This window comes from Lemur catta, chromosome 8, assembly GCF_020740605.2.
Source record: "Lemur catta isolate mLemCat1 chromosome 8, mLemCat1.pri, whole genome shotgun sequence".
In the NCBI taxonomy this organism is placed as follows: Eukaryota; Metazoa; Chordata; class Mammalia; order Primates; family Lemuridae; genus Lemur; species Lemur catta.
The window spans coordinates 3,192,215-3,336,082 of record NC_059135.1 but is presented as its reverse complement, the minus strand read 5'-3'; the positions used below and the strand labels follow the sequence as shown (position 1 = coordinate 3,336,082).

Genomic DNA, 143,868 nt, shown 5'->3' with positions numbered 1-143,868 from the left:
TGTGGAAGGGTCTGCTGGAGCTGTGGCCACCCAGAGATCTCAGGGATAACTGCTGATCTCCTTGCTCCCAAATGGAGAAATCTGAATATACGCTGCGGGTAGGAGAGAAAGAACACGGTAGGCGGGTGCCCTACAGGAGCTGTGCACGGAGCTCGGCCAACAGCCCCACGTCCTCCCCCTCCTGCACCTTCACGGGGCAGCAGAGGGATGGGAAGAGCTGAGGAACTTGCTTATGGCCAAGGGATTCGATACTCACTCGCACACACCTATTTCTATAACCAGAGGTGACTAACCAGCTTCTTTTAGAGGTTATTATTGTGAAAAAAAGGATTAGAATAGATTCTTCTAAAATTCCTCCATTAAACCTGCTTATGTGATTCGTTGATCGTAGTTCATCATAGTGAAAAATGGAAAAGACTCAAGATGTTTAAGTAAATTATGATACCAAGTAAAGAACATTGTACAGAAATTTAAAATCACAATTACATAAATTTACAATCATAATTTAATGTACGTGCCCAGATCTTGGTTTCTGATACCGTTCTCCAATACAAGGAACCAGGGTCCCCTAAAGAGATGGCTGATTCCAGGGCTGGGGCGGGAAACGTACAAAATGAGCCTGGAGTATCTCGTGGTGCCAAAAAATAAGAAAGTACTCAAAAAATTTAAAAGAGGAAAAACAAATGAACAATGGGATTGTGTCAAAAGGACACAGGAGCCAACTATAAGAGATGCCAACTGCCAACGCTGAAGAATCTGAACAATAGAATTAATATGGGATTATAACCCAAAGTATAAAATATATATTATGAGTCCACAGTAATGTATATAAATTATTGAATAAATAAATGAGGCAGGAGAGAGACACAGCTCCCACACAGAAGAATTCCAGGTAATTTAAGTAGATACTTCCTCCTCAAGAAGGTGAAGTCTAAGTCCCCAACTTAATGTGGGCTGCACACAGTGCTGTCCTTCCAAAGAAGGCAGCGTGGCGAGGGGGGAAAGAGAAACTTTACAGTAGAGACACCTGACAAACACGAGCTTGGCCAGGTGACCAAGGTCCACAGTGATGAGTCGTGCTGACAGTGTATGTGCCCTTGCCATGATGTGATGACTAGGGCACCTCACCTCTGTGGTCCTCCCCAAAACTCGTAACCCCAGTCTGATCAAGAGAAAAACCCCAGACAGATCTCAATTGAGGGACATTCTACAAAACACCTGGCCAATACTCCTCAAAACTGACAAGGCCATCAAAAGGAATCCAAAGAAAACAGACAGGGAAAGTGTGAGAACCTGTCGTAGCTCAGAGGAGCCGAAGGAGACACCGTGTGGCATCCTAGGACAGAAAAAGGACATTAGGCAAAGACTGAGGAACTCTGAATAAAGCATGGACTTTAGTTAATCATGACATAGCACTATTAGGTCATTAACTGTAACAAATGTACCATGCTAACATAAGGTGTTAACGTTAGGGGAAATGGGGTATCCACTGTACTAAGATGTCAACAACAGGCCTTGTGTTTAGCCTTGCTGGACACAACTTAACCTCTGCAGAATGGTTTGCTGCCAATGTAAGTGTAATGGTAGAATATTGATATTCCAAAGCCATCCTTTAGTATCCTAGGATATCCTTTACTTTTCTGTGCTAAATGGAATGACAGTTCAACAACTTCTATTTACAGCTTTCCATTCCCACTGCAGTATAAATGAGAAAGGCAAACTGAACAATGTCAGATCATTTTCGTAAAGCTTGAAATCAGAAAATTTTTTTTGAATTTCAGCTTTCAGTGCTGCAATTGGGAGCTGTCATTAAGACAGAGCAAAAGAAAATGGGCAATACCATTCTAAGCGAGTTTTCCAAAGGCACTGCTGCAGTGCACGAACTGAACCACAGCTTTGTACGGTAAGTGATTAATGCCCCATCAGAGAAAAAAATTCCAAATGTGACATAGATTGTTGAATTAAGGAAAAAGTTGAGTCTTGATTCTAAATTATCTATTGAAGATAGAAATTGTTCCTTGTAAGTGTTACCTTTTAAGTTTAAAACATCTTTTTTGCACCATGCCAAGGCTAAAGTATCTGACCTTCCTGTAGCACAGCCAACAGTGACATTGCACATCCGATTCCATGGTCCCAGTGCTGAGTTGTCCATGGGTTCAGCACAAGAGTGCGTGAGTTTTGCTGAGTCAATTACACATCTGGGACATGTTTTTTTGTTTGTTTGTTTGTTTTGTTTTGTTTTTAGTACAAGGCATGTCCTCTGGGATGCTGCAACCAATGTCCTAAGTCCTTTGTCAGAGAAAGCATTGCTATTTTGGATTTAACTTCTTGAAGCAACCATTGGAGGAGCCTAACTTGTGGTCACATGTGTTAATTTTGACTAGTCTGTGTTAAACTTTAAGACTTTTCTCAGTATTTCAAACTAAGTCGCTTCTTGAATATCTGGGCTTTCTTACACAACAGATTTGAAAGTATTCACAAAGAATCTCACTGACACCTGGAATAAACATGGCTTATTGGGGAGCATTATTTACGTCTGGACTCTGATCCGTTACAAAAAAAATAACGCTACAAATGATTCACTTTTTTGTTATAACTTGTCCTATACATTCTTAGCCATTTCTGCAGACTAGACAGTAGTATTTCTAGTTAGATGTACATTTCCAAATATTTCTCTGTATTCAGAACACATAATTTCTACTGCACTTAGGAGACACTGTTTTATGAACTTACTGTCATGTCGGAGCAATTGTTTTTCACGTAAGTCCTAGGTGCATTTCTCAGCCACATCAGTTATTAAATTTAAAACAATGCCTGTGGAAATTGCTCTTTTTTATAGTTTGTTAGATTTTCCACCATACGTCTCTTCCTTGTATTGATCATGGATCTTATTATTTGTTTTATAATAGTGTCTTAACTGAGTTCTTTCTGCACAGATACACTTTGCTTGCTAAGTAAACACGGAATTCCTTTTCACTTGTACACATCAATCAGTTTGCTCTCGTTTTTCTTCTTGGAACCTAAAGTATTTTATTTATGTTTTGCATTTTTATAGGGCCCAAGAAGTACATAAGAAGTTTTCCCTTCCCCTTTTTGCTACAAGAGGAACAGCACACACGCAATGATCAATGGCTGCTGGGCACCTAGTGCTGGGGAACAGCGGAGGGTCGTGGCGACTGCAGCGAACAAACACCTCATGTCTCACCAAGCAACGACTGTGGCTGTGCTGGAACATGGCTCTGTGTCTGCAGAACTTTGCCAGTTTTAAAGAGAAACACAAAATCAAGATTTTTGCAATTTTTAAAACTTGCAACTAATTTAATGATAAATTGAACAAAAATATTCTCACTATGTGAATCAACTGTTTTGTTTGCAGAACAAATACAACTTCTTGGGGCAGGATGTCCCCATGTTTGAGACACTTTCCTAGGAGAATGATTCTTGGAACCACACGAATGCTCAAGTGGGTCCAAAAGAGCCCACGGTGAGTCACCAGGGCCACTCCATCAGCGCATCCTCTGAGCAGCCTTTCACACCAGCCTTTGCAGCTACTGGTTTGAGCATCGGCCACCGCGATGACTCACGGTTTGACGGTCCCTCCCCCAGCTGCCCGGGGCCTCCACGCTCACTCCTGGGCTCCACCCGCCCCACCCCACAGGGCCTCTGGTGCCTGGCGCCCTGGGTTTTTCAAGCTGGGGGGAAGAGAGAGATCTTTGGGTCCTGCCCCTCCCTGGAGTAGATGAGGAGACCGGGCCTCAGAGCAGGAAGACAGACCACTCGTGCAAAGCCACACAGCTTGTCAGGGGCAAAGGAAAACTGGGATCTGTTCCAGAGCTGGCACTGGTCCCAACCCTTCCTTCACCTCCCCGCCCCCACTCCCAAAAAAAGAGACACGTGCAGGGCCCCAAGGGACCGGAAAGTACGTCTTCAGTACCCAGGAGTTCACAGCAGCTCTGCGATTCCAACACGCGGTCGTTTCCCACATAGACAGAGAGGAGAGAAACGTGATCCTTAAAATGAGCAGGTAAAGGACAAGGATGCTACAGGGAAAATGGACCATTTGCCGAAAAAGGTTCTGATTTCACACTAGACCTACAAATCATGCCTTTGTTTCTCTAACTTAAAATAAATTAAATAAAATCCATAAGTAATTAAAGGTATTAAAACAAAAACAAATTACTATGAAAAAAATTATTTGACTTTATAATATCCGAGGGTGGCAAAAACCTCTCTAAACAAAACCTCAGGCAAAAACCATAAAGAAAATGATTTGCTACATAAATTAAAAATGCTTTGCATGTCTAGAAACACCATAACCAAGTTTAAAGATAAATAACTAAGTGGGAAGAAATTGCCCCAGAATAAATGGCAAAGGTTTGATATTCTTAATGTATTCAAAACGTTTGTAAATCGTTAAGAAGATAAATATATACAAATTGAAAAGAAGGCAAACCATTTGATTGAGGGCTTACAAAGGTGAAATACAAGGAACCAATGAATACATGAAAATTGTACTCATCAAAGGATTGAAGTTTAAAATAACTAAGATCATCTTTTCCAAAATACTAGGTGAAAAATGAAAAAAACGTTAATGAAACTCCTTGTCGGCAAAGATACAGAAAAGTAGGCTTACCTACTCTACAGCTAGGGTTAAGCCTTTTAGAAAACAATCTGGTCACATACCCCTTGGCCCAGCCAAAAGTCTCCCAGAAAACTATTCTAACAGAGGCAGTTGGTCATGTAGACGGAGCTGTTTGCCACCTCGCTGTTATAATAGTGAATAATTGGAAGAAATCTACATAACCAAAAATAAAAAATAAGCCACTGAAGGGCCAAGAAATGGGATTCCAGGCAACTGATATGTGAGTAGTGCTGCAGGAGTGTCAGCTGGAAGAGATATGTAGACGGAGCTGTTTGCCACCTCGCTGTTATAATAGTGAATAATTGGAAGAAATCTACATAACCAAAAATAAAAAATAAGCCACTGAAGGGCCAAGAAATGGGATTCCAGGCAACTGATATGTGAGTAGTGCTGCAGGAGTGTCAGCTGGAAGAGATATTTCCCTTCTAACATAAGGTAAAAAAAAACAGCACATTCTCACGTACAGTTGACCCTTGGACAACACGGGTTTGCACTTTGCGGGTGCACTTATGTGTGGATTGTCTTCTGCCTCTGCCACCCCTGAGCCGGCAAAGCAAGTCCTCCTTTTCCTCCTCCTCCTCAGCCCACCCAACATGAAGACAAGGCGGGTGAAAACCTTTATGATGATCCACTCCTGCTTAATGAATAGTAAAGATGTTTTCTCTTCTTTATGATTTTCTTAATAACATTTTCTGTGTAAGAATACAGTATAAAATACATGCAACATACAAACTATGCGTTAATGGACAGGTTATGCTGTCAGTAAGGCTTCCGATCAACAGTAGCTATTAATAGTTAGGTTTTGGGGGACTCAAAAGTTATGCTCAAGTTTTCAACTGCATGGAGAATCAGCACCCATAACCTCTGCACTGGTCAAGTTTCAACTAGTATATCTGTATATGGGCAGACCCTGGAAGATTTCACACCAAATATTAATGACAGTTATGATTAGGTGACGGGCTATCACCAATTTAATGACATGGAAAAATATGTATATATATTAATGTTATATGGAAAAAAAGCACAAAATTTATAAATTATTTTAATATAACAATAGTATTTTAATTTTGTTTAGAGTTATGCAATTATTACAATCTTCTTTAAAAACAGGATAAGGAGTAGAAGTTATATCAATATTTAGAATATAACCTTAAAAGAAGAAAAGCAAAGAAATTATCTAAATTGTTGCACTTTTGTTTGGAAACAGAATGAAGAGTGGGAGGAGAGATATCAAAATGACACCAGAGCAGACAATACATTGCAGAATTTGGGTTGGTTTTTAATTTTTCTTTTATGCTCTTCTCTATTTTTCCAGTGTTACTGAGGGAATATTTACTACTTTTATAATAATAATATGACAGAGCATGGTGGCTCACACCTGTAACCACAGCACTTTGGGGGACTGAGGCAGGAGGATCACTTGAACCTAGAAGTTTGCCATCAGCCTGGGCAACATAGTGAGACCCTGTCTTTACAAAAAAGTTACAAAAATTAGCCAAGTGTGGTGGCACATGCCTGTAGTCCCTGCTACTCAAGAGGCTAAAGCGGGAGGATCTCTTGAGTCCAGGAGTTTGAGGCTACAGTGAACTATGATCAGGCCACTGCACTCCAGCCTGGGCAGCAGACAGGAGACCTTGTCTATAAATAAAATAAAATAAAATAAAATAATAAAATAAAATAAAAAGTGTTAAACATAGTTTTTGTCTCCAATTCTTTATTTTAAAAAATTAAATATCCCCAGGAAAGGACATAGACATCATTTCCACAATCATGTGAAACAAAGTCTATGGCTCCTAGTTTAAGATTTTTCTTTTCTTTTTTTTAATTTCAGAATATTACAGGGGTACAAATGTTTTGATTACATGGATTGCTTTTGTATTGCTTGAGTGAAAGTTGTAAGTCTGCCCTTCATCCAGATAGCGTGCATTATACCTGTTAGGTGTGAATTTACCTGTCCCTTCCTCCCCTTTCCCACCTACATGATTTGTGCAGAGCATTACTTCCATCTGTGCACATGAGTGCTGATCAGTTAGTTCCAATTTAATAGTGAGTACATGTGGTGTTTGTTTTTCCATTCTTGTGATACTTCAGTTAGTAGAATGGTCTCCAGTTCCAGCCAGATTCTTGCAAAAGGAATGAATTCATTTTTTATGGCCAAACAGTACTCCATGGTATACATATACCACATTTTATTAATCCAGTCATGAATTGATGGACACTTGGGTTGATTCCACATCTTTGCAAATTTTTTGAATTGTGTTGCAATGAGCATTCTAGTGCAAGTGTCTTTTTTTGATAAAATGACTTTTTTTTGCTTTGTATAAATATCCAGTAGTGGGATTGCTGGGTCAAATGGTAGGTCTACTTTTAGTTCTTTGAGGAATCTCCATACTATTTTCGGTAAAGGTTGTACTAGTTTGCAATCCCACCAACAACATATAAGTGTGCCTTTCTCTCTGCATCCACATTAGCATCTATTGTTTTGGGACTTTTTTATATAAGCCATTCTCACTGGGATTAGGTGATATGTCATTGTGGTTTTGATTTGCATTTCTCTGCTGATTAGTGATGTTGAGCATTTTTTCATATGTTTATTGGCCATTAGTCTACCTTCTTTTGAAAAGCTCCTGTTCATGTCTTTTGCCCACTTTTTAATGGGGTTGTTTGATTTTTTTTCTTGCTTATTTGCTTGAATTCTTTGTAAATTCTGGTTATTAACCCTTTATCAGATGTATAGCATGCAAATATTTTCTCCCATTCTGCGTGTAGCCTGTTGATTGATTCCTTGGCTGTGCAGAAGCTTTTAATTCAATTAAGTCCCATTTATTTATATATTTTTGCTGTTGCTGTGATTGCCCTTGGGGTCTTCTTCATTAGCCTTTGTGTAGACCAATATCTAGAAGAGTTTTTCCAACATTTTCTTCTAGAATTTTTATGGTTTCATGTCTTAGATTTAAGTCTGTTATCCATCTTGAATTAATATTTGTGAGTAGTGAGAGATATGGAACCTGTTTCCATCTTCTACATGTGGCTATCCAATTTTCCCAGCACCATTTATTGAATAGGGATTCTTTCCCCTAGTGCATATTGCTGTCTACTTTGTCAAACATCAGATGGCAATATGTGCATGGTTTTATATCTGGGTTCTCTTTTCCATTCCATTGGTCCATGTCTCTATTTTTGAACCAGCACCATGCTGTTTTGGTTACCATAGCTTTGTAGTATAGCTTAAAGTCTGATAAAGTGATGCCTCCATATTTTTTCCTTTCTCTTAAGGTTGCTTTGGCTATTCAGGCTTTTTCTGGGTCCAAACAAAGTGAAGAATTATTTTTCTAGATCTGCAAAAAATGACATTGGTATTTAGATGAGGACTGTATTGAATCTGTAAATCACTTTGGGTAGTACAGATATTTTAATAATGTTGATTCTGCCAATCTATGAGCAGGATATGTTTTTCTATTTGTTTATATCATCTGCAATTCCCTTCCTCAGTGATTCGTAGTTCTCTTTGTAGAGATTTTTCATCTCCTTGGTTAAATATATTCCTAGGCATTTTATTTTCTTTGTAGCTATTGTGGAAATTATTTGAGTCTTTGAGTTGATTCTCAGCTTGACTGTTGTTGCTGTATAGGAATGCTACTGATTTGTGTAAATTGATTTTGTAACCTGAAACTTTGCTAAATTTATTTACCAATTTCAAGAGTCTTTTGGCAGAATCTTTGGGGTTTTCTAGAAATAGATCATATCATCAGCAAGAGTGATAGTTTGACCTCCTCTTTCCCCAGTTGGATACCCTTAATTTATTTCTCTTGCCTGATTGCTCTGGCTGGGACTTCCAGCACTATGTTGAATAGAAGCAGTGACAGTGGGCACCCTTGTCATTTTCCAGTTCTGAGTGGGAATGCTTTCAACTTTTCCCCATTTAGTATGATATTGGCTGTGGGTTTGTCATATATTGCTTTTATACTTTTGAGATATATTGTAAGATTGTCTTTTCATCAAATATGTTGTTTTTCAGCTTGTAAATCATGGCTCTCATTTTCCTTTAATATTTAGTGATTATACTTCATCTGCAATAAAATGATTAACAACTTTCTTTGAGAAGATCATTAAGGTACATAAGCATAGTAAGGACTTTATATACTTTCTATCCTCATATATAAAAGCAGAGAGTCTTTTATTCTTCTAACAACTGACAGAAATGCCTAAAAGTTACTATATTCTGGAGCAAATAAGGTGAAAGTAGTTCTATTTCTGTCCCAAGTGACCTCATGCAGTTTCTATGGTAAAGAGCCTATTTCTATGGAAATAGCTTTTTCATAGAGCCCTCCGGCTGCCCAGGTTCAATGTCATTTCTGTACTTCGTGCCCTTTTTGGAATTGTTAGGAATGAATGATGGTAAGTTTGGATCAACTACAAAGTACCTTATGCCAAATAAAATAACTCAGAGGCTGTCACGTTAGGTAAGGCATTTGCCTCTTCTGGAAGTTTCCAGACCTCATCTCTAATATATCAAGAACAACTCTTGAAACAGTTTCAAAGCTGACACTGAGATCCAGCTTTGGCTGGGCAGTCACTCCTGGTGTGCAGGAGTTTGAGAAGCCTCTTCTCAGAGCAGAGTCAGCTCCCAGAAGGGCCTTCAGCAGTCTCAGGGGGCCCCATGGAGACCCTAACTTCTCCTCTCTCTTCCCTCCCCCACCTCCCCCAGTCTCTCCTCACTCTCCTCTACCCCCCCGGACCCCTCTTCCCCAGGTGCCGAAGACTCAGTCTGCCTGCTGTCTCTGCCTTTATTCTCTCCCTTGCACTCAACAGACCACTTCTCTACACCGTGTCCTTCCTGGCAGGTTGTCCCTGCCAAGCCTCACTCTCACTGGGACCACCGTTTGCACGTGCTCTTGAAGAAGCAAAGAGCTCAGACTCCGGGTTCATACCGCCTGGGTTCAAATCCAGGCTCAGCCTCTCACTGGTGGTGAGATCTTGGGGAAATCACTCACCTTCTTGTAAAAGCAGATTTCAATCAGACCCTGTTCCGCAAAAGTGCTGGAGGAGCTAAGGCCTCACATGTGCTGAGCCCACAGCCTGCACACGCCAACCTCTGTACTGGTTAAAAAGAATGAAGTGGTCGTCACTTCCTGAGCACAGACATTCTATGTGAATTCTTTGTTAGATCTTACAAGAACCCTCTGAAATGTGTATTGACATATTATGCATAACTTGATGCCCAGAGAGGTTCTGCAACATGTCTACATTCCCAATGATGAAAACAAATGGTATCCTAGACATACCTTGCTCCAAAACTGTGCTCTTCTCTCTGCTTTTCCATGTCCTTCAATACAAACAATAAAGACGGTTTCCTAAACACAACACCTGCCCCAGGCACTCTGTTGGATGCACATAAAGAAAATAGCCATCAAGTAGGCGGATGCGATCACTACCTAATTAAGTGCTCTGATCTGTAGTATTTGTTCACTTGGCTAATAAACAATCACAACTATGTAGAAAGAAATCTGCATTAATGAATATGTGAATGAAGCCACAGAAGAAATACAGCATGGTGTTAATAATGTTTGAAAGGATTCAGTAAATACTAGTATTTCTCCCTCTGAACGTAGGCAAAAGGGGCTACTGAGTTCCCTATGACTTTTCCATCGCCCTTTCATTACTAAAAGACTGGTCACAAAACTCTAAATTGAAGTTTGAATTACTTTTCCATGCTGGGTGGGTCACTGCCAAGTGTGGGAAGGAATTAGCCTGGCAGTCGCAGTCTGTTCTTGCGCCTGCTGGCGAATCCCGGAGGCGAGGCATCCTGTCTGGGGAGAGGAGGCCGGGGCTGCACGGTCCTCACCCCAGAGGAGACCCTTCCTCTGCATCCCCTGGAGAGAGGCAGGGCCACACCTGCCCTGGGGATGAGGACACGGGCATCACGTCCCACCCAGGCATAGGCACCAACTCACCCGGGCTCGCATTTGACCCTGCGTTGCTCCTAGAGCTCTGCTCATCTCAACAGCCCACTGCAAAGCAGCTGCCATTGTATTTTCATCTATCACCATAATTTTTCATGTTCAATGAAGTTTTTTTCAGTGAATTGGCTCTGAAGAGTTCAAAATTGACTATCCAGCTGGGTCTTCACGTTTTTCACCCAGGCCCCGTGTGCCATCTTGTCGTCCTCCCGTGCCGGGATGGAAATCCCACTGCCGACTCCCGCAGTCAGCAGGTCTGAGCTCGGTGCCGTGGCGTGGGCGGCAGCAGTGCCCCCGCCTACCACCCCCCACTCTCTGGCAAGACACCTGGATGCTACTGTCTGGGAGAGCGGGGAGACTCCTTTCCTCCCTCGGTGGTGTGTCGGGGAGCCTGGGCTCACCTTCAGCAGAGAATGAGCTGCGGAAGGGCTGCGGGGCGTCTGTCTGTGCAGGCCTCTGTACAGAGAATCATCACAATTGGGGGATCCACCCCTACGCCCAGCAGCTGTGTGGGTTTGGGGCAGAAGGGACTTTTTTACCACTGAAAACGACCTACAGCTGAAGCACCAGAGCAGATCAGCTGCTGCAGCCCTTCCAGGCAGGGCCCTGCCATGCTGGCCCAGCAGGTGGCAAAGTGAGACTCAGGGAACTCCAAGCCCACTGGGCCCTGTCTCCCTGCAAACCTCAACACCTAGGGCCACCTGGCTGGTGACAGCAAAGCTTCTCCTGACCTTCAAACCCAGTTCCTCAGACTCCCAAAGGGACCCCATGCCCTGCAGGCCCTGCCTGCCTCCTAGGGCTTCAGGGCAAGTGGAGGCCCAGGAGAGGCTGCTCCGCACTCGGTCTCCTGTTTAGACCGTCTAACCCCCTTCCCCACTCAGCAAAGACTGGAAAAACCTACCGAGCGCCAGGGAAGACTTCTCCAAGAAGGCAGGTCTTGAGCTGAGCTTTGAAGGACGATAAAGTGTGTCGAAGGAGGAGCGTTTGCAGGGAGGACTTGAGCAAAGGCAAAGAGGTCCAGGAATGGCCACCAGACGTGACCCATCTCACCACGGACAAGGGGTACAAAGGCGGTGGTGAGAGATGATATTGAGGACATAAGGACGTGGCAGCTGCCCGTGCAGGGCCCTGAGGACCCCAGTGTGTGGGGAGGGACTCAGGCACGGCAACCACGACTGAGACTGCTAATGTCAGCGAGGCCTGGGCGGAATCCAGACTCAACCGTGTCCTGGGCTGCGTGACCTCGGGTGGCCCGCCATCCTCCGTGAGCCTGGGCGTCCTGTGCTGCAAGCAGGGGCCGGGGAGAGAAGGACGGGACCAGGAGAAGCCCTGCGTCTGCTGGCAGCCGCCTCCCATCATCTCCCAGCACCTGGGCCCCCGCCCCAACGCCTTTCCCTTTTCAAAATTACAATTTACAGATTTAAACGCTAGGCGAAATAACATTAAAAATTGAATATAAGAGGTAAAAAATAATAAAATGAAGTGATCTGAGAGTGAACTTGGCACCCAAAATGCAGCCTGTGAGGATCTTACACTTGCCAGAGAGACGATTAAATGTGGTTCTGTGCTCCCAGCCCCCGAGCAGGGAGATTACTCAGGTGTGTGAACCCCAAGATCCGAGGAGAAAATAAACAAGCAAGTCACTGTCACAGGCATGCAAGCATATCTGGTTGTCCTCCTGCAGTTGTTCCTAGGTTTTCTGTCCATCTACCGTCTACCTGTCTACCCAGCCAGCCAGCCATCCATCCAGCCAGCCAGCCATCCAGCCATCTGCCTACTTAGAGCTCCTGAGTAGCTATCATGGCTTCCATTTTCACAGGGAGTGTTGGGTTTGTTCAATATATAGAAACTCCTACCCTTACATACTTTCAACTTGGGAACTTTAATAGCCGTGAACACAGCTGTGACCTGGAGCATGAAAACACCACCTCGACCTCCTCCCGCCCACAAGGGTGGTGGCAGTAACCTTTATCTAAGGCTTGGGACTCGAACACAACAGGACTCAAGGATGGGAAACTGCATTTGTTTAGAAGATCGGACTGCATGCAACTGTTCTCAGTTACAATGCAAAATTATATGGTTTTAAAATTGCTCAGATAGGGTCACTAGTTTATCGTTATAAATACTTATACTTTAATTAAGCTTAATGCTTAGAATAATTGCCTATTTTTTTCAGAAACTTATATTAGAACATGAAAATGTTCACAAAAACTCCATAGGTTAGATTTGAAAATGTACTCTTAGACACAGCCCCCATCTTACCCAACTACTACTAAATGCACACGCAATAGGAAACTCCACACTGTCGTTCTGTATTTAGGTTAGTGGTGGCTTGTTACTCATACTAATCATTTTGATAACTGGTTGGCATTGTAGATCTCTCCTCTGTCAGTCATAGCACTTGATAGAATCTAGAATATCCTCTCTACATACTTTTAGTAAGAAGCATGAGGTTTTCATTGTTAAAGGTGATATTAACACAAATTTAGCAAATTCATCAGATCTGTTGAAATGGACTCACTTTTTCCCAGCTGCTTCAGTGAGCTAAATTACAAAGCCTTGTCCTAGATTTTCTGAGTTTTTCATTTTGTTCTGACAACTCTTCGTTTGACTACCAGGCTTTCTGAGTGATGATCCAGTTTTTACAATCCCTTCCTAGAGCATTAGTCTTGGAGTACGGCGCTGTAATTGCTGACAGGCCGCCTGGCTCAGCCTTGGTTCGGTTACGACTAGTTTCCGAAGGAGGCGGATGAGGCTGCTGCCACGCGTTGCACAGGAGCACGCGCACCCCCGGCATTGCCAAGATGCTGACCGATGACTCATTTATGACCCACCTTCAGGCAAACAACGTTAGAGAAAAAGGAATGCCTCCTCCATGATCATTTTGAATATAATCTCGTGGCGTTGTTTCAGAATTGCTTTGCCATGTATTTAACTGATGAGCAGGGCTTTGCTTCACAGCACATATTGCATCTGTAACCTGCATACTGGGACATTTTTATATTAAACCAGAGCTGGGGAACCCTCTCATTTTACCTCTTACCACCTCTCGGATGTGAAGGCTGGTTCACCCTCCGGGCCACGGTGAACTACTGCAATGTACACCTGATCTGTCCACGTGGGGGGCACCGGGCAGGCGGGGAGCGCACAGACACGGCCAAACCAGGCGGGCTTTGCTGGGACTGGGGCGGAAGGCCTTCTGCTCTGGGGTCATGGAGGCTGGGAGAGGAACGGTTTTCCGGAGGTCATGGGTACCAAAGTCCACTGGCACCTTAGAGTCATAGCCTTCGAACCGGGTGACATGGAGGATGTTGATCTGGGAAAAAAGCATCTCGGTGGGGACAGAAGCCTGATGACAGCTGTGTAAAGAAGGCCCGGCTGTGACACAGAGAAGTGAGACGCAGCCAAAGAAGTCCGTGGGGTTAAAGGAATTTGCTGAAGTTGTTGCCTTTTCTGTTTGCTTGTTCGCTTTAGGACAGGAGATATTAGGGCTCCTGGTGCCGAGGGGGACAACGTGGAAGAAAGATGCTGACAACACAGAAGAGAGACTGGCAGGGTCCAGGTTCCTAGGAGAGAGAAGGGGACTCAATGCAGGTGGAGGGTCTGCAGGGGACACCGCTGCCAGGGGAGAGGGCAGCGATGAAAGGGGCACAGATGTCTGTGGACTGGTGGGGGCAGGGGACACGTGAGGAAAGCCTCGAGTGTCAAACGTCAGCTTTGACGTCTGCCCGGGCTGGCTGTCCACGTATTTACTTGCTCTGTGACAGAAACTCACTACACATTGAAGAAAGAGTAAGAAGTGATTCTTGTCCCTATGATTTCTGCCATCTACACTCACTGTGGTTCCACGGGACCCTTCCGCAGAGTCTCGTCTTTGTGGCCCTCGGCACGGCAGCTCGGGACGTGGCAGGACCCAGCAGTGCGAGGCTGGCCGTGGTTAGAGCTGGGCAAGGTTGCTGCGCTCCACTCCAACCCACGCACGTTACAGACCAGGAAACTGGGAGAGCGAGCCAAAACCAACTAGAAGGAATTCAAAAGGGATGAATACAAATTTCTGCACTGGAGTTTTAAAAAACTGTTTTTGTACATATTTGGAATGAGAGGAAACTCGACAGCTAGTGATGTGTGTGTGGGAGCTGATACGAGTTGGGAAGATCCAGGAAAGGAAAACCTCAGAAACCACCCCCTCTGCCCCATGTTATATGAAATTCCCCGGATGAATCATCCAGAAGGAAATGTCTTCAGTAGCACCTAATGCGAACCATGAGAATCAGCCATCGTCTGTATCTTTCAGGAATGTCTCCCGTAGCCCACACTGATGGCTTGGGGTAAGAAGTCAGCCCCGACGGGCCAACCAACCCACGGGCTCGATGAGGTTACTCTGACCCGCCCCGGCTTGGAGGAACTCCCTCTGGACAACCCACATCCTGTGCACTGCAACGTCCTGAGATTTCTTCATTTTAATAACATAATCTAGGTCACTCTTTCAATCATTTTCATTTCAGTTTCATTTTTAAACCCCCACAGCAGGTAGGACAGGCCTCTGTACACAGTGAGTACTCAAAGCCACGTTGCTACCAAAGTTAACTGTAAAATAAGACCAATAATTCCTGCATTGCCAACTTGCTCACCAGGTCACAGGGAGAGGGAGGCACAGGGCTGGAGTCTTTGCAAACTTGAAAGTTCTCCGGAAGATGCGTTCAGAGCCTTCTGATGGTCTGCATGACGTCTCAATTAACTGGGTAAATAGGAAATGGGTCTCTGGTTAAATGAATTTGTTTCACCCTATGTTAAAAAGAGTTTCTAAAATGTTTTTCCACTTTCATTCTTTGGTGACACCATCTAGGGAGCATCTCTCAGCCCCTCTTGGCTCCCAGGATCAGGCATGAATGGTTGGAGGTGACGCTGAAAGGATATTGGCCCCAGTGATGAGTCTGTTCCATTTCTAATCAATCTCCCTCCCCTGAGACAGGCTCCATGGAGTCAGGAGCCGTGTCTCTCTTGTTCTCAACGGAATCCTTCGTGCCCAAGGCAATGTCCTGCTTCAGTAGGTGCATAATAAATACGCTACATGAAAAATGTCTTGATGTTAATCTTGTTTTTATTTATTTTTCTTCTAAAATAAAGAACAGTTAATAAAATAGATATTCTAATTTGTTGAGATAATTTAGAGTTATATCATCTTTACACAATAATGATTATTTTTACATGGAAAATAAGAGTGTTCATATAATGAGCATTGCCCTGTCTACATAAGATCAAAGCATAAAGTGAAAAAAGAACATTTTTGAAGCAACAAATCCCACCGTCTGGCACCGTGGTGGCAAACCCAGAGGCCGTCGTTGGCTTTCTGCGGGACTCGGGCGCTGCTGGAAAGAGCAGACACCCGAGTGGTCAGACAAGGAAGGGTCAGGTTCATGATGAAGCCCGGAAAAGTCCAGGCCAGGGAGGGGCTCCTTGGCAAGCAAATTCCAGAGGCCTAAAGGAAATTATCTGTAGCTTCTAATACCATACAGTGAAAATCACAATGAAATTATTGTCAGTTTGAAGCAACTGGAAGCAAATGAAAAAGTCTTCTTCTAACGTGCATATAGAAGGAGTCCTGCTTTAGCTTCTTAGTGACTTAAATCTCCTTCTACTAATAAAGGTTCAGTGTAAAATGCAATGTCATTCTGCTTCCAAAACGCTCTGAGCCCCTGAGAGCATAAGCAACGATGGAAACGATAAGGCTTTGGCAGGGTCTTTGGCGCAGTCCCCAAGAGAGCAAATTGAGTGGAACTGGAGGCCCCAGTGACCGCAGAGCAGCCGGAAAGTCAGCCACGCCTAGATGGTGGGATTTCTCAAAGACAGGCTGGTTTGGGCATCATCCCGGGAAATGCATTTCAAAGTTCTTTGACCTCATTTTGGAAATCATGTCTCACCTCAAAGACAAAGGAGCCCACACACAGAGTATTGGATTATAGGATTTGGAAATCCAGCAACCATTTAGATGCCATAGAGCTTGCTAGATCTGCAGTTTCAGTTATGTCTGTGTGTACAGTCACACACTGCCTTGAGGAACACCACACACTGTGTGAAAAACGCCTAATCCTCCCGGGCATTTTTGTAAACGTGAAGTAACTTAAATCATCCAGAAAGCGACCAGAGCGAAGAGTCAAACTCAGGTCTTCAGGCTTCACTACAAGGCAAAGGACACCTACAGTTCATTCACCTGATGGTCGGATGAAATCACCTCCCACACTAGAATGCAAATTCCATGAGGACGGGGATTTTTGTCTGTCTCTTTACTGGTATATCTCCAGTATTTGGGACATAACAGGATGCTTACGTATTTTTGGAAGGAAGAAAGGAAAGGAAGGAGGGGAAAAAAGGAAGAAAGGAAGAAAGAAAGGCAGGCAGGCAATACCTTACTTAATCATAAGCATGTAAACGGAGCAGCAGAAATACCAAGACTGAGGAGAGAAAGGAACCACCTGCTGCTGGAAGCCAGCGTTGTGCAGTCAGGAAGCCTCGCGCTGACCCTGCAGCTGGGATTGTGTCGGTGGAGGAGACTGTGTCTATCTACCCTGGAGCAGAGCTGGAATGAGTGGCAGAGCCTCTGCTGAAGACTGTTTCCAAGCGTTTCCCTGCAGCCCGAAGCCTCCCCTGTGTGTCTGGACCTAGATGGAAATCTCAGAACAGAGCGTCCTCCTGCCCTTCGTAACCCACCACCCGCATCCCACCGCTCTGACATCAGCTTTTTACTCAACCTAAAAGTGAGGATGTTTCGTGTGTGAAGTAATTCAGCAGTGTGTGTTTTTACATTAGGAAGAAACGTCACAGAATTCTTGGCAGCACAGGTTGGCAGGTGGTCACAGTTTTGCTGCACTACCTTAGCAAATTCCACCATGCGGTGATAACAACTTCATTACAGCCAAGCCGTGTGCTTCTGGAGTAATAAAGCTAGATTTTGAATTGGGATGTATTAACATGATCTGTCTAGAACCATTGACAGCTTGTGCTTTTTAGCAATTGTGATTGGTGCTTTCAACTTGGGAAGACAGAATTTTTAGTAAATTTGCATATCATGAAGACATTTCTATTCAGTGATGACCCACTTATAATGGTGTTATGACAGATAATGTTATGTGTGCCCAGTGGCTGAGGAGAAACATTTAATAATTTTGAACATGGCTTGTATGTGAAATGGATGAAATGAACATAGACACATGGTAGTTTCCAAAAAGGGATACAGTAGCACCAACTTGTAGCAATGCCTGTGACTCAGTATCTTTAAAGGAATGAGTTATATCTGTACTCTTGACAACGAGTGTTAATAATCCATTTCTCTAAGAATAATGCCTTCATGATGGAAATTTTAGATTTTAAACTTCTTAAGGCACTAGATATCTAACTGTGATCCCTTTCCGTGCTGTTTCTTAAACAACTCTGGAGTCCACCTCCCCTCCCAACCCCTCCACTACCCCACCCAAGTCCGGGTCCTCCTCCTTCTTGCCCGGATCCTGGCAGAGCTCTTTTTGTGCCTTCTTCAAGCACCATTGATGAGCTGAAGATCCTAAAATCTCCATCGCTAGCCCATACCTCTTCCTGAGCTCCAGACCCATAAACTCTCACTGTCTTCCCGACAGCTCCATGTGTATTTCTTACTGGCACCCCAAACTCAGCGTGCTTCACACCAAGCTCACCCTCCATCCCCTCCCCAAGAGAAACCCCACTTCTCTCCGTGTCGGTGAATGAGATCATCATCCCGCCTCTTGCTCAAGACGCAACTCTGAAGACATCTGTGAGTTTCCACATCCAATGTAGCATCTCTTTTATGAATGTCTTTAATGCTGCCATTCTCTCTCTTCTATACCTGTCATTGTCTCTGCTATGAAACTTCCATTATTCTTCCTCATGGGTCTCCATGCAGCTATCTCTGTCCCCTTATCAATCCATTCTACCCATCGTATACAAGGATCCTTTTAAAATGAAAATTAGTCCATGTCACTTCCCTGCATGGAATCTGCCAGTGGGTTCCCTTCCTTCCTCAGGACAGACACCTTAGTGATCTGGCCTCCCCCTCATCCTCTCCACCCTCCCCCTCTTCTCTGCTGCAAATAGTCTAGGTTGATTTTTATCCTTTTTGTTAAAATCGATTTTATTTTTTGGATCAGATTCACAGCAGAACTGAGCAGAGGGTACGGAGATTTCCCATGTATCCCCTGCCCCCACACAGGCACAGCCTCCCCCATTACCAGCGTCCCCCCCGAGGTACATCTGTTACAACTGATGAACCTATATGGATGCATCCCTGTCGCCCAGTGTCCAGAGTTCGCATTACGGTTCACTCTCAGTGTTGCGCATGCTATGGTTGGACAAATGTGTGATGACATACATCCATCATTAAAGTGTCACACAGAGTAGTCCCACTGCCCTAAAAGTCCTCTGTGCTCCACCTACTCCTCCCTCCCTCTTTCCTAATCCTTGGCAACCACCGATCTTACAGTTTTGCCATTTCTAGAATGTTAAATAGTTGGAACTATACAGTACGTAGCCCTTTCAGATGGGCTTCTTTCGCTAAGTAATATGCATTTAAGTTTCTACTGTGTCTTTTTGTGTCTCAAAAACTCATTTCCTTTTAGTGCTGAATAATATTCCATTGTCTACGTACACCCCATTTTACTTATTTGTTCGCTCACTGAAGGCCATCTTCGTTGCTTCCAAGTTTTGTCAGTTATGAATAAATCTGCTGCAAACATCCATGTGCAGGTTTTTCTGTGGACGTAAGTTTTTAAATCCTTTGGGTAAATACCAAGGAGAGCCGTTATGCAATCATATGGTTAGAGTATGTTTAGTTTTGTAAGAAACTGACAAACCCTATTCCAAAGTGGCCGTGCCACTTTGCATTCCCACCAGCAGTGAATGAGAGATTCTGTTGTTCCACATCCTCACCAGAGAAACAAGATGCAAACACAGAAGGAAGACATTCCAGACACCATACAAACAGATGGAAGGAATTCAGTTAAATGTTGTAATAACTTTCTAAGAACCAAGTATTGGCTAGCATGGTGAGCTGGAGCTCCTAGGATTCCCAGACACAGAGGGGGGCTGAACCCACCCGAGAGCTCTTCCCCATGAACCCCCACCTGGTGCTCGTTAGTGGACTGGGGGTGTGGGTGGGGGCCAGGGAGTGCTCCCTGGATGGTGTAGGACTGAAAGAAGGTCTGACACATGGAACAAAAGTGTCAATCCACTGTAAGAAGGGCAGAAAGCCCTGTCACTCCCCCCAGGGCATAAGCAAAGATCCGTTGTGCCTCTGGGAAGACTGAGAGGAAAATTCCTCTCTCCAAAGGGGAAGGTGAAGGAAGAGTCCTGGGCCCCGGACTCTGTTCCAGTGGTGTTAGATGCCTCCCGTTGCTGGAAACGGACAGGATACAAGACAGTCTGGCTGCCATAAGCAGGAGGGGAAGGACCCACCCTCAAGATCCAAGCACACAGGATCTGCCTTAAGACTGAGGCTGCACTAGGACAACAAGAACACCCATCCCCTGCTCCATCAAGCTAGAAAGCACTGAGAAACAAGGAATTGCAGTTTGGAGAGGAGTAAGAACACAGGTACAGAGCCTGTTTAAGGAGCAATCTCACAGAGAAGGCTAAAAGAAGAGCAGAAATACTGAGAAACACCCTGCAGCATCCACACTATAAGCACTAGGGAACATTAGAGGAATTTGAAGCTGGTGGGACATGAGGGTAACCCTAGCAACAGCAAAATCAAACTGCAGTTCAACTCCTGGCAAGACTGACTCAACCCAACACTAACAGCCTACCAAAAGAAAAGGTGTGTTCATTTACAGGGGTAAATACTATTGACCTCAGACTTTTCCATTCTCTACATGATGTCTGGCATTTGATAAAAAATTATGAGACAGAAAAGAAGTATGACAAAAACAACCCACTTCCAAGAGACAGAAATAGCACCAGACTCAGAGATAATCAAATGTTAAAACTATCAGAGGAAAAAACTTAAAATAACTATGATTAATACATTAAATACTCTAGTGGAAAAGGTGGACAACATGAATGAGCAGATGAAGAATCTCAGCAGAGAGATAGAAACTATTTTAAAAAATCAAATGGAAATGTTGGAAATAAAAATAGGTATGAAAAAAGCCTTTAACAGGCTTACAACCAGACTCAACACAACCACTGAATCACTCAACTTAAAGTTAGCTCAATAGAAATGACCCAACTAAAACACAACCAAAAAGTCTAAAATAAGTGCAATTGGTATCCCAGAAAGAGAAGAGGGAGAATCAATAAAAAATATTTAAAGTGATAATGGACACGAATTTATCAAAACAATGAAAGACATAAGACCACAGATCCAAGAAACTTAGAGAACCTCAAAACAAGATAAATATTGAGGGGAATAAAAACACCCCTTGAAATTATATTTTAACTTTTATTTTTTAAGTTTTGAAAGATTGTGTTGACAAAGAAATCACAAGCCTGGCTTGTAAAAGCCTGTGACGGTTCCACCCCCGAGGCCCAAGCCTCTAAACCACAGACAGTGGAAGTCATGCAGCTCCCAAGAAGGCAGTACCTCCCAGTGTCTACCTCAGTGAACTTCTTAAAAACAAAAGTAAAGAGAAAAATCTTGAAACACATTACCAACATAAGAACAAAGATAAGAATTTATAGAAGACTTATTCTTTTTTAAATTTATTTCAGGATATTACAGAGGTACAAACATTTTGGTTATGTAAATTGCTTTTGTGCCATTTGAGTAGAAGTTATAAGTGTGCCCATCCCCCAGATAGTGTTCATTGTCCCTTCTCTCCCCTCCCACCTGCGTGATTTCCGATCAATATTATGTCTCTATGTGCACATAAGTATTAATTGATTAGTTCCCATTTAATGGTAAGTACATGTGGTGCTTGTTTTTCTTGCACTATTTCACTTAGTAGAATGGGCTCCAGCTCCATCCAGGGTAATACAAGAGGTGCTAGATCACCATTGTTTTTTGCGGCTGAGTAGTACTCCATGGTATACATATACCACATTTTATTGATCCACTCATGTATTGATGGGCACTTGGGTGGTTTCCACATCTTTGCAATTGTGAATTGTGCTATAAACATTCAAGTGCAGATGTCTTTTTTTTAGTATGTCTTTTTTTCCTTTGGGTAAGTACCCAGTAGTGGGATTTCTGGATCAAATGGTAGTTCTTTGAGGTATCTTCATACTGCTTTACATAGAGGTTGTACTAGTTTGCAGTCCCACCAGCAGTGTATGAGTGTTCCTATCCCTCCTCATCCATGCCAGCATTTGTCATTTTGGGACTTTTTGATAAAAGCCATTCTCACTGGAATTAAGTGGTATCTCATTGTGGTTTTGATTTGCATTTCCCTGATGATTAAAGATGTTGAGCATTTTTTTATATGTTCGTTGGCCATTAGTCTGTCTTCTTTTGAAAAGTTTCTGTTCATGTCTTTGCCCACTTTTAATGGGGTTGTTTGATTTTTTTCTTGCTGATTTGCTTGAGTTCTTTATAGATTCTAGTTATCAGCCCTTTATCAGATTTATAGCATGCAAATATTTTCTCCTATTCTATAGGTTGTCTATTTGCTCTAATGATTGTTTCCTTGGCTGTGCAGAAGCTTTTTAATTTGATCAGATCCAATTTACTTATTTTTGTTGTTGCTGTGATTGCTTTTGGGGTCTTCTTCATAAATTCTTTGCCTAGGCTGATGTCTATAATAGAGTTTTTCCAACATTTTCTTCTAGAATTCTTATAGATTCATGCCTTAGGTTTAAGTCTGTTATCCATCATGAGTTGATTTTTGTGAGTGGTGAGAGGTGGGGATCCTGTTTCAGTCTTCTACATGTGGCTATCCAGTGTTCCCAGCACCATTTACTGAATAGGGAGTCTTTTCCTCAGTGCATGTTTTTGTCTGCTTTGTCAAAGATCAGATGGTTCTGGCACAGAAGACTTATTCTTAAAAACCATGCAGGCTATGAGAGAGAGAGAGAGAGATCTGACTGTCCCAACCAACAGCCATCTTCTCTGCTTGAGCAAAGCTCTGTATGTTAAGTGTCCTCATAGCTGTGACCAAGGGACCCCATCTACTCTCCTCAAGCACAGTCTGACTCTCCCATGTAGTGTCGCTGCTGAGTGGCACATTTGGACTTTTTTACGCTTATTTGATAAGGGACCCTTGATCATTCTGAAGCAGTTACAGAAGAAAATGCATATATTGATAAATAGATTTTTATTCCCAAGTGGAGTCGAGTCAAATCAAGACACATTGTATGGACAGCTGACCTGGACCCCACAGAACAACCAAGAAAAACTGAGCTCAGACTGTCCTGGAAGGAGACGCCTTCAAGCAGCCCAGAAGGCTGAGGCTGGCCTGAGACAGCACATCCCAGATTCCACAGAAAATAAAACCTAGAATGAAATGCCTCAATGCTTCGGGTTTTATTATTGTGGGTTTTGAAAGGAAAAGGGAGATAAAATATGGACAATAAAGATGTTTTCCAATTCTGTTGGGGCCCTACATACACCCACTTTCTACTGAGCCGTCCTCACTGAGAGGCAATCCAGGCAGCGGTTGGGAGTCTGTGCTCAGACCACGGCCCTGCCTCTTGACTATTTGACTTTGGAAATGTGACTTTACCTCTGAGTCTGTTCCATCATTTTCAGGTCATTATGAGGATTAAACATGATAATTCAAGGGCAGTGCTTAGCACAATGCCCGGCACACTATAAACACCTAATAAATTTTAGTTGCTGTTAGCTTAATTATTGTTTTTGGTTATGACATCATTCTCATCGTTATTTGATCAGGGTCACTTTTATCTAAGCCAAGGTATAATCTGTTAACTCTCTCTCTCTTTGTGTGCCTCATTCTTTGGATCTCTCCAAGGCCCAAAATACATTCTTCTGAGACTTTTCACGACCCATTGCTCATGTTCTTTTACGAGGCTTGAAAGATGAGCGCCAGCTCTGAGCTTGGGAGCCAGCGCGGCTCCGCACAGACCCAGAACATCATGTGCTTTGCCCGCGGCACGGCCAGGGAGCTCCCCTGCCATGTGCACTACTTGTGGCTTTTCCCGTTTTGAGGGTGAGGCACGGTGGCTTAGCATGAAGTGATCAAATAAACTTTTCAAACCAACCAGCACTCTACGGGTCTATACAAATATTTCTAAGAATTGTTTCATTTATAAAAATTATTACCAAGCTGACCTGTTCTTATACACATTGACTTCACTTGCAATAGCATCATGTTCTAGATCAAGGCTCAGTAAACTTTTCTGTAAAGGGCCAGATGGTAAATATTTTGGACTTTGTGGACTACACACCATACTGTTTCACATTCTTCTTAATTTTTTACATCTCTTTAAAGATGTTTTAAAAATATTCTTAACCTGTGGAATATACTGAAACAATCTGTGAACCAAAATTTGTCCACAGGCCATAGTTTGCTGACCCCTGTCCTAGATCTCTGATTTTCTTTGTTGAAGACAATTTGGCAATAAAGAAGAATACACACTTAAATTTCCTTCTCTTTGCCAGATTACTTTAAAAGTAGTCTTGTTTTCAGCTTTTAGGAAACTGAACTTTGGCAGAGATTTAATGGGAAGAGAAGAGGCATTTCATTGAAATATATTTTGAAACACATGGTATATATTTACACACACACGGCCTCTGTACTCCAAGTAGTTGAAGTCAACAAAAACGTCTCAACTTTTTCAGCAGGTTTCCACGGGAACATAGATGAAAACAAAACATATATCCTGAGCAAGCCCCAGGTTTTCTGGCTGGTGAAGTGTTTTCTGAATTGAGTCTGGAGGGTGTTTTATTTCCATCAGTGCCTGCAGGGCTGGCTCTTCCTCTCTCCTGCCTCTGCTGCCTCCCTTCTCCTCCTTCCTCTAGGCGTGTTCCCTGTGCCACGCGCCCCCTGCGGCATCTGCGTCCCAGAGCCCCCTGCTCCCCTCCTCACTCACCCCTTCCCGCCGCTGGCTTGCGGGCCTCCGGGATGGAGGCTCAACATCTGGTTTCCATCTCCCCGCACCGTTTGACTGAAGCGCAGCCGACCCAGACTTCCCGCTCATAAATCATGACTCATCTGGAGCAGGCTCAGGACCACTCGGGGCTGTTCTCTCAGCGCCGCTCCTTTTTCAGAAGAGCTGCTGCCCTTCCGCGCCGTTTCCAGTGGGGCTGCCATCTTCCAAGTGGATAATTTTCTCCATTTTTATTTTTGAAAAGTGGGCAAGAGAGGAATTCACTTTGATAAGGCATTTAAGTTAATTCATCAAATTTACAGTTGGGTAAAACATAAGCATTTATTACAATAAAAGTAATGAGAAAACTGGAAGTAAAGATACCCTGTAGTAAGAAGATGTGATATTTGATGTTTGAAGTAAACCTTTCAGAAATAGAGGCAGTTAACACATTACCATAGCTATATATCAGGTAATGCTTGAAATGCTAACTCATTTCATTCTCACAGAAACCTTAGAAAATAGGAACTACTAACCTTATTTTACAGATGAGGAAACTGAGGCACAGAAAAGGTAAGTAACTTGCTCATCAGCTGGTAAGTGGCAAGCCTATGAAGAGAACCCAATCTGACAGTGGAATTTCTGCTCCTAAGCAACTTATTTGACTGCTTCTTAGTGTCTTCAACTGTAAAATTATTCCCATTTCACATGTTTGGAAACTGAGGCACAGAGAAGTCAAGTCAGTAAAGCTGTTAAAACCTGTTTCCAAGCATGTCTCTTTTCTTAGCATTTCTGCTGTGCTTCAGTGAGGCGCTACATGGGCTTACAGTAATCTCTCAAGGAGTTTTTAAATTCCTCTATGTGGGATCAAATTTTTAAAACTACTTTCATTTTTCCATTTTCCATAGAAGCGTGCCATTTGCATAGATTTCCCTTAACGGACTTATAGGAGAAATAAAATGAACGTTGATATGTTTTGATCTAAAAGCTGATTGAATCAATTAGGCTTTTTCCTGTGGTCATAATGCCAATGACTTCAGAGGAATTTAAATATGAAAATGAAAATGTAAGATAGGGTAATGGGCCCTGAGTCCTGTTTTAATTATTGATTCATTATTGGGAGGTAATTGATATAAAGAATGCTTGATTTTTTTATGTTTATTGCATGCTAAACACTGTGTCAGGTGCTGGGGGAAAAGAGACACATTAAATAATCTCTCTCCCTGCAAAGAGTGACCCTGCAGTGGCAGGCGTAAAGATTGGAGTGGGATTTCGTCAATCACAGCACTTTATAAAAATGTAGATTCTTTGACTACGAGGGGCCAGGTGGTGTATCTCCATCACCTTTCAAGTGGCGTGTTGGTGAGGCAGACTGGGGCCAGGTGCTAGGTTATGCCGCAGTAACCAACAACTCCAACATCTCAGGAGCTTAATATGACACAATTTATTTTTGCTCACATTACCTGTCCTAGATAGGACAGCAGGGGTCTCTGCTCCACACGGTCACCCAAGGATCCAGGCTGATGAAGCCTCCACAGCTTTGTAGCAACACTGTCAAAAGCAGGAACCTTCTTAGAGAGACTGGAGGGAAGAGCGTGGCTTCTCGTGAGCTCAACAGGAAAGGACACTCATCGGTTTTCCTCGGCTAGAATTTATTGCCGGAACCCCCTGCATGCAAGATGGACGGGCTATGTGGGGAGCTGCTGAATCCAGCTGGGGCTTTGCAGAAAGGAAACCAAGATTCAGGCAAAGGGAAATGTCAAGCCTACTTCCCAGCCTCATCAACTCCCTACCCTAGAAGGACACTACATACAAGGAAATCGTTCAATCAGGCAGAAGCTGTGGCCACAAGACAGGAGCACAGTCCCTTTCCAGGGCAAAGTGCAGACAAAAACACGTGCATTACTTTTTCTGTCCAGAGGAAAACCCTATGAGCTCGGGACCTTTGACCAACGTGCGGGGCTTCCCAGTTTCCACCTTGTTTCGTCTCCACCTGCTCACGTCAGATGTGATGGACGGTTAGTGCCCGTGCTGCAGGCTGTAAGGAGCCGTGGCTGGCCTGCGTCAAGACTGCGTCTGCGGAGAAGTGATTTTGACCAGAGATCTTGTGCTCGGAGAGCAGCCGCAGCTCTGCGATGTTACCTGTGGACACAGTGGGTGAGTGTACGCGTTTGTGGGTGTCTGTGTGTCTGCGTGTGCCCATCTGCATGTGTGCGTATCTGTGTGTGCACACACATGCGCACTAAGCAGCCAGCTAGACTAGATTAGACAACTTGACTAGCACCGCTTACCTAGAAGTTGCCCATCCCACTCCCTGTGCAGTCAGTCTGGTTAGGGTGAGCAGAGCCAGCCCACACTCTTTCCCCAGGGGCTGGGACGGGTGGGGGCAGGCAGCTGCGGATCTGCATCCTAGTCGTGATGTTTTCTGATGCAGACAAGGCCAGGCAGGAGAATATTAAGTACCGTTCCAGGTTTTTGTGACAGCTAAATGATGTTGGGGGGGGGGCAGCCTCACACATGAAACTGTCTTTAATAACGATGGTGATGACTGTCTTTTGTTGAACATATACAATATGTCAAGCAGGGTCCTAAGTACTTGCAAGAATTCTAGGAAGTAGATATTATTAATATTTCTGTTTTACACATGAAAAAGCAGGCTCAGAGAGGTCACACTAAAACACATGCATTAGTTTTCTATTAATGCTTAACAAATACCACAAACTCAGCAGCTTAAAATAAGACAAATTTATTATTTCGCCATTTGGGGAGTCAGAAGTCTGGATGGCAGTCACGGGGAGGAAGTCCCGGTGTGGCAGGGCTGCTCCTTCCTGAAAGCTCCAGGAGAGAATCCGCTTCCCCACCTTTTCCACCTTCCAGAGGCTGCCACAGTCCTTGCTTCATGGCTTTGTCCTCCAGCCTCAAAGGCAGGGAGAGAGCGTCGCTCTGAACCTGTGCCCACCAGCCCTCCTCACTCTCCGACACGCCCTTCTGTTCTCCCTCCTCCCCTGCGGTTACGAGCCCTTGCGATTACCTTAGGCCCAAAGGACAATCCAACATAATCTCTTTATGTCCTGGTGACCAAATTTAATTCCATCTGCAAACTAATTCATTCTCGCACTATAATGTAACATATTCAGAGATTCCAGGGATTCGAATATGAACATCTTGGTGGAGGGGCGACTATCTTATCCTCTAACACCAAGGGTGCAAAGCTCCCAAGTGACAGAGCTTGGATTCAAACCCAAGTATAGCTGCAAAGCTCAGGTTCACAGCCCTCTCATTCTCCTGCCTCTCCTCTGGTTGCCATGATGACTTTTCTGCACCCCCCCCCACCAATGGCTTCTTGAGACACTTTGAGCATCCCTACATCCAAAGCCTCCTAATTCTTCAAAGCTCAGCAAGACTTTCATCTCTGCCACAGAGCATTTCCTGAGTAAACTCTCCCAGTGAACATCAAAGCCACGGAGTCCAAATCCTCACCCACCCTCCCCTCTGAGTGTTTGTACAGTCTAGCCTTGGATGCGTCTGGGATGAGGAGCCAACCCCAGTGCTGCGTCATCCACCTTGTGTTCTACCATCCACACGTCTGGTTTTAAACCTTAGGGGTAAAGAGAGCAGGAATAATCTTTCCATAGGAAAGATTTTCAGATATGCAGAGGAAATGTCCAGTGACCTCTCACCCTCACATCTTCTTGTTGCTGGGTGGGAGATCTCTGCTTCCTCCCCACCACCCCGTGCCCACCACACTTTACCCACTGGCCCCCAAAAGACTGGTAATTCTTCAAGTGTGTTCTAATCACCTCCACGCAAATACCATATTTCTATAAACTTGTACAAGATCAAACAGCTTTTCAGTGGGTGTAACATAGGGTGAGTTAAATCTGTATTTATTTAGATTTAACTGATTTAACACTGATTAAAATTGTTAAGATATTTGCAACATGCTACGACTAGGGTATGATTCCTTTATCCTATATTGGGAAGTAGTTTATCTGTGGGATTTGGGGTGAGTGGACCCAAATAAAAGTATTTACACTCATGCCTATTAAATTGTCCTTTTGTAGATTCTGCTGCCTTCAGTCCAGGTGTCCTCACTGTCCCTCCCAGTTTCCTGCCATCTGTAAATGTGACAACAGTGACTTCTACATTTCTGTCCACGGCACTGATAAAAATGCTGGATGGTCTAAAAGAGGAGACAGAGTCCTGCGAAACAAGACCAAAAACCTTTGGGTTTCTGAGTCAATGATTCCTGTGGAGGCCACCGCCGGTTAGTAATCCGCCTAACGGTCCCAGCCTCCACCCAACGTTTCTCCAGTGCCCACAAGCAGATCATAAAAGCTTGTCAAGCGCCTTGATGAAGAACAGATGACACACTGTGCCAACCGCATTTCCCAGGCCGCTCCTGTCAACGGAGGAAGTGAGACGGGTGAGTCGTGGTGACTGTGCTCAGAGGAGTATTCCCCCGGATCTTGCACCGAGTGAAATGCAGTGGTAGGAACGACGTCAGACCAGGCAGCTCGTACAAAATCACAGCGATCTTCCCTGCAGTTGGGGAAAGACGCAGAATCGGAAGAGTAGGGTCGTCTTACCAGGACTGCCCTAGAGGTCTTTGCACACGGTCCTGAGCTTCCCGGATTCCTGTCAATGAACTGAACGTGGAGTCCGCTCCACCTGTCTCTGTGACTGACGGGGAGCTAACGCACTTGAGCTGTGAAAACCACGGACGTGCCCTCCCAGGCTATCCACGTGAAGCAGTCATGACATTGTCCACCTTTCATGGCCCCACCCTAGTGTCCTCCACCAGCTCAGGACCGCCGGACACCTGGGAGCAAGCCTCAGGGCAGCTCTAGTTGCAATAACTTTCTTAAAAATGCACCTACCACATAGGGACAGTTTGGAGGTTAAAGACAATTCGTATGACTGGGAACCATGACACTAATCCCAAGGGAATGTTAATTCTGCTTTTTTTAGTAGAACAAGTTTCATACTTCACAACTTGATTAGTATTTATGAAAGTGCTTAAGCCATAGCTCTACCATCTTTGGAATGAGTCATCCCAAGAAAGAAGTTAGCCAACGACATCAAAAGGATAGCTTTGATCACATACGCCTGTATGGGACGTTGCTTGGGACTGCAGGATGTCATACAGCATCACCCCTCGTCTCAAAAGGTTCTGTCTGGAGACCTCCTGCTTGCACGGTGGCACCGGCCAGCTGGGGCCACTTTAAAATCAAACAGGTGGTGGACACAGAGGACCAGGCTGTGTTTCCCTAACTTCCTGACTGAACACCGGGGAGGGACGTGTGCACAGCGTGGTGAGGAGCAAAGACCAGCGCCCCTCCCTCGCCAGGTGTGCGACCTTGACCTGCCTGCTGCGGGTCCCAGAGTTCAGCTGCCTCCTCTGCAGAGCGGGTGTGCTGTGCCCTCTTCACCACTGCGCCTCTGTCTGAGGTCTGTCCTGGGCGTTAAGGGAAATACCGTGTTAGAACTGCCTGCCCCAATGCCAGGCCGGACAGCAGGACTTTTCCTGACTGACCCCCCAGGAATTGTGGTTCTTGAGATGAATCACGGCTCATTCACACAAGACCAGCCTCCATAGCCGGGCACACGCCTTTGATCTCAAACTTAACATCCGTCATGGTGTCTGAGCCCGCAGCTGTTACACCCCCAGCAGATCTGTTCGTAGTTAAAATAAAATTTTATATAATGCATACGCACTTCAAAAAATGAACTGAGATTGTCTGGGTTTGCAATAACAAAATTTCCAAACCTAAGATAAAGAGGTCATTTAAAAGTGGAGTGGAGTGAAACCACTTAGTTTTGATTAAAGTTATTAATGTTAACATAAATTCACAGTAGCTTCCAGCTTCAATGTTAATATTTATAATACCTTTTTATAATGAGGAAATATAGTGTTATTTTTAAATCATCTAAGATTTAAAATAATATTAAATTAAGTTGAACTGCGCAGTTTATGAAGAACGTTTCATATGTGGTAGCTCAGTGAACCCCTTTTGCAAAGGAGAAAACTGAAACTTAGAGAGGTTAAGGAGTTTCCTCTGTGCTACACAGATTTTCCATACTCACGCTGAGGTTCAAACCCAACCTGTCTGACTCCAAAACCCCAGCCTTTCCCCTCTAGACCCCCTCTGTCACACCAAGTTGCTGCCAATGTCTAAACTCGCCTCTCGCCCCTTCCTTCCCTAATACTGAAAATGCCTCCCTGGGCCCACACCAGCGTTGTTTCCCTTTCTGGTTACCATCAACAGAGTCTGGGCACAGGGCAGGCTGGAGCTGGGATCTCCACCACACAGGCGGTCGGGTTAGGGAGAAATCAGACAAGACTGGGGGAAGCCGGGGAAGACACACGCCTGGTGTTCAGATGGGAAAACACATTTGGACACGTCCAGGCCGACGAGGCCTCCCAAAGAAGAGCCACCAGGCCAGAAGGGAGGTGGCTCGGCTGGTACCCAGGATGGGGGGCACTGACACTCTTCAACAACCTGGCTCAGGTGATCTGCAGACGGGGAAGTGAGACCCAGCACTCCTGGTGGGAGCAGGAGTCCGGCAGGGAGCAGGGCTCAGCCAGCAGGCTGGGGCTCAGGCTGCGCCCCAGTCCTGGGGTGAACAGCAGCCCCAGGCAGGAGGGACTGTCACACCACGCAGGTCACACTAGATGCTGGGGAAGCAGGACTTGGATATCCAGCAGAAGTATAGTTCAGGACCCCGCCAGCCGATGAGCCGAGGTTGCTGACATATCCCCTGCGTGGCATTAAGAATTATATGTCCATTTATCAGCCAGGATTCTTTCCGTTCCCACAAGATCCCAGGGGCTATGCCAGGTCGTCTCTACAACAGCAAGTGAAGAACCGCCCGGGCCCTGCCTGCAGGGAGACGCACAGGCTGGGGGAAGACATCCATGATGGGCAGAGGGAGCCTGGAGCTGCGATGAGGCAGATGAGTCACTCACCTTGGGCACAAAAGTTTAGGGGGCACCAAAAACTCAGTGATCAAGATAAGTAAAATTTTAATGCAATATTTTAAAAATCCAAAACAAATGCAACAAAATCTGAAAATATCAAAATAAAACATGACCTGGCAACAGAAAGGTTCAGGGAAGAAGCAAATATCACCTGTTTCCTATAATGAGAGGAGCACTCCTGTGACAAGTTCTCCCTTGCTGCTTTTACTGCACACGTATCTGCACAGCTGTGAATGTGGAAGGGGGGGATGGCTCTACCCTTAATCTGATCCTCCATCCAAGGTCAGATTTCAGTCAGCCTTTACCACTCACAAGTGTTCTCAGTTTTCTATTTTACTGGTTGGTGTTAAGTAGCAGTTGATACTTCAAACCCTGCAAACCTGTTACAACTACTGTCTTTGTTGCTCTCACTGTACGTCCAGCAAGGAAGCTCTGCTCAACGTCGTCCTCAAGTGCACAGGCTGCTGGAGCCAACTGCTACTCCTTCCTCAACTGCAAAGACAGGGAAAGGAATGGAAGGCCACCATACCCTGGCTCTTCCACCCCAAAGAGTGGCATGCCAGTCCCAAAGCAAGTTGCGTGTCCACCCCTGACATCCAGGAGGTAGGAAAGGCAGTTCTACTGTGGTCCAGAAGGAAATGATCAGTGGGACATTTGTGATCAGTCTAGTGACCATCACAGCCACCATCCTGCTACACCAGGACGATGAGAAGTTCTAGCTCCTCTGGCCACGATGGCGGGAGGGGGGTGCCAGACTTGCTATTGTACCAGCAAAGGGGAGGCACGCTGCTTGGGGAGGGGGGGCAGAGGAAGCTGGGCCGCCACAAATGATGAGCTGACCAGGACAGCAAAGCCCTCGGGCCGCCCGGTGCTCGCACAGTCCTGCCTGGCAGCCTCCAGAGAACACGCCCCCAGGTGATGGTCTCCCATTAGAATGTCATCTGGGTTTTTGTTTTGGTTTGGTTTTGGGTTTTTGAAATTAATATACCTTATTTTTTAGAGCAGTTTTAGGTTTACAGAAGAATCAAGCAGAAACCCAAGGAGGGTCTCCATCTACCCCCTTCCCCACCGGCCCCCACAGGGTTTCCCTGCTGGTAACATCTTCCATTTGTGTGGTCCACGTGTTCCCACTGATGAGCCAATATTGACACGTCACCATTCAATTTTTTAATAGTCAAAGTACATATTGCATTTCTCAATACATTTCAGTCAATGTTTACAGAGAAAAAACTTATAAAGTATGATGAACATGCCCAAAACTCTGTAAATCATTTCTAACCAAATGGCACGTGGTGAGAGTCTCTAGTTATGTTCTAAACAGATCATTACGACAGCCAAGCGGCAGGAGGACGTCTGAGAAAGCATGTCCAGTGCAGCTGCCATGGTGCTGAGTGCGTCACGCCACGCGGAGAAACCGTTCCGTGACAGCCATGTCAGTGGACATCAGGAAAGGGGGTCTTGAGCATTTCACATTTTAACATGATAGTTTGTCACTTATATGTGCATGTTTTACTGCATTGTGATTATATTGCAGGAAAATATTTCAGGGGGTTGTGTTGACATGGAACGCATCATATTTTCCCACTTAAAATAATGATGTATGTGTTAGAGGGGGTCATGAAAAAAATAATGATAAATAGGCTCCCAACTAACCTTTCCATTCAGAATATCTGATTTTCAGGAATGAATTGTTCATTTAAGTAAGACACGTGTTTAGTCCCCAAAGTGGCCAACCTAACTCGATGTAACTGACACCTTGCAATTGAGAATGTGTTGGCTTCCTCCCCAAGGAAGTCCCAGTCTTATAGGACACTGAGTCCAGCTGCAAGGCCAGGATCTCCATGTGGCCGGTGTTTTATAATAATCCCATCTCAGTATTCAGGAAACTATGCACTAAGGTAATTTAGTCTCCATCAACATACTTTATATAAAATCTGGAAGAAAAGAAGAGGATAACAAATAAAAACTAATTACAACATATAGCTAAATGCATGACATACAGGAAAAGATAGTGGCAAATGCTTCAGTCTCTGGTCATGAGGCCACAGCTGGTAGTTAGGGCTTCCCTCGTCCGCTATTCTGTGGTCCCTTTTCCTCTGCTTGGCACCTCAGCTGCTTGGTTTCCCGCCAGGAGGAGTGTGAGCCCTCGGTGGTCCTGCCTCTGTGACTTTGCAGTAGTCTTCAATTAACCTCAATCACTGTGCTTGGCAGTTTCCGGGAGCACAGTGGGAATCCAGTGGGCTCCAGCCATGCCCCTCGCCACCCCATTTGAAGCAAATCGCTTATTTACCCTGGAGGGTCAGGACCGATCACTTGGGCACCGGAGCCCGCTTCTTTGCCGGTTAGTTTAGCAAAGCATGGTCAAGTGGCACCAGTATTTCCTGTCTGATGAATGGAACCGTTGTCCTTAGGACACTAAAGTCTCTAACACGGAAGGTTTCAGAGTCATGGGAACGGGGAAAATAATCACAATTGGGTTATCAGGAGAAAGTCCGCCTCCCCTTCCATCTCGTCAGTCATGGAAGAACCAGCACCACCTGCTGTCTCTGGCTAAGAGAACCGGCGCAGGCTGAGGGTCGGGCCGCGCAGTGGGAAGGGGCAGCTCCGGAGCGGGTGCGAATCGAGTCCTCAGTAAGCTGATGTGCTACATGCAGCGGAAATTTGAGCAGTGATGTCAAAACGTCACTCACTGGGCACCAGGTCTATTCTGCACGGTCTCCAGTCAGCCGTGTTGGTTCCAGCCAGTCTCAGCCTTCAGCCAATTTTGTTGTAAACGAAGGGGATTGTATGATAACAAACTGTTTTATTCCCAGCTGTCCTGCAAGATAAACTCCAGAAACTTCACTAGTTACCAAATTCTCTAACCCTGTGAGGCACAGTTTCAATAGCATATAGCACGATTGTATAAAAATGTAAATTCTAGAGCTAATGTCAAACAACAGTGGATGAGACATTCCCAGTGAAGATACAAATGCTTACTGTCACACCATGATATGTACATACTAGGCAGTTTCATAAAATAGGAAAAATAAATAGCAGCTATAAATTTTGGAAATTAATACCAAATACTATTTACAGCAAAATGATATGATAGTATATGAACAAATGGTGCAGGGACAATCGATTGATAATTTGGGAAAAAATAAAATCCCTACCTTAAACCTCCTACCAAAATAAAATCCACATTTTAGATGTTTAAAATTAAAATTAAATAAAATTTAAATTTAAAAATACTAGAAGAAAATATGGTGAGCATTTTCTATGGTTTTCTATTTGTTTATGAGTAACAGGAAAAAATTCAAGCTATATATATATACATTAATATAAGCATAAAAGGTGAATTTATAGTAATTTATGATATTCTCTCATTGATCTTGTAGAGAAAGGCCAGATGTGGGACTAAAGTAAGACCCGGAATGCTCTGGGAAGTGAAGACAGCTCTGCTCTGCTCTTCTGTTTCCTTCTCTTCCCATCAGCCTCGTACTACCCCGTCCAGGGCTTTGCTGCATAGCTCTGGCTGCTCGTAAAGCTAACACGCAGCCTTACTCAACTGCTCAACCCTGCATGCTTCAACCAAATAAGGCGCTCTTCCAGACCCTAACAGAAAGAAAAGAAGACTAAACTCTGGAGTATTGGAATCAAGAAGCAAAAGACAAGTGGCACCAACGGCCACTTCTCCCATGCCCCACACCGAGGCAAGAGGTGGAAGTGCTCGTGGTCTGGGCGTCATGCCACAAGAGAGGCGTGGCTGAGGATGCAAAGTCACGCCATGGCGCTACTGCTGCTGTGTCCCGATATTTGACAGCCTCTCTTTCTCTCCACTAGCAGACCGCTTAGAGCTGGGGCTGGCCCATGGGTTCTTGGGCCCAAAGATGACCCGAGATGCTAAGAATCCTGGGTCCTCGGTTCACCCACTTGCAGTTTCCCTGGCAGCAGAACCTTCGTGAGCTGCGTCTCAATTTCAGTTTGCAATGGCCATGTCTGGGTCACAGCCCAAAATCTCTGAGTACCAGCCACCCCTAAAGCCCTGACTGCCTAAAGTGACAATTGAAACGCAGTTTGCTTCTAGTGATTAGCAGTTAACCTTTGGGTTTTGTTTTTTGCTGTGATTCATTGAGTCAATCTGGTTCCTTGAGCCCAAATTATTACGGGGGCAGGGTTGGGGACCAAGGGACCATCCTCAGAGAGGAGACACAGGACAGGGCAGGCATCACACTGCACCTGTTGCACTGCTTTTACCTGGAAGTAGAGTTGGCCTTTATAATCAAGGCAGCAGAGGTGAGCTTTGTAAGGGAAAAACATTAATAGATACGAGTTCAAAAAATTTAAAGCCACATAAATAAAAAGAAAATGATGTTTTTCAAAAATTCACAAAAATTCACAAAATTTGTGAAGGTTGTTAAATAAGTAAAGAAATCTTTAAAATAGAGTTGTAAATAGGCCAAAAGAAAAACAAAGAATGCAAGCTAGCAAAACAGACTTTCAGACTGTGATGAATGCAAAAGCAGCTGTGTGACTAAGGGCAAATACAAAACCTCTCTGAGTGGCTGGGTGAAGTGGCTCACACCTGTAATCCCAGCACTCTGGGAGGCCAAGGTGGGAGGAGTGCTTGAGGCCAGGAATTCAAGATCAGCCAGAGCAAGGGTGAGACCCTGTCTCTATTAAAAACAGAAAAATTAGCTGGGTGTCATATGTGGACCTCTAGTCCCAGCTCCTCAGGAGGCTGAGGCAGGAGGATCGCTTGAGCTCAGGAGTGTGAGGTTGCAGTGAGCCATCATGACGCCATTGCACTCTACCTGGGGCAACAGAACAAGACTATCTTGAAAAAAACAAAAACAAAAAAACCCTCTCTGAGCCTCTGTTGCCTTGTCCACAAAATGAAAAGCTCTTATCAGTTTGAGGAGTGTTAAATGTGACAACGTGAGCCAGGCAGGGAGCACAATCCCTGGCCCAGAAAAGCCATTAGTTATATGACTGTTAGTTTGGTGGGGTTTTTTAATTGTTTAGAATAAATTCAGTTTGTTTAAAATTTTAACTTCACTAGTAATTTAAAAAATCAAAATAATGCAACATCAATTCTCATACATCAAAGTAGTAAAGATTTACTAAAATGGACATGTCCTTGTGGGAAAGATGAGACATGTAAAAGCCCATGAGTAGGCGTGAAATTGGTGTAACTCTGGTGGGCAACTCGGTGATGTGCACCGAAAGACTTAAAAATGGGTGGTCTCGGACCCAGGTATTGCATTCCTTATTGATTGTTCTGAAATAAAAAGAGAACCAGGTAAACATCTGTTGACACGGTTACTTATTGCTATGTTGTGAAAAAGGAAAATTGACGTGGGTGTCCAAGAGAATGGCATGGTGTGACCGCAGCACATGCGTGTCTACGGAAGAGCAGGATTTGTTGAGTCCGTGCTGCAGAATCGTGATCAGTCACAAGAAACACAGTCGTGTCGTCTCGAAATGCTCTCCTGCCGCCACACTGGGTTCCTAGAGTCCACCCTGCGGGGGGCTCTGCCCAGGTCCGTCCTAACTGCGGACGATCCCAGCAGCCCTGGCTCCTCTTTGCTCTCCCACCCTCTGGGCAGCAGCACATGAGTCCCAGGCTTCAGCCGCCAGGGATCCTCCCAAATCACTGTCACCCAACTGACTCCCTTCCCGGCTCCCAACGTGTGTGCTAACCGCTTGCTGATGAACTCTTGCCCCGTAAGAACCTCAAAACCAGGACTCATTATTTTCTTGACCATTCCACTGCTGTCACGTGTTCCCCATCTCAGGAGTGGATCCACCGTGTGCCCAGACAGCTGGAGGCCATCGTCATGCAGCTCTCTCCGCACCAGCCGTGCCCAGCTGGCCCCGGGTCCACTCAGCGCCTGCTTCCCTGCCCTTCAGTCTCCCCACGTTCCAGCCCCCGGCCGCACCCTGAGCAGGGCTTCAGCCCCTGTCCCCCGGGCTGTCCCCTGGGCAGGAACCCAACAGGGCATTACAGCAGGAGGCAGAGAGCAGCCTGTCCCACTCCACTGAAGCACAGTCATTCCGATCATGCCCTCCGCCTGCCTGAATTGTTGGCCGTGCCCCTCCCTCTCGGCTGCCTTGAGCATCAACTCCCTCGCATGACAAGCAGGGCCCTTCAAGAGCTACTTGCTGGCTGTCAGCCCAGCCTCGTCTCCACGCCCAGGAGGGGCCAGCGATAGCAACGGTCGTGTCCCCTAAACACCCTCCTCTCCCCAGAGACCTCCAGCATTTGCACCTGCTCACGCACTCGCTAGGCAGGGACGTCTGTGTCACCCCGCCAGGACTTAGACATAGACTTAGATGTGCTTGTCCTCAACTCCCACTCTTCTCACTCACCTCTGCTCAGACAAATACCATCTTTTTACTTCCCTGTGCACCTGTCTCTAAATGCTGTTTAAGAGCGAGGACCTAGATTTTGCATTTGCTTATCCTCACTGCCCTTTGCCGTGCCCAGCTCACAGAGGGCCCCCCGACAGTGTGCACGCCTCCATCCAAGCTCTCGTCACGCCGCACAGCGGTTACTGTTTACACATGTGTTTCCCCCACTAGACCGAGTTCGTCCTTGTGGATGCAGAGTTCAGCAGAGCAACACCACCCAGCACAGTGCCCTGCTTGCTAACCACGCACCAGAGTAGTCATTAGACATCAGAGCTCACACAGCCGTGCACGCTGGCACGGCTGCGCTCAGATCTGCTGGGATTTCACAACCACCAGATCCGATGACGACCGCACAGGCCAATTCCCAAGGCCAGCTTGAGAACGAGGCCCTGGCCTGCAGCTTTACTCCCAGACACTGCTTCCTTCAGGTTCTTCAGTTGTGGGCATGTCTTCCACATGTGACTCATGTTGCAGCTCGGCCTCCTCTTTCCCTGTGCCCCTGACTCCAGTGGCACATCGAGGACAGAGTCTGAGGGGCTCTGAGACAGAGTGGCAGTGGCTGCTTTGGCTGCCAATACATTTCCTGTTTCATTCTGCCCACTTTGCAGTTTTCTGGTGGGAAAAGTGAGGACCCCTGGCCCTGGGAGGTCAGGGAGACTGCAAGAGGGAGTGACCCCAAGAGACTCGGCGCTGGTGCCATTTCTCTGTAAACCAACCATTAACTTGGGTGGCGTTTGAGGAACAACTTCTGCCAAACAAGGGAGTCAGCAGAGTTCCAGCGAGACCCGCACGCAGCGCCTGTCTGCACGGAAGAGGAGCAGGCCCGGCAGAGAAGCCTGCGGAACTGCACCGGCTATTTTTAGCCCTCTCTGCCACGCTGGCTGGGCTCTCCCGCCGCTGCCGGCAATGCGTTCCGTGTGTGCAGGCTGGAATGCCGCGGCTGAAACGCGTCCAGTGGCAGAGCGCACTTCCTTAAAAGGCAGGGGAAAGTCAGCTACATGGCAGCAGGGACAGCAGCAAGGAGCCCAGCAGGGGACCGATTTCCAATCTAGAGAGCTCTGCGGGGACAAGGGAACTAACCAGAACCCACCCACGACATGCTCCAAGTGAAAATGGATTTTTGTTCTCAAGCTCAGATAAGGACAGTGTTTGAGCCGACGGTTGTGTTGCATTCTGGTCATCCGAGGAAAGACGATCCTTGTGTGATTCATTTGTGGCAGGGGCCCTAGAGCCACTCGTATAAATTCCCTTCAGACATTTACTTTACAAATCAAAGCTGTTTGGCCACTTGGTTACGGCCTGATGTTGAACAGACCCAGCCTCGGCTCGAGCTTTCCCAGGGCAACCTCACAGAGACGGTTTTCTGAATATATTCTAAAATGGAACAGAACAGAATTAGAATATATTCTAATTCGGGGTCTTTATTCTGAATAATATTAACCGTGTACAAATTGTTGTTTCTGGAAACGGTTCGTATTTTTGTAACTGCGAGTAGCATTGATTCCCGTAATGAGGTGGGAAATTCATCAAACCATCGTGCACAGATAAGGGCAAGACAGACGCAGACAGAGACGGTTCTGCAGTCCTTGCGCAGCCCTGACCTCATGTGCCACCACCGTGCTGTCTCCAGTCGTCATCGCAGGTCACAGCACTGGACCTGCCCTGGCTAGGGGAGGCCCCAGAAAGCGAAGGGGGTGGGGGATTCGGGGTGGGCTGGGGTGCTGGGCGCAGAACACCCACGTCCACATCTAGAGATGGGCAGAGTCCGTGTCCAGCGGAGGCAGCTGGCTTGACAGTCACGTAAGGACGTGGTTTTCCCGGCCCACAGTGAGGGAACCCCATAGACACTAAATGTCATTAAGCCTCATCAGTTCAAGTGCTCCCCTTGTACAAAGACTATGGAGTTTTGTTTCTGTTGTTGTGCTTTTTCTTTGGAAAAACTCAAGATAATTAGGAAGAATAAAGCTTACACCACTGGGCAAACTGCAGACCATTTGTTAGATGGCGCCAGTCACTGTGTGTCGTGGGCGCGCACACGTATGCAGGCCCAGGAGTGGACACGGCCAGCCTGGGTCCCCGCAAGAGGCTCGAGTGCAGCGGCTGAAACGTGTCCTCAGCTTCCTGGACCTCCCCCAGGGAGGGGCTTGCTGATCTAAGGAATCCCGTTCTCCTAGCCGGCCTCTGCTTAGGGAAGACCAGGGATCGTTTGTCACCAACGTAGTGCAAGGGGACATCCACAGGGGAGCTTTGCAGGACTTGCTCTCACCCCTGAGAGAACCACAGGAAGAGGTGGTCTTCCCTGTTCCTTTAAATGTCTCCGTGTCTGAATGAGACCCTCCCGTCTCCAGTCTGAGGGCAGATGCCAGGCTGCAAACAGCCCAGAGAGACGGGAAGCCTGTCCTTGTCCTGCTCACCCTGTGGCTGCATTCAACACAGCTGACCACTCATTTTCCTGAAACAGCTTCTCTTCCTGCTGTCGTGATACCTTCCTCTCCCGGGTCCCTTCTTATTTCTCCAAAGGCTCCTTCTCAGCCTCTTTTGCGGAGTCTGTCTTCTCTGCCGGGCCTCCAGCTGCCGGCGCAGAGTCTGCTGCTAACTCTTTCCTCATCGACACTCTCAGCTAGGGACTCTCTTGCAACACAGCTGGAAACACCCCACATTCCAGAGCTGCTGCAGGCAGAGCCCCAGTCCCTCCTCTGAGCTTCCATCGCCTTCCTCCTGTCCCCACCTGAAAGTCCAAAGGGCACCCTGAATTCCAATGCACGTAACAGAAGTTTTGCTCATACCACCCCATCCTCAGAAAGAAACAAGTGGCAAACCCAAACCCTCCGTGCTTCAACCTTGCAGTGGGTTCTGTCGTCTTCAGGTAAAGTCCACAGGTCGCTTCCCGTGGCTGAAAGGCTGATGTACCCTGACCGGGCCATTCTCTCTCTGACTTCAACTCCCGAAATGTCCTGCTCACTCGTTTTGCTCCAGCCACAGGGTCCTCTCGCTCTTTCTCAAACAAGTTAGACCCATTTCTACCTGGGACCTTTGACCAAGCTCTTCTCTCGATCTAGAATCTTCTCCCTTCAGGTCTTCCCAGGGCCAGCTCCCTCTTGCCTTTTGGATTTAAGTTTATAAATCAGCTTTTCAGAAAGGCTGGTCTTCAACACCCAGTAGCTCACCGGGCAGTCCCTGCTGCGGTGATGCGTCCTCGTTCAGGATTCTGCATGTTTGCCGCCACCTCCCTGGCCCTGTGAGCTACGTGAGAGCAAGGAACATGTGTCTTTCACCACTGTATCCCCGGTGCCTTGTATGAAACTAAGCACATGTCAGTTGCTCAGCAAGTGGTTGTTGAATATGTGATTAAATGTATGAATATCTACCAATTTGGGCTCTAGGTTGCAAGTGACAGAAACTTACTCTGGTTAACACATGCAGAAACTTATACTATCAGAAGGATATTGAGTAGCTTACAGCAACAGTGGGAAGACTAGGGTCAGTTCCAAAAACAGACAGAAACCAGAGAGCTGAGCCAAAATTCACATCACAGATGCGTCACAGGCTCCATCGCTCTGGCTGGAGCCCCTGAACCCCTGGACCCCTGGACGCTAGGGAGGTCCTTTACCAAGTTTGCTGATCCATAGCTGGCCCGGTGCTGGGCACGCAAGGGCCATGGAAAGACCTCAGAACACGTGCTCAACCCATGAACCTCCTCCCTTCTGTCCACGAGGGCAATCAGGGGTGGACAGTGTGGCCTCTACTGTCACCCTCGCTAGACAGCCCTCTCATCAACTCACCTTTGCCTCCACTGCAATTCCTGTAGGTTCATGTCCAGACTGGCTGGTTTATGCCACACCCCGGCCCACCTCTGAGCCCACCTGCACCCAGGGCGGAAGGTTCCAGGTGTGCTGACAGCCCCCACCTCACTGGCACAACTCTCTGCTTCTTTAGTAAGTGTGTGCAGGGCGGCCCGGGATTGCTGAGATCTAACGTCCCCAGGTTAACCCCAACCAAAGAGAGACACGAGTCAATAGGGAAATGCCCAGTTCCTCGGGGGGTCCCCAGTGAACCTCAGATGCCCACGATGCCACGTGCTTGTGGTAGCACTGCTCCTGCTGCCTTGCTCACCTCCCTGCCTTGCTCCTCGGTTGTCTCGTTTTTGCTTCCCACGTACCGTCCCAGGCAACCTACAGCCAACGCTTGGGCAGGGTCTGCTTTTGAGGGATTCAGAACAAGACTGGTTACAAATGACCTGTTAATTTTTTAAATTAGAACTTCTATAAACACAGCTGCTTTAATCTGACTCTTCAAGAACAAACGCTCTTTCCTGGGCATATAGGCTCCGCCAATTACTTTTGATTTCACTATTTCTGTTTCTAGCACCTCCTGGAAAATTCATGCCAATAATTGAAATTCATCATTCTCTTGAAATCAGAAGCATGGCTAGTTCCTCTGCAGATGCCCAAATGCCTTCTATTAGGTGACTGTTTGCAACAGCCGCGTGAGGGTTTGCACAGACGCCTCTGACTTAGGCCAGGGAAACACTGTAGGTTTTCCAGGCCGAGTGACGCTTGGGAGGTGTCCCCATTATGCACAGACTGCTCCCCATCACCACCTCCGAGTGTCTGCAGGCTGCCACTGGGTGTTCAAATGCTACTTCTTTGGTATTTTGCTCCTCAGCAGTTTTATGCCACCATGTGTGCTGCCGAATCAGGGATAACATGGAAAGGGGTCCCTGATCTGGCTCCACACAGGCCCCCGGGACCCCGAAAGGGTGGTCTAACTCTGGAGCACAAGACTCCAAGCAAACAGGAAGACCCCCCAGAATCCGACAGCCCCCACAGTGGCTCACCGCCAGTGTTCAGCTCCCCGGGCAGGCGGGGACACAGGCAGCATCAAAGCTCGGCCCAGCAAACTAGCCGGGGAGGGGCAGGGCAGAGGGCAGCGCCTGGACTGCGGCCCAAGGCTCGGCACCACGGCAGCCCCCCAACTTCTCCGGAAGCCACACCCTGGTATCTGGAACCCCGACAGCCTGGCTCTTGAAGGACAGCTAGGTCCAGCTGGAAATCTGACAACCAGGGGAACTTGGCAGGAAAATACTAACCATCCCCTAAAAATGAGTCACCAGGGTTGGGGGGAGGAATTTCAAATGCATTTGAGGGTTTATAATACTGGCTTCCTACAAAAGCCTGGCCCCTATTCACACGTATCGTGATCTCTTTTTAATTATGTGGAAAATTGTAAAGAGGGAGCAGAAGGCAGAAATCGCTTGTATTCAAAGCTCCAGCAAAGATGCTGATGAAAGCACAGAGACGTGCTAAGGGTTGAGTCCAAACAGATGTCCCATGACCAGGCCTCGGAGCCCAAGCAGGCTGCACTCAGCCCAGGCCACCTCCCGCACAAGCCCTAAACACGTGCCAGAGCCTCCAGCCCTCCAAGTCCTGCCCGGAGCCAGAGCAGCTCAGGCTAAGGAAGGAGAGCCACGGAGGGTCTTGGGGAGGGTCCTGGGGAAGGTGTGCTCTGCTCTGGGAGAAGACACGGGGCTCAGATCCCACTTCCAGGAAACAGAAGCCTCTGGAGGATGACAGTGAGGGTCCAGGAGGAACCAATATGACCTTGAACCTCTGAGAGAGCTTCAGGGTCATGATAACTTGCTCAGATGCTCCATTCGGACATAGCTGGGTGAACTAGACCACTCTGATCCTCTGTTTCATCGTCTGTAAAACTAGGATAATGACTGCTACCGAACGGCGCCCCCTGAGATAGGTGTGAAGCACCTAGTACAGCGCCTGACCCACAACGGCTCCCAGATACAGGTGAATTGTGTTCATTAAGGTCACACTAGCTGCTTGAACAGCCTAAGTCCTCAATGCTTTACCCCAATAGAAATTTACTTCTTGCTCAAAAAATCCAAAACAGTTGCTCTTTGTTGGCAAGGCACCTTACACACGACCAGGCTGGAGGCTGCCTCAGAGACAGCTGAGTGGACATTAGGGTCAGGGACACACCAGGGTTCAAGGAAGGATGCAGAGTCCTCAGCATGGTCTGGCAAAGGATGGGTCTTGGAAGGAGAAATGCACAAGCTATCAAGGGGTCGGGAGTCCTGCAACTCAGACCATGCTTTGCCGAACCCTAATTTGGGACAGATGATCTGACAAAGGATTTTGTTTTATTTGCTTTGTGGAAATAAATGGGAAAACCTGCCCCTCCACTGCCTGAGAGCCTTGCTTTCCCCTGAGTTGGCCAGCGTGCAGCCAGCCCAACCAGCCGCTCACCTAGACTTCTGTCACCTCCTGCCCTCCCGACGCAGGTGACCCCGTGGGTGTGATTGTCCCAGCAGCCTCACACAGCCCAGGGACAGCGCAGAGAAGCAGTGTGTGGATGGGTGGACCAAACCTGCGGTGGCGAGGTGGGCGTGCTGGCAACAGGACGGGAGGGGAGTCCGGCCTCCGGAGCAGGTGGAAGTGAGTCCTCCAGAGACGGGCCCCAGCCCAGCTCCTCTGGAACAGGCCTGGAGCAGACCCTCCAGGTAAGTTACAAATAATGGTGTCCCATTGTGCCCCCTGGGCTGGCCAGTCCCCAGGCTCCAGAGCCTGCCCGTGTGAGCACCCACAAGTCTTTGCCAAGAACATTCTCCTACACCACAGCAGGGCCCTTGCCAGGATGTGTGTGAGCCAAGAGAGCCGGAACATTACCTGTGCAGAGGCAGCCCGTGGCAGGTGGGAGCAGGTGTGTGACTACCCCAGCTCCCTCCCGCTCTGCGGGGCTCTGAGGCACACGTGCCACAGGGGCTCCCAGAGTCTCCCTGCGGGACTCAGGCTGCAGCCACCCACAGTGGGCACTAGTGACACACCTTCCAACAGCAGCCTTCTCCTCCACGTGTCACTCCCACTGCCCGGCCACTCAGAGTTTCCTTCACCTCCCAAATAAACTGCAGCCTTAGTCCCAGGGGCTGCTTCTGGGGGAACCCTAATAGTGAAACCAACCGTGTCACGATGCTCACTTCATGTCCATGAACCAACAGGGGGATCCCTGGAGAAATGCAGGGCTCAGCCCATCCCTAGGGGAGCTGGGCCCAGAGCTCTCTGCTCCCCAAGTTCCTGGCACCTGGTGCACCCCACTTTCCCTGGGTTGACCACCATGGGCCGCAGCTCCTAGCACGTTGAACTGAGTACACCACGGTCACTGCTGAGATGGACGAGGGACAGGGGAGAAGGCCATCGTGGCCTCGAGGGGGTAAAACGTGCTTCTGAAAGGGGCTGTGCTCCCCCCTCACCTCTCGAGGGACAAGGGAGGGGCGTTCAGCTGATCCTTCCCCGTACGCCAGGGGCCCTACAGCCCGAAGAGAAACACCTGAAGCTGGGGCGGGTCTGACTCATTCCTTCCCGCCACCGCCGAGTCCAGGGCTGAGACCAGCTCTCAGCTGACCGGGTGCCTGACCGCCGGTCCTGCGGGCGGCTGAGCAGAAAGAGGGGGGCCAGCTGGTGTGACGAGGCCGTGTGAGTTTCCTGCAGATTAGGTCGAGCTAACTTTGTTGCACCCCCAAGAGGGTCGTCTCCTGGGTAAAGGAGCCAGGACCGAGAGCCTAGGGGGGCGCTTCCATCACAGGAGGCTGCGGGAGGGAGCAGGAGATTCGCTAACAGCCGCAGGCTCCTGCAGAGAACCATATATGCCCGAGAGAGTGGGCAGAGGGAACCTGCCCCAGACGGGAGCCCAGGGCAGGACGGGCGAAGAGTGAGCAGCAGCAACCGATGGGAAGTCCGCTCAGACCTCCCCTGGGAGCCCAGGCAGAGCCGCGGCAGACCCCCGCCTGCGGGGCAGGGAGGGAGGCTGGGGGGGCAGGCAGAGGACCTCTCCACGCAAACCCCACCGGAGCCGTGGGTCAGCCTGCACTGGGGTGAAGAATGGAGAAGCTCTGAACTGGATCCGAGATTTAAACTCTGCCATGGACAGGACCAGCCTCAAGATCCAAGAGTGATGGTTTCAGTAGCTGAAAATGACTAGGCAGTGACAGAATTCAGCCGGGCTCCCCTCACTGCAGCTGCTGCCTAGGGCTGGTGGTAGGTCAGCAGGGCACGGTGGGAAGCGGTCTGGGAAATGCGGAGACTGTCACTGAACTGTGCCACCCACCAAAAGATGTGTCGAAGCTCCAACCCCAGTACCTCAGGATGAGACCCTATTTGGAAATAGGCTCGTTGCAGATGTAATTAGTTAAGACGGGGGCACACTGGAGTCCAGTGTGGCTGATGTCCATATAAGATGGCCACGTGAGGACAGACACTCAGGGAGAAGCCACGTGACGGCAGAGGCAGAGCCTGGTGGGACGGGCAGTGAGCCAAGGAATGCGAGGGCTGCGGCATCCCCCAGAGGCAGGAAGCACAAGGAAGGATTCTCCCCTGTGCTTTCAGAGGGAGCGTGGTTTGGCAACACCTTGGATTTGGACTTCCAGCCTCCAGAACTGTAAGAGAATTAGTTTCCGTTGTTTTAAACCACCCAGTCTGGGGTGCTTTATTAGGGCAGCTCTGGCAAGCTCGCACAGACTGTTCCGTGTCTGACACCCCCCGCCACGCCAGAGAGCCCCCTGCGCCCACCAGCAGCACGTCTTTGCTGCAGTGGATGAACTCGCTGGGAAGCTCGTGTTTGTGTGGGTGGGCTGCTCCTGCTCAGCTGGGGACTCTGAGCTGGGGGTCCGTGCGAAAGTTCCCAGGTGCATATTCCCTGTCCTGTCTGAATATCCATTTGAGGGGAACTTGGGACCATCACTGGGCTCTTTGTGGGTCCGCTGAGCTGGCCTTATGCTAAAAAGGGGCTTCCGAGATGGGGAGCGGTGGGCATGGCCCAGAGGTGGAAGGGCTGTCAGAGCAGGGATGGTGTACTCTTTCGTCCCTCTCCCAGAGCGGTGACAGAGAGAGGCATCCCCTGGGACTTCTGGAGGCCATGTGACCAGACATGGTCTAGGGACTCAGAGCTCAAGAGGAGTCCCCAAAGCTCTGCAGTTCCCCTGAAGCCACCCTGAGGTTCCACTGGGCCCTCCCAATCCCAATAAGATGCAGGTAAACTCAAACCCCCAAGGTCATAGATGTGAAAGTCCCCACAAATTCCAGGCAGAGGTGTCCGGCCTCATCACCTCTCACTTCTCCCAGGTGACCCTGCATGAGGCTCAGCTCCCCCTCCAGTTTCCATGAAGATGCACTTGCTCCGAGCACTCTGAGAATCTAGAGAGTTCCCTCCAGGATCAGGATGGGCACCCCAGGGAGTGGTCCTATGACAGCTCCATCTCCTCTCACCCCTCCAGCCCTACACACCCTCCGCCTCCCCCCTCCCCTCCCAATAGACCAACTGGCAAGGTCACCCCCTGCCCTTACGTAAGATAGTTCTGGGCCGGGCGCGGTGGCTCACGCCTGTAATCCTAGCACTCCGGGAGGCCGAGGCGGGTGGATCACTCGAGGTCAGGAGTTCGAGACCAGCCTGAGCGAGACCCCGTCTCTACTAAAAATAGAAAGAAATAGGCCGGGCGCGGTGGCTCACGCCTGTAATCCTAGCTCTGGGAGGCCGAGGCGGGTGGATCGCTCGAGGTCAGGAGTTCGAGACCAGCCTGAGCAAGAGTGAGACCCCGTCTCTACTAAAAATAGAAAGAAATTATCTGGCCAACTAAAAATATATATACAAAAAAAAAAAAAAAAAAAAATTAGCCGGGCATGGTGGCTCATGCCTGTAGTCCCAGCTACTCGGGAGGCTGAGGCAGTAGGATCGCTTAAGCCCAGGAGTCTGAGGTTGCTGTGAGCTAGGCTGATGCCACGGCACTCACTCTAGCCCGGGCAACAAAGTGAGACTCTGTCTCAAAAAAAAAAAAATAAATAAAAAAAAATAAAAATAAAAATAGAAAGAAATTATCTGGACAACTAAAAATCTATATACAAAAAATTAGCCGGGCATGGTGGCACATGCCTGTAGTCCCAGCTACTCGGGAGGCTGAGGCAGGAGGATCGCTGAAGCCCAGGAGTTTGAGGGTGCTGTGAGCTAGGCTGACGCCACGGCACTCACTCTAGCCCGGGCAACAGAGCAAGACTCTGTCTCAAAAAAAAAAAAAAAGATAGTTCTGCTCACACCCAAGGGCCCTGTAATTCTACCTTCAGCACTTTTCAGGGTATGTGTTATTTTGTTAAATAAATTCAGTTTGCTTCCTAAATGGAATTCAGGTGACATTTGAATATGGATTTTTTGATCTCTTGTGTTATTTCTGAAGACAAAAGAAAAAGGTCTTTAAGGGGAAAAGACCAAAAACTGACCTCATACTCTGTCTCTAAGACTCCAGGAAAGGGGCAGGGAGTCCTGGGGACACATCCCACCCCCAGCCGCAGCGGGTGGGAGCGAAGCAATGCTCAGGGCAAGGACCACTGCAGGGAGGAGGGCAGGGGGGAGGCTGAAGCTCTGCGGGCAGCCGAGAGGCAGGGGAGATGGAAGCCAGCCTGGCCCTTCTGACCAGCAAGACTCCAGGGCCCAGGGCAAGGAGCAAGCACCCTCCCCGGCCGTGGCGTGTAGCGTGTGGGGGAATCCTCAGGGGAGGGCGGTTTGCCTCCGCCCAGTCCCTGCAGCGCTGGCTGGGGGAGCTCTCTCGCCCCCTCCACTGGGTGCCCAGACCATGAGCCAGAGCCAGGCCAAGTCCCCAGCCTGGGGGCTCCTGACAACCCGAGCTACGGAAGCAAGACGGCCAAGAACGCCAAACCCACACCACTTTCAATAGACTTTATTAAAAAGTTTCTTTGTATAAATTTCCTAAAAGTTTTAAAATTAAAATTAATTCCCCACCCCGCACAAAAAAAAAAAAAAACCCACAACATTAGAGGAATGCCAAAAATATTCTCTATTACGACTTTCTTTTAATTCTTTAATTAAGGCATTGGTCCCAACGGTGCACATAGAGCAAAGGATTTGGCTTCTTTCTAACTACATCATTTGTTAGAGGCTTCAGAAAAAGAAAATTAGCTTGAACACTAATCCAGGAGATTAGGGGAGAATGAAAAAGTGAAGTCTTGCTTCTCCACTACACACGGGCTTTCCGTCTAAAGTCATGCTTAACTAAGAGGAGGAAAAAAATGAACCAAGCGAAAGGATACAGAGTAGCCGTGACATCTGGATTATTTTCTAGACTTTACATTTGCCTAAAACAGGCACAACACAGAACTCCAGAGGGAAGTTGAATGTAGGGGAATGTTCACATCAACACCAGCAGTGGGTAACTAGTACACGACGTTCCAGGTGTACGACAGAACTGCCGGGAGACGCGACGCTGGGTCCACAGACACAGTTAGCACCATATCGACAGGGCGTGCAGCAGAAGGTTCCTCCCAGCTCGAGTGTAAGTCAAAGCGTGTAATGGTACCGTGCAAGGGAACCTACACCGGAGCTTCTACAGAGACGACTTGGCAACGGCTGACTCCTTCTTCTTCAAGAGGTATATGTCACTGGCGAGCCACACTTAGGTTCCGATGGCACTCAGGACTTCAGGCTTGGCGGGCACTGGGCCATGAGAGGTGGGTGGGCGGGGTGAGGGGCCGGCAGAGAGGAGGAGGAGAAGAAAAGCCATGTTACTGAGCAGAAAGGACCCTGTATTCACCATGACATGATCCCACCACCTCTGGTTTTCATCAACTCTCTCACTCTTCTGCTCAGTACCGTCAATAGCTCCTGGTGGCCCCCTGGGCCCGGGGCTGGGGCTGCCTGTGGGGTCTGAGTCCGCCCTCTCGCCCTGCAGCGTCCCCCAGGCCTCTGTGCAAACTGCACCCTCCCCGTCCTGGGGCTGAACCCAGGCTTCGCTCTAAGCTTTTATTTCGTTGCCAATCAAGTTTCCCAATATACGGAGATAGTGGATGGCCCCAGTGTCGACATTATTATTTATAGGAAGCAAAATTATTTAAATATGAATATGTAGGGGTTATTTATCTTTGATGCTGTCTATAATTGTTCATTACATTATTTTCCCAGTAATCGTGTTTGGTGCAGTATTTTATGAGTAACAGGGACTTAGTAACATTTCTGAAGAATGACAAATAGTTGCCATGTGTTTCTTCACTCGCAAAAATACAAGGATACAAGTATGTTTTTAGGAAATAAAATGATAATCCAAAAAATAATTTTATGTGTTTTGTTTGAACATCTTTCTTATCAGAGGATGTAATTTATCTTCTTTTTCATATATATCATAATCATTGCAATTCAAATATTTTCCAAAGGTGACTTATTGACCTGAATTTCTTCTTGTTTGCAGAAGCCAGAGACACGGAGAAGACCCACTTACCAGGAGCGCAAACCTTTTCACATTCTTTCTGTGACTCGAAGTTGTTTTCGTTTCCACCGCAGCCTCCGTACCAGAACCTGGCGCAGCTTTTGGTCTTTGGGTCGTAGTACCATTTCAGTACAAAGTCCCTGCAAGTCCCTCCTTCTTTCGGCAACTTACATATATCTTTAGTAATAAGATGAGAAAAGAGCATTAGTTAGGATGTGCCTGTTTGCTACTCTGCTCCCGACGCCAGGGGCCAACGTGTGACCGCAGCGCTGCCTCAGACAGAAGAGAGTTTCCAGGTGGAAATGGCCTCAAACTCCCTGAGCCTGTTTCCTCACCATCTTACGGACAGAAAGTCACTTACGGCTTTGCGAGGGATAGATGAAATGATATCCATGAGAGGACGGTCATAAACTGTCCCATTTTCATGGAATTCCAAACATCAGCCAGCATCCTCGGATAATTTAAAATGAAATGAATCGTTTTTTCCCTTTTTCAATCACTGGCCATTCATCTCTAATCCCTTCAATGCTAAATAGTCAAAGAAGAAACTGAATTTTAAAACCTTGAGAGTTTTCTATTCTTAGGCCAAATGGCAATTAAATTCTGTCAGAATATAGTTCAAAAATAAGGCTCTCCCTTTTACTACAAGCCAAGTACATTGAAAATTAAAGGTAAAGTGTAAAAGAAAAATTCCTTATAAATGTGTATGTGTGAGTCCACACACGTGTGCGTGTGTGTATATGTGTGTATGTGTGTATGTATGTGTGTATATGTGTGTATGTGTATATGTGTGTATATGTATGTGTGTGCGTGTGTGTATGTGCATCTGTGTGTGTATGTGTGTGCGTGTAGTGTGTGCATGTGTGTGTATGTGTGTCTGTGTGTGTGCATGTGTGTATGTGTGTATGTGCATCTGTGTGTGTATGTATATGTGTGTATGTGTGTATATGTATGTATGTACGTGTGTGTATGTGTGTGCATGTATGTGTGTGCATGTGTGTGTGTCTGTGTGTGCGTGCATGTATGTGCATCTGTGTGCGTGTGTGTGTATGTGTGTATGTATGTGTGTATGTGTATATGTGTGTATATGTATGTGTGTGCGTGTGTGTCTGTGTGTGTGCGTGCATGTGTGTCTGTGTGTGTGTGCATCTGTGTGTGCATGTGTGTGTGTGCGTGTGTAGCCTGTGCCTTCATGACCTGCCAAATTAAACAAGTAAGTAAAGAGAAGAGCTAGCGCTGATGTAAAACGCACAACCCCACAAATGTCACATAGCAAAGCTGTTTTGAAGACAGAGACGCATTCTTTTTCCAGTTAAGGAAGTTAGTGTTTGAATGCACACTTCTGATGTAGCCCAGCTGCAAAGGAAAGCTGAGGTCCCCTCGACGCCCGGAGAGAAAAGTTTACAGTTCGTACACAGCAAGACTTCTGTTTACAGAGTTTTCTGGCAAACTCCAGGTTATTGCTGAGAAAGAGAAGCATTGATGTCAACCGTTATCTATCTGTAAGTTTGAAAATGTAAAACAAAACCTTAAGCCTTCTCTGTACAATACCTCCCGGAGCCAGTGATGGGTGTGTTTACATGAGGAGCTACAGGGCTGAAGTGCCTGGCTCTCCCACAAAAGGCGACATCCCCACTGACCTTTCCCCCAGCTAGGCAGGCTGCTTGCTGAGCATCTGCCGTTCAGGTGAATGTCAAAAAGGACGAGGAAAACCTAAGTCTTCAGGTCAATAATCAAAGCGTGGGTCACCCACAAGGGAGCAGACTCAAAGGCACATAGGAATTGATCCAAGACATTTCCTGGCTGCTGTGGGGGAGCTGTCACCCAAGCGTAGGGCTGGTGTCCCCACGACTACAACATCTCCTAGTTGCAGGCCCTCTCGGGACCCAGAAAGCCAGCAGCACCACTGAGAGCCTTGGACGACCCAAGGAAGCCAGGATAAAATGCTGACAATTCACAAAACAACCTTCTTTCTCTTAAATGTGCCAATGAGTGGAGGGAAATGCCGGCTGTCAAGGGATGTCCTGCAGGGAACCGAGCAAAGCGAGACTATTTCACCCTCCAAGAGTACTCCTCGTCCACCAGAGGGTTTCCAGTTGGCCTAAGGCCCAGGTGAATGGCCGCCTGGTCCCTTCTTCTTTCCTTCCCAGAGCATCTCCTAAGTGGCCCCCATTTGTCCCATTTCATTTGTTCCAAGCGTACCTGAGTCCTGGCCGTCTGTGCTTAGCTATTCAGTTCCCACCCCCTGGGCTCTGCTGACCCCTCGTGAGAAACCTGCCCAGATCCAGGCCCCAGCGTGTGCACAGCCCCGGGCAGGGCCTCTGCCCACCTCCTGTGCTGCTCACGCTCACTCCCAGCGCCCAGGCCCCGCTCTCGCCGCTCTGCCCTTATTCCAGCAGGAATCACCTCCAGGATTCTGCACGGTTACCAGCGGAACACAAGGACAGTGTCACTGTGGGCACACAGATACTCGCAAAACCAAGAGAAATACAGGAATGAGGGCCCCACACTATTCAAAGACAAAAATTTGGGATTCTTCATTTTTAAAGCATGAAAACGGGAGATTTTATGTTCCAGCTTTAAATGCCACATCATCTAGACTCTGAGACCCAACACTTTGGACGCTCCTAAGCTGTGTCTACATGTTCTAAAGCAACTGCTGTACCACAAAAATAGATACATACATGCACAAGTAAACACACAAATAAAATGTCCTGCAGTGCAAGGGAGACGGCTGGCCCTCACTGAATTTAACCTGGATGTTTCCCTAGAACAATGAACCTTTGGACATGATAGTTGTTTGTGTTTTCCCTCTAAAACGTTTGCCCCTTTGGGCACAACCGGGAGGGAGGCAGAGTCCTCTCTGTCCAAGAGGAGTGTTGGCTGCACATTCATGAATTTGCTCGTCCTTGTTACTGAGAATGTAGTGGGAGCCTGAAAGACAGTAAGGACTGAAAATTACCAATACCCATTCCTGCTTTTTGCCTAGAACAATAATGCAAATAAGTTTCATTTTAAAAGAGAGGTGAAGGCTGCCTGATTCGGACCAGCATCCGGTGAAGCTTCCTGTCTGTCGACCACTGGGTACCAGAGTGTCCAAGCGCAGGAGAAGAAACTGAGGCAGGAACAATGTCAGGATAAAATGCTGTTGAAACCCTGCCTGTGCACAGAAGCCACAGGGCCCAACCTAGGGCGTGTAAACAACAAACACCCAACAGTGGAGAAATGCAAGGCACCCGAAGAAGCACAGTCCGTCTTAACAAAGATGTGTGTGCACACAAGCACACACACACTAGTGCATGCACCTGCCCACATGTGACAGTCATAGAAAAAATCAGGAAGGATACACATGGGGTCACTAACAGCAGCCATCAATGCTGTGACAGTGGGAATCACATATTCTTATATTTTCCTGTATGTCCTGAATTCTTTATACTGAATAGCTATTAATTTTATAATCAGGAAAAAAGAAAATAGTTTTTGAAACAGAAAACACGTTGATTGGAAAATCTTGCCACGTTTCATAGTCTGAACTTTCCCTCATGTTTGAAGGCATTTTTAAAGGCTCCAGCTCTGACGTTTTCAAAACCAGCAAGTTGTCACCATGTACGCGCTTCCTCGAGCAGAATGTAGTTGAGGGGCGGGAGGTGCTCATGCCGCCATTGTAAACATGTTCCTCGGCAGTTTCATGGTCTCAAAACCAAGAAGACTTAGTGACCTCAGGACTCCACGTTGTGGGTACGGTACAAAGTGCTTCCAAACCTCAGGCCGGGTGTGATTTGCCTCAATGAGAAAACTCTCCGGCATCCACATTTGGAGCCTTGGTTGGTTCCAAAGGTACCAAGGAAACTTAACTGAATTTTTAACTTTATTTTTAAATGTAGCCATGGTTAAGTTTCAGATCCTTTACTCCTTCAGACCTCGACACACAGACTTTTATATTTTAAGACTTCATGATGGCCGGGCGCAGTGGCTCACGCCTGTAATCCCGGCACTCTGGGAGGCCGAGGCGGGTGGATCGCTCGAGGTCAGGAGTTTGAGACCAGCCTGAGCAAGAGTGAGACCCCATCTCTACCAAAAATAGAAAGAAATGATTTGGACAGCTAAAAATCTATATAGAAAAAATTAGCCGGGCATGGTGGCGCATGCCTGTAGTCCCAGCTACTCGGGAGGCTGAGGCAGTAGGATTGCTTGAGTCCAGGAGTCTGAGGTTGCTGTGAGCTAGGCTGACGCCACGGCACTCACTCTAGCCCGGGCAACAGAGCGAGACTCTGTCTCAAAAAAAAAAAAAGACTTCATGATAAAAATATGCCCTTCGAGGCTCATCATAGCCCAAACTCTGCAACCGACCGAAAGGCATTTTCACACAGCGACAAACAGATGGCCTCGAACATGGCTGTTTCCCTTTAACCAAATAGAGCAAATATTTGTAGCTATTTAACGCACCTCAACTTATGGGATTAGTTAATTCTTTAAATGATCATTAACATGAAGTCAGATACTTCCCCCATCACATCCTTTCATGCTAATCAGTGATACATATTCATAGTGGATCAGGGCTAACCAAATAAATTTCATCAAATCTAAGATATCTCGACTTTATGACTCACTATTATTCTATGTTCCTCTAAGTAACACAAAATACTACCAGTGAGCCATGACTTGTCATCAACTGTAAGTCACATTTCAATTTCAGAAGTGTTACAGTGGGAAAAAAATTATGCATCTTAGAATCAATAAAATTAGTGAATGTTGATGAACACAAAAGCGATGGCTCCTTCAGAGCTGTGGAACTGACCCGGTAATGCCTGCTCAGACAAAATGCAATCAGCTCTACAAACTGCTAATTCCTAGAATGAGGAATAAAGAATATCATGCATTTTGTTAGTTATTCTGACTAGTTCCTGCACTGCAACCTCAACACATGGTTAAGCCAATAATTTAGGATTCATTGTGTAAAACTGCAAAAAGTAAATTTTCTGAGTTAGATTTTTTTGTGTTTAGAAACTTCAGAGAGTGTTAGCTTTAGTGATAATATGTATGGAAAATACCCATCCACAACTTCCTTAGCCAAAAATGAGAATGGGCAACAAGGAGACAGGGAGGTGGGGACAAAAACCTAAACCAAAAATTGGCAACTACATGGCACTGTCAAAACCAACAGTAACAAAGCATGTGGCAAGAGTGCATAGCACACTCAGTGCTTTTATAAGTTTATGATGATCAACGAGAGGTTCGTTCAATTGCTGCTGTCATTTAGAGGCAGCAGATGTATCACAGAAAAGTGGCTGGGGCGTAATTCTCTTAGATGCTGAGGAAAGCACAAAGTAGGGTGAGATTTTTTTATAGGGATTCACTTTGTTTTGTTTAGAAAAATAAGTATTAACCATTAAAACTGAATCATGTAATACTGCAAAGCCTGGGGTCCTGAATGTTAGTAACGACGCCACAGGTCTGCTGTGGAACCTACCTTCATCTCAGAGCTGAGGTCTCCCTGCCACACACAGCCCTCTGCACCAAGCAGGGCCACAACTTGCAGGAAGCACAGAATCCCCTAACCAGACTGTCCTCGTATTGTGTACCTGTGTCAACGTCCTGGTAAACAGGTAGATACCTGTTTAGATATGAATTCCCAATGGGCAAACATGAACATATGCGAATGAAAACTCAAGTGTTAACCCTGCTCATCTCCTCTCCCCTGCAGCAGGTGACCAGGACTAGGGACTTTTTCGTTTCATAGTGGTTTTGCCCACAGATTCCTGCATAGATTCAAATACAGGTCACCGCATTTCCTAAATCTAAAGTGGCAAACTACGAAAAGTACAGGTCCTTAAGACAGAATCTTTAATTCACAGAGGTAAAACAAGCAAACAATACTATCTAGCATTTAATACTAAGAAAGGAACCCATCTCTGCAAACATAAGCCATGTTTCTAATTAATGGATGTTGCAGAACGTAAGAGGAATTAAAATGCATACATGTCCATATAGAAAAAGCTAGCTTTAAAATGTCATTTTGCCTCAATTATCTAGAAAACACATCTTTGGAGAAATAATACATATTGTGGTCATTGATATTTGGATACAAAATATACCTGCAACTACTAAGAACTCAAATTACTATTTTTTAAGTTATTTAATAAAGAGTGGTTAGTCACCACTCATTTTTCTATCTCCAAAAATATAAATATCATTGAAATATTTTACCCCTCTGAGGAAAATGGCCAAGATGACAATAACCAGGGGGAGGGCCTGTAGGGGGAAGATAAGCTTTCATCTCCTAATTTGGACAGTACGTTTTGAATCGTAGCCATTTTAAAGTGAATATCCAATTAATTCAATTCAAAAAGAGCTCTCAGAAGTGACATGTATGTGGGCGCACCTACGTATATTCACTGGGCTGACGTGTATGAAGCGCCTTCTCCGGGGAAAGCGCTGTTTGTTACCGTGCGGATTACAGAGGTCAGCAATGCAGGGCCTCGTTCTTAAGAAAAACCAGAATTTGCATCTTCACACTGGGTAGGGGATACACAGGGATGCATGGGTACACACACACATACGCACACGTGAAATGGCGAAAGGACGTGCGTCTCCTGGGTTCGAGGGTTATGCATTCATCAGTATGAAGGAAAAAGGTTTCAGATTCATCTATAACAAACAACTTGTAGCCTTGAAAGAAACACAGGCCCCAATTTCGAAAACTCTTTCATCTTCATCATATGGAGAGAGGAGATCTAAGTGTCAAAGGTCTGGATCGAAAGCACCTTCCTAATTCTGAATTTCACAACTCAGTATTTTAAAAAATAAAAATAACCAGCCCAGCCAGACTCTTGCTTAAAGACTGTGTCGTTTGTGTTAACTACACACCGTTTATATGTTCTTATCCCTTCTGGACCATACATGAGAGAACCAAAAACATCCCCATATCTTGCTGTCTGGTTTAGTCCAGGTCATGTTCTCTCAGGGAAGCACTGGATTGGCTAGAAGGTTTATACTTCCCACGCTGTGGTGGGGAAAAGCTAACCCATGAGTGGGAAACGGTGCACACAGGTCTCCGCGACTTTGCCGTGAGAGCTGGACCGGCATCTCTGTGGAAAATCTACCGTGTCCTTTGTGGGTTCTCTTTGAGCTCAAGCACCACTCTGGGCTGGCGGGCGGGGCTCACGCAGGAGGGAGCCGGGTGTGACAGCAGCTGCCGGATGTCACTGGTGCAGAGGCCAAAGGCTCAGCCCTGGTCCTGTGACCTGGGACTCAGAAAACTCCGTATGAGCAGAAAGCAAAAGGGTTGAGCCTTGAATTTTCCTCTTCCGTCTCCACCCGATCCTCATGTCACACGCTTACTTCCATTTTGTGTAGTTTAAGTTGAAAATAGTAACACTAAAATTTTTTTGTAAAATCTTTTTATAGAATGTCTAAGGAGTTAATTACCCAATCTACCATGAACTCCTGGCTCATTTTCATAAATTTCTATTAAGAAGTTTCGGGTTCAGTCTTTCCACTGAAAGGCTAGAGGAGTGTGAAAAACACAAGGCTCTTGCTAACACTGGCCAATTCCTAACCTTGTCTACAAAGGCAAACGATTTTAAACACCTTTCAGCTATAAGTAGGCGACTTATTTACCTTCTTAAACATCTGTGTGTACAGTGGTTCCACGATTCCAGCACGGGCTTGGTTGCTTTCTTTCTAGTAACTGCTAATGCCACATGTCAGCATGGGTGTGGCCCATGAAGGGTCACAGTCCTACAGACACACACAGACACGGGGACACGGGGGAGTCCACCAGTGGAAGAAGGCTTTCTCTTAAAGAAGAGATTCTCCTCCAGTGGCCTCAAAGAGAGGCAGGTGTAGAGTCAGAAAACACTTAGAATCATCTAATTTTCCTTAAACATAAGTGAGATAGGGTGCAGACTCCATAGAAAGGGTCAGATGGAGAAAAAAATTTCATTTTAAAAACAGTAGAAAGAGTAAAATGAAGAATATGTATTTGATAGCCCAAAAACAATGTGCTGTTGCTTCTGACAACACAATGCATATTAAACAGGCAGAGCTGCTTCTAAATCTAGCACGGTACAAAAGCAGCCAGGCACTCGACACATGCCTACTTACCATACCAATCATAGAATAAACACTGTAAAGACATAACACGCTTTCCTTTTCCAGACTGTGCCGATATACAAAAAACAACAAATTGTCCCCATAGTTAGCAGAAAGTTTTTGCTTCAGGTCTATAAAACAATCCTATATCTAAATTCCCATGGAATTTCAAATTTTTCTATTAGTACCAACATCTGTTGCTGAACACTCTTAAGCAACATACAAGGACTATTGTAATAATCATTTTCTCGTGGAAGCACAAGCCACGCTCACATCCTGCTGAACGAGCGATCCCAGGTCTCTCAGAGTCCCACTGCCCAGGAACGGAGCAGGTCACAGCTGTCAGCCCCTGAATCACACCTAACTCGTCACTGACTTAACAGAATGTGCACCTCTGTGGGGCTCAGGCCACATTCAGTGCCATCACAGAGGCCAGCGCAGCTTAGGGAATTAGGACTACCCCATGGGTCAGGTCCAAACCCAGGTATTGCTGGCTTGTCTTGTGTTCTTCTGAGCAGTTTTTTATTAGAGGAAATCAAAACTCTACCCTTTGCAGCATCACAGACCACAAACCCAGTCCAGGCCAGTATGAGGCACAGGGTAAATGACTAACAGGTACATGAACTCTGGCTCTAGTCCCAAAAGCAACTCCCATCGAATTTTCACTAACAGTCTGGTGACAGGCCAGGTAAGTCTCCATGTACAACTGGACATTTGCGAGTAAGATGACGCTGGCCACACAGAGCCACTTTGGACATTTCCCCAGAGAAGTCATGCCTGCCCTAAGGATTAGAACCCAGGAAGACGGCCTGGAATCAAGACTTCAAAACCTGAAAAATTTTTGGAAGAATGTTTTCTCAGTGCCATTAATCGACCTGATATTTTCACAACTCACCTGTTTCGGTAAGAGCCAACGGTTCTGTGCTCACCATTAAATTGATGGTTGAACTAGAAGCTGACCTTGCGGGCTGTGGAGGCGGAGGTTGAGATTTCTCTGTAAAAGAAAGATAACATGTCACTACTAGGTACTCAGAAACTGAAAGGCTTAGGCCTAATCGTGGTGTGGATGGGAATTCCCTTTCCCCAGCACAGTTCTAGGAGAAAAGGGAAGCCTCCCCCTCCACGTCCCTAGAGCAGAGGCGTCAAGAAGAGTGGGAGGGGAGTCCAGAAGAACTTAGAAAGGAGAGAGAGAAGGGACCGTGAATAATTGAGAAAGGCTGGGAAAGCATTTGAGGGCAGCCTCAGCGCAGCGGGGCAGCTGCAGGGACAGCAGCCGGCAGAGGGCAGAGCCCGAGTGCAGCAGGACCAAGGAGGCCAATTCTGCAGGAATGGAGGGCATTCGTCCCCCACCCCACCCCCGGGGCAGTGGGACTCCAGGGCACCTCCGTCACTCCCCAGGGAGCCACCGACTAGCTGTGTCACTCTCGGAACATGGAAGCATAGGCAGGGCGGGCAGCAGACAGCCCCCGCCCGGGGCCATGTTGGAAGGGGCCGTGCTCAGGCCGCCGGATCCTCCACCAAGTAGCCAGGACCCGAGGGCAGGGCCACATTTCACACGCAATCCCATTTCCCATTCTGTTGTTTTATAAAGTTAGGGTGCCACCAAATCACCCAGAGCTCGTGGGCTATTTTTTTTTAATTTTGTTGCTATTTCAGAGCAGATTCAATAAATAAGAATGTTCCCTTCCTGTCCTGTGTGACAGTCCACGCATCACTCAGGTGTGGCGTCTCCTAAACCCGCCATGTACTTACTTGTACTGAAGCTGCCGTGGTAGGCGGCTCTGACCTGCGACTTCACGTAGCAGACCACTGCCACGTGGTACGTCTGCCCGGCGAGCAGGCCCCCGACGACGCGGTCGGTGACCGTGAGGTTCTGCCTCAGAACCAGGGACTGATCCTGGGCGGAGGTGACTGTGAGGTCATAAAAGTAAGAACTCGGGGGCTCGGGCCTGTCCCAGTGGATCCTGGCGCTGTTCTCGGTGATCTCGGTCACCTGCACTTCTCGGGACGCCTTCGCTGGAAGACAGACCAAAGCAGAGTGCGGGTAAAACACAAAGCCCTGCTCGGCCGAGGCGCACGGGCGAGGGACAGCAGCTGACGGGGATGTGTTAGCGGACAGTCGACAGGAAGCTCAGGTGAGGCAGGGAGCTGAGTGCTTGTTCAAGCTCCTAAAAAACACTGCTTTTGTCATCTAACCGCATACACGAAATGTGAAATTTGTGGTAATTAAAAATCTCTTTGTTCATCAAAGTCCATAGCTGCCTTTTGTTTTTCTGTTAAAAATATCTACCGTTCAAAAGAGACTTTGAAAATGCCAGGCCCAGCATGCTCATCGCAAGTTATGTTTGATGCAAAATGAGCCCATCATTTACAATATATTAAGTCATGAAATTTTAGGGCATGACATGAATTTCTTTTAAAGAAGTCTCTGTTTTCTCTCTGTTCATAAAATGAAGATAATTCCCATCTTTTCATGAGCCTTCCTGTGCAGCCTGTGACCCTCTAGAGTCTTCTAATACCTTCTCCGAGGAAAGGATGAAATAACACACTCTGACCCCAGTTCAGCCTGAAACCTGTCTTTCTCAGGGTCGGTGGCAGTGTGGGTTCCAGCCTCTGGGAAGGGCTGACCATCCAGGCTCTGACTCCGCGGTTTGCTGAACTAAACCCCCGATGCTGCCTCAGCACACAGCTGAGGCTCCTGTTCTGCAGGTGCATCAGGGCGGGGGCAAAGCTTGTGGTTATAGAGGGCTCCAGCCAGATCTTTCCAAGTCCTATTCTAGGGGAGGAGGGTCTGGCTCCAGACACCAAGCATAGAAACACCCTCTTCTTGCCCTGAGAACCAACAGCAGGGCTTTTTCTTTCTTTCTCTTTAACTCCCTAAATAGCGTCTAAAACCCTACTTCAACATAGAACCTCTTCCCTTTAGATTAAGACAACTCAATTTCTGGGTGAGGTGCACTGTGCCCCACTGACATCCCAGAGAGAATAGGGGGCCTCCCATGCCTACCCCAAGGCAGGGTTGGGGGTGTTGGATGGGGAATGGGAGAAAGGAGATGGCAGGGACCAGAGACCCATTTCAGCTGCGCTTTCTACAGCATTCACCAGCCTCTACAGAGGATCAGAAGACAAAGACTGCTTTCTAACATAGAAAAAAAACAATGTTCTGACAATTCCATGCTCTGATCAGCACCTTTTAAAATACATCATCCATATGTGCAGACCTCAGATCAATGTTATATTCCAACTGCTTTACAAACAGGCTTTGAGGACGTAACAAGATGGCGGCCCTGACAAGGCTTTCTTACCCACAGGCTTAGCAGTGGCTGGCTTGGTGGTGGCTGGCTTGGCTGCCTGTGGCCTAGGAGCCTCGGGCTTGGTGGCCACTGGTTTTGCAGGAGCAGCAGGAGGTCTCATAGCTGCTGGCTTCCCTGCTGCTGCAGGCTTTGCTGCCACTGGCTTCGCCGCCACTGCAGGTCTGACCGTGGCCGTCTTCGTGGCCACAGGCTTGGCAGCCACAGGTTTTGCAGCGGCCGGCTCCTTCAGAGGGGCAGGTTTTGCAGCAGCCGGCTCCTTGGGAGGGGCTGGCTTTGCAGCAGCCGGCTCCTTGGGAGGGACTGGCTTTGCAGCGGCCGGCTCCTTGGGAGGGGCTGGCTTTGCAGCGGCCGGCTCCTTGGGAGGGGCTGGCTTCACAGATGGCAGATTTACGATAGTTACTGGCTTTGTTGTGGTGGTCACCGGCTTTGTTGTGGTCACTGGCTTCGTTGTGGTCACTGGTTTGGATGTAGGACTTGAAGTAACATTGTTTGGAATGTTTCTGTTAAGGCAAAATAAATATTACCTCTACCTGTACTGTTGCCTGCTATCTAAAGTAAACAAAGACATAACCCCATGAGCTATATGAAATTTGCTGTTTTAGCAAAATGCATGCAGTATTTTTAGAGATTATGTATAGTACTGCATATATTAAATTTCTTCTTTTTAGGACCTGTGCCACACACACACACAAAAAGAAATACTCAACAACATGTAAAAAAATGGAACCATTAACAATGAAGCTTATATTGTACTATAAACACATCTGACATCTTATTTTCAATTTATAAAAAAATGCAGAGAGAAAGTAAAAGAGAGAATAATACATGATATTTAAAAATGTTCTAATTATAACAATTAACCAACTGAAATATGCACCAAAAATTAAATAAAATCAGTAGTTAGCTACTTTCACTATAAGCAAGTATCCACTCAAAAAAATGCCCTGTTTGGCTAGAAAATTATAAAGTCAGCAAATACCGTTTTGTTCCCAAGGCTTATCATTGGGAGTATATGTATGCTTTGTTTATGTTAATCTTGGCTGGGCTTTTTTGTTTGTTTGTTCAGATTTTTTTTCCTTTTTTAGAGACAGGGTCTCACTCTTTCACCCAAGCAGGAGTGCAGTAGCGTGATCACAACTCACTGCAGCCTCAAACTCCTGGGCTCAATGATCCTCCTGACTCAGCCTCCTGAGTAGCTGGGACTATAGGTGCACACACCACGCCCAGCTAATTTTTTTTATTTTTTTGTGGAGACAGGATCTCTCTACATTGCGCAAACTGGTCTCGAACTCCTGGCTTCAAGCAATCCTACCTCTTTGGCCTCCCAAAGTGCTAGGATTACAGGAGTGAGCCACCATGCCTGGCCTTAATTTTGGTTTTTTGTTTGTTCATTTGTTTGTTTTTTAATTTCCTGATCCCTTGTGAATCCCTGGAGAGAACAGCAACATAGTCAAACAGACACCACTGCACAGACCCACATTTTGTTCCTCTCTTTCTCTTAGAGGAAAATTCATTATTTTACAGACATATGGTGCTATGTGTCACATGAAGTATATTTTCAATTTGATATCATAAAATTTCAAATAATAGGTTACTTAGTTCATTCTGTTTTCCTAAAGATAAGAAGGTTGAGCCAACTTTAGGGAATGTTCCAGAGAAATAATAAGGATCGAGCAGGGCTAGCGTCATAGCGCCAGGATAAGGACAAGCAGCTGACACACAGCTGACCACAGACATGTAAGTGAGCCAGGTAGAGACCAGAAGAACCACCCTGCTGAGCCCAGACTAAAATTGCTCACCCACATAATTGCAAATTAAATGGATGGTTCTTGTTCTAAGCCACTAAGTTTCTGGTAGTTGGTTATGCAGCAAAAGCTAACTAATACAACAGATTCTTTGAGAAGAATAGCCTACATTAGCCTTGGGAAGTCACGGTTTCTGAATTCCGATGTTCTCATACATACAGTTAGGAGTTGGATGGAGGACTTCTGCATTGCCATTAGCACTACAACTTTCAAGACAGTAATTAGATTCACTTACACTTGTTTGTGACCAAACTTCATAGAATTCTTTGCTGGTTGGTCCCCTTGGAACCAATCACACTGTTTCCTGATATCTGGGGACAAGTAAAAAGCATTTTCACCTAGAGAAAAACAGAAAACAAAATTTGAAGTTCAAGAGAATTATATGATAGTTAAAATTAATCTATTAATGAGTTAAATGGATCACATAATATTTATTTGGCCCCTAAATATTTGTTGAATTAATTCTTCCAGACAAGCTATGCCCATCATACTTAGACATTAAGTATAATGTCACTTGATCCATGAAACATATTAAGCCAATATGTTCTATTTGGCAATATTTCAGTGACTAGGTTAAAGACAATATTTACTCAACGTGAGGGAGAAGATAGGAAATAGAAAAACATCAAGTGGAGACTTTAACAGATTCCAAATTCTTGAATGCCAAATTATAATCCAATTACTTTTAATATTTTCTCAGTGCTCTGTTGAACAAAGCATTTGTTTTTTATCTGAAGACAGGAACAATGACCCCTGGGTGGTCTGGCTGGCTTACCTTTGCTTCAGATGTTTCCCCTAAATCTTTTGGGGGACAGGCCTTCACAAATGGGAATACTGTTTTCATAGACGTCAACTTTCCCTTGAATGATAAGCTTGCAGCACATCTGTGTTTATTTATACTTTATAAATCTCCCTCCTTAGTTGGCTACTCTGCCTGTCTAAGTCCGGGCCGTCCACTGTGTCGGGCTCTGGGAACGATAAAGGGCTGCACCTCCTCGAGGAACGTGCACTCTGCTGGGGCCCACAGACACACAAATTAATGACCCCCAGGCCACATATCAAATAATAGATGCGGTAAGTACAGTGTCCAGACCAACCCCAGCAGGCGCTGGTAGTGGGGACCCACAGTGACCAGGGGTGGCTGGGCCTGAGCTTCGAAAGTGCATGTGAACTTGCTGCTGGAGCAGGGCGGACAGCAGCCCAGGCAGGGAGAGCCCCCCCAGCAAAGACCCAGAGCTATCCAAGTGGGGGTCTGGCGGCTAAGCCCAGATCAACACAACTCCTTCTAGAAGCTTTCCCCAATGCCCCCCAAAGACACACTTCTCTTGACACCCCCGCATATTATGTCACACATAATAAATGCCTTTTCCCACCCCCTTGTAAACTATCAGGGATGCCAACAGTGCCCCCGGCTGGGAGGTGTTTGGTCCAATGTGGTGGAATATCAGTGAGGGAATGAGGACAAGCATTGCTGTCTGTGTGTCCCCTGCGGACTCTGGCTCCTAAAAGCATTTCTGGCATATGGGGGTGTCAATTATGGTTGTTGAATGAATGGACAAGTTCGTGTCAGCACATGGGTTGTCTTTCCCGGGACTGTTCCCCGACTTCTCCCGGCCCACGGGTGTGGGCTTGCGTGGAGCCGGGGCCAGGGTGCCCGCCATGCGACACAGGACTTACTGCTGACGAACGATGGCAACAGCCTCCCGAAGCGCATCAGAGGCTCCTCGTTGAGCTCGGTCGACTTATCCACCAGCTTGAAGAAGACGTCGTTCGGCTCGCTGGAGAAGCCGTATACCTCCTTGACATTCACCTGCCTGCCGATGCCCAGAACCACGAAGAAGTAGCCCTTGCACTTGGCCTGCAGGATGGCTCTCTGGGCCTCCTCCAGCTGCTGCTCCTGCACCCGGCCTGTCAGCATCAGCACCACGACTTTCAGGTCCCGGGGGTTTGGCGCGCTTTCGAAGACGTTTTCTATGGTGTAGTCAATGGCGCTGCCCAAGGCCCTGGTTCCCTGCAACTGTGTCATCCCCCTGTCGAGGAAGGCCACCATCTTCTCCTTGGAGCCATAGTCGGTCAGGGAGAACTCCACCTTCACAGGCGGCACGCTGGCGTTGCCCGCCGACTCGTAGGGCGCGTGCTGCACGACAGCCACTCTGGCGAAGTGCTGGGAGGCCTTGGGGTCTGGGCTCATGTCCAGCTGCCTGACCAGGTAGCCTATGTACTTCTTCATCTCGTTGAACTGGAACAGAGTGGTGGTCTCGGAGCTGTCCAAGATGAAAGCCATGTCGATGTCCACGTCACTCCCTGCCGCTCTCCTGTCTCTAAAGACAGGCCTCCAGCTGCCAAATCCGCAGGACGGGTCGATGTTGCAGATGTCTGCAAAGAAGCGGGACAGCCCGTTCACTCTGTGCCCCCCACCGCAGGGCAGCGCGGCACAGTGGTCTGCCAGGCGTCTGGGGTGAGTAAAATCGTCACATAAAATAGAAGCCTCTTTATATTAATATCTGGCCGCCTTGATTATGGCCAGATTTCAGTTTTCACCACCTAATACTTAGTAGATAAAACAAATCAGTAACTAAAGTCATTGTAAAATACCATGGGACAGGCATTAAAAAAACAAAAAATATTACCTGCGTTCTTTGCCACTCTTTGAAGAAATGCCCTAGAAAGTCACTAGAGCCAAACATTTTCATTCTAGATTCTAGGTCAAAACTTAAGCAGAGTCCTCCTTGGTTACCTATAAAACTAACGATTCCCCTAGCAAAGAGAAGCCCTGTTTGGGGAGGTCCACTTTAAATACGGAAACTACTTCCGTAGCATTTGCCCTGGTAAACACAAGGCTTTGCGAGTCTTAATTTAACTCAAGCTCTTTACACACATCATGATCATTCGCTCAAATGTCCCTCTCTGGCGATGGCGTCTGCAGTGGCAGCTGGACAGACTCTCCCGCCGGGGAAGCCCCTTACCCAGGCACACGTGGCACAGGAGGACGTTCTTCAGGAAGTCTGTGAGGTCTGCCCGCGCGGGCAGCACGAGTGCGTGCCCCACCGCCGTGTTATTGATCTGGTTCAGACAAAAGAGATTTTTGGTAGGCGTGAACGTGATGAGTAACTATTTGAAAACATAGCAGGAATACGTCAAAGCCACATCTACAAACTAAACTTCCCAACAGCTCAGTATCTTCTCACTGGGGGATGAAGTAGCGCTGAGTGTAACAGAAAAACCCAGGTTTTATTCTAAGGGATGAGCCAGGATTCAAATCCCGCTCACATATTTCTGCTGGGCCCAAAGCAAAAAGTGTTCAACGTCCCTGGGGCTCCGTTTCCTCCACTGTATGATGAAGATAAAAGTACCTTCCTAATGGGGTCATTTGGAGGATTAAATTAGTTAATGTATGTAAAGTACCTAGGTATGTTCTAGCAAGTGTTGGGATGTGAATATTGTCCTTATTTCTGGCAACAGCAGCCAGCAAGTGCAAGCCCATCTGTCCCCACCCTCCCAGGTCTTGTTGACGACAAAGCAAGCAACCAGATCAATGAAAACAGAAGCAAAACATCGTGTCCATCACAGCTCCTGGCTCACACTTGGTAATTATTCACTTAACCAGTGACCAATTTGAATGATGAGTGAGTAATGAATGCATGAATAATTTTTTGATCTTGCTGAAACCACGCTAAGAAACATGCGGCTCCAGGTCACTTGGCCCACACAGGGCAGATGCTGTGAGCCGTGGTCCGTGATCACATTGGCCTGCGGTTTGGCAGAATAAACACTGAGGGATGGTGGCAGTGACCCAGCTGTCTTTTGCTGATACAGGCAGTGACAAAACCATAGAATATCCAGTTTGGAAGGAAAAACACCAGAAATCACCTCACCCCAGCCTCATCTTACAGGTGCAGATTTAAGACACAGAGAGGTTAAGTGCAGGTGTCTTCCTTTACACGGGTGGGTGGGCTGGAACTAGATGGAGCCCAGGCCGCCCGACTCCTGGCTGGGGCTCTTTGACTCCTGCCATCACCCCTGTGCCTCGAGCAGCCCCACCAGAACGCACTGAACAGGTATTAATTGATATAACAATTAAATACGTTATTTAATCAAATGACAAGGGACACCTGGCCTCTCTGTGGGCTGACTCTTGGAGCCTGGCTAAAGGAGGGTTTGCACAGTGGTTCAGGTTGGGAGGGCTGGGTCACCGATGTTTTGGGGACCTCACTAAGAGACCGCAGGCCTCCAGGGGGGGCCACCCTAGGATGATTGCCTTCGGGCCGTCAGGACAGAGTGGGATGGGGGGGTACCAGCATGTGGGCTGCAGAGTCTGAGGGACTAGGGTCTCATCCTCACGTGCGCCCCACTGTAACTGCAGAATCTTCTTATCCATGAGGTGAGACTGACGACACAAACCCCACTGACCTGTCCCAGGAAGTAGATGCCCAGGACAGGGTCACACACAGCTCAGAGTGACCACATGGGACATGCTGGGAGGAGCCGATCAGACCCAAAGGTCTAGGTCCTCACGAACAAAGCAAATAAGCCGCAACACCCCCATCAGCAGCTAAAGAGTCACCAGTGCCGACATCTCCGTCCGGACAGTGAGGACACAGAGCCTCACTTGTTGGCAAGAGAAGTCAATATGTGAGCAGGGACCTGGGGGCAGTGAGTTCCAGGCACTTGGATGTCCCTGTAATGCTGGAGCCATAAGACTGTCCTGGAAACCTCCCCAAGAAGTTCTCAGACAGACTGGCCTCGCCTAGGACCTTTCAGAAGCGATGGGACAGGAACCCACCAAGGCACGAGGACGTGCCTGACACCCGCCCCGAGCCCAGGAAGACAGGGAGAAGCCGCAGGGCACTGACCTGCAGGGCATTGATGAGCTGCCGGTCCTCCTGGCTCGTAAGGAACAGGGGCGTGATCCCCGCGTCGTAGAGCTTTAGCACGGCCTCCCTGAGCTGTGGGGATGCGGGCGTGGGCCTGTTGCTGAAGAACAGGGCCACTTTCCTCATCAGGAATCCGCTCCGCACTCTCTTAAACGTGTTTCTGGCCACGAAGGACATGGCAGTTTCCAGACTCTGCTGTTTGGAGGTCAGAGCCACCTGAAGGTTCTTAATCTTGTCCAAGAGGATAGATTTCCTCTTGGAGTCGGCAAACCGAATCTCCGTGGTCACCTCATTGTTGTAGGTGACCACGGCCACTCGGGCCCCCCGTGGGCAGTTGCTCTCGGCGATGGTCATGTCGCCCACGATGCTCAGCAGCACGTCTCTCATCCGGCTGAACGTGTCTTGGGTGACGCCTTCGGAGGTGTCTAACGCAAAGGCCAGCTCTGTCGGGAAGACGGGGCATTCCAGGGGCCCTGGGGAAAGTGGGGGGCTTTCAGAGACAACCTTCACTTACTGCAAAAGGGGAACTTTCTTTCCTCAGAAGAAAGTCCAGTCACTGAAATCAACTCACCATAGCAGCAAGCTATAAAAGAAAGAGAGAAGAGAGCATGAAAGACATGTTTGCACGTGAGAATTTCAAATGTGAAAATAGAAACTGTCATAGCCAATAGGAAACCATGTACTTACGACACTTATCTTTGATGCTCTGGACAAGGCCACATTGCTTTAAAAGAAAATAAAAGAACATGTAAGGAGAGCTGCTCACAGGCCGACGAGGCAATGATTCGCTCTGGACACATGCAACTTACATCGATGGAGTCGCCTCTGTTGCCCTTGTGACCCTGAAAAACCAAGGAAGGAAAGGCTGAGATGTGCGGCAAAAGCACTGATGCGGAAGGTAAAAGAACGTTCTTTGGCCCATGGAAACATGGCAGAGGATGCAAAGGGGGGCTTTGGGCCACCTTGATCATCCACAGTCTTGCCCAATAAATCTGACTTGATCACTTGGAAAGCAAAAGATAGAAGACTTTGAGAACCAAAGTGTTTCCCCTGTAAGGGGACTTGGCTTTGGAGAGAGCCCCATGTCCTAACAACCTGGCAGCTGGAAATCGCATCTCTGAGCTGAGTCTAGACACTGCTTCTCCTAGGGGAGGCGATTCCTTTCACGCACTTGTTTAATACACCCCATGCCCCTAGGAGAAGCACCGAGGCACGGCTGAGCACTCCTAGTCCCCCCCACGGCTAAGGCATCTTGGCTGGACGATGCCAGCCCCAGCAGCTCGGGGGTAGACTGGAGGCTGCCCCAGCACCCACACACTGCCACCCTGGTGGCCCAGTAGCCATCCATGGGCCCCTGGGCACCTTTCCATGAGGCTCTTTCCGCCTGCCTGGTCTGCTGCCGGATCTGGCTTAACGTCCCCCCTGACACACCCCACCCGCTAAAGCAGCACCTGACCAGCCTTCTCCTCCCTAGTTCAGCCACACTGATCCCTTATCCTTTCCCTCCCGGCGTGATTGTCCAACTTCTGAGTTATCTTTTCCGTTCCTCTTTGAACCTCATCAATTTCAATATCGGGAGAAATTCAAATGAGGACACTAAGATATGAACAACAAACACGTTGTCGAGGGCGGTGGGAGGACACCCTCCCGGCTCCCGGCGGCGGCGGCATGACTGGTGGCTCGAAACCATGGGGGGAAGCTCCCTGGGGGATTTCAAGACCAAAGGAAGCACCCCCCAAACCAAGGCCTGTCGTCACTGTGACGCTTCTGCAGGATGCAAGCGGGAGGCGCTTACATGTGCTCCCTTTGGCTTCCCCCATGCACAAACCTCAAACAAATCCATACCAGGAAACTATTAAAGGCAAATTGTGATACATCCTAGATTGCAGAAGGTGACAGGAAATGTTTTTTAAAAAGTTTCTCGCTACTGTAAAAGTCAAAAGCTCTTCTCCCCATTGGGATGCCAGAAAGGAAGTGGTTAAAAAAAACAGCAAGAGCAGAGCCGAACACCTTGTTTGTGGGGAAGCGAGATGATGGAAGTTTTCCAGACCGTGTGTGAAGCACCCGGCCCCAGGGGCTTGGTCAGAACTGGACAAGTACTTACAGCCGGTCCGGGGTAGCCGGGGTCTCCCTTCTGCCCGACTATTCCTGGAGGTCCCGAATTTCCCTAGAGGGCAGAGCAAGCATCGTTCAATCATGGCGGGAGACTTGAAGTTCTCGGCGGGGCAGGTGAAAGGGATGGTAAAGGTGATCTAATCCAAGGGGCCCCACTGCCCTGAGAAACCTCTCACTTTCAGGGAGGCTAAGTGTCTCCTAAACTCAAGTACGGGGATAAGTGACCTCAGCAAAGCCGATGGGAGCCCCCACAACTATGGGGGTGCTGTGTTCTCTGGCAGGTAAAGGCGGCAGATGCTTGCCCAAGAACCATTGGTAAGACAACAAGATCATCTATGGATGCCCATGGGAATTAGCAAGAGACGATGAATGAGACCGTCGTTCGGTACAGGTAACCAGCCAAGGCTTTGACACTCTACCTTGAGTAGTAGGTGATCTAGCTGGACTGCCTTCACTGATCAAATTAACAGGAAAATCATGATTATTATGAATGGTACTTCAGGCTGAAAATAACTGTTGGCAACGTTTACCCACATCTAGGCCACAACTTGCCCATTCAAGACTCAGTGGCATCTTGGGGGTGAGTTCACACCCACTGAAGGGTGATCCAGACCCCAAGACAGTGTAAGGAAGAGGCACCTTCTCACCGACGGGGTGGGGGCCCTGGGCTTGGCCTTGGCTCGCCCGTGAGCCTGGGACCCTCAGAAGCAGGGCCTCAGTGGCTGGGTGGGTATGGCCAGAGGGGACTGCACACACTTCCAATGTCACCCATTCTGAGACTGGAGCTGGCATCCCTGAGGTCGTCACAGGAAGGGCTCTTGGGCCTCCCTGCGAGGGGAATGCGGCTGCGGGAGGGACAGCCTGGAACCACAGCCTGGCGGTGCCCTGAGGACGTTGGTCTGGGGCTTCGAATTCCCTTCCTCCCTCCCTGCACCCTCACTGGCCAGGCTGCAGGTAAAGGATTATTGTCGAAGAAGAATAGTCCTCAAAGCCCTCAGCAGTAAATGACGCTGCTACACCCGTTCCTGTTCCCACCTGCAGCGGATGCCAGGCAGACTCACCCTCCGGCCTCTGATGCCTTTGGGTCCTGACGGCCCGTCTGCCCCAGGCTCGCCGGGGCCGCCCTGGGAAGAGAGCAGAGAAGGTGCACGTCACGCCCTGGGGCCCAAGGGCTCCTGCGCCCCAAGGGCAGGACCTCAACGGGGCGTCTGAACCGCATTTCCCAGGCAGCCGAATGGCTGACTTTGGTTCCCTTTTCCATGGGTCACTGGTACATTTGTGGCATCTGCAGGCAGCCTTCGTTTACTTAATCAAAAATGATACGTATAGGTTATAGCATTTTACACCTTACAGAGTACTCTGATTGCATATTATTTTATTTAAACCTCATAAGCCCCATGACAAGTGAGTATTGTCACCTCCATTTGACAGATGAGGGACTTCTTAGAGAAGGCAGAGTCTTGCCCTGGGCAGCCCAGTTAGTAAGTGGCTGACCCACGACTAATGCCAAGGTATTCTCATTTTCAGTCCCTGGACATACCAGACTCATCCAACAACTATGATGACGTTTCACCTCCAGGGGACTATTTACCTTTGGTCCTGGGTAGCCAGGGAATCCTCTTTCTCCCTATAAAAGATAAATAAATGACTCAATACTTAGTCCCAATTTAAATGCATCCAAAATAAATTGATCTTGAAAGAAAAAAATCTACAAAATCATTAAAAGAAAACAATCCCTCGAATACAATAAAATTCAAAGGAATAATTCTTTTCAAACACAACACATCCAAAGCTGTCCGTGCAGCCTCCTGGCAGCAGGGGCTCTTAAGAACCCCCGGCAGATACATACTTTTTTGCCTCTGCGTCCTTCACCGCCAACTCCGTCCCGCCCGTCATCTCCCTAAGGGTGGGAAAGACAGTTGCTGCAGGTCTCCTTGTGGGCGCATCGCAACCAGCACCCTGCCCTGCCGCTGCCCTGGGCGGAGGGTCCCTGGGTCCCTGACATGTTTCCAGACCAAGGTTCCCGCTCCTGCCCCCTCCTCCGAGTGTGAACGAGACATGTCTGCGGTGGTCGGCTCAAAGGACTCCTTTAGGGAAAGGGTGCCGGCGGACCACAGACATAAAGAACGTCTAGTAGCTTTTGCTGAAGATCCTGTTTGGCTGTGGAATCAACGACTCACGAAACCAGAGGGGCTTGGAGTTGAAAGGGGTCGGGGAGGGCTCGTGGACTCCGTGTCTCTGAGAGTCTTTGGTTCTACTGAGAGCGAGAACACTGACCTCGTCCTGGGGGCCCCGCTGAGTCCTCTGTGCCAGGTCGTGCCCCTCCCCACACTCCTTCCCTTCCTTCCACGCCACCACCTCCAGACCCCTCCTCCCCAGCGCCCACCTGCCCGTGCACCTGGGTGTGTCCCTGTCGCTCTGCCACGGGAGTGTCCAGAAGGGGATGCCCTTAGTTATTTCAAAGGACCCGGAAGAATTTGTGTGAGGCAAACACTAATATTTCTAGAACGTGGGGAATCGCTACGTAGTTAATCTACAGGTTTAATCAGGTATCGACACCTAGAAAGCTCCCCCTGGCTCTCTCGTCCCCAGATTTACAGAAACAGAATCAAGAAGAGATTTCCTTCAACAGTGCAAACAGATTTTTCCCCCTGTGCTTCTGAGATCAAAAGTAATAGAAACAGATTTTTTAAACTTCAGTTAGCTGGAAATACAACACAAGGGAAGTAGTTTAAAGTGTGGGGAATATAGCAGTCAGATCAACCTGGTCCGTTTATACAGTGTTTAGGTACGGTGACTCGTTTTAGAAAAATTCTCAGTGGAGCGTAGATTTCTTTTTTCTACATAGAAACGCATGCCACAAAATCATTGCTAGTGAGTAGCCGGAGTATTTTTTAAATAGTGTTTTCAAAAATGAGTTATTGAGGTAATAATTTCTATTCTTAGGATGTCTCATTCAAAAGACATTGTTTCTTTCTGGATTGAGACCTTTTCAAATCCAATTCTATTTTATTAATAACCCAAGGACATTTACTCCTTTGCAGAAAAGCCCCTAATCACACTCACGAAGCCTTTGCAAGCCCTAAAGTGAAGGTGGCTCGAGCTTCAGTACTCCACCACGTTCCATTGTATCCGGAAAAAATGGCCCTCTCCACTGCCCACGCCACCCCTCCTCCCTGGCCAATGAAATACACTTATTTTGAAATTTGCAGCTGATAAGCAGCAGGTTTCACTGTTTCCAGTCGTACCCCCAGTAACACAAGGAGCAGGGTTCATGTCATCCCAGTCTGGGCCCCTCTCCTGGCCTCCTGCACCTGTCAGCAAAGGGTCAGCGACAGCGGGAGCCCGAGCGTGCGGGGCCCTTACCGTCTCCCCACGGGGGCCGCGGTTCCCGATGCCGCCCTTGGGTCCTGGGCCTCCGGGCTCGCCCTAGACAGGAGAGACAAAGCAGCTGAGACTCTGGGCCGAGGCTGGTTGGCTGCGTGATGCCGACCGTGCTAATCTAGGGGAGGGTTCCGCCACCTGCTCGCTTCCCCTGTGAGCTTTCAATGGAATGATTTCCTAAATTGCAGTATTCGTGTGGGGACTCCTGGGAAAGGATCCAGGAAGGTTTGTGTTTGTCCTTCCCACCAGCGTGGCATGGGGGACTGGCTGATGGGCAGGGAGAGAAACAGCCGGGAGAAGGCCGCGGGACAGGCGCTGGGCATCGAATTCAGTAAACCCAACACCACCAGCGAGGCAGAGAGACCATCGTGGGTTACAGGGACACATTTCTTTTACTGAGAAAACGCTGTCTTTCCAGACTGGTCATGACAAACTGTAGCTAATCTCAAGCCTGGTAGAAAGCGGCTCTCAGGCAGCCTTCCCACAACACACTTGCTATCCGAATAGTCAGGACCGGGGCCTCTTGGATGCTCTAACACGGCTGGCAGCGCTGCTGTGTGTGCCCTGCCCCAGTTAAAGACCATGCATCCCACATGACCTCAGCTGCACCACGCACTGCCCGGCTGCCCTGAAGGCTCAGAGGACGCTGCGCTGCAGGCACACGCCACGGCAAGAGACAGTCGGATCTGCCGGCGGACGGCGGGCTCAGGCCAGGAGAAAGCAGCCCACTGAGTGGGGAGGCTGGCTGGGACGGGGACCCCACTGGCCGAGCTGGCTGCCAATGGAGAGGCTGCTATGGAGACCAGCAGTGGGGAGGAGAGGAGATGTGCACAGTAAGCCTGAGCCAAGGGACAGACTGACGAAAGAGGGCGTGGGGCCGTGTGCAGCTGGCCGGGTCCCTGTCCTTGGAAAAACTCTACCTTTCTCCAGACAAACCTTTCTTCCCAGGGGACCGGTTCTGCCACGTTCTCCAGGGACACCGGCGTTACCTGCAGGTCCCTGGAGGGCAAGGAGAGCAGCGTGTCAGTGAGGCCTTCAACCGTGCAGGCAACGGTATCTCTGAATCCTGGCTCCCCCTGCCCCGACCCTGCATGGAGGTCAGAGCCTGCCAAAGGCGAGTGACTGTCCTGACTGCAAATCCCAAGCACTAAGAATGGCACACGGGGCTATAGACTCAATATACACACGCATGGAAATGGCCTGTGCAAATTTAAAACATTAGCATTACCTCTCAGTGCCAGTTTTCACAAAGTAATGCAAATCGCAGTTATTAATATGCATATCGTACGTTCCTGACTGGACTACAAGCCCCCAGATTTACTTTGTTTCCCTTCCCTTTTATACCCCCACGATGAGCACCTTATGTATACAGGTACATAAACGCCTGTTGGGTGAATGAATAAAGCAATTAACGAAATTGACTTGTAAAACGTGGTGTAGCCTACGCAGCCCAGAAATGACCCAAGACAGACGGTGGGAAAGTACAAATTAATAAATGTTTCTGGGGCTGTCGGATGACTATTTGAACAGCTTTGTGTCTATGCCATCTTAAATTCTTGATTAATTAGAAGTTAAATAAATGTTTTCTAAAAACTCACAAAAGCTTTAAAAATAGATAATTATCAGTTCTCAAGCTAGAGAAGGGCTTTCTAAGCAAATTCCTGCCTGCTTCCACTGTAAAATACTTTTGTGCATTTATGTAGCAACAGACTAGCTCGTTTCCAGTTCATTCATCATCATTTTTTCTGTAACAAATGAGAGGATGTCTCCCTACATATCATCTCAGATGCACCAGAAACCCGATTATCTGTACGTAGCTCCGTGGCACCTGATCCCAGCCCGGCAACAGCACCGCGCTTCTCGATCATTGCTAATAGCCATGATATATGTAAATGTCTGCAGCCATAGCACGCCTTCTGTGTTGAACTTGAGGATAAACTTGAGCAACTCCTTATACAAAATACTGAACCACAGGGGCTATCTCTAGGGGCCAAATATGAAACACTTGGCATAATCTAAGAATTTTAATAGATTTAGATTTTACACAATTCCATCCTAAGACTTCTGAGATAAGGCACATATTCCCTTGCTTACCACCCTGGAGCCTAGATTTGGAAGGACTATATTGGGATGGAGAAGCCCCCGGAGCACCAAGGAAAAGGGACTCTTGCTTCCTTGGGGTGAAGTAGCCAGTCAGGAAGGACTGAGGCTGGATGCGGGGTCTGCGTTGCGAAAGGGAAGTCTGTCTGCAACAGTATCATCCCAGAAACTCTACGCCTGCTTGGCCACGTGCACTGTGCTTAGCAAGGGGGTGGGGGTGGAACAGGGACGGGCTCACCCGAGCTCCAGGAATGCCTTGTTCTCCTATCAAGCCTGGAGGACCAGTGGGACCAGCTGGGCCCTGAGGAAAGAAAAGGCCGCTGTAAGTTCAAACAGAAACCTGTGCATGAATGTCCATAGCAGCGTTATTCACAGTAGCCAAATGCCAGAAACAACCCAAATGTCCATCAATCATCAAGTGAATAAACAAACTGTGCTATATCCATACGGGGGAATATTAGTCAGCCATGAAAAGGAGGGGAGTCCTGGCACCTGCCACGACACAGATTGACCTCAAAACACTGTATTCAGTGAAGAAATCCAAACGCAAATGGCCACCTGTTAGATGACTCCATTTGTATGAAATGTCCCGAATAGGTAAAGCCACAAAGACAGAAAGAAAGTTGGTGGCTTCCAGGGGATGGGGGTGGAGGGTGATGGGGAGGGACCGCTGATGGGGACAGGGTCTCCTTTAGGGATGATGAAAATGGTTTGAAACTGGATAGAGGTGATGTTTGCACAACATCGTGAAAGTACTAAATGCCACTGAATTGCTCACTTTAAAATGACTCATTTCGTATTATACAAACATCAGCTTTAAAAAAGACAATACCAGGGAATGTGGGAAAGCATCCCGGGGCATGCGATGGCTCGGGGAGTACTGACCTGGGCACCTCGGGTCCCCTGCTCTCCCTCGAAGCCGGGCTGGCCTGGATTGCCCTTGTTGCCCTTTGAAACAAGAGAAGGCACAGGGGGATCAGGACAGGTGTGACCCACATGGGCTCTTTGTCCCCCAGGCATTTCTGGACTAGGGGCTTGGAAAGCAGCCAGGGAACACGCCGCTCTCTGGGGCTTCAGATCATCGAAACGGCTGTCTCTCTGCACGTCTGCAAGTGTTTCCCACCTGTTCCTCAACACGGCTTTGTGAACCTACACCTGCCTTGCCCAGGTGGGAGGACCGAGACACCAGGAAGTACAGCTTGCTGATGGCCAGACAGGAGCGCACGTTCTAGCAGGGAGGTGCCCTGGACACGGACCCCTCAAGCGTCTTTCCTTCCTCTCCCCCGGGGCTCCACTGGGAATGGCTTTCACCAGGCCTTGCGGACGAGGCCAAGGGAAAGGAGATGGTAGCTGCTGTTTGAGCCACAGGTGTCTTGACAGCCCCGGAGAGAGTATTTTCTAATTCCTGGGCTGGGCTGCATCTGGGCCATTTGAAGGACAGGCCCCTGGGAGCTCTCCATGAGCAACGTTGCGATTGGCGACCCCAGAGGCTTACCTTAGCTCCTGCAGGGCCCCTTCGGCCAAAGCCGCCCTGAGGAAGAAAAAGCCACACAAGCCATCAGCGGGAAGAATGGGACCCGGGCACAGAGCCCAGGGCTCCCTGAGAATTAACCCTCGTATTTTTCGGTTGCTTGGGGGACCCGGGGACCTTCCAAGCACCCGCTCTGTGCCGGAAGCCCCCAGGGAGCTCGCGTACGAGGACACCCGTCCTCCGCCCCCGTCTGGGTGAAGCTTTGCGTCCTCGTGGCTCCTGTTAGTCACCCCAGTGGAAGTTCTGAGAATTGCCGCAGACCTGCCAAGCAAAACAATGACTTCTTCTGGCGCACAGTCCCAGCCAGCGTCAAATACGGAATGTGAAGAGGGAATGTCAACCTGTCTATTTTCCTTCCATTTTCCCAACTGTAGTGAGAAGTAACGAAATCCATTAGTTATGATGGAAGGGAGTCCCAAATTCTCCGAATTCTCCAGGCCAAATACAACACCGACTCAGTTAAGTAAAGTATCCAAAATGCACATATGTGAACCTAAAAGTCTCCTGCGCTCAGGTTGGGCTCATGACTTGGCAACATCTCCCTGGACGCTCCAGAGGTGACCCGTAGTTCAAACACGTGGGCTCACTTCCTAAGTAATCCATTAATTCCCAACTCATGACTGTTTCCTCTGTGGCAGAGAGTTTGGGTGGGAATCCGAGAAAGTCCCAGCTATATTCGCAGGGTCAGGGGTTGGTATTCCAGAGACAGTGGCCTGCCAGCTCTGTCACAGGGTTTGGCCCATCGACTACACCAGCCTGAGAACCACATTCTCCATCTCTGGGGACCAGCCCAGTGATCTTCTGGGGTGACCACTTTGCCACTATTTGCTGTCATGCCAGCTGCTTCAGTGGAAGACCTTGGCCACCTTCCACAGACAAATTTGGGAAGAAGGGGAGGGGTCGCTCCTCCCTCCACAGAGTGACCATCTGGCCCCGCCCCTGCCCAAGGAGACATGCTAGAGCTGGCTCAGGGCCCACCAGCACTCAGGGGTTCAGTGCTCAGGCCGGAGGCCTCAAGGGTGAGGTGGCCCACTGGGAGGGACGCATTTCATCCTGGCCTGAGCCTGGCATGGCGGCAGGGTCCTCAGAGAAGGGCTAGGGAACCACTGGGCCAGTCCTTGCCCTGCTTCGAAAGAAAGAACTGAGTCTACAAGAGCTCTTGACTGTAACTGGATTCAAAACCGAGGGTCTACCTTGTGCACAGAGTTGAAGCAGACTGTACACACTACCACATTCTCAGTCACTTCAGGAAGCCAAGTTTGGCTCTGCTCAGGAACTGAGTTGAAACTGCCACATCATTATTCAAAAATAAAGCACAAACCTTTAAAACCTACATTTTCAAAGTTTAAGTTTTCTTCTGAATTTTAAAATCAAAGTGATACCATAGTCTATCGTTTGGTTTTGGCGAGTCCTTGCTTTCGAAAGCCCTTCCCCTCAGCATGCTCTGCTGGCCCAGCCCCCAGGCTGCGTGTGGGGCTCCCCTCGGGAGGTGGACAAGGGACCCAGTTCTCAGCCGCCCAGCCCAGCTCACAGCCTTTGTGCTCTGTTCCTTTCTGAGCAGAGCCCTGTCTGAGGCAGGCACCGGCATCCTGAACTTCCCCTGAGGATTTGCAAACTTCTAGACCACTGCCACCCCACGCAGGGAACTTCTCCTAGCTTCAGGGTCCACACTCTCTGTGCCCCTGGGCCCTGGAAGCTTCCAGATGGCTTCCTAAAGATCGTTTCTACCACTTGGGCTTTAGCATTTCTTCAGCAAGACTGAGAGATTGGGCATGCAATGAACTATTTTGCAAGAGACTCGTCCAAAATTTCTTTTAAAAGCAATTGAAGACGTAATACACTAGAAAAAAAAAAAAAACAAATCTAGTTTCCTTATTTCAGTTACAGCAAAACAAATAGTTATAAAAACAACAACAGATATACAACCACATTGGCCTTCTTGCCTCTTATTCCCTCGGACCCCAGGGTTGGTATTTCCTTTCGGATTTCTTAAATATTTAGTGAGATAAACCCTGGCCAAATATTTGAAAGCAGCAAAGATAATGTTTTTAAAGCATCTGTTCAGTATGTTTTTGGGAGGGGAGGGAAACGGGATTGGGGGAGGGAGAAGAGATGGAGCACCTAGTAAACTATAAGAATGAAAATCTCTATCGGCAGCAAGATCTGGGTAACCGCACTTTCCGAAATCCCTTCGAAATCCCTAAATAAAGCGTTGCTGAGTAACTAGCACCAGGCAGTGTTGGGCAGATCATGGTGTACTTGCCAAATTTCTACCGTGGAACCCCCCAAAGCCCTAAGGACACTCACATTCCTCCCATTTTCTCCAGGACTTCCAGATACTCCGTCTCTTCCTGGGAGACCCTGGGGTGGGGGAGAAAATTAGCATGAGATTCTCATCTGCAGAAAGGAATGTCTAACTCTGGAATATTGCAGGAGACACGGCGGGAAAAGGGGTGAATTCAGTGGGAAGAGCCGCCGGCAGGCGGGTGGTTAGATACTTTGTGGGGTGCATTAGATTTTGGTTCATTCCCAGCTCTACAAGCCTTTGAGGTAACAAGCACTTTCCGTAAATATCTAAGGGGCACAAGTTCTGTGGAGAAGCCCTGCTTGGTCAGGGTTGCCCGGCTCCCCGCAGAGACTTCCCCCACCTGCCCCCGCAGGCAGCCTCTCGGCCCGCTGCTCCCCGCCCCACGCTGCTCTGCAGCGTCAAAGGCCATGTCTGTGGCCTCTGTGGCCGCTGAGGGGCCAAGGTGAGTGTCATTCCTTTGGCCCTCAGCACAGGGAGAGTCTAGGACACAGAGCACTGTACCATGGGGCCGATGTCACCGGTTTCTCCTTTGGGTCCTCTCTGCTGGCTGTCCCGTCCTGACTCACCCTGAAAACAACACACAGCAGGGAGATGAGCCGCCTGTGCTAGGAATGAGACGGTCAGGAAAGGATTAGTGACAGCCTGAGTGGAAGGCTCTGAGGGACAGTCCCTGTGGCCACACCCCATCTACACAGCATCCGTCCACCTCTGACAGAACCTGGCCACGGGGTCAGCGAGCCACGCCCCCCTTCCCCCGCTGTACGGGACAGACACCGGTTCTTCCTGGGGAGGAGGATGCCCCAGGCGCTTCTGCCTGTCCTTGGCCGCAGGGCAGGGTGGCCTGGAGGGGTGGCGGTCATTTGCTTAGAGGTTTCACAAAGCCATAAAACAAAAAAAGCTACAAACCCTGCTCTTTTCCAAAAGCAAGTTTAAGGTGTCCTGAGACCATATTTTAGGGAAACTTACACAACTTGCTTATCTTTACAGCTAGAGAACAAAATCAGCTCTCAGAAAACACCGAAATTGTAAGGAAAGGGCAAAGCACATATTTTACCAACACTTTTCAAAGCAATTCCAAAAGTTAAATTCTTCCTTTCAGCCCACTTCTCCTACCACCATCCTCCCCGGGCTCAGGTCTAAACCGTCAAGAGAGAAATCCTCACCGGGTCACCGCGAATGCCAACGTCTCCTCTTTCTCCTTTGTCCCCTTTGGGGCCTTTATCGCCCTAAATGAAAAAACACAATTGGAAGTTGAAAATTAGATGTTTCCATTTGTATCTCACCCTAAAAATCATGTTCTTCACAATTCATAAATCTTAAATAGAATAGTGTTTACCATTAACCCATTTGACATGAAGGTAAATTCACTTCCAAATATTTTTTATTTGTTCAGTTAATTCACAGATATTTACTGGGGACCCACTGTGTGCCAAGCACTGGAGATTTATTTATAACAAAACAAACTCAGTCCCTGGGCTGTGGGACATGCTCTGTCTATGACGTATCACGTCAGAGGGGACAGAAGGTCACGGGCACACCCCAGGGGAGGTCAGGGAAGGCTGCCTGGGGGAAGCGGGCTCTACCTATATGGGTACAGGAAATAACTATTACCTAAATGAAATGCTTCTATTCTTTCCACAATAGCAACACTGGAAATAGACCTACCCTTCTTCCAGGGTTCCCTTTCTCTCCAGAAGAGCCGGGCAATCCTTTGTCTCCCTGCCAAAGACAGTGATGAAAGGTCATGCCTGGGGCAATGTCACCACAGCTACCAGAACTGAAGCAGCTCAGGCCTGGAGAGGGACTCACTCACCTCCTCGCCGTCAAGACCGTCCAGCCCAATCTCTCCTATTTCACCCTGCGAGGGAACGAGACAGACGAGTGAGTGTAGGAAGCTATTCTGGCAAAGGGAAAAACGAGAAATACTGAGAAACTTTTCCGTGTCAAAAACAAAAACAAGCTTGAATACCTTCTCTCCTGGGAATCCTCGAGAGCCCTGGAAGGTAAGGGGACAGGGGACACATTAGCTCTTCCCGTGGGGCTGGTGCCTCCCGCATCTGAATGCCGCAGTGTCTGGACATGCTAACATCAGAGACTGTCCCTTTGCACTCCTGGGTCCATCACATGGCAGTGATAGGGCTAACTTTCCCAGAACCAACACTGGGGTGGTCTGGGCTCCTGGGCAGGAGGGGTGGGCCCCAAAAGCCAGGGGAAGGGGCTCAGGAGGCAAAGCCTGACTTTATAACCATCTCTAGCACCTGCCTTCACACTTCAGCAACCAGAGGAGGAAGCTCATGGCCCACTTGGTGTCCCCTGTCACTCCTCCCTCCCTGGCTGCCCCAGGGCCAGGGGCCGAAACCGAGCACCAGCCTCCCACCGCCCTGGCCCACATTCTCTCCCCGGGAATGTTTCCTGGCTGCTCCGTGTTTCCATAGGAAACTATTTCTCCATTCTCCAGCTCCCTTCCAGCTGCGGCCCAAGCTCCCGAAGCCACCCCACTGCGAGCTGCCTTCCAGCCAGAGGCCACGGGCTGCAGAGAAGCCCGGATGGGCAGCCGCCCCTCCCCGGGGCACGTGGAGAAACCGGGCATCCCTCCTGCCCGTGCAGCGGGCCTGACCCCCGCCCCACGCTCGGCGAGCCCCCGCACTGCACCTTCACTCCTCTCTGGCCCGGGCAGCCCTGGAAGCCTTGAGTGCCGTTCACGCCAGGCGGACCTCGCTCACCCTGTTGCGAAAAACAAAGGCATTTGGCAAGTCGGAGCCGCTTGTCATCGTGGCTCCAAGGGGCTTGCAACACGGAGAGGCGGGCGTTAGAACGCAGATTTCGCTGCGGGGACACTGCGCGAGGCTGCGGGGGCTGGGGAACCTCTCAGCACTGCCTGGCAGCTGAGGTCGGCTGGGCCTCTGGGCCCTGGGTCTGTGTGGGCGCTGGACCCCCGGAGTGACGTCGCACTCCACAATCCAATCCCAACACGCAAGGAACAAGGAGGGGATAAAACTTGAAGGACTGAAACAACTTTTACTCACAGGTCCACCCTCATCACCAGGGTAACCTCTGTAGCCGTCTTCTCCAGGAATGCCCTGAAACAAAGCAAATTGGGTCCCTTACGTCCTGTGGTCTTTGTTCTGTATCATCTGCACAGTCCCTCTGCGTCTGGCGGAGCTGTGCTGACATTCACCCTGACACAGGTGCTTCCTAGACCTTAACAGCCCCCCGCTCATCACCCGGGGGGATTGCTCCTCCCATCAGGACCCTTAAGGCTCCTCCCCTGCCAGGAAAGCCTGTCGCTGTCCTCCCCGCCCAGCCGCAGACGCTGAGCCCCAGGGACCATGCGCAGCGAGGCTGCCAGTCAGCGACACCCGCTGGTTCTAACCTTATTTTATGAAATGAAGGACGGAGGTGTTAAAGAACGGAGCCCCTCATCCCGTGGGGCGGAGAATGTGACAGATACTCGGACCCTCCAGAGCCATCCACGGGGGAGGACCCCGGGCAGCGCAGCAGCACTGGGCTCGTCTTTGTTCTCCCTCATCCGCCTCCCGCCGTGACATTAGACAAACGACCCGTCCCCAGCAACGCTGGCCTTCCAACATCTAGTCTCAGGACTGGGCAAAGGCCAAGCCACCGTACCTTTGGCCCGATGCTGCCGAGGGGCCCACGATCTCCCCTCTGTCCGGAGCACTTGCAGGGGACCCCGCAGCAGGCCTTCTCGGCAATGTTGTCCTACCAAAAGGAAGAGAAACGGAAAGTTCAAATGTCAAGGAATGCCCAGGACAAAACCACAAATATGCTGCAAAGGTCAAAATCTGATGCATGAGGGTTCCACAGGGCAGGATGAAGTCACTCCAAAGACTGTCACTCCAAGACCGGCCTAGGCTGAGGGTCCAGCTCTTGGCAGTCGAGAGGCAGGGAGACGTCACCAATGGGAGAGTAAAGAACAACCAAAGTAAGATAAATCTTGCCCACAAGGTCACCTCTGGCTGGCCCTGATTTCTAGGAGTTTCCCACATAGATATTCTTAAGTATAATTCGTATATGTTTAAGCTCCAAAGTGCAAAACCTAACAAACAAATTGCAGATGGCCAGGACTGAAGGTGGTTCCAGAAGAGAGATCCATGGCTCTTCCTCAGAACCGTGGTCACAGTCAAAACTACGGTGCCAGCCCAGAGGAGATGCTTGGGGGAGACCTCAGGAGCAGCCACAGGAGTGGGGACAGGCACAAGTGGTCCCGGCCTTTTTGAGCCACGAGCACCATAACCTTAGGTCACCAGTGCCTCCAACACCCACCAAACACCCTTGACGTTCTTGTCCCAGCCAGCCCCTGACCCTAGGGGGAAAAGTGTACACCCCAAATACATTTCCATCTGCTAAACTGGTAGTGGTCACATGCGTTTCCTTGCACTGAGCTTCCTAGAGCTTTCACTTTCTTTCTCCAGATTCGTCAACCAACTCATCCTTCTTCCGCTCGATAAAAAAAAAAATCCCAATTCTAGCCCTGGGAAGAAGGCAGGTGGGGAGGAAGAGGCAGAGTCTGTTCGTCCCATTCACATAGCCATAGCCCACTGTCGCCACCACCAAAGGATCTTGAGGTTACCACGCAGCCCTATGTCTCCCAGAGCCCCGCCCCCACTCCAAACCCAGGAGGTGACACCTGGAGTTGAGAGAGGCTGGAGGGGAGGATTAGGAAGCCCCCTGGGACACCTTCATTTGCACCAAGGGAAACCAGGGAAGAAGCCATAAAAGCGCTTCTCCACCCAGAAACGGCCTTTCTTTTCCACAAATTCTTGTTTTCACTGCGTAGGTTTCAGATGCCCTGGGCACTGTTTCCTGTCTGGAGATGGCTGGTCACAACGGTTTGCATTCCCAGGAATAGCTGGAGTGAAACAGCATTAAAAGAGGCACCTGCTAAGGGGAGCAAAGCACATCCCACGGCAACAGCAGCGTCCCCGCAGACCCACGCTCCAGCCGTTCACGGTCGCCAGTTCCAGGATTCACACGTGTCATGGCGATAAGTCAGGTCCCCAGTGAACTAAATGAATTAGATTTTCCACCCAGACACCCTACCCCATCACCATGTGACAATTGACTTTATTCTCTTGAGATGCCAAAAGTCTGACCTTGTGTGTGTGTAAAGGCACTAAAAAGAACTCACGAGCTCCTCTGCCAGCTCGTAGTCCAAGTCCAGCAGGTTGAGCCTCAGAGGCCTGTCGTACATGAACCCTCGCCCGAACTCCAGCTGCGTCACCCGCTCCAGGTCGGCCACTCGTTCGAGGCCCACCAGGATCAGAGCTCGGACACCTGCAAGCAAGGATAAATGTAGCAGGGCTCATGCAGGCAGTACAGAGCTGCAATGTCTTTTTTCCTGGCTACTTTTTAAAGAAGACTTCAGTATAAAATTTGGCTTTTAACAGTTGAAATACTGACACTTTGGACTCAGCCGAATAATCATTTCAGATATGTCACTAACTATGCTTATCGCTATAAGTCCAGGAAGTGGCACCCGTGAAGCACATTTATGCCTGAATTCTCAAACCCTGACCTGCTACGGAAGATCTGAAATGCCAACACCTCCAAAATCAGATAATAGCAGTCTCATCTCCTTTTGGAAAAGTAAGCTAATAAATAGAATGTTCTTATGATAAACTGCACTTCCATAAATTCTTCTTAAACATTTAGTGTTGGCATCCACTTTTTGTGGTCAGTGTTACCAAGCTCCAAAGTAAGTGAACAGTCATATATCACATCTGATAACAGGCACGGCTGGCTCCAGTCGCCTGACTTTTGGTGCTAATGCTTACATTATTTATTTGATGGTATTTACATGTATTTTTATTTAAATATTGTAGTGTTTTTGAGCTGTGGTAACGGAAAACCAAAAATAGAGCAGTATGTTTTGCAAGTAAATTAAATCCTACTTTATATGATGGAGTTAAGTGAATCAATGCTTCATGATCTTTTGCAAAACATCATGCTTTCTGCATGTTCTACCACCTGAACAAGTCTGAGAACCTGCGGGCCTGTGCCGGGACATGGTGGTAAAGCTGTGCATGGTGGGAAGCCCCATCCCATAGCCCCCGGCGGGCAAGGAAGGGCCTAGGGCTGGAGGAAGAGTCCTCCAAGAGCGGCTGCTCCCTCAAAGGACTCCATGAGCAGGGAAGTCTCTCCCGGGCAGAGCCGCACACCCTGCTGGGCTCACGGCTCGTGCTCAGAGACCGGGAAGTCTACCTTCTTGTCGCAGGTCCTCAGAAGCTCTGTGTAAATCAGCCAGATCTCCGTCCACTCCATCAGTAAAGTGAATGACCACCTGAAAATGAAAAAGGAATCAGACCCCAGTCCACACAAAAAGGAACATCACAGACTGTCTATCGAAAGGGAACTGAGAGATTCACTGGTTCAAACTCATTTTACAGTTGAAGAAACTGAGAGCCAAAGTCCAGGAAACCCACCCACGTGCACAGGTCTCTGATACTGCACACAGAGTGCAGGAGTGAATTTTAGTGCTTGCGCACAAGCAGCCACACAACAAAAACAGCTGATGTCACTCTCCCACTCATACGACGTAGCTTCTGGAAATCATGTGCGTGTGCACTGTACATGTGTGTGTGTGTTCTGGGCTGAACTGTGTCCCCCGAAAATACAAACATTGAAGTCCTAATCCCCAGCCCCTCAGACTGAGACTGTGTTTGGAGATAGGTCTTTACAGAGGTCATTAAGCTAAATGAGGTCATGCGAGTGGACCCTAGTCCAATATGAGTGGTGTCCTTCTAAGAAGAGAAGATGAGGACACAGACACACACAGAGGGACAACCCGGTGAGGACACAGGGAGAAGACAGCATCTACAAGCGGAGGAAAGAGGCCTCAGAGGGAACCAACCCTGCTGACACCTTGAGGACTTCCAGCCTCCAGGACTGTGCGAAAACAAATTTCTGCTATCAAAGCCACCCAGTCTGTGGAACTTCACTGTGACAGCCCTAGAAAATTAATAATAACAATGCGTGTGCACCATATGTGTATGTACGTACACACATACAAGGGGAGAGAGAGAAACATCCGTAGAGAACATGCCTTATTTAATGGGCAGGACTATAATTAAACATGCATCTATCACAAATTCAACTCATTCCAACTCAGTTACTGATTTCCAGGATTTCTATTTTTTTTTTTTTTTTTTTAGAGCTTAAGCAAGACTAGCAAACTGAGGAAAGCATTACACGAAGTTATGATCGGTTAGTAAGCAAAGGACTTCTACATCTAGGCACTAAGAACCCGCAAACACGAAGTGCATTGTACGTGGGGGAGGGGCTTCCAGACACCAGAGTATTTCTCCTTCCGGTAAAAATGCAGACATTGTGCGGGGAGCGTCTGGAGCGAGGGGCAGCTGCTCACCTTCACGCTGTCGGGCGAGGACTGCCTGAACTTGTTCTGATAGACCTTCAGCGTGTCCGCCGTGAGGACGTAGGGGTGCTGGCTGCGCATGTTCTGGAGCTTCTCCAGCATCTCTGGCTGGTACTCGTCGAAGTCAAAGGCCTCCACGGGCCCCGAGGGCGTGTTGGCTGCCACCGACACACGCACCGTGGGCATCTGGTTGCCGCTGCAGCTGATCCTTTGCATCTGGCTGATTCTGTTCAAGACGGCCTCCAGCTTGGACTCGAGGCCCTTCTGGGCCACAAATATGTTCTGGTCTCTGGAACCGTCGAACCCCAGGATCACATCCAGATTACAAGCTGAGGAGAAGACATGCAGGTGATGAGCTCTAAGTTGAGGCTGACGAGATGCCTTCTACCGACACAGTGACAGGACGCTGTGCTCGAGAACAAAATGAGATCTTCTCTTTATGAGCTCTGAGAAGCAAATAGACCTGCCTCCCACACAGGGAAACATGGGGGTGGCTGTTGAGAACCAAAATTGTAGGCAATTTGAATACGTTTGCTTTTTGGGTGATGTTAATCAATTTTGGCGTGATGCCACACAGTTGGTTTTTAGACGCATCCCGAGTTTGTGCTTTAAATTAAAATTACTTGAAATGGCAAATACTTTTATCTCAAATAATTGATCTGATAAATCTATAATCAGACACAAGAATCAATCAATCTGAGTTACTTGAGAAGTTAAAGAACAGGCGAGAAAATAAATCTCATAAGAGCAAAAGAAAAGATAAACTCCCGCTCTTGTCCTGGCAGAGCACCCAATGGCAGTGGTCAGCTGAGCGACATAAGGAAACACGAGTCAAGGTATGAGGTAACGGAATGCTTGAGGAGCCACAGGTCAGCTCTGGGCATCCAGGTAGCTAAAAACCACGAACGTCAGCAGGAAAGGCTGGAAAATATGCAGGGGAAGGGGATTACCTTTAGAAACATCGGACACGCCCGGGCACAGGGTCTCATGCATTGCGTCATGCAAAGTTTCCAAAACTTGCTCGCTCAGTTCCGACAGCTCCTGGACATTGCCCACCCGGAACGCCGTGGCGCTGTTGGACGCTATCTTGCCCACCTCCTCCGAGTCGATGTTCCTCACGCCAACCGCAAACACCTTGACCCCTCTCTGGGTGAGCGCCAGGCTCACGTCCTGAGCATCCTCTGCCGACTTCCCTCCTGTGACCACAAAGGCTATCTGGGGGACGCGCTGGTCCAGGCGGCTGCCCGCCTCGGGCACAAAGTGGTTGAGCCGCAGGTGCTCGAGGCCCACCCTGGTGTTGGCGTGTCTTCCCCCCTTGTAGACCACTTTGTTGATGGCGTCGATGATCTGCCTCTTGGTGGAATAGTCCTTCAGGAAGAATTCGTCTGTGGGGTCGGAGTTGTACTGGACCACTCCCACCTGGATGGAGTCGCCTTCTTCATAAACCGTGTCCACAATCTCTGATGCGAAGCGGAGCACTTCTTGGAAACTGTCCCTCCTGAAATTGATGGAACCGTCCAACAGGAACACAATGTCTGCTTTCTTCTTCTCTAAAAACGATAAAAGTGAAAATGGTTTCAACACCCAGAACATAAATATATAAACTATAAATTGAAAGGATTGAAATAAGACATTCCTAGTAATTTGTTCACAGTAAAAAGCTTCACTCTAATCCACACCTCTCTAGTTCCTGCATCCACAGCTTGCAAACATGATGCCAAAAAGAAGGTAAATGACAACTCATCTAAACAAAAAGGAAAGGAACCACGAAAACTCAGGGACACGGAGTCCCAGTTGTCCCATGCAAAGTGGTTTTACGCCAGGAATTCAACAGGGACCTGGATTTGACAGTCTGTGATCCCAGGTGTTTTAGGAAATGCCCCTAAACTCTTTCTGCTTAAAAATAAAAGATGGTGCCTAGAAGTAGAGAGAGACATGCTAGGGGCAGGGCAGGGAAGGGCTGGGAGAAGCAGATGGGAAATTGAGAAGGGACCCCATGAACCTCTGAAGGACGGTCTGAGAGCTCTGTCAGAGCCCGCTGGAACCAGTGGCATAGGGGGCGATATCTTGATTATAATCAAGCAGTTGAGGCTGGAGTAGAGAGGAGGAAAAATTGGAGACGGTGTGAGAGGTGTGAGATGTGCCACAGCCAGCCCTGGGGAGGCAGTGAGAGAGAGAAACAGGAACCCAGACCCCTTGGAAAGCCAACCCCAATGGTTTGCTGCAGGTGTCTGGATGCCGTCACCTGGAGGAGCAGCAAGGAAAGGTGTGGTTGGTGCAGGGACCCACTTTGCTCTTGGCAGCCAGGAACATGGGCTGGGAGCTGCAGGTGGACAGTGTCAAGTCCTCCAGGGAGGTGTTTCCTGATGGCCACACCAGTCTGAGGAAGGAGGCGTGCCTGGACCAGGGTGGGCATCCCGCCACTGGGCATGGGCTGACGTCAAAGTCACGTTCGTGGGGAATGGCCTGGCTGATCCCAAGGATGCTGTCCTATTCTGAGTGCCAACGTGCTTGCGATTACCGCTCAATGCACCTTAGCAGAACCCTTCACAGTTAGCCTCAGGAATGGCAGATCAAGGATCACGTGCTTTCTGGGATATGTTTCTCTCTATAATTTCAACTGAACTATTTGTCCAGCACTTAATTTCTAATATTACCTGCAGAAGCAACCTTGAGAGAAGAAAAGTACTAAAATGAATGCTAGTTACTTTTTTAATTAAACAAAAAATCGATGGCTCACTCCATAGGCATGAGACACACAGCTCGTACCTGGCCGTGAAGGAGGCAGCTGGTCCACCCCTGGCGGTGCGGGAGTGACTCCAGAGGGTTCAAATGAGCTCATGACCCTCTGGTCTAAGCTGGGAAGCTCCGTGAACTCTCGCACTGTGAAGACCAGTCTGGGGTCGTTGGTGATGGTCTGCAGCTCGGCTCTGTCGATGTTCCGGTCTCCTACCCCTAAACTCACAATCCCCGAGGAGCGTATCACCTGGGCAAACCTGGAAACATCATCCTGGGATTTTCCACCCAGGACCAGCACCAGGTGTTGGGGCACCCCGTCTTCTATCCGGCTCCCAGCCGACTTCACGAAGAGATTTCTTGCCACGAACTCCAGAGCTCTGCCAGTGTTCAGCGGGGACCCCCCTTTGAACCTCAGGCGCCGGACGGCTTCCAGCACAGGGGCCTGGGACCTGTAAGTCTTCAGATAGAATTCCGGGAAGACATCATTGCTGAACTGCACCATCCCGATTCTCACTTTGTTGGGCCCAATGTTGAGTCTCCGAACAATCCTGCTCACAAAATCTCGAATGTGTGCGATGCCATCAGACCTAACGCCGTCAGAGCTGTCGACTAGAAAGACGATGTCAGCAGCATCACTCTCAGCAGCTGCAGGTAAAAGAAAGAAAAGAGGAACACTCAGTGTGGAACCAGCCCCCATCCAGCTGTGTTTCTGAACTCTGCGTCACGTCGCATCGTAATATGAATCAACCTTAAAATTATACCCCAATACACATGGGTTGTTCGCGTCTTCGGCTTTTTGAAATTAACCATTAAAAATTAGACCTTTGTCACCAAAACAATGTCTGCTTCTTGACATATTTTAAGTTCTCCACAGCTTTTTCTTTCTGAGTTTGCTCCAATTTTAGCTTTGTGGTCTAGGTTACCACTAACTTTATAAATATAAGAGCATTTAGAAACTAATCCTGAATTTCCACGACCTACAGAGTCACGAACCGTTACTACCAGAGAGACTGACTTCGCAGGGGTGGATCTTTGTTGTCCAAGGAGAGACAGACATCTGAGGTCAGAGGTCCTCGCCCTGTCGGAGGCCACCCCTCCGTGAGTGACAGCCGTCAGGGTCCCGACTCCATCCCCGTGACCGGTCCTGGCTCAGCCCAGGGGCACAGCACGTCCAACACAACGCTGTGGACAGCGTCTCCGCGACGCTCCCCGGGTATCTGCTTCCTTCTATTTCTTTTGCTCGCACCTCCCTAGCATTTGTACAGAGTTTTTATTTTCACTATTATTTCCCCTATTTTCTACACGAGTCCATTTTTAACTATAAAATGAGTCAAAAGGACCCAGGGAAAATGAGCCACATTTTCCTATTAGTTAGAATTTTATGTGTTTCTCAGATGCCACTTGATTAAACTAACAAGCTGCCACTCAACACATTTCAACCCGCCTTTGGCCTCGCGCTCTTCTGGGCCAGTCACCGTGTGCGCAGCGCAGTGAGCCGAGCGGGGCGCATCCTGGACCATTCGCTCTGGGAAAGGGCGAGCCAGCCCGGCAGCAGGGTGCTGGCCCGGCACACACAGCCTCAGCTTTCCTCTTGGGCACAACACCAATGTCAGACAAGGCCGCTCTGCAACTGTGAGGCACCAAGACGACAGTGCGCCCACTTTGTAGCCACATCGGGACACAGACAAAAAGGAACTGGTGCTCCAGACCACAAGAACAGCAAGCACCCTGGCCTGGCTGACGGGAGTGACAGCTGCTGCCCCACCCACGCCCCCAAGTCCTTCCCCCTCCAGGTCAGGTCTGCGGAGACAGCCAGGCGTAGTCACCTCACTGCTGCGCGACACCCAATCCAGGCCGCCGTCCCACCTCCTCGAGGCCTCCACACAGTGACCCACACTGCTCAGGTTCCCTAAGGCCCTTCTCGCACCCTCGCCCTGAGCTGCCCCGTGGCTGGCTGGGGTGCACGTCGCCCAGCGTGGCCAGCGGCAGGTGTGTCCCGGTGGGCGTGGACAGCATAAACGTCCAGGAGCAACACCTGTACTTGAATTCATCATGAGTGCCGTGGCCTTTGAGCCTGTTTGCTTACTATCGACCACACTCTGAGGACAGCGATCGCCACGACGAGCTCACCTGGGGGAGGGTAGCGGGTGCTGGCCAGCAGGCGCTGGATCTGCTCGGAGGTGAGGGTGGTGATGGGCGTGAGCAGCTTCTGCTCCAGGCTGGGCAGCTCGCGGAAGGTGCTCACCGAGAACACGTACTCGGGGCTCAGCGCGATCTTCACCAGCTCCTCCTGGTCGGCGTTCCTGGCCACCGCGAAAGGCGCCACGCCGAACTGCTTGAGCTCCACGGCGGGGTCGTCCACCTCGTCGTCAGACTTCCCGGAGGAGACGAGGACCAGGAACTGCGGGACGCCCTCCTCGATGCGGCTCCCCAGCGGCCTCTTGAAGATGTTCCTGGACACGTACTCCAGGGCGCTGCCCACGTTGGCCTGCGTCCCGCCCTTGGGCCGCAGCCGCCTCACCGCGTTCTGCACCTCGTCCTTGCTGGAGTGCGCGTTCAGCAGGAACTCCACCTTGGGGTCCTCGCTGAACTGGATGACGGCCACGCGCGTGGTGTCGAAGCCCACGTCCAGGTAGTCCACCAGCCGCTCCACCAGGGTGCGGATGTACTGGAACTCGGGCGCGGCACTCTGGGACCCGTCGATGAGAAACACCACGTCCTTCTTGCTGCCGACACCTGTGAACCAACCAAATGCCACGATGGCGTCATCCTTATTGGCACCAAATTCTTTTATTTTTAGAGAGACAGAGTCTCACTCTGTCACCTGGGCTGGATGGAGTGCAGTCACACTATAGCTTATTTCAGCCTTAAACTCCTAGCTCAAGCAATCCTCTAGCCTCGGTCTCCTGAGTTGCTGGGACTACAGGTGCTTGTCACCACATCCAGCTAATTTTTTTTTTATTTTTTGCAGAGACAGGGTCTTGCTATGTTGCCCAGGCTGGTCTCGAACTCCTGGCCTCAAGCAATCCTCCTGCCTTGGCCTCCCAAAGTACTGGGATTACAGGCCTGAGCTACTGCACCAGCTGGCACCAAATTCTTAGCATTAATGAGCCCCCTCCCAGTTTATCCTGGAGTTAAAGGTCCTACTACCAACTACCATAGTTAAAATACCAGTCCAAGGAGGGAGTGGTGGGCATTTCAGTGTGTGCACAGCAGGGAGAAGAGGAACAAAGGATGAAGGAGAGTAGCCCGAGGGAGGCGGAACCAGAAGAGCTACGACTGCAGCAGGTGAGGGCAGAGCTGCAGGAAGGACGGATCCCAGCTTCATCCATGCTGCTCATGGACCAAGGAAGATGGCGTCTGAGACGGGCCACTGGCTTCGCCAGGTGGAGGGACCGTGACAACAGCACTGTGGGGGAGGGGTGAGGATGAAGGACAGATTAGGGCCAGTTCCAAGAGGGCAGGAGGAGAGGAATCATTCAGAGCACAGACAAGTCTTCAAACGGAGACGGGTGCCGCCGGAGAGCAGCGGGCGTCAGAGGGAGTTCTTAAGAGAGAAGAGAGAGCCACGCATCTCATTCTGCTGGAATCATCCAGTGCTGAGCAGAGTGGTGGCATAGGGGGAGGAGAACGGCAGACCATGCCGTGGACCAGGTGAGAGGAGGGCTGAGGAGGCAGAGATGGGTCACCGGCAACAGCAGGCACCAAGAAAGACATGGCGGGCACCAGGGGACCTTCTGGAAGTCTGCTTACGGCTTACTTGCGTTGTCTTGGTGAAAGGAGATTCAAGGTGACCAGCTGAGCAAGCTGAGGGGGACAGGCATGGAAACGGGAAGAGGGAGGAGGAGGGCAGAAAATGGCCATTGCAAAGAGCGGGAGAGCAAGGGGACGAGGAGCCCTGTACGATTAAAGGAAAGAAACTGCATGCACACCACGACGACATCCCCAAGGTGCACCCAGCATCCCTGGGGGCTCAGGTGCGTCGAGGGGAGGGTCCCCTGCAGCTCCTGCCGGGAAACGCTGTGCTCCCTCATTGTATCAGAGACACACAAAGAACATCAGCTGGGGGAATAAAAACCTCTTTCACTTTATCCTAAATTTATCAAGCATCTTAGAACATCCTGTGGCGCCTCGTGGGGCACAGAGAGCAGCCCTTGGAGGCGTCCACTGAGGGGCGGATATGTCTCAGCCTCCTCCCTGCTCAGCAGCTGGGGCTCCTGAGTTTTCTAGGTTATTGTCCAGGCCTCAAAAGGAGGAGCAGGAAGCGGGAAATAGAATAAACCACGGTCGGCAGAGTCAATAGCCTTCCTGCCACTTAAGACACTCACTTCTCAGCACCAAGCAAATTCAAAAGTAATCTCCACACTGTGGCTCTGGGGACAGCAGCATGTCAGAGACGATGCCCAGCTCGCAGAGCACCTGTGGGCAGACTCCCTCCGACAACGGGAGGCTGCTGGCTAAAGCTGCCAGGTGGCTCAGGACCGAGTGCACAGGGCTCACCAGTTAGGGCCCCTCCTCTGGGATATCCGGACAGAAGCCTTTGTGCAGAGTCAGGGAGTCGGAACGCTAAGCCCGCATATGCCCCCTGAGGAGAGTTTAATTTGTCCAAAAACATGAATCTTAGCAAACCCCCCACCCCCCAACCTCTGCCATTTCTGCCCATCAAGGCCGAAAAAGGTACAGGGTGCCTAACGATTTTATGTGACTCTAGTTCTCACTCCACGTGGCAGGGGAAGCAAAACTGAAAACGCTTTGGGGCCCACAGTGCAAACAAGTGATGATGACAAGGGACAGGATCCAAAGAACCCCTCACCTGGGCTCGTTGGAGGCAGCAAGACGGGCTGCAGCCGGCTCAGCTCTTCGCGGCTGAGCCGGGCCACCCTCTCGGAGATCACCTGCTGGACGGTCCCCAGCTGGCGGAAGGTGGGGATGGCCACCGCGAAGTCTGGGATGAAGGAGATGGTCTGCATCTCGGAGATGTCGGCGTTCCCGATGCCAATGCCGATGGGCACGGCCCCGCCCCTCTTCACGACCACCGAGGGGCCCCTGACGTCGTCCGCAGACCGGTCGGCCGTGAGGACGATGAGCAGCTGGGGCACGCCCTCCGCTATCCTGCTCCCCGCAGAGCCGACCAGGATGTTCCTCAGGACGAAGTCCAGCGCGGCCCCGGTGTTGGGGGTCGGCCCTCCCAGCAGGGTCAGCCTGCGGATGGCGTTGACCACGCCCTGCTGGTCCATGTACGAATTCAGGTAGAACTCGGGCCTGGTGCGGTCGCTGTACTGCACCACGGCCACGCGCACCCGGTCCGGGCCCACGTCCAGGCTCTCCACCACCCTCTGCACGAACTCCTTCAGCAGGGGGAAGCCGCTGCTGACGCCGTCAGAGCCGTCCATCACAAACACCACGTCCTTTTCACCTGAAACTGGGAGGGGGACAGCGCGATGACCCACACGGGACACGAGAGCCACACATCTTATCAGTGTGGTGGGCTGCATGACAGCCCCCCAGGGACACCCACTTCCAAATCCCTGAACTGGAGAAAAGGACAGAAGTGGTAAAGCTGAGGACTCAGGTATCGTCCAGGTGGCCCCATGTCATCAATCACTCGCGTCCCTCTCAGGGGGACAAGAGAGCCAGAGCTGACAGAGAAGCTGTCAGGATGCCAGCGAGGAGTGGGCAAGGTGAGCTGCTGGCATCGGGGTGGAGGGAGGGGCCTCGCCGAGGAACGCAGGCGCCTCTGGGGGCTGGAGGGGCAGGGAGGGGTGACCCCCTGGGAAGGAACAAGCGCCTCTGGCCCCGCACTTTAGCCCCGTGAGACTGGTTTCCAGTTTCCGGCCTCCAAAACTGTAAGATGACAATTGTTTTTTGTTTTTTGCCACTGAATTTGTGGTCATTTGTTACAGCAGGAACAGGAAACTAATACACCAATATATATAGCCCTTTTATTTTAGAACTTCTCAATGCTTGAAGAGTACTGTCAGCTCTCAAAGGTGTACTGAATAAAAAAAAACGAGGGTAGGAGGAGAGACGGAGCACGGCGAAGCCTGCGTAAGCATTAGCATGTTGCAGAGGGGAGGTCTGAAGGGATTTGCTGCAAGTCACAAGTGGATCCGTGGGAGAAACCGTGACCCGGATGGCCGAGTTACCGCCCAGAGCCAACTGTGAAAGGTCCCAGGCATCAATGTAGACGCTCCAGAGCCTTAGCTTTTAGTCAAAGGGAGAATACATGAAATTAGTTACTCTGTTCAGTGCGTTGGTCTCACCCAATGACAAGCGGTCAGACACAAAGTCACAGTGGCATAGACCAGCCGTCGGGAACTTCAATGCAGCGTTTACGATGGGGACTTATCTGCCTCCTCTGATGCCTTTAATTTTTAATGAATGTAGCGAAGGAATTTTAACACCATGACACCCACTTAAAATAAAGCAGTTGGGGGACTCAGCAGATGAAAACGGCTGTAGCTGTAATGCTACCATGTTGTGTGGCTTTTATTACGCATGCAGTAAAAACGGTGCTTTTCAAAAAAGATTTTAACCACTGATTTCTAAATCTTTATAATGTACCTTATTGTGAATATTCTAATGCTTTTAAACATAATCACCCTGATTCTCCTGTTTTGCCCTAGAGAGCAGCTAGAGCGTCAAATCGAGGGAAGAAAACTCATACTCTATTGTCCTGCTGAAGCCACCGATTAATTTTCCATCGTCCCTGTGAACCCACAGGGTGTCTATCTGAGGACCAGAGACCAGCAGCCCACCCCACTCACGTGCTGGAGAACTGGGCTGCAGAAGCAACCGGCATTTCCCTGGCGTACCTGGTGCTGGCGCCCCGTTGTGCACCGATTTCAGGAGATTCACGAACTGTGGCTGAAGGTCTCCAATCTTGGGAAGCGACTCTGCAGCCAGGATGAAGGCCGGGGAAAGCGCTATCTGCTCCAGCTCGGCGGGGTCCGCGTTCCGGGCTTGGAAGATGAAAGGCACCACCCCGCTCTGCTTCAGGTTACTGGCCGGCTCCTCCACGCGATCTGACGACTTTCCCGCCACCAGCAGCACCAGCAGCTGAAGCACGCCCTCCTCAATCCGGCTGCCGGCGGACTTCACAAAGATGTACCTCTGCGCGTAGTCCAGGGCGTAGCCCAGGTTGAGGGATTTGCCCGTCTTGATCTTCATCCTCTTCACGAGATTCAGGATCTCGGGCTTACTCTGGTGCTCATCGAAGCGCGACTCCACCCGGACGTCGTCGCTGTACTGAGCCACCGCGATGCGGGTCCCGTCCGGTTTCACGTCAAGCTCATCGATGATCTTGTAGAGAAAGTCTCGGACCACAGGGAACTGGCGCAGGAGGTTGGCCGAGCCATCAAAAAGGAACAGAATGTCCCGCTTACTCTCTGCAATGAAAGTGGAGGAGGACACAGTGAGGGATGGGAGCGCGACAGACCCCAGACTGACTCCAGCCCAGCACCTTCTGACAGAGGGACTCACAGTCTCACCCGATGACCACTGTACCAGCAAGAGAGGAGAAAATCCAGGCCACTTGTCATGAAAATGTCCCATTTCAAAACAGTGTGCATCTGCAAAAGCTTAGAACTACTCTATGTGTATATCCAAGCTAGCGTCCTGCTTCCTCAGCAAAGCAAGTCAGCGAGAGTCCCCTCGGGCCCTGTGCTCACATCAGGTGGCAGTCACTCCCGGGGTACAGACAGCACTGTCAAACTGCTATAGATAAAACTATTGAAAATGTGGTTCTTATCGTACTCCTGCTAAAAAACTAATCTCAGTCTCTAGGGACAAAGGCTGACATGGGTTAACAACCCAAGGATAACCAGGCTGCCACAGATCTGCTCTGATTGGATTATCTTCTCATGAAATTTGAGGTTATGGATCAAGACCCAAAATGGTGCCCATCATTGCTGTCCAGCTCAGTGCTCTCCAAACCCCTATAATTGGATAACGGAAAACACAGATGACAGCCTGAATGGGGCTACATTATGTAATGTGAATATTTTTTCAGTTCAGACAGTTCTCAGAACTGTTTTGAGTAGGTTTCAATGGGTTTAGTCCTGCCCATCTGTGTGATGCTGCAAGCCGGTAGACCTAATCCACCCACCTCTCACCACCATAACAATTTGCAAATATAATAATAAGCGAGACTTGCTTTGGAACCCATCTCACCATCAATTAAGATGCAGCCATTGGGCTGGCACTGCAGAACCGTCATAGGAATTAGGGAGGAAGAAAGCTTCTGCATAAAGGGTGAGACAAACGGACAGAACACAAGCTGAATGTTCTAGACTTTGATCAATGAACACCCTTTAGACAGAGAGCCTGCACTTGCTGGTACAGTGTCTCAGGCCCCATTCACCGTATTTCGATGACAGTGAGCCAATTTGTCATTCTACAGTTCGTGACGCTCTCGAGTCTGGATCGGCCAACTACCCGCCGGGGAGGCGTCTGCGGAAGAAAGGGAGTGAGCCCCGCGCAGCAGGGGAGGTTTACCTGGCTGGGCGAGTGGAACTTCCTGCACACCTCCACTAACATACGTGGTTAGGGGCTGAATCAGCTGCTGAGGCAGAGCGGGCAGGGAGCTGAAATCGTCCATGAGATACACCAGGCTCGGGTTAAAAGCAATCTGCTCCAGCTCTGCCTTGTCCGCCTGGCTAGCTCCCACGCAAAAGGTCAGCACGCCCGCGCGCGCCAGGGCATTGGCGGCTTGCAAATAGGAGTCCTGAGACTGCCCGGCTGTGAGCAGGAGCAGCAGCTGCGGCACGTGTTCACGGATCCTGCTGCCGCCAGCTTCGGAGAAGTGGTTGGCATGGACATAGCTCAGGGCCGAGCCAGTGTTCAGGCCCGAACCCCCCTGCAGCTGCAGCTGCCTCAGGTGAGCAAGCAGCTCTGACTTGGTCTGGTATGTGTTTAGAGAGAACTCCGTCACCGGAGTGTCACTAAATTGCACTAAACCAACACGAATGTTGTCATTTCCAACATCAAGGCTGTTAACTAGGTTCATTACAAAGTCACGCACATAAGGGAAATTGGTTTTTCCAACGTTGACCGATCCATCCAAAAGAAAGATGATATCCCTTTTGTTTACGTGAACTGCAGTGAAGCACAGAAAACAAAGTGAGACATACACAACTGCGGAGGGTTCTATCATGTGTGCCCACAACAGGTGCACACATGCCAACATTTAGGACACAGAGACAGTCAGCGCGGCAAAGCATCTCCATCTCGCAAAATATGGCAGACGGCTGCATATTTTCCTCCAGTGGTGGCTGGTGCTTGGGAGACATATTGACAGCCAAGTTTACAAAACCAAGTTGGCTCACAGAGAGATAGAGCACCAAAGCTAGAATGCTTGCAACCAACAAAAATTATCAGAATTCTTGAAATAGAACATTCGTTCCCTGGAAATAAGTTCTACATGGCTCCTCTGCCTTTCTGCATGACTCATCCTTGTGACCAGAGTCACAGCCAGGTTCACGTGTGCACAGCCGTGTCCTCTGCGGCCCACCCCTCTACACTCACAGGAGGTTTTCCACCCACAACTTAGAAGCAGTCAGCCCATGTTACCCTGAGAACGTGAGTTCCCTAAGTCTACAAAAAAATAACAAAGTAGGCTGTTCTCGTTCTGAAGTCTTCCCTAGACCACCCATTCTTCATTCTCTCCTGGCACTCTTCCCCTCTCAGGGTGCCACAGCCTTGCCGGGCAAGCATCCAACAGGGTGCCCAGGGGTTCCCCCAAAGGGAGAGGATGGGATCGTGGGTACTTGGTGAAATACAAAGAGACTATTTGCTAGGCTTGGCCAAAGTCATACACATGAAGAATAAAGAGTATAATTCTCAAATTAGAGTACTTTCCCCCAACACATTTAGCATGTGCCTTTAATAATTTATTTCTCATTTCTCCGTGACACCTCACTGTAATTGAGACCTCACAACTAATTTTATCTTATGTTTATCAGGTTGAACTTTGGCTATAAAAGTGTGGATTAAAAGTTTATTGAAATTTTTAAAGAGAGAGAGAGGTTTTCGGAAGACCAGAGAAGGTGACAAGAGAGCAGGTATCCATGCGACACAGGACACGCATGAGCAGCCCTACGGTGGCCAGGTGTGCGCGGCGGGAAAGCTGGACTCGTGATATGCATCTTCTTCATTAAGGATGGTGGACTGTACTTACGCAGTTCATAAGCTCATAGACCTTTACAGTGTCTCAAAAAATAGCTTTTCACTGACAATGATCATGTGAAATGAGGGATTTTAAGAACCACTGGGTTTGGTCTCCACACCTAGCCATTCAGCATACTTTCCCATCGGGGGGAATCCCTTAGAGAGGGGAGACAGGGGTAAAAAGTGGGGAGACTGTGCCCTGATGGGGCGGCTGGGGCTGGTGAGGAGCCCGTCAGCTCGGGACCGGAAGGAGCCAGGGCACCTCGGTGGTGAGGAGGCGGCTGAGTCACCAGTAGGAACAGAGGAGGACGGGGACCTGGCCCGGAATAGGAACTGAGACGTGACCGTCTCGGCCAGAGGCTTCAAAGACAGGTGCCCGCACGGTCCTCGAGTTTAAGGCATACAATTCTCATCACATGAAATTTTACCTTCTGACATTTTGAACCATACGATTCTCAACCCAGGACAAAAGGAAACCTGAAATAAATCTTGTTTCATCCTTTAACAATTGTCTCTTAGCTAAACACAAATAACATGGCATTTTGTGCTTTTCTCCAAGGTCTTCCCCAGACACTCCCCAGCGTGTGTCTGAAGCCATTGTCACCGTACCTTCAGTGGTTCCGGAGAGGGTCCTGAGGGGCGCCAGCAGGCCGGGCAGGATGCCTTGCAGCGGGGCGGCCCGGAACTCCGCGGGAGCGAACACCAGGGAGGAGTCAAAAGCGATCTCGTCCAGCTCAGCCCGGTCGGCAGCCTTGCTCCCGACGGCAAAGACCATGATGTTGCTTTTCTTCAGCTCCTGGGCGGGCTGGCTGACCTCATCTAGGGACTTACCGCCTGTGAGCAGCACCAAGAGCTTGGGGACCCCCTCGGCAGCCCGGTAGCCGGCCGAGTCCGTGAACAGGTTGTTGCGCACGAAGTTCAGCGCGGCGCCCGTCCGCAGGGCCCCGCCGTCCAGGGGCTTCATTGCCCGCACCGCGGCGACGACTTCCCTCTTGTTCGGGTAGCTAGTGAAATAGAACTCGGGCCGAACCGTGTCTGCGTACTGCGCCACTGCCACTTGGATGAGGTCCTGTCCGATTTCCAGCCTCTGGATGACTTTGGCAACGAAGTCTCGGACGGCATTGAAGCTGGCCGGTCCCAGAGCGGATGTGCCATCCACCAGGAAGACTATGTCTCTCTTGTTCACTTCGATAACTGCAGGCAGCGACACGAGAGTGTGAGCAGAGTGCCCTCACCAGCCTCATTCAGCAATGACTCTCTACAAGGCTAACGCTATTTAAAGCATGCTCTCATTTGCTCTGGCCAATGTGACATCAGGGGCGCCCCGAGAGGAATTTGTCACAACATACACATTAGTCACAGTTGCATCCTCCCCCTGCAGGTAGGCTGGCTCCCCTCCTACCCTTCCTACTCTTCGAACTTTTTACAAAATAGCTATACAAAAACCAATTGAGTTTTAGTAGCCACCCATTTAGCATGCTGTCACCAAAACCTCGGTAAGTCCTTTCCTGCCGTAAATATCTAACTTGGCCAGGATGAAGCCATCGCTTGAGTGAGTGAAGAATCCACAGCATCTGCCTAGCAAGCCCTCGAGTCACAGCCTTGGTTTCAACAGCGGGCATCGCCAAGTGCAAAATCTGAAAGACCCTACGCATCCCCATTCTCTTCAGTTCTATCTTCAGTTTTCAAGCAAAAATAAATTACTTAACATAAACCTTATGAAGGGAAAATCAGCATCCAAGCCAGCCAGTGCCACAAACGTTCTTCACGTGAGAGACCTGTGCTACAAAGTCCTAAGTAACATGGGGAGACTGTTGTAACTTAACCACAAACCACAAAGCAGAAACGCCTCCCCGAGACCACGGTCTCATAGCGACTGTGAGCCGCAGCTGCCGATGTGCAGCCAGCCCCGCCCGCGTCTGGAGAGCGGTGAGCCCCCTCAGACCACAGCACCCCGTCCAGAAACCTGACGGCGTGCCGAGGCTTATATGGACACAAATCATCCGCCTGAGAGAGGAGTGTTTGCAAAGGAGTCCTCTGTTACTCTGTGCCGTCGGAAAGAGTGTATGGCATGTTGGTTTTGTAATGCTGGACAGAGGAAAGAGGCTTGGAATGAAGGTAAGGAAGAACTTTCCAGGAATTGGAGCGACCTCCTGTAACAAATCTTTAAGATATGGCTTATTCCTAGCTGTCTGGACAGGAGGCTGGGGGTATGATGCCTGATGTCAGAATCACTGACACGTGCCTTAAAAAATCATTTTACGACAGCAACACCTCATTTACACACCTTCAGCACGGAGAGGAGGTCTGCTGTTCTAGCAGAAGGGTGACACTTCCTGCACTAACATCTGCCATACAACTACGCCGTTACCTGCTGGCCTCGCAGCGTACGCAGAGCATCGTTTTACCTTTTCTCGATATTTCATGGTCATTGTTGTGAACATCATTTCCAGGCTTTCCGCCCCTCCTTTGATTTAGAACTTGCGTCTCTCTGGGCTACCCCTTCGATTCTGGTTTAAAATATCTTAGCAGATAAACCTGAACGTGTAGGTGTCTGGTGGATTTCTCACGCCCTTACGCCGTTAGAGAGAACACACATACTCGCACACACACACACACACACACACACACACACACACACTCTATCTGCACTGACTACGCCACACATCCACCCTGCTCCTTGCCCCACACCCAGTGGCCCGGACAGTTACATCAGTCGTTATGAGCCCTGGCAGTGGCACGGCATATGGGGCAGGAGGCCAATGTCACACTCAGCCCTCCCAGATTTTAATGTCTCCTGCCGCTGCATCACTATAAATTCAGCCAGTGGGCAGAGGGCAGGGCTGACACCCAGGTCCGGTGGAACACAGAATCGGCTCTGGGAATCTCGGTGGTTCCATGCCACGGTCCCCTCTGACTAGGTAAGAGGTCACTTATGTTTGATGTTTGTCTAAAGTCCTGGGAACTCGTAACAGGTAATACACCTAGAACCACACTTAGCCAATTAAAATAAGCACTGAAAGTACCAATGGCCCAAATAATAATTAAATTCCTGCATCTACCTCGTGGTTCTGACACTAGTCACCTGACCTTTGCAGAGTCGTGTCATTTCTCCGGGTTTCTGTCTCCTCCTCTGTAAGACCTAGGGGCTGCACCCCGGAATTCCTTAAATCCAGTTATAAAAACCTTGTGATTCTCACAGCTGCCTCTTCTGGGAGCCACGGCCTGGATGCATCAGGGTTTCCTCTGCCTGGCGTGAAACGCCGACCCTAACAGAGCCGCCTCCAACCTTTCACGCTGTTCTGCTGGGCCTGAGTGTGTGGCCTGGTTGGGAGGTGACCTGGAAGGTCCTACTGCTCAGTGGCCCTGCTGCACGACCCTCTTCGGCCCCTGCTCCTGTGACTGACACCTGCACTTCCCGACCCAGGCCCTGGCAGCCCTCGGCCGCCAAGGAGTAGGGGTGAGCATCCTCTCACTTCAACCTACTGCTTCCAAATAAATTCTCCTCAAATGTGCAAATCCCCATCGCTCTTCCCCAGAGCTGTGTGCTCTCACTCTGTCGCCCAGGCTGGAGTGCAGCGACGCCATCATAGGTCACTGCAGCCTCGAACTCCTGGGCTCCAGGGACCCCCCACCTTCTTGGTCTCTTAAGTAGCTGGGACCACAGGAGCACACCCCCACACCTAGCCCCCATTCATTCTGTCACAGCCCGGTTTAGTGCCCTCATGTAACACTTTGGGAACATCCTGTTTGTCATTAGTTTACATTTTTATTATCTCTCCCACTGCACTACAGCAGAGCAGAAGCCCGGTCTATCTCGCTCACCAGCCCTGCGTCTCCAGCACTTGGCACATACCAGATGGTCGAGAATATTTGTTGAAAACAAGTTAACCATGAATATTAAAGATGGTGTTTGTAATCAAGGAGTAAAAACTCTGGTTAGCTAGGGAAAATCTGAAATGATGGCCACGTGCTGCCCATTTTAATTAAAAAGTTGAGACTCCTCCTGGAACAGACGTTTCTTCATCTAGTACAACTCCTTTGCCATAAATTCCAGAAATCAGGGCCCAGAGAGCCTGCATGACCTGCCCAGCATCACACAGCGGGTCCACGTAAGACCCGGAATAGAAGACCAGGTTTCCCATCTGCAGCTGTGGTGTTTATGAAACACAGGAAATAGTTTGCTTCCACAAGTATGCAGGCCCAGGCAAACCTCAGTAGGTTGCAAATTTTCACTTGATTGTTTCCTGAATTGCCAGGGTCACAACCAGCCCCACAACGGACATGAGCACTAGCAGCTCTGGGCCCTGCATTCCACTGTTCGCTGTCCACTTCCGCTCGGAACATTCCACTCAGGGTCTGACCTCCCTATTAGCTCACCAGAAGGACTTTGGTCCGTTCTCTGGTCCCGCCGAGCGAGGGGGAAGCCGGAAAACTGTACAAGGAGAAACACGAGCCCCACAGGATGGGCCCATCTGACCTCGGTAAACGCCAGAGAGAGAATTCTCTAGAAAGTAACGTTCACAGACACTCTTCTCACTGCATCACCAGGTCACCGTTCCAACGTCCAAATTAAGTAAAGATGTCACAGTCCTGAGCTTTCTGCCTACAGTTTTCATTACAACCAAAGCCCTGTTTTCAAGTCACTTGGAGCAAGTTTAAGCTACCTCCCTTTGAATGCTGTGACCCTTGTAAGGAAAGGTGGCCCTGTGATCTTTACACGGATGCAGCCCTGGAACTAACGACCAGCAAAGGGCTACGAGGCAGAGGTCAGTTCCACACGTGAGTAGGTATCAGTGTTTTTAATTAAGAACTTAAAATGCTCTGCTCTTAATTTCATACAGTGGCATATTACCCCAGAAAGTTCACTTGTCAATTACTGTCACTCATTTCTCAAAGGAAAACCTACCTGGAGCCCCAGCTGTTACAATGAGTAAAGCAGTATTTTACCACAATATTTATTTTATAGACCCGGACATGCAGCCTTTCCTTATAAAGTCAGCAACTAAGAGCTGTGAGGATATGTTATTTCCCCCAAGAAAATGTGAATGGCTGGTTGCAGGTGATGACCAGCGTCTTACATGAGCTCGGTGTTCATATTCCAACTCCCACTGAGCTCACGTGCTGGAGGACGGTCAAGAGCAAGGTCTTATATTCAAGGACAAATCTTCTCAGAGCATCCCAGGGCGTACACAACACTGGGGAGTTGGGGGCCCCAGTGTCCCTAATTTACCGAGTAACATCCTATTGGCTTGACCTGATAGGTCTTGAAACTGATACAGTCGGAAAGTGGCTGATGTCTCAGCAAACAGCTCATCAGCTGGAGGAACCCAGCCTGCCGTGTCTTTTAAGTATATGTTTGTTATGTGACTTGGTTGGTTGTTTTATGTTTTTTAAATTATTCCTATTGGCTATTTACCAAAGGCCTTCCATCTGAGTCTATATCATAATCTTGCCACTCAGAACAATCACTCCTAAACTTGACAAACACGGGGAAAAAATTTTTACAAACATTCCATCAAGTGAATGCCCTGTTATTTCTTACCTTCAGAAGTGTAACGCTCAGTACCCCAGCACGAAAGGACTTTGAGACAACCTCACTCCTCCATTGCATTTTGGAAAGCACATGTCTAACATGCTGACTGTTAGAGGTCAATGCCTTGCCTGGGGTAGTTTTCTCAGAATTGCAGTGAGCCCCTCAAATCCATTTTAAGATGACTGGATTATAAGTAACATGGATGTTGAATAATCTCAGAGTAACAGGTTTGTTGAGTTTGCTTTAAAAGCGCACTTTCTCAACAACTCACACTTCAACCAGAGCTTCCCATTCACTCACTAATCTTCAGTTTTTCCAAACACTGCAGCGACCACAAACATCACACCCAGGAGCGAGCTTCCGGGGACAGACTGGGCTGCGGGTACTTACAGGGTCTCCCGAGGTGGGTCATTCTGGTGCCCACCTCACTCCTACGAAAACCAAGACACAAACACCCCACTCCCATGCAGATGGCGAGAAGAGCATACATACCTTGTGTGACAATGGTTGGCGGTTGCAAGACAATGTGCCTTTGGGCCACGCCAACAATGAACGGCAGTAATTGCTCCTGGAGGTCCCCAAAGCTACGGAATTCCGGGACAGTAAACACCAAGTTGTCATCGGTAGCTATGTGCCGAAGCTCTGCCCTGGAGGCGGCCTGGGCTCCGAGGCCGAATGAGAACACGCTAGCCTGCTTCAGTGCTACCACCCCGTCACGAATCTCGTCACTAGACGGCCCGGCACTTATGAGGACCAGCACCTGGGGAACCCCTTCCTCTGCTCGGCTGCCCCCTGCCCGGGTGAAGTGGTTCTCCACCACGAAATCAAGGGCGAGGCCGATGTTGGCCAACTCCCCGCCAGCAAACCCGAGGGCCTTCACTGCATCTAGAACCTGCGCCTTGGTGGAGTAGGTGTCCAAGGAGAACACGGTTCTGGGCGCATCGCTATACTGGACCACCCCCACTCGGATCTGCTGCGTTCCGATTGACAGTCTCTCAAGGAGATTTACAAGGAAGTCGCGAATGACAGCGAAATGGACACTTCCGGTGTTGTTTGATCCATCAATAAGGAAAATAATGTCAGCAGAGTCTTGTGCTTTAAAAGAAAGAAATGCAAAAAACGTGAAAGCATTAGAACAAGTGACCACATGCGTTATTCAGTGTTCTGACATGTTTCTTTGGAAACCAATAAGAAACACGAAATATGGACAAATGAAACACATGTTGATTAAGGAAGGTGAAATTCTCTTTTAGTTCCGCATTCTGAATGGATAAGAGGCAACTTTTTAGAAATCACGGTGCAACGTAGCAGCATTTATAGCAATTTTTCATTTGTGCCATTTTTGTAGTTAAATTTCAAAATATCATGTTCACTTTTCTGAGGGAAAAACCTTGGGTACCTATGCGAGAAATTTCTACTAAATTTGGAGGGAAATGTAGTTGGAGAATATAATGAGTAGACTAACAAAAACTGAAAAATTATTTCTAATTTTTGGTCATTTCTTCTGCCTCCGAGAACAATTGTAAGAATTTTTTTGTACAAAGCCACAGCTACAAAGCAGAATCTCAGAGTCACACTCTGGGGACTCGTCACCCCAGTGTGTCCCTTGATTCCTGGAGCTGCTGTCATTTCTTCTCTTTTTCTTTGAAAACCAAGATGGCCAACTATACGCAACTCTTCAAACTACTTTTAAAGGTTTCATTTTAAAACCATTTTGGTGAATTTTTTTGTTTGATTTTCTTTCCTTGCACAATGTTCCGGTAAATGACACGCAGATGCAGGTCTGGGACGGAGCTACGTGCTCTGCCATTGCCTCTGTATCCAGCCATGTAATGCGGAACAACGTTAAGCAGGGTGATATGAAACCAGTCATGACATAATTATCCAACCTTCTTTTTATGACATCCTAAGCTAATTACCTCGCAGGACCATTAACCTCTAACAAGCCCCTACTCAGAATGAGCTCTGGTGCATACTATACTAAGGACATAAAAACAGCTGATGGTGAAGCTGAAGCTTCCATCTCATTACTGAGAACGGGGGTTACACAAAGCCCAGAGCAAGGAGTCGTGATCAGTAAGTCGACACACTGGAGCAGGGAATTTCAGCAGCTCAGTTAAAACATTTACATTATACTGATTTAAACTAGAGGAAAAGAAAAATTACCCTGGTAAATGTTTTTAAAAATTTAAGGATGTATTAGGAACAGGAAGAGTTGTTACCTGAGTTTATATATTTATCTGGGATTCCAGAAAAGCTACACTTGGGGTGTAACTGTAATATTATATGTAAGACCATTCATTCTGATCTTTTTAATGACAGTGAGAATTTTATATTTAAAATTAATTTTCCTTGTGCCAGAAAAATTGTTTTTATTGTCACCGTGGAAACAGCTACAAAGCTTGTCTCATAAAATTGAAGAGTTCTACACGAGTGGAACTTCATTCTTACCAAAGCACTCTCCTTGTGCAAACCGAAATGCTGCTGGGGTTGGAACTGCTCTCTTTCCTCTCTCATGTACACAGAAGTCCCTGACAACATCTTTGTAGACTAAGTCTTTGCATAGAGAAATACATTAATTTGGAAATATTGCTATCACAATCCTTCTTAGAAGATATAACAAGCAGTATAATTATTTCCTGCAGTAGTTAAGATCTTATGTTTTTAATAACTGCCACACAAAAGTGTCAAATAAGACTGAGCCTTTGCTTAGAACTCCAAAGCATTTGCCACTGTTTGGCCAAAACAGTCCCGGAGGATCCTTGGGCGGGTGTGGCGTGGTGCCAGGGAGTGCGGGTCGCACAGCAGGCCACAGAAACGGCCCACGTCATCGTATAAGCAGAAGCTCTGCAAATCACACCCAGAATTCCTCAACACTTCCAGGCCTAAACCAATGACCCTGAGGGACAGGAGAGGAGGTGTCACTTACTCAGCGTATCAGGGCGTTTAAAAGAAGGATTAACTATGGTCAATTAAAAAAATGATACCTAAGTCAAGTCACAGAATAACACTATTTCTTCTTCATTTGTCACTTACTTTTTGGTTGAAACTTATAATAGTGTAAATTAGATAAACGAGCCCTGAGGGGAGGTCCTTGAACGTTTCTAAAAGACTGAACGTCTACAGCAGCAGGTCATAGAAAAACGTTGGATAATTTGTCATCACCGAGTAAACAACATTCCCATCTCACACAGACACGGGCGGGCACGGGAGAGCATGCCGTGTTATCGGGGGAGCCAAGCCTCGAGGGCGCACGGGGGCCGCGAGCTCTTGCGTGCAGCAAGGCGCACCGACAGCCGGTATTCCTGCTACCGCCGTTGGATCTGCCTAACACCCAAAAACGTTTGACGTTGTCTGGCTTTCTGCATCTATGGCTCATGTACCACATCCTCTGTGGCATCTCCTATGGAAAAGTTTCACAATGTCCACGGAAAAATCACAGGTTCCTTCGACAGCACTGGAAATGCTGTTTTCCCGAGCACATTGGCATGGGCACAGTGCCCTTCGCAGCTGAGTGATGCTTCCTTTTGTTAAGGAAAATAAAAAGTTCAAATTTTTATGTCCTAGGCAAAACACAAAATCGTAGATATGTTTCACAAAATTTTCAATTCTTCATATTTTGCCGAAAAAAAGAAAAGGAACCTCATGCGGAAACCCTCACCACCGCCTTTAGCTCTTGCGTCAGAACAAAGATTTTGTGTCTTAGTTCTATCCATTTTTAAAAGGATGACAAAGCGGTTTTTAAAACACAACCTATTTGCGATTGATCGCTTGGGTAGAGTTCATTAGAACAGTGGCGATCATTTACTCCTATATATGTTTTACAATCAAGAATGCTCTTTTGGAAAAGTTACCTAGTAACCTACGTCATGAGAAGGAAAGGCCCTAACTCGTTAGCAATCTCTATAATGCCCTTCCAGCTGCCTTTTCAAAAAAAACTGTAAGCAGAGACTTATAGAATTATTTTATTTTTGTGCTATGGAACATGCAGCAGGACATGGTACTAGAGGAATTACAGAGTGACGTTAATTAGAAAAGAAAACACGAATGGATTAATAGTCCACCCTGGTGCTGCTAGTGGCTTGGACACTAGAAGACAGAGATGCTTTCTTGGCATAAAAACAAAGGTTTTCTCTTCCTCGTAGAAATATACTATGTTGGTAGGCTCATTTGGCATTTGCTATGGTAATCTCATTGTTTGTCCATTTATACAATGGTAAAATATAAAGGCAAATTCATCTGTTCTTTCTCATGGATTTGCCAAAACATCAATAAAAAGATGTCCCCTTTCTCCACTGATCCCTTGCACTGTTTTTCAACATGTCTGTTATTATCCCTACATTGGAAAATGTGATGGATCAGTGAATCATTGATGCTGAGCCTATTGTAGTGAGCAGAGCAGGTATTAGAGACCCCCTCTTGCCCTTTCTGTAACCTGGAGTGTTCACTTTGGGTCCTCCTAGGGCCACCCACCTTCTTGTCCTGCAATCTGGCAGTATCGATGCCGGTGGTGTGGTGCCGGGGACGAGGCATTTTCATTTGGAAGCAGGAAACGGTTCTCAGTGTTACAGGTAAATAACCCAGACTGCCTCTCCCTCCTTCCTACTGAGTATGGACCCACTGGCCAGGGCATCACACTCCCACCCCCAGCTCGGCCAAAACAGTGGGCACCCACTGGGGAGTCTCCATTAGCAACTTCTGAAACCCCCTGGGGTGGGTTGGCTCTGAAACCCTTCTCTTAACCAAGCCCTGCCTGCCCAAGACAGCTTGTTCCTTTCTGCTGAGGTCTAGTCATCTCTCTCCCATCTCCTGCTTCCTGAATCCTTCTTATGAAAAACCGACACCCAGTATCGTTTCCCTACGACACCTGTCATTCTGTGGGTTCCAGGGGCTCTGCCTTCCCCTGGCCGCCTTCTGCTGCCCAACCTTAGCTGCCTGCCACGGGCCCTGCAGGCTGCTCGGCTTGGGCCTCAGCTCTTCCTCCCCCCGTCCCCCACCTCCAGCACTGAATTAACAAGAGTGACTTTCTGGCAGTCACCTGGCATCCTGTCGCCACAGCCCTCCTGGTGGCGACCATTTCCAAAAGCTTAGGGGACACATACTCACAAACCTTGCTCCCTGTGATCAATCCCTCTCCCAGGCATGCAGAGCCAGGCCAGCCCGCGTCCTCACTGTGGTCGGCTCCTGAGACTTTAACGCCTACACGGACATCCTGAGCACCAGCCTCTCAGGTTTCAGCGTCTCCTCCCAGCAGCCCCCCTGTCTGTAGCACCCGCACACATGAGCACCACGCTGTGAGCACCACCTGAAACCCCTCGAGTGCCACGGGCTGCCCTCGGGGGTCCCCCGCGCCCACACCGGCAGTGTCCCCCGCTCACAGCTCAGCTGCCTCCGGGGTTCACCCCACCCAGGTGCCGTCCTGGTGCTCAGTCTCCCAGCCCACTCAGCCCCAGCTGACGCCCCCGCCAGGACTCCACGGCAGGACATGTCAGGAATTACTAGCTACCACTCGGATTGCCTCCCCGGGATAATGTTCTTCTTCCCCCTGGGTCCTTCCCTCTTCTTGAGATTCAGACCTGGAAACTCCTTGGTCTCAGGAGTGGCCGAGATGCCTGCAGAGAGGCAGGGGCCCTGCTAATTAATGCTGTTCATCGCTGACAGTTTGTCGTCACTGCGAGTCAGCAGCTACATCCTGAATGTTTTGTGATTCACTCATGACATCCCTGTAGCCGCTATTCAAAGTAACTCCAGTCTCTCCAAGCTCCCAAACCTACTGCTTCTTGCGTTTACTGAGATGATTGATATCAACTCAGCTTGAACTCCTCAGCATCCCTCTTATTCCCCTAAAAATCTTAGAAAAACAGTCCCTTTCTCCTGTCCCCCAGCTCAGAGGACACGTCTCCCCTTTCTGGAGCTGACCCCTCCCCCAGCTCCTCCCTGAGCCCCCACCCGTTCTGCCCAGGACACTCTGCTGTCAGCCACCAAACGGCCACAGGGACTGGTTTGCTCACAGCGGGGGGTCCCTCTGCCTGCCCATCGCTGATGAGTAAGCCCCAGCTCTGGGCTCCCAGCAGAATTGCTGTGGCAAGATACTTTCTGAAATCTTGCTTGTCAAATTCCTTCCTCATCAGTCTTTTAGGCATTTAGCGCTGGAAGGAGAGCCAATGGGCCTGACTGGTCACTGTGCAGTGACAGGCCAACGTCACGTCCACACTCGCCCACACTCCTGGAGCAGCGGTGATGGGGACCACTAGGACCAGAAGGGCCTCTGTGGCACAGCCACAGTCAGGCACAGAGGTAAGTGAGAAGCCCAAAGCCAGGGCCAAGGCAGGCTGCCTCCAGTGCTGGCCCTGTCACCTGCCATCCAGGACTCAACGTCTTCAAAATAGATTTGGCCTGGACCATAGCTAAGGTTTCTTACAATTCTAGTTCTACCAATTCTCTGAAATAAATTCCATGGGGCAGAAGAGGGGTGCTCGCTGCCATCCCACTGCCATTCCTCTCTGTCCCCCTCACCCCGTGCATTTTCCGACACGGAGCTTTGACACTTCCGATGACGGGTGGGAGGAGATTTGTTAGACACCTGCCAGCCACTGTGAGGCTCTTTTCTGAGAAAGGCAGAGGTGTCTCGTGCGGGATCGGGATATCAGAATGCGTTTTTTCCGGAGTTGAAGTACTAGTTGTTTAGGAAAGAAACTGCTCCTGGATGCAGGTGCAGATGTAGGTGCGCCCTACTGAGAAGCGGACTAGAAAGAATAGTCTAATCAAACCTTTGTTTTTAAACCCGTGAACGTTCATCTCTTCCCTGCCCGCCCGCGCCCCGCAGCCGCAGTGTCGCCCTGAGGCCAGCGGTGGCCAAGCTCATCTGCACAGAGCAGCAGGGCAGGGCGCAGCTTGGCGGTGTTGCCGTTACCTGTGAGGTCTTTAAGGGTTTCCGTGTCCCCAGCCCTTTGTGGACTCACGGATGAATGCACACAGGACACTAAGTTTCCTACTATGTCATGGAGTGAGGTAAAATTCTCTAGGTTGAAAACATGCATATTGAGCGGTTCACTTGCTATTTCTTTTAAGGCTCCTTCATCTGCATCCTCAACGCCAATTGCAAACACGTTCACATCAGCAGACTTAAGTTCCGCTGTGTGCAGAGCAAGGCCTTCCTCCGCGTGTCCATCGGTTAACACTACGATAACCTGAGGGACGCCGTCACCGGCCCGGCTTCCGGCAGCCTTAGTGAGGTGGTTTTGCATTACGTATTCTAATCCTTTTCCAGTCTCATTGCTGCCCCCAGTATAGGACATGTTGGAAATATGGGACAGGACTTCTTGCTTAGTGCCATACGTATTTAACAGGAACTCGGTATGTGGGTTTCCGTTGAACTGGACCAGAGCAAAATGGAAATCATTTTCTCCCACAGCTAAAGATTTTATAACATCATACAGAAACTCTCGAACAAGTTGGAAATGTTCCTTTCCAATGCTCCAAGAGGAATCCACTAGAAATATTATATCAGCAGCGGCACCATTTTTGACATCTTTAAAAAAAGACATTGGTTTAGATTTTTCTACTATTCAAGCAATTACTTCCTATCAGTGAAAAACCTTCCTAAACACATTCAATTTATGCTACGCTGTTCCTGAACAGTTCACGCCTCACTTGTCCTGCAGGAAGGTGGACAGACTTACCTGAGAACCGGGGACCTGGGCCCACGGACCCGACAGCTGCTGGCCCCAGTCACTGGCCCAAAGTCCATATTCAGTGACCACCAGATGTGGGCCAGCAGCACACTCGAGAACGGGAAAACATTTTCCTGGGCTGTCTGGATCTCAAGCATGATTCCTTGCAACATTTTGAGCCCTAAGACCCACCTGATCAGACCAGAAGGATGTGCTATCACAGACAACCAACCATCATTTTATAAATTCATTCTTCCATTTGAGGTATGAAACTGAGCCTTGGCAAGAAGGAAAAGTGAAAACTACTGGTGTTTTACATTAACTAACCCCCAATGTTCCGGGTAATTGGCAAGAAAAATAAATGAAATAAATACGTGTTATTTAAGTGAGGAAGATCTGTATGAATGCAGAGAAGGGAAAAGTCTCATTTTTTTCCCAGCTGTTTGAGCATGAAGAAAGGTATCTAAGCAGTTACTGCATATTTTCAGCACCAGGAAAGTCTTTGCAGAACTTGGACATTATCTGTCTTGTTCACAGATGAATCCGGTTCTCCCTCAAGGGCAGGTGCTCAGGGAGTCAGGCCAGCAGTGGTCTGGGAGGTGGCCTACTGGCTCCAGGACCCCACTTACCTCGGGCTGACCTGGTGCCCCCACCCACGTTCCTCTTCCCCCGAGGTGGTGCTGGCCTCCCCGCCACCTCAGAGCAGCTCGGCCTGGCAGGAGAGCCCCCAGAGGCCCAGCTCTTCAGGCAAAGGACAGGGAGACCCACGGCCTTCCTTCCCAGGTTGCAATGCATGAAGCATTTCTCACTTTTTTAAAACTCTGAAGGCAAATTCCTAATAGGGTTCATTAGAATCCATTTTTAAAAACAGTTTTGGAAACAGATTTTTTTAAGATCTAATAATTCTAGATGAAAAATGTCTTTCAATGTCCAGAGTTATAGAGATTGGATGATATTTGTTTTTTCCAAGGAAAATGACTTTTACCCTCCACAGTTGTCTTCTCCCTATTTTATGTGCTCAGAGACCCACCAATGCCAGAACGTGGGAAAATCTCTTCGGATCCAAACTTCCTACTCACACCCAAGGTAAAAACAAATCACTTCCAAACCAATTCCAAGACAGCAAACCAAAGCTTTAATAAAAATAAGTCATCGCTCACTGGGTAAAGAGCATCTTAAGAGGTCTATAAACTACATGAATATTCTATAATAAATGGCTTAGCTGTGTCTGAAAAACATATCTAAGCTTTATGTCAAGCTCATGATGTCTAAGATCTAAAATCACAGAACGCTATTTCTCTTTATAAAGTCAGGGATGTTTCTGGATCTTACCTGCTTGCTGTTGCTGGGCGTGAGTCGTGGAGAAGCCTGAGAGAAAGAGGCACAAGACGGCCACTAAGGGCACGTGTCGGTGCCGCCTCATTTTGAGTTTGTCTGAGCACCAGATAGGAACCTAAAGAGAAAACAGGGCAAAGGGAAGAGTCATTGTTTCCTCTGCAAAATCACTCAAAATCCTGCGCTTTCTATGTCCTTTCTAGACTTCCACGGGGGCTTGTATCTGGTCTGCTCTTCGGACCAGCAGCAAATGGAAAGATGGTAAATCAATGGGTTAGTAGATGATCAACTGATAGAGAGGCAGTCACGTGCATATATGCACATGTGTGCATATATGTGCACACACATGCACATATATGCACACACATGTAGATGACAGAGGAAGGGAGGGAAGGAGGGAGGAAGGAAGGAAGGAAGGAAAGAAGGAAGGAAGGAAGGGAAGAAGGAAGGATGGAGGGAGGGAAGAAGGAAGGAAGAGGGAAAGAGGGAAGGAGGAGAGGGGAAGGAAGAGAGAGGGAGGGAGGCAGGGAGGGAAGGGAACAAATGACACAGGCACAGGGCTGGACGGCGCTTTCTGGGTGAGGAGACCTTTGCCCTCCTGCAGTGAGCAGGACACAGGTCGCCCTGTGCCGGGGCTGCTCACTTTCCTGGCTGGACATTCTCAAGCCTAGTTCAAAGAACACAGTTAGATTTTTTTTAATGAATACTCAATAGTAGTATCTCCACAATCTGAAAATATTCTCTTTCTTTACTCAAATTATGGACTAATGAGCCAAGGTTTTATCCCTCATGAAAAGTAGTTGTGACTAAACATATAAATGAGGATCTTTGAGTCTAGTGACTACAACTTTGGCCACAACTAAAATCTGTGCAATTAAACCTTTTTCCTCCCAAAGGGAGGTAGGCAGCAATTTGGAAACAGCGCATTCCCAAGCAAATGAGAAATGGAAAAGGGTCTAGGTAAAGGCACTCACAGGCACAAAAAGAGAGAGGTTGTGACACGCAGCTGAAGTTTGCAAATCACGTTCAAAGGAATCACGTTCATGGACGGAATGGGCTTTGCCGGGATCACAGCACATGCAAACCCAGCCACAGCAGCGGGGACTGTGCAAACCCTGCCCTATTTCTATTAATCTTTAGCACTCTTCCTGCAAGGAAACTTGCTGTACGCTGCCCCCAATCTCACAGTGGAACGCGCCCAGGCAGATTTAATTAATTAGCAACACTGTGCAGCGGGCCTGAGGGCTAAGTGCCCCCCGACAGAGTCGCCGCAGAGTCTCCGACACCCCCGCAACCGCTGGTGGCTGTGACGTGACTTCCCACCAGCCAAGTTCACGTTCACGTGGGCTCAGTAGCCTGTGTCCTCAGACCTTCTCCCTGCCAGCAACGCTGTCACTTCCCACCTCAAACCTTCACGTCAGCCTCTCCACCCTCCAACCCCCAATCCAGTGAGAGCAGCTTGGGGGCTGAAGTCTCCCTGAAGATTAACCCCTCCAGAGAGCTGGCCTAGGTCTTTCTGTCCAGGCTGAAGTCTCTTTTCTCCTCCCTTGGCCCGAGGCTCTGGTTTCCCTGACTTTTCCGTAGGCTACAGCCAGGGCTGCAACGGGACTCCACGTTCACACAAGCCCCACACTTGGTTTGATGCTTTACTGCTGCTGTCTTGGAATTCTTAGTAGCTTTCGGACAAGAGGCCCCTCATTCGCATTTGGTACTAGGGCCACAAATTATGTAGCTGGTCCCACCTGCAGCTGTGCATGTCAGTGACTTCTTGCACAGACCATCAGGGGTTCCTGGTCTAGGGTTGGCGACACAAGTCGGCTAGGGTGTTATCAAACCGCTGTTTTTGATGTCATGTTAGCAAAAGTTATTCAGCATCTGCTATGTGCCAATTGCTGTTTTTCATAATTTTTCTAAATTTATCTCATTTATGTTTGCATCATCATTGCTGATGTATGCTGATCCACATGCTTATGGTGAAGACATTGCGGCTCAGAGAATAAGGGGCCCAGGTCACACTATTAAGAGACCTTGGTGCTCAAATGGCACCTGCAACTATGAAGGGTAATAAGATGAAAAGATAAGAAGAAAAACTTTATTTCTCACCATGAAAACTCCATGATTCTATAACAACTTGTCTATCCAGTTCAATAGCCTTTGTAGGAATCAGAGAAGGAGCCAGTGATGGTGGGGAAAGACAAGGTGCTTGGAGTCAAGTATACCTGGACACCCAACCTCAGGCAGGTCCTCTGATTGCTCAAAGCCTCAGTTTCCTCCTCTATAACATGAGAATAATAATAATTACTATTATTATTGCCAGCCTTCTATGAGGATTACAAGGCAGACTACTTGTTAAATGCCTGGTGGAGCATGGGTACTTGTGAGTTCTAACTACCGTTCTCTTCCCAGGCTGGTTTTGTCGGCATTTCCCAAAGTATATTCCATGGAACACTCACTCCATGACATAGTCTAAGGGAAAAAAGCAAGTCATTCCATGAGCAACACAGTTTGGGAAGCACTGAATAGCATGCCTTCTTCTGAAACAGTTAACAATATACATCAAATACAGCAGCTCTGAGAAGCAAAGAACAAAGCAAAGAAACATGTTGCACCTTATTTAACCTAGATTCCCCGAACATGTATTTCACCACATCTTTTTTCAATAACGGCTACTCACAGCCCACGAAAAAAGCTGCACCCTTTGGGAGAGGGAGGTTCTTCATTTCCATGTCTAGTTTTGCTGGATTCTTGCTCCTCAAAAGCACCAACCAAAATCATCTCCACCTGCCCAGGTCTCCCCTGCACCCAGGTCACTGTTTTTGCAGATGTCTGCCCTCTTGGACTCCACTAACTGCAAGTGGGGATCCATTTCCATTGACGCTGGAGCTCGCCGCCTCCCTGTGACCAGGTGAGAGGGTTGGGACGTGCAGATGACTGAAGTTTCTCCAGAAAGGCTCAGGGGAGGGGTCAGAGCCAGCCTCATTGTCAGCATAAACATTCATGGCACTACTTAATACTGTGAATTACTTTTTTCTTGTACTGAGTTTCAGGAAGAACTATTTGGCATTGGAAATGATATAGTATAGACTACAGTTAAGTGGAGAACTCCATTTGTTTTAAGAAACTGAAATACATTCAATCTAGGGAGACTGAGTTACCATTATAACTTCAGTGTTAGGGATTGAAGGTTAAAAAGTCCACTTAGTGGATTACAACACGTAAAGGCATTCGATATCAGTGTCAATGACAATAAAAAACATCTTTCTCTCTGGTTTTCAAGTACATGTCAGATATTCAAATGAAATATGAAGATATAAAAAATCTGAACAGAGGTATAATTAGTATGGAGTTTGAATCAGTAATTGAAACCTTCCAACAAAGAAAAGTCCAGGTCCAGATGTTTTTACTGGAAAATTCTACCAAACATTTAAAGAAGAATTAGCACCAATCCTTCTCAAACTCTTCCCCAAAAAATTAAAGAGGAGGGAACAATTCCAAACTTACTTTATGAAGCTAGCATTACCCTGAAATCAAAATTAGACAAAGATATTACAAAACAGAAAAATAGAGACCAATATCCCTGATAAAAATTGATGCAAAGTTCTCACCAAAATACTAGCTAACCAAATTCAACAACATATTATAAAGATTATACAACATAACCAAGTGGGATTTATTTCTAGAATACAAGGATGGTTCAGCATATGGAAACCAGTCAGTGTGAATGAAGGGGGAAAAACACAGGATGATCTCAATGCAGAAAAAGCACTCAACGAAATTCAACACTTTCGTAATTAACAAGAACACACTCAACAAACAGGAATAGAGGGGAATTCCTTCACCATAATAAAAGTCATAGATGAAAAACTCAAAGCTAGCACCACACTCAATGGTGGAAAACTGAAAGTGGGCCCTCTGGGGTCAGGAAAATTGCAAATGTATCCTCTCTCACTGCTCCTATTTGACATAGTTCTAGAAGTCCTTGTCAGAGCAGTTAGGCAAGAAAAGGACACAAAACGCATCCAAATTGGAAAGGAAGAAGTAAAATTATCTCTATTCATAGGTGACATGATTTTATAGGTAGAAAATCCTAAGTATTCCACACATTTAAAAAACTGTTAGAACTAATAAATGAGTACAGCAAAGTTGCAGGATATAAAATCAACTTGTAAAAATTATTTGCACTTCTATACACTAGCAATGAACCATATGAAAAGGAGATTAAGAAAACAATCCCAATTTTAATATCACCAAAAAGAATAAAACAGTTAGAGATAAACTTAACCAAGGAAACAAAGACTTGTGCACTGAAAACTACAAAACATGGTTGAAAGAAATTTTAAAGGACACAAATAAATGGAAATAAATCCTATGTTCATGGATTTGAAGACTAATATCATGAAAATATCCACACTACCAAAAGCAATCTGCAAATTCAATGTGATCCCTATCAAAATCCCAATGGCATTTTTTATACAAATAGAAAAAAACATACTAAAATTGATATGGAATCTCAAAGGACACTAAATAGCAAAAGCAATGAGAAAGAAAAGCAAAGCTAAAGACCTCACACTTCCTAATTTCAAAACATATTACAAAGCTGTGGTAATCAAAACAGTACGACACTGACATAAAGATAGACATATATTCCAATGTAACAGAATAGAGAACCCAGAAATAAACCCTCATGTATGTGATCAAATGATCTTCCTTTTTCAATAAAGCTACACAATGCAGAGATGACAGCCGCCATAGTAGGGAGGTTCCTCAAAAAATTAAAACTAGAATTACCATATGATCCAGCAATCCCCTACTGGATATATATTCAAAAGAATTGGAAATAGGATCTGGAAGACATATTTTCACTCCTATGTTCATTTCAGCATTATTCATAACATCAAAAGGTGGAAACAGCCTTAATGTCCATCAACAGATGAATAAAGAACATGTGTATGTACATATAATGGAATATTATCCAGTCTTAAAAAAGAAGGAAATCCTCTTGTATGCTACAACATGGATAGACCCTGAGGATGTCATGCTAAGTGAAATAAGCCGGTCACAGAAAGACAAACCCTGCGTGATCCCACTGACATGAGCTGTCTAGAGTGTCAGACTCTCAGGAACAGTAAGTAGAATGGTGGTTGTCAGGGCTGGGCAGGGAGAAAGGGTAGTTGCTATTCCACAGAGAGTTTCAGTTTTCCAAGAGCAAAAGGTTCTAGATGGTTGCTGCACAGTAAGGTACACACAGTTAACACTACTGTACCATACACTTAAAATGGTTAAGAGGGTAAACTTTATATTATGTGTTTTTTACCACAAATAAGTAAATAAATAAAAGTGAGCACAGGAGAAACCACCTTCTGGGTTTTAAAATTATGGATAACTACATACACCTAAAATGTAGCCATCAATTTAGCAGTAATGACATACATGTGGTATCTCTTTTTTTCCAGGTATGATGGAAGTTTAGGGCAAAAAGGGGAAATAATACAACTAAATACTTCTGAAAGCGTATGCATGTGCTCCAGTATTCAAGCAACGTGGTATTTGTCCTTGCTTCTAGATAACATTCTAAAAGGAAAAAGAAGTGTATGGCATGCAAAATGTTAGGGTTTGGGGAAGAAGACTTGAGTCTTACGAAAGTAAGAGAGAATCCACGTGAACATTCGGACCCGGGCAAACATTACTTCTGCCCTAACTACTGTCCTCTGAGCTACAGAATCAGCTCCACCTAAGGTCTGAGTTCCTGTCTCCCTCTTAGCTTCCCTCCAGCCGTAGGTGCTCCGTGGGCCCTGCGATTCTGCTCATGGCCGCCTGTTGTGCAGCGCAGAAAATCCATTTCCCTGCCTCGCGAATGGAACCAGAGATGAGGATGGTGTAATGCTCTCAACCCTGCCATCTAGAGACTGACAGCAGAGGAAAGTCTGTCTGGCTGAGTAGTGACGTGGCTTTACCATGAATGAGGCAGGACACTATGTCCAGATGGACCACTTAGCAAGATGGCAGGGAGGGCCACAGAGAGCAAGGGGGCAGCCCCTTATTCAGGGACAAGACTGAAGTGGACACAAAGAAAATCTGAAGCTCAGTCTGTGGATTTGCCGTGAAATCCTTCCTGCCTGAGGTCGGGTCCAGAGGAAGGAGCTGGAGTCCAACTCTTGAAACTCAGCTATGAGGAGGAGCAGGACACAGTGTGGGCCCTAGGCCCGGCCTGCCAAAGCTTGTTGGGATGGAGAAAGACAAAGCCATAAACAAGGGAATAAGCTCCAAACCCACTATGGTTTTGGACGGCCAAAGAAAGTCAACAAAAAGTATCACCTGTGACGACACTAATCTACCCTGTGCTTCAGATTCTGTGAACTTGAAGACATGATCTTAGCAGCTAGAATAGAACCACCTATCAGTACAACTTTCCCTTGGAAATGTATCAATAGTGCGAGGGGAATGCTGTTCTAATGACGATCAGGAGGCCAGTCATCAACAGAACGTATTTCTCTCTGCAGTGAAGTGACAGCAATGTGTGGTGATGGTGGCAAGACTGCAAAAGCACAGTCCAAGCCTCTTGGCTTGAAACAAACGGTCAATGCCTGTTGGACACGGATATATACAATACAGAACAGCAGTCTCCAACACTCTTTGCTTTGGTTTGACACTGTTCCCAAGTTCTAGCAGTTTCCAGCCACACACAGGCTCAGTGCACTCCCCATAGGCAGCCGCTCCACTGGCTGGTGTGCCCCCCACTGAGAATGGCCCCACCGCACCCACAGCCCTGGCTTTGCCCCTTTGCTCTAGCAATCCCTCCAGCCGTGCTACCCTGGGGATCTTCCAGACATTTCTGGAAAACTCTACCTTCCTTCCCCACATTCTGTTAGACCCATTCCTGAGTGTTTCTTTAAAAAACAAAAGCCAGTGCTATGTCTGTGATTTTTTTTGTATGACCTCAATTAAGTGATGATATACACTTTAGAATGTTGCTCTTTCTGTTAAAATTGAACGGCAGATTTTTGATATTAAAAGAACATCCTGCTAGATTCTTTCCAGGAATATGGCCTGCTCTTTCCAAACAACCTGTAATACTGTAATTGGTCTATATAAATGTTTTAATATGGGATCCGCAGATTCAAAGAGTCTGTGACCTTCCCACAACTGTGTACAAAACTGCGTCTGTGAATGTGGCTTTTCTGGGACAGGGTTCGTGTCTGTACGTGATTCTAAAAGGCAGCTGTGCCAACACCACCTCCAAAGTTTAAGCATCACTGCTTCAGTCAAAAATTGTAATTCAAATCTTCTGGGAGATCCAGTTTAATTATTTTAAATATTGAATCCATCTACAAGACGTACAATTTCACGTAGTATTTTTGTTTGAGAATAAGAGCATGAGAATATTCCAGAGTCTTATTGCAAAGCACTGGACCTTGTAACCCACACAGGAAGGAAGAGGACAGGACGAGACAACGTCTGTCCGACCACTGTGGGGTCTGGGGTGGGAAGAGCTGCCGAGGGCTCAGCAGGCAAGATGGACAGAGAACGTGAACCGCGCCTTGAGCAAGTTTCGCTTACAGATCCTAACCAGCCCTGTCCCTCACACGGTGGACTCCTCTGAGTCCACTAACTCTGTCATATATTAAACGTTGAGTGGGGTCATTATGGAGCTGTTCCAAAATTCTTTTCTTGTCCTCGAGAGCACTCCATAAAGTCTGAATAGGAGCAGGAGGAACTCTGTGATGTCTGTCTGAGCCAGCACCATTCAATCATCCTCTGAGGAAGGTGAGCTTTGAATCGGTTGAAACTCATATGTGAAGATTTTTGTCTCCAAGACACTCGTCTTTAGAGGAGTAGCTCCCTAAATGAGGTGGTTTCCACTGGGACACAAAGTAACGAGATAAATACACAGTTCGTAGGAATTACTTTTTCCAGAATGTACCCAGGTACTAAGGGAAGCGGAGGGGCGGGGTGGGGGGCAGTTCCTGCAACTCTGGGATGATGAGCGCTCCCGCCCGTGCTGGCGACAGGCGGCCCACTGGGACTGCATCAGCCGGATTCCCGGGTGGGAAAAATGCCTCCAGCTGCGCACGCTCTTCCTGCCGTGCTGCTAGAAGCCAGTCCTGTGGCTCACGGGTGCCAAGCCCAGCTGCTGAACGTTCCTTAATGTTTTTGTTTGTCATTAAATCTATTCTATTGTTTATCATGTCCTGGAGTCTCAATTTTTAAAACTGAATTCCCTGGCAGCAAATCTTGGAGAATTTTTTTTAATTTAGATCATTAAACGATGCCAAACACCATCCCGCTAAATGGCCACCCGTCTTGACCATTTTAATGAGGAGGAATGAGGCAGCCATGCCCCTCCTTCCCCTCCCACGGCGCTCCCCCAGGAAGGGGACACAGGCTGGCACTAGTAACACTGACTGGGCTTCTACCTCACCAGAGGGATTTCACGCCTTCCAACAACCCAATGTCTGCTTTTCCCTCCGTTTTATAGCTGAGAAAATGAAACCAGGTGAGGCAAAGTGATCCTCCAAAGTCACGCAGATAAAAGCAGATAGAACCACAATCCTAACCCGAGTCTGCGTTTCCAAAGCCCGTGGGAAACCCAGGAGACCCTGGAGGCTGTGCCAGATCTGGCTCGGATCTCGAGGAAACTCCGCATATCTTAGGTGGGGGGAAGAGACTTCCTTGGTGGTGACAAACCACAGATTCTGTGTCGACAAAACCTGACTGCCTGCTGCTGTTCTTTTGAATATGAAAAAAAAAAAAAAGTTCAGAAATGACCACTTAAGACCCTTGGACTGGGGGGTGAGGGCTCCTTTGCCATAGATTCTGTGTCCTAAGGCAACAGAGTCAATAAGAGAGGGTCATTAAATTTTTATTCTCATCTTTCTGTTTAGCCTTATTCGTTCCTTTTTTTCCCCCACTCTGTCTCACTCTAAAATGGATTTGAGGTGCCTTTTTCTATTTGCTTGCCATTTCCTTGGAATTTGAAAAGGTGCTTCTTGTAAAAGTTGCCCTACACAGCCCTTCAACTTGGAATCATATTCAATTATATCCCAAAGACTTTCCCAAGCTATTTTGCAATTCTGTGAAATTAGTTTTCATTTAGCCCACTCAAAAGCTCTTTCATTTTCCATGTCTGGAAATCTTTTTTAAGAAAGAGACGCACACATACACACAAGGAAGCAATTTTAAAACAAAGGCTTAAACACATCCAGAGCTCCCATTTTGAAGTCATTTATTTGGTTTTCTCCAAGTACTGCTTTTTAACGTCAGGCTGTTCCTTCTATCAAGTCCTGGGACTCCTGTTAACTCCTGACTGTCCTGTTTAAAGTGGGAGCTGCAGGGACAGTCAGAGACCACAGCAGGAGGCCCACGCACACCCACCGTCAATGGGAAGTCAGGTTTCAGTCACTCGGAGGCACTCACTGCCCTCACCTTCGCCACACCCCTCCCTTGCCTGCCGGAACGGCAGTGCCTATTTCTTGCCTTTCTCACTCTTTCTCCCCTTTTCTGCCTGAATCCTGGGAAAGGAGTCCCCATTCTGTCCCCAGGGAGGAAGCTAAGAGGGGATTTATCAGGCCTTGCGTGTAGGGCAGGAGAAGAGTAGAGTTTAATATGCTGTTGCTGTTTGAAAGATCTTTGGGGAAATCCGCAAGAGCAACTGACTTGGAACAACCCGAAGGGAACCCTCCCAAGAAATACATCAAGCTTTGGGTTTTTCCCATTTATTTTACAACTTGGATCTTGCGTGTCTGTTCTATGAAAATACTATAGAACAATAATCTATTTGACTCAGCCTGAGTATGTGTCCTGTGATAGCAAAATTCAAAAACTCTCCTCATCACTTAGGGTAACTCAGCCTCCTTGTCACCTGCTGGTGTCCTTGTTAGACACTGAGCAGCTGACTTGAGAGCGTCAGCTCCTCCTGGTAAAAGCTAGCGTGGCAATACTCGTCCAGCAGCTTGTGAGCCGTAACAAAGCAACGTAGAAAGAGGGTTTGGATGTCCCCTGGCACTCGGCCACAGCCATAAGTGAGATAGCATGTAAGGACGTGCTGACACGGTCCGGGCTCCAGCCAAGCTCCTCAGAGGCTGGTTTCCTTCCTACCACAAAGGCCACTTTAAAAATTCCAGATTAGTTGCCCAGATATTTGGAAATTTACTTTAAAACGTATTCCTAGCATTCACGATAACTGTGAGGCAGAATGTTCCATATCTGCTGTGGTCTGAAAAGCTCGATGCCACCGTGCAAATGTAAAAAGCATTCTACACTCCTCAATGTATGGCAGCCAGACGAGACTTTTGTCTCCGTTTCTATTGCTAATTATAAACACTAGGCAGAGACTATTTCCATTTGAACGCTAAGAAAGGGCGTGCGTTAGACAATGCTTGAAAAGATTTGCACAAATGCCCATCCCGTTCCACCCCCGACGCAGGGCGCTGCTGACCCCGCCGTCCTTCCTGGCACCGACCGCAGAGCTGCTGACCTCTTCCACGCCTCGGCGTTCCACTGTAAAATTGTGCAGGTGAAGTGGCTGAAATGTTCTCACATTGTCAGGAAAAGTTACTTTTCTTTTGTTTGTTTTCCAGTCTGATTCATAATCAAGTATGGAGGAGAAAATGATTCTCCAAAATAAAGACCTTTTTAAAAAATAGGTAGAAACATCTGATAAAATATCCACACTGGATTTGGTGTAATAACCTGGGAAAATCTGCTTCCTTACTATGTCGGTCAGTAACGGTCAGTTAATGTCTCCCAGCCTCACTTTTTCTATGTGTAAAATAAGGGTAATTGTGTGTTGCTTGAACAGGCAACGGTCCTGTGACCGCTGTCTTCCATCTGCTACCCCAGCCTAGGCTCTGACTGCCGATGGCTTTGCTCTGCCCCAGTTAGAAGCAGAGACCCCACCCCCACCCCCGGTGCGCGGTCCAGGCCATCTGCGGGTTTAGCTGAGCTGGCGCTAACCCTGGGTGCCGGCACTGGGCTGCCGAATCAATTAATGAAGATTCCAGAAGTGAAAAGCCAGTTTCCTGGAATGGTTTCCCTTGAGACCTGAGTCATCTCCAGCTGCTGCTCAATTTTTAATTTTGAAATTAAACCGAACCATGAGCTTTTCCTTCCAGTGGCCAATTCCCAATGCTCTGGGTCCCTGAAAATCGAACATAGAGCACACAGCGGGGGATTGGACAGAAATATGGTTTCCCGTCGTACTTCTCCCTGGCCACTCCCAGCTCCCGATGCTGCTATGCATTTCATGAGCCTGAAACCCCAGAGCAGCGGGACCGTGCTATGCCAAGTGCAGCCAGACCCTTACAAGACTAACAATTTGCCTTTGGGAGAGGGCTTGGCAGAACGTTTTGTATTTGTTTTATTTTTCTTCTCTCCTTTTTCTTTCCAGATTTTTTTTTTTACAACAGTTACCCCTCTGCTAAGTCAACTTAAAAGATGCTACTCTAAAGAAGACTGGTAAATGGATAGAGTGTCTTTCTCCACGTGGTCCCCTAAAATATACCCTTAAAGTCTTGTCCCACTTTTAAGGTCCCAGGTCCCAGATACCTGCTTACTGGATGGATCAGTCATGTGCAGAGCTCTCAGAAGATGCTGGTTTTGCTTCTCCTACTTGCTCTGTGACCTTAGCACTAAGCACTCACCTCTCTAGCTCCACTTCTTCATCTGAAGCATAAAGGGTGCAGGGAAAGTATCCACCAAGGCAACGGTTTTTCAATATTTGGTGTGGCCAAACAGGAATTCTATGCCTGCCAACTACAAGAGCAGGGCCATGTCTTACTCCTCTGTATCCCCTCCCCCAATCTTGAAGCTCAATGCCATGGAGCACTGCAGGTCCCACTAAGCTTAAGTGAAGATGGGGGCACTGAGATTAAATGAAGGGTTAGGTCTCTTTGCTCTGAGCTGGCATCTGTACCTCAGGGCCCGAACAGTGGTCATCTCAAGCTAACAATCATAAGTCTGAAAGTCAGTAATATTTTTTATTAACAAATATTTAAAATGGGGCATTTATAATTATAGTTTGTGCGAATTTTTTTAAAAATACACTAAACCAGTTATCCATCAGGAGAAAATATCAAAGGACAGGGTCGGTTAGTCTCAGCATCCCTTCCAGGTCTAAAGTTCAGAAATTCTACAGGGACGCAGCGTGGCAGGAAATGACAAACTAGCTTTGGTTCCCAAGCACCTGACTGTTAATTTAAACTTTTGTACTTATTAACAGACATGGTTAAAATATTTCCTTTAAAATGTCTTACTTGTTTAATGTCCTGGTAATGCAATTATTTTAGAATGCAGAATGCCTCATTCAAAGACCTAATTTCATCTCAACATGCACACACCTGAGCATAGAAGAGAAACAAAGCTCTAAATTTATGTGCACTTCAGTTACGATGAGCAGCCACGTTAATAAAACAATAATGTATTGAGTCGTCTGTCCTAAAGCTCTGTGGAGATGAGCATCGCTGAGTCCCGGAGAACCCTGAAACCCCACCCTGAGAGACTCCAGCCACCGCACCAAGATTCTTCTGGAGCTCGGCGGGATACACCGCCCTCTAGAGGAAAGAAAACCTAACTGCCTTTTCAGAAACGGCTGTACCGGGATAAACGTGCTAACTCAAAACCTTATCTCCTTCCCAAAGTAGGACTGAGAGACCAGCATGCATTAAAAATTATATTTTAAAAAATTAATAAACTGAATTCCTGAAGAGAACCCTTTTTTGCAAAATGAGGACCTGCGGGCACTCCCTGAGAACAAGACACGCATCGCTCTGCTTTCGAGGGGACAAGCAAGGTCTTTTATGTAAAGAGTAGGATTTTCTTCCAGAACTTTGACGGTGGAAACAGAGAAGCTGTACCTAGAAATGGGGGGAACGAAGGGGACCATCCTTGCTAGCTCTGCCCAGCTGGCTGTCTGAACTAGCAGAAACCTTCCGAAGCTCCCCTGACTTAAAATTTGAATCACTTTGGGCTTTCATTTCCTCAGCTAGAGCTACTAATAGCATTTTTTAAATGTCAGGTCACTCCTCACACCGTCAGCTATTTCTGTCGCACTGGTGAGTGTTTTACCGCTTGCCACAGCCAGGACGTCGTGCCAAGTCTGCTTCTGTCCATCGGTGTGGAGAGCTGCCTACTACCCGATGTCCCCTCAGCTGCAGAAACACCTGCAATTCTTCCCCCAAGAGATACCACATTCTCAGCTTCCTCCAAAAAGAACAGCGACAAAGACTAATTTTCAAATAAAAATGTTTTGCTAAAGTTGTTAGCATGTCTGCAAGAAAGTCTCATGCAACAGAATTCATGACTTGTCAGTGAATTTTAAATCCTAAACGTGGAATTTCACACAACAGTGGGAAGTGGCGCAGCCTACTGGTGGGGACCACGCCTTACCCCGTTGTCTAAACGCTCTGAGCAAGGAAACAAGGGAAGCGTCAGGGGCACAACCGCGCCACCAACTTCCAAAGAGGAAGGAGGTCTCATTCCAAGCCGGCATTAAGCATCAGTGTCAACCGGCTCCATACCCAAAACTGAGGTCAGGATGGGAAGCCTCTCTTGAACCACTAATCGATAACCAATAATCGATTGACTAGAGGGCTTTCTTCCTACTCTACCGTCAGTGATAAGTCACTAAGATACTAAATCACAAAGGGCCCGTCTGATAAGTCAGTGAGATGTGGTTGTTGCTAAACACTCTAGAAGTAAAGTGAAGTGCAGAAGCAAAGAGGATTCTTGTTCAGAAAGATGCCTGCCTCTTATCAAAAACATCATTATGAGCCCAGGTTTGGACATTTGCCATGTCCCATCACCTAAGGGCCACAGCCATGGGCGGGGGACACACCCTCCCAAGTGGGAGGAGAGCCCTGGCCAAGGGCTAACATTCTAGAGGCTTCCCCAGCCACCTCCCAGAAAGGTGCTGTGGCCACACCGTCCCACTCCCAGATAGGCAGAGGCAGGACAGCCACCCTGCCTCACCCCGCCACTGCCACCGCCACTGCCACCGTGCTCCCTCCCAAGTCCTCGTCTCCACTCAGCGTCTGCTTACTGGTCTCCCAGTGCCGTAAGTGAGGGAAAGAGAAAACCAAACCTCATGGTAATGAAAAACCCTCGCCCCTCTGCCTAAACAAAGACGAAGTCCAGACACACGGCCCTCCCTACACGCTGGTGTCTGTAAAAGCCCACCTCCCACGCCTGCGCCCTCACGCCAGCTGCAAGCCCACACCAGGACGAGGCAAACCCAGGCCCCGGGTGTTCCGGCCACAGAGCTGCTGCCCCCTCCCTGCGGTCCGCCTCACTCTTTCTCCCTTAGCTGGGAGCTTCTTAGGAGCCCAGACCGGTTTCCCATCCAGATGCCAATCGCTGTGGGCTGGCTCATCTGCCCCCGGCTCCCTGCAGTGGGAGAGCAGTTTTGCTGCCATCTCAGACACTCACGGCCTTGACAAGGGCCTCACACCGCACAGCCTCTGGTTCCTCGGTTTTAAAACCAGCGGCTTCCAACCCATGTCTCTTTCACTATCTTTAGCCCAGCAAAGAACTCAGAAGTCTGCCATCTATAGCCAACCAACCGGCTTCAACACAGTTGGGGTAGGAGCAATATAATTTGGATTGTAAAGCCACTTCTGTTCAGTTTTCTGCAGTATTAAGAGTGGGTACCCTGGGGAGTTGGGGGGTCCCAGGCTAAGGACAGGTTTCCCTCAGGAGCCCGGAGCGCCCTTGCAGCTCTGGGGTCCCGTGGTTCCCATCTGGGCTCCCCCGTGTGCGGGAAGAGGGCCAGGTGGCACGGGCAGCAGCCCTGTGTCCCCATGGGGTGCAGGGTCCTCCCCTGAGCTCAGAGAAGGTTGTTCTTGGGTCCACGCCAGCCTCCAAATTTGCTCCTGGGCTTGCTGTGAAAGCTGATTTTTCTTCACCCACTCCCCAGTGCCCCCGGGCATGCCCAGGGACCCCACCCCTGCTGCAATCCCAGCCCATTTTCTAACATAGTAAGCCCTTAAAACAGGTCCCCAAACAGGCCAGCAACTGTCAGGAACACTTTCCATCCTTGGGGAGAGAGGACCTGAGCCCCACCCTGTGTCCTCCAGGCCAGGGAACAGCCCCTGGGCCTCCCAGCTTGGCACCGGCCGCACCTCTGGGCAACACGGGCAGCCCTGCAGACCCAGGAGCCCTGCCTTATCCACTCGGCACGCCGCCCAAACGCCGAATTCCTCCTCCTGCTCTGACCCTGCAGCTCCTTTAAGCAACCCCAAAGGACACTGTCTACAACAGTGACTTCAGGTTCCTGAGAAGGTGAAGCCCTGATGGCAACTAACGACGGAGTGACCCTTGCCTTGGCCCCGAGCCTGGGCACCAGAGCCACCCAGTCTCCTGAAGGCAGCAGAGGTGCCAACCGGCCCCTTCCCAGGGGTGGCCCTGAGCAAGGAACCCACCAGACGCGCCCTGACGTGGTGTCACCGCCCTGAGAGCTCAGAGCAAGTCTCCTGTGGAGCCGCCCGCAGGTAGCTTTGCTATCCTCAGCAAAGACACTTCTGCAGACAAAGCAGATCCCCACTGGGTTTTCGGAGGAGGAGACAACTTCAAATAAATCACGAGCTGAAACACACTGCAGTCAGGACCCCACGGGGCGTGGAGACAGCCGCAGACGGGGCTGAAAGCCGTCATGCTCTCGGGTGACCCGCGACCTTAACCAGGGTAAGGAAACCCAGCTGCCACAGAGTGAGAAAGAAAAACCAGAGGACTCCTGCAGAGCCCTGAAACATGTTCGGAAAACCGACGGACAGAGCGAACGTAAGAGCCACTAAAACCACCTAGAGAACCGCCACCTCGGGTAGAGTGCTTCCCTCTTGCCCGCCAGCTTGAGAAAACAGGCAAAATCGCACTTACCCCTGAGCAAACCTGAAGCTGTGTGTGTCCCTGGGCTTCTAGATTCAATTATGTTGGAATAGGACGCATATTTTTCCCACACGCTGCGTCTCCTTCTGCTTCTGCAGCCTTTCTCTACCCAAGCAGAGGGAGCGGGGACTCCGGGAGCTGCCAGGAAAACTCCTCTTGCCGTCCTTGCAGCAGGCTGGAGCCCGGGAGAACTGAGCGGCCTTTGGTGGACGACTGAGCTCCAAGCTGGACGGGGGCCAGGGATACAGTCAGGGCTTCCTCCAGCTCCTCCTCCTCCTCCTCCCTCCCTTCCTCCCCGACCCCTCCTCTCCCCATCCTCACTGCGGACTGACCCAAACTGTAAATGAAAACCAGACTCCTGCGCTCTGTTGCTCCTGGCCCCCGCTGCAGGCTGATGTCACCCTCCGAACGCTGTCTTCACCCCACCAGCGTTCAGCTGGACTCCTGCAAACCCCAACTCTTAAAAAAAATTGACCACTTCTACTCGTCACCTTTGGGCTGGGCCCCTGGTGGCAAAAAGAATAAATTTTGGAATTTCTTCGTAGGTATCCATGGTTTTCCTGCAATGTTTTCCAACACCATCTGAAAGGAAAACAGGAAATGTAATCCCCCCCAACCCTCACCACACCCTCCCATTTCTTCTTGAAGTTTCTGAATTGAGACTTCTCCTAATAACCTCCCCTTTCAAATATAAAAACCAGCAATTGAAATCGCTTAGACTTTCCACTAACCAAAGCTCTGTTTGCCAGTGAAAAGGCAAAAAAAAAAAAAAAAAAAAAAAAAAGGAGTCTACATTTCTTTTAAGTTCTATATATAATGATTCTGACTGTGGGGCTAATAGTCCCATTCTAGGACACAGACCAGGGGAATGAAAGTGGTCATCTCACTCAGGGTTTCTTGTGTTTCAACAAAGCTTTGCACATTTCAAAACAATTTTAATATACATTATCTCTTTTATTATGAACATTGCCACACTAAGCCCTCTTAAACAGACAGGCGCCACTTTTTGTTAGGTGAAATTATGGTCCCATTTTACAGATGAGAAAAACAATATTCAGAGAGGATAAGTGACACTGTTATTGTCCCCTGGCTTAGTAGCAGAGCTCAGATGGCTACTCTGAGCTGGAACACCCCCAACCTTCTCAGTCCTCTCCTATCTTGTGGCCTATATGAAAACTAAGCTAATGGGAAATAGCAAGAGATATCTTGAGGGTATTATCGACTTAAGAGCCTTCCAAAGCCAAGGTTGAAGAGTAGAGAAATCAGTAACTCCTTTCCAAGGATCACCTTGCAGTTTAGGGGAGAAGGGGAGAGAATGTCTCTCCTCTCTGCAGCTCCAGGCTCCCCACTCACCCATGAAGGGGCCCACCCGACTCTGTCCCAAAGCTCTCGCTTGCGGGACATCAGGTGGGAGCAAGGATGGAGGCCAGGATTATGGGGCTTCCCCACTTATCGCCCGCAGGTGGCCATGAACCCCGCAGAGGCTCTGCGTGTGGACCACATTGCACGTGTAGCACGTGGGAAGACATCACTCTCCTGCAGGGGGAGTCCGGGTGTCCCACCCACATCCTCTCTCCACAGAGCAGGCACAGAACTGGGGCCGTGGGGCGCTGGGATATTTGCTGCCGTGCTTGGTAAGAGTCTGCAGGCTGAGTGCTCAGGGAGCAATTGCTCCAGGCACGTTGGCTGCTGCAAACCAGACAACCTTTGGATGCAACCTCGTGCTCCAAGCAGCTCCGCTCACAGAAGTTAACTGAACAAGCACCTTTTACACGTTCCCATTACGTGGTCTCTTTTACAAATACACCTTTTTCTTTTCAAGACAGCTAAGAATACACATTCCTTGGTTTTAGAAATTACTATTACAGTCAACCCTCATATGGGTGATCTCTACATCCGTGGATTCAACATGGTTCAAAAATATTCAAAAAATACAGATGATTGTATCTGTACTGAACACATACAGACTTTTTTCTCGCCATTGTCCCCTTAACAATACAGTGTAACAGTTACTTACAGAACATTTACGTTGTATTAGGTGTTATAAGACATCTAGAGATGACTTAGAGTCCTGGGAGGAAGTGTGCATGTTATATGCATCGCTACACAATTTTATACCAGGGACTTGAGCGTCCAGGGATTTTGCTTTCCATGGGAGATCCTGGAACCAACCCCTGCAGATACCAAGGGATGACTGTGTTTAAGTGGCAAGGGTGATAAATCATTTAGAACAAGATTGAAAGAATAAAAGCCCCCATTTACTAAGGATCCATACTCTTTCACACTTAACTATAACTAATCATTGATGATCCACACCCTCTCCAACATTGCCTGTGGCCCTGGAAACTTCTGGAAGCTGGTGGCAGTTGGTAGCAAACTTTCCTTATGCTAACAAGGAAGGATTTTGGTCTATGGCTTTCTCACTTAATCACCAGTATCTGGGATCCTCACTGAAATGTCCAGTTGCTCTCTGCCACCTTGTCCCAAGAGGAAAACCATCTCAAAAGTCAGCACTGACCTAAACATCAAGAGTCCTGGATCTGGAACTGGCCACTGGAGGGACCTCATAAGTCACAGAATATTGTGACTCAGTTTCCCCTTAACCACTGGGTAGAACTGACCCTTGGCACCTCTTCCCATCCCCTTCCTATATCCTTCCATGAACTGCACAAGTTAAAAGTTAAAAACTCATTTCCCAGATTCCCTCGTAGTTCCGGCTCTGAATGGGGACGAGGCTGCTCACTCAGGTACGCACCGTGGTATGTGGAAGGCGGACGGGAGGCGCCGGTAACCGTTCTGCTACTGTGGCTGCAAGCACAGTGTGGAAGGTGCTGTGGGTGCCTCTCCTGGACCCCCTTCATGACAGTCAGTCGCCAAGGGGTCACCCCTGTGCCCTTTCCTGGGGCACTGCCCGTGAAGCTGTCTCTTCTGGAGATATTGGGGTACCAGTGGTGGGCGGAATTCTAAGGTGACCCCCAAGGAGTCGAGCCCTTGTGTAATCCCCTCCCCTTGAGGGCAAGTCAACCTGAACCTTGATTCCAGCCAAGAGCATATGACAAAGATGCTAGGTGTCCCTCCCTGGATTTGGTTATGACAAAGTGGTGGGAAGTCACTCCAGTGATAACTTCCTGTTACATAAGACTCTTTCCTAGAAGACTAGAGGGACAGAGTGTCTTGCTGGTTGCTATGGTCTGAATGTTTGTGTCCCCCCAGAAATTCACACGTTGCAATCCTGACCCCCAAGGAGATGGTATAACCTTTGGGAGGTTTTTAGATCATAGGGGAGGAGCCCCCATGAATGGGATCAGTGTCCTCATAAAAGAAGCCAGAGAAAGACCCCTCAGCCCTCCCACCACGTGAGGACACAGAGAGAAGCCGCCATCTACGAACCAGGAAGTGGGCCCTCGCCGATGCCAGATCTGCTCTCGCTTTCGTCTTGGACTTTCCAACCTCCGGAGCCTCTGTGGGCGAAGCCACCTGCCGGGTTCATGGTACTTTGCTCACAGCAGCCCGAACAGGCCAAGACGCCGGCTCTGATGAAGTCAGCCACCGCACTGCGAGAGGGCCACACCGTTAGGAAATGCAGGGACCCCCAGGGGCTGTCAGCAGTCCCCGACTGACAACCAAGGAGAAGAGACCTCAGTCCTGCAACCACGGGGATCTGAACTCTGCCAACGACATTATGAGCTTTGAAAAGACCCTGAGTTCCAGAAACCAAGGTTTCCACTTTTCTGAGACCCCAGCAGAGGATCCAGCTAAGTCCTGCCCAAATTCCTGACCCAAGATAATAAATGTATGTTATTGTAAGTTGCTAAGTGTGCGACAGTTTGTCACACAGCAATAGATAACTGTTATAGTACAGGGTCACATCCCATCTCCCTCAGGGTGGCCCACAGCCAGTGACGTCTGACGTGGGTGCACTCCGGGCCGCTGTCTCTGGGCCAGACACCTCTGCAGCACAGCCCACACGCCAGAGCACCTCCTGAGGGGCTTCTCCCACCCTGTCCTCCTTCCCTCCCCCTTCCAGGCTTCTCCTGGGAGCTCCCCCTCCGTGAGCACACGCACAGGACCCTGTCTCAGGTTCCGTCTCAGGGAACTTGAACACCCAGTCCTTGGGCACTTGAACACAGACACTCGGTCCTGCAGAAGCCAATTTCAAGACTCCAGCTCCCTGAGTGTCATCGAGAGGCAGCAGCATAGCTGGACTCAGCACCCCGGAGTCCCACCACTGGCTCCAGGACTCGAAGGGAAGTTGTGACTGCAGTCGCAGCAGCCAGACCCCACCTTCCAGCATCCAGGCCGTTGCTGAGAACCGCCCCCATCTTTGCCCCCTAACCCCTGGACTGCAGCTGTGCAGCATGTTCCTAAATCCAGCCTCTCCATTGCAACCTCCTGCTCCCCACTTCCAGACAGGGCAGAGGGTCGGTGCTGGGGTGTCCTGGGTATTATTCTTGGAGGCTCAGCTGGAGCCTACCCTTCTGGGTGTCCCCACCAACCGCAGGTGATGCAACTGCAATTATGTTAATAGATTTGCTTGTCCTTGTGAAGCTGGAGTTTCCTCTCATTCCAGAGGAGGGGCGCGAGATTCCAAGTCAGCTCAAAGCCAAATGCTCCAAAGAGGCAACTCTACTACTTTAAGGCAAGAAGAGTTGGAAATGCAACCAATGAGGAGGACTTGAGGTTTCCACTGACCCACAGCCGAGGGCAGCAGGGATTTCTCCTTCCAACCCTATGCCTGTTTCCAGCCTCGTCAGGCCGCAGAGTGGAAAGCCGCCCTCCTATCTGGGAAGGAGGCCCTACTGCCTTCTCTGCTGCTGACTGACCACAGGTCTCGGGCTAGTCCGCTGAGCTTTCTGCGGCTCAGATTCCCTGTCCGCAGAGTGAGTGGCAGCTAGCGGGTGATGTCCAGGAAAATCCAGCCATGACCCCCCGGTCTGGGCCGTGTCAACCGTATTCACCACTGCCTCGTTTCTGACCTTGACGCCTTTCCCTACCCCAATCTGCAAACCCCTGCCCCACCCTGCCTCAGGCTCAGGGTCGAGAACACCCCTCCCTTGTCCCCTAAGCACTCCGTACACACACAGATGCAAACCCTCCACTGCGCTATTCCACTGCTCTAGTAATGTGGCCTCAGCCATTTTTGAGGGTCTGAAACCACATGATACTTCACTTCATGCTACAAAACACAGCAGGGAAAGCGGTGCCCGTAGCGGACGCGTGTCTGTTGGGTCATGTGTCCAGACCAGCACTGCCCTGATTTGGGGAATGCCCTTTCCCTGCTTTCATCAGGGGTTCAAATGAAAGCTGCCATCTTCCCACAGAACCTTCCAGCAGCTCTGCCACGGGATGATCCAGGATGGGGAGCCCTTCCCCAGGGTTGCTCTCTCGGATCTAGAGCCAGCCGGTCTCAGGCCCCCTCTGATATGATACTGGGACCTGCCGTCTTTGCCGCCATTTGGAGGAGGCCAGCCAGGGACAGGGAAGCAGAGAGACGCAGAGGGAGAGAAGGAGAGTGACATCCTCGTGCCCAAGCCTTCCCATCTCAACTCTCCCTTGGATTACTTGAGCCCCAAATTACTCATTTTCTACACTAATGCAAGTTGGGTTCTGACACTTACAAGAAAGGATTCCTGCCTGATGCCCTAATAAAATCTACTCAAAGAGGACAGATTTCTGAAACAAGTCCTGGCCTAGCAGATCCGTCAGGGCATCATGCTAATTCCCACTGTGGTTCCATGATTTCTTCTGCTCTGCTGAAAATGCACCTCATCTTGATTTTCCTTGATTTTTCCTAAAACTGTTTTTCTAATCAAAACAGACAGGAAGGAAAGTCTTTGTCGCTGACTGCACAGAGAGGCCTCAAGTGTAAAGTAGACATCAGATCTACCGTGTTCATGAAGCACCAGCCACGCAAGACATAGGCCAGGATGTGGGCCCTGGAGTGAGTCTTTGACTTTACGTGTACGGGAAACACCTTGTAAAAATATGCATTCTTGTGAAGACGGCCTGACAAGGTTTTATATTTATCTAGAATGAGCAATTTTGTCAGGGCACGTGAACCCCTCCATTTGGGGAGAACGAGAAGATTTCATTAAGGAGAAGTAACACGCCAGCACTTAGCTGGTTCTAGGAAACGTGGTATAAAATTGCCCAGTTAAAAATATAGCATTTTTCCTAGAATTTTGTGAGCTGTAAACCATGCTCAGCTGATTAATTTTAAGGATGTCAAACCCAAGTGTGAGAGGATCCAAGAAACCTTCTGCAGTTGATTGGAATTCAAAAATTTTAGCAAGGAGATGTTTGGTTTTATAATTATAGGACTACATCAAAGTGCCAATTTCACTTTTTTTTCAGTTTGGAATATAAATTTCCATTTGTAAAGGATGGGTGGATCAGTTCTTTTTTTAACACTCTTAGCCTTAGGGTTGATTTTCTCTTAGGCATACAGTCAGATGTCTACTCAGTTTAGCTTCAAAGCCATCTCAATCCCTTCTTTCCTTCATTTACTCAACCGATGTGCACTGAGGGGCTATTGTGTGGGCAAGAGCCGCGCTAGGAAGTGGCGGTGACTCCAGATGAATCAGCCGAGACTCCCCCGAGGACCTCACTCCACTGGCAGAGACCCGGGGTGCAGGGCGCACACGCTCGGGCCGGCCAGAAGAGGGCGCCCTCACCTCCCTCCGGGAGGACGCAGGGGTCCTGCCGCCTTGCCGAGGACAAGGGACAGACAGCTCGAGGGCTGGAGGTTCTGTTGTCACCAGGAGCTGAGGCTGAAAGTGCAAGGATTAGTTGGGCATCTGAGTGGGGAGGACTCAGGCCCCAGATGCCCACCCTGCACTGACCACGCCCCTCCTCACCCCAAGGTGAATTTCAAGAGCAATTAAAGCAGAGACGCTCCGCCCAGGGACGCCAGGCACAGACTGGGGTAAGAGCGAGACCCCAAACTAACCACGGAAGTGGCGGGAGGTTAAGTGAGGTCTGGACTGAAGAGGGGACCTCCTGCCGAGCCGTGTCCCCTCAGGTACTCACTGCGCTCATTTGCCAGGGCTGCCACACACAGGGCCACACACGGGGCCCCCTGAAACGTAGAAACTCACGCTCTTACTGCCCTGGAGGCGGGAAGCCTAAAATCGGGTGTTGGCAGGGCCCCACTCCCTCCAACGCCTCTCTAGGAGGACCTTCCGGCCTCTGCCAGCGGCTGGTGGCTCCGGGCGTCCCTCAGCTTGTGACAGCCTCACCCCAAGCTCTCCCCCATCTCACGTGGCTCCTCCTGCTGTCTGTCTTCACGGGGTGTTCTCCTCCGTGTCTGTCTCTGCTCTTCGCATAAGGACACGGTCACAACTGACTGGGGCCCCCTCCCCCAGTATGACCTCGTCATCACTTAGCTGATCACATCTGCAATGACCCTATTTCCAAAGCAGGTCACATTCTGAGGTCCTGGGGGTTAGGGCTTCAGCACGTCTTTGTGCAGGGACACAATTCAATCCCTAGCACTCTCCCAGCAGAAATGGGAAAGTCCTTCCAGAAACTGACTGAACCAAAAGAAAAGATGTAAGGTGCCTGTATATAAGGTCCCCCCCAAAATAGGTAAGTTCTCATCCACCTGGGAAACCCACTGTTCACCAAGTCCCACCCGTAAATCCCTAAACACAGAGCTTCCAGCTGGCTCTGCAGGGCCTCATTCTCAAGTATGCATCCAGCCCTCTAAGGAAATCCCCAAACAAGCAACAGAAATGCAAACAACAGAAAGGGGGATGAGGAAGGAGGGGAAGGGAGATGGGGAGGGGAATGGACAAGCTTGAAGGAAACAGACAACTCAGAAGAGAAAACTTCTCTGCAGAGTAACAGTGAGTATTCACAGGGATCAGAGGAAAGATGCTATATTCACAAAACGAGAAATGAATGTTGCTTTTTTAATGAGAACATTTATAAAATTAAAAAATAACTTTTAGAAATTAAAAATGCCATGGTAAAAATAAAAAAAAAATCAGTAGTAGTGTTTGGGAAGATTAACTTCAGAAAAACCCCTGAGAAAGTACAACAAAAAATCAAAAAGAGAGGTAATAAAACAGGGAAGGCTAGACATTGCAGGCTCATCCAGGAGGTCCAACATCTGAGAAACAGAAGCAACAGGATGAGAGAACAGAAATAGGAAGGGAATGACCAAATAAATAATATTTTTAAAAATCCCAGCATTGGAGGGTGTGAGTTTCCAGTTTGAAAGGTGAAATGATTAAGGAAGAAGAATCCTCACCAAGACACATCATGTGACATTTCACAACACTGACAATAAAGACAAGATCCCAAAAACTTACAGAAAGTTAAAAAGAAAAAAAAAAGATTGAGTAGGCTTATATAAAGGATCAGGAATCAGAAAACCTATCAGACATTCTCAACGGCAAGGCTGGAAGCGAGGAGACCACACCTGGAAAGAAAATACTTCCCACCGAGAATTCTACACCCAACCAACTACTGGTCAAAGGGTAAGGGAAGAATAAAGGCACTGCTAGGCAAGATCTCAACCAGTCGTTACCCATTACCTCTGCTCAGGAGCTCACTAACGGATGTGCCCCACCAAAGTGAGAGAAACCAGGAAAGGGGAAAACAAGGGCTCCGGAAGACGGGGATCCAACAGAAGACAAAGAGCATTTCCAGGTAGATAAAAATTGACAACAGCTTGTGCAGGACACAAGTCAAGATCAGTGGGCCTAGACCAGACCAGGAGGGCAGGGGTTCCAGGGGGGAGGCCTTCGGGAACCTAGAAGAAAAACGGGTTGGTGTTGCATTTGATGATTACTGATGGAGTTTTGGGGGAAAATATATAGTTCCGTAGACAAGCAAGCAAACCAAAGAGAAAGTAATTATTAACTCATAGTCACGTAAGCACTGCAGAATTCTTTAACCAAAACTGTGATACAATTATCAGGGCAGGGGGATGGCTGACACAGACAGCTAAGCATTCGCTCCATAAAAGGAGGTCAGAAGACACTGAGCAGCCGAGAGGCAGAGGAACAGCACACGCATCTCCCACGGATAGATGCAGGAGAGGAGGGGAAAGGAGTTAAAGTGATTTCGGGAAGGATTTCTAAAAAGAAAGGGAAGCAAAATCAGGATGAAAATCAAATAATGTAGTTTCTGGTTTCATTCTTCATTTTCAAAATTTGTGAAGATGATTAAAGGGTGGAAAATTGGGGAAGGAGATCCTAGCAACAGCACCAAGTTCATTTGCCCCAAAGCACTCCTTTTCAATTTGGAGAAATGGAGGTTTTGGCTTATAGTTAAAACTTTCAGGCATAAATTATATAGACATGTCTGTTCCATTTTCATAATTTAAAAAAAAAAAGGAAAAGCATAAGCTCTTTCTTGAAATCCACAACATCCTTCAAAGCAGCCGTGGATGATAATTGCGTGTGATGCCCAAGGCATGTCTACTGTGTCTTGATGTCTCCTTTCAAGAGTTTGCCCTCTACAAAGCGGAAGTCGGGAGAACCTTTGTTTAAAATGCTTTTTCTCTTCTATTCCTCTTCTGCAGCTGAGTCTCTCTGTCGTGATGAAAACAGACAGACGTGTTTCCACAAGAGATTCCAACCTCGTTACAAACCAACAAGCAAACCTCGTCCTCGGTGACCTGAAGACAACATTTACGGAGTGGCATGGGACGCCACCTGTACAGTGTGGTCGTGCGCCCAGGACAACTAGCACTCACGAGTATTTCCTGACATTCATGTGAACTGAAGGTCTTAGCTGTGCCATGCCCTTCTGCCTTTGACAGGTGTTTTTTAATCGTTCTTCGAAGACAAAGGGCTTATTTTGGGAGGGGTTCTTAAAAACTTCTAAACGTTGCTATAAAGATCTGCTATTCATTAATTCTAGATAAACTGCCATTGTGTGTCCCCAGGAAATTTTCCTGCTTAGAAAAGAAATCCAGAGGATAATTTTGAGAGTTGCTCCCCAAACGTACAATATTTCGTCAATGAGATTCACTGCAGCTTTTGTGTTTTAAAATATTTGAGGCAACACAAATAAAACAGCTACTAAAGAACGTGACACATGATCAGCTCCACTACGCCTGCAATCCCTCCTTCTTTAACTCTTTCAGTGCCTCGTCGCGCCCAGGCAGCCTAACCGCAGGGACACAGTCTAACGAACAGCTCGTTCCACCTTGCAAAGCCGACCCGACATTGCCAGGATCTGCTGTTTCCCCTGTGGACAGGGAGAGAGGAAAACACTCCGAGCATGGTGGAGGTTCTTATTCTTCTACCCTCCACCGTTCATTCTCTTCCTCGGAAGAAGACAATGCATCTCCTCCGTCGTATGCGTCACTGCACCACCTTCACGCAGGCTTTAATCCCCCACCCCACTGTCAGCTCCACCACATAACTACCTTGGGCCGGTGAAATGTGAGAAGATGGGATATATATGAAATGCCTCACAAACTTCTGCACAAACCCCACTTTCTAGCTCCCTCTCCTTCTACACGCTGCAAAACCAGCACGGGAGCCGCTTCTGCAGCTGGGGGCTAACCCACAGCCACTTTCTTGGGACGTGAGAAAGGAATCAGTGTGCAATGTGTGGTTTGCGGGTTGTTTGTTATCAGAGCAGAGCTCCCCAGCGGGCTAGGTCAGCAGTATGATTGCAACAGTTGTGTGCTACAGAGACGGTGGAAGATTGTTCCCTAAAATATAAGGAGCTTAGCTGTCATCTCTCTCTCTTCCCAACACAACTTCAGTTTTGTGCTTCTTGGGATCAAATCCTACTCTTTACTTTTAATCTGTACCCCAAGATATGATATGGACTGAGTTCTTTGAAACTTCTAGTAAAAGCAGTTATTTCCTAAGAGAAAGTATTCCACTGGGCATCTCTCATATCACCTGGCACTCTTTTTTTTTTTTTTTTTGAGACAGGGTCTTGCTCTGTCTTCTGGGCCAGAGTGTGGTGATGTCACCACAGGCTCACAGCAACCTCAAACTCCTGGGCTCCAGCAATCCTGCTGCCTCAGCCTTCCAAGTAGCTGAGACTGCAGGCACACGCCACCATACCCAGCTAATTTTTCTGTTTTTTGTAAAGATGGGGTCTCACTATGTTGCATAGGCTGGTCTCCAACTCCTGGCCTCAAGCGATCCTCCCACCTCGGCCTCCCAAGGTGCAAATCACAGGAGTGAGCCACTGCACCCAGGTGGTACTCTATTTCACTATAACTCTCCAAAGAACCTACAAATCACAATATATCTCAGGTCTTCTTTTGATTTAATTTGCTATTTAAAAAAAATTATGGTGGCCCAGAAAAGTTATAATGGACAGATCTTTAATGGGTAGCTGTTGATAAAAGTTAAACAAGTCCAAAACAGAAACAGGCCAGAGTTAGCAAAAGTCACAGCCATCCCCGTGGAGGAGGAGGGGAGCAAGGCCTAGAACGGATTCAGAGCTGTGAGGCCAGGTCACAGGTCACTGGCCCCATTGCCCCTGAAGGTGAACACCTGGGATGAACTCTGTGAGTCCTGAATGGCGGGCCAAGGCATCATTGTCATTGACCACCACTGCTCGGGCATGAATACCGCGCAGCTCCAAGGGCGTTAGGACTCAGCAGCTGAAAACCACCAGCTCATGTCCTGTCAGTTTCAATGCCAACCCCACACTTGTGAGGTTGTGCCAACCAGCCCCTCCCACGTGTCCTATCACTGGGCTCTAATGACATCTCTACTTTGGCCGTTAAAGGTTCTGCTGCTCACAAGCACAGTGGTCCTTCCCAGACATTCTGGGGTAGCTTTTGCTCGTTCCTGTGACATGAAGTTCTTCCCTCACCTCCTGCAACGCGGCTGTCCCTCCCAGCCATAACGTTTCTGCATGGCTGGGAGTCCCCCGCAGAGACGCCGTCACTCCCATCTGCTTGGTTAAGGACAGCACATCAGACACACTGAGCTTCAGGTCTTGTTTTTGCTTTGGGGTTTGGCTGTGGTTTGGGTGTTCTTCACTACCCAATAATGCCAACTCTTCTCTGCCACCAGGTGCCTCCCTGACTCATCAGCATGGTCTCAGTCTCTGAGTCACTTTGGGGAGCCCCGGTTTCTGGAAAGTGAGCCCCAAGCCTCATCTTCCACAGGCTCTGAGCCCCTTGTGGGAGCCCCTGCCACCCCCACCCAGTGACAGTGGCCAGCATCCAGGGCAGGCCCAGTGCTCAGGGCATCACATGCTTTGCCTCATCTGACCTCACAGCAACTCCACGACATACCTCTGTCAGCCCTAGCATCTACAGGTGAGGAAACTGAGGCTTGGAGCGGTGAAGAAATTTGCCCAAGTTTACCCTTCTGATAAGTGCTAGAGCTGAGATGTGAACCCTGCACATCCTCCCAAGCAGGAAGATGAAGACGGACCTCACAGGGACCCAGAGTCCAGCCCTAACGGTTCTGGGGAAGGGATGGGCACGTGCAGAGAGCCCCAGCCAGGCAGCCACTCCGCACTCTTCCTCCACTCATGGTCCTCTCCACACTGCTTCCCACTCCTTCCTCTTAAAACATCATGACATTTGCCGAGATTAATTCTGTAAAAGCGCTGGAAGAAAACCAAGCTTCCTCAATTCCTCGCATACAAACAAATGCATTGCCAACCAAAACCATTTCTCCTCGCAATTTAACTGGATGCTGTCAGGTGGCAAAGGAGACTGATGCTGACTCTTAACCGGCTCTTCAGTCTAATGAATGCCGTGAGCCTCTTCCTCCCAGGAGTCTACGTGCATTGCTGGTGCAACAGGAGAGCTTCCTGCGACACCAAAATCTGTCAGTCCACAGAATTAGAGAATTTAGTCACTGAAAGCCTCCTGAGAGACCATCCAGCACAAAAATCTTCATTGTACAAATGAGGAAACCAAGGCAGGGAAAGATCATGACGCATCAGGCCCCAGGAAAACCTAGCATAGGGCCGGCGTGGGACTCAGCCTCCAGCTCCCAGCCTGTGAGGCCCAGGCCCTCCCGAGAATCTTCTCATTTTTCTGCGGTTCTCTCTGTGGGATGCTACATTCTCTCACCCTTAACCACAAACTTCCTGAAAAGAACATTGAGTTTTTCTCCATTCTGCTTATTTTTAGCCTCAAAATGTAGACAGATTTTACTATTTAGGTCTCTTTTAAAAGACACACTATAATGAGACTTTTCCACATAGCAAATCAGCCTTGGTTTTTCCCTCATGTCATGGGCATCACCTAAGTGACTCTGAGTCATATCCCTGCAACATTCAAGGGAAAAGGACAGGCTCTTTTGCCCTTCCTTGCTGGACTTCTAGCCTTCAGCTCACACCCAAGATTGGAACATTCAAAGTTTCTATACAGGTTTCAAGAAAGTTGCTTGGGATCACAAGTCTCCAAGAAATGAACATGCTTGATTGTCTTATA

General features: G+C 48.5%; 1 protein-coding gene across 4 annotated transcripts; it reads right to left on the bottom strand.

The window, feature by feature from the left end:
- Positions 1-48,687: 48,687 nt before the first annotated feature.
- COL6A3 (collagen type VI alpha 3 chain) lies at positions 48,688-130,731 on the bottom strand. Of its 4 annotated transcripts, XM_045558701.1 has the most exons (44): positions 130,476-130,731; positions 114,606-114,726; positions 112,514-113,131; positions 106,093-106,695; positions 100,674-101,258; positions 98,394-98,993; positions 96,713-97,285; positions 94,711-95,319; positions 92,028-92,633; positions 89,928-90,542; positions 88,109-88,708; positions 87,150-87,487; positions 85,988-86,066; positions 84,915-85,060; positions 83,393-83,485; positions 82,792-82,845; positions 82,418-82,489; positions 81,735-81,761; positions 81,579-81,623; positions 81,431-81,484; positions 80,929-80,991; positions 80,267-80,332; positions 79,765-79,818; positions 77,422-77,457; positions 76,812-76,874; positions 76,165-76,227; positions 74,763-74,825; positions 73,809-73,871; positions 72,292-72,342; positions 72,034-72,069; positions 71,504-71,566; positions 70,432-70,494; positions 69,137-69,169; positions 69,015-69,051; positions 68,899-68,910; positions 68,307-68,800; positions 66,420-66,516; positions 65,131-65,829; positions 63,689-63,791; positions 61,640-62,148; positions 60,087-60,350; positions 59,230-59,328; positions 50,253-50,417; positions 48,688-49,474 (listed from the first exon to the last, which is right to left on the bottom strand). In XM_045558701.1, exons 2-44 carry the CDS (start codon positions 114,694-114,696, stop codon positions 49,434-49,436), a joined length of 9,645 nt encoding a protein of 3,214 aa, XP_045414657.1. In that variant the 5' UTR covers positions 114,697-114,726; positions 130,476-130,731; the 3' UTR covers positions 48,688-49,433. The 4 variants fall into 4 exon arrangements, with proteins under 4 accessions (XP_045414657.1, XP_045414655.1, XP_045414654.1 ...); XM_045558699.1 differs by lacking the exons at positions 98,394-98,993; positions 112,514-113,131 and having other exon boundaries at positions 61,640-61,970; positions 62,004-62,148; XM_045558698.1 differs by lacking the exons at positions 98,394-98,993; positions 112,514-113,131.
- Positions 130,732-143,868: the final 13,137 nt, after the last annotated feature.

What these genes read in the sequence shown, in the direction of transcription:
- COL6A3 (XM_045558701.1), bottom strand. Translation starts at nt 114,696, where the DNA reads ATGAGGCGGCACCGACACGTGCCCTTAGTGGCCGTCTTGTGCCTCTTT. An exon ending in CTGGTGATGAGGGTGGACCT is followed by an intron (nt 82,490 to 82,791) that starts GTGAGTAAAAGT and finishes TTTTCGCAACAG; the next exon opens with GGTGAGCGAGGTCCGCCTGG. An exon ending in AGCTCATCAATGCCCTGCAG is followed by an intron (nt 66,517 to 68,306) that starts GTCAGTGCCCTG and finishes TGTCTGAACCAG; the next exon opens with ATCAATAACACGGCGGTGGG.